General features: G+C 44.4%; 2 protein-coding genes and 1 pseudogene across 7 annotated transcripts; 2 read left to right on the top strand and 1 right to left on the bottom strand.

The window, feature by feature from the left end:
• Positions 1-54,526: 54,526 nt before the first annotated feature.
• LOC115320833 lies at positions 54,527-75,362 on the bottom strand. Of its 6 annotated transcripts, none has more exons than XM_042286714.1 (13): positions 75,247-75,362; positions 66,400-66,527; positions 66,209-66,341; positions 64,170-64,867; positions 62,558-62,764; positions 62,280-62,343; positions 59,948-60,110; positions 59,134-59,250; positions 58,457-58,556; positions 57,674-57,773; positions 56,890-56,991; positions 56,111-56,210; positions 54,527-54,694 (listed from the first exon to the last, which is right to left on the bottom strand). In XM_042286714.1, the coding sequence occupies exons 2-8, from the start codon at positions 66,520-66,522 to the stop codon at positions 59,148-59,150; spliced, it is 1,491 nt and encodes a 496-aa protein (XP_042142648.1). In that variant the 5' UTR covers positions 66,523-66,527; positions 75,247-75,362; the 3' UTR covers positions 54,527-54,694; positions 56,111-56,210; positions 56,890-56,991; positions 57,674-57,773; positions 58,457-58,556; positions 59,134-59,147. The 6 variants fall into 6 exon arrangements, with proteins under 6 accessions (XP_042142648.1, XP_042142651.1, XP_042142649.1 ...); XM_042286717.1 differs by having other exon boundaries at positions 59,134-59,246; XM_042286715.1 differs by lacking the exon at positions 56,890-56,991.
• Positions 69,721-134,807, top strand: LOC115320902 (luciferin 4-monooxygenase-like). Its single transcript, XM_042286991.1, has 7 exons — positions 69,721-69,876; positions 95,561-95,763; positions 97,611-97,779; positions 99,341-99,610; positions 120,017-120,158; positions 121,683-121,934; positions 134,698-134,807. Exons 1-7 carry the CDS (start codon positions 69,721-69,723, stop codon positions 134,805-134,807), a joined length of 1,302 nt encoding a protein of 433 aa, XP_042142925.1.
• Positions 113,503-114,656, top strand: LOC115325458 (annotated as a pseudogene).
• Positions 134,808-144,179: the final 9,372 nt, after the last annotated feature.

Genomic DNA, 144,179 nt, shown 5'->3' with positions numbered 1-144,179 from the left:
GAATGGGACGCACATGACATTGAAAGTCAGAGATTATAAATATTGTTCTACTGCCTAAGTCATAGCGAATAAATAGATAAAATAATATCATTTTCTGCATATCCTGTCCACTCTGAAATTGAAAGGGGAATAGAAATTAATATCCGTGCTGCTATATGTTTTATAGTTTGTTTTTCGGCGCTTGGGTTACATTTCATTGTAAGTCTAACAAGTAACTTCCTCTTTGCAGCAAAAGTTTGAAATAATAAAGAAGAAGTACGGTGAGAATTAAAATGAGCAACTGAAATACTTCAATAAGAATGAAGGTATAATGGCCGTAATAAGGTGATTTCAGATAAGATCGTCCAAAAAGGGATGCTGGTCGACATTTTTAAATCAACTGATGTTTTATGCCCTTGTCTAGTGTCTGGTATAAGTAAATCCACACTTAGTTGTAACAAGAAAAAAATATTTGGAACCAGGAAAAATGGTAAGGCATGAAGAGGTTGACAGTTGCATTAACGCGCATTGATGGAGGAGTCACGTTTGAAAGTGAATAACTAAACCGATAAAATTAGGAGAATTTGAATACTTTTTAGATTCAAAATATGAATAAAGCTTTCCTGTAATATAAAGTAATAATACTTATTTAAATCTTGTTTCTTTTTGTAAAAATTGCCAAACATGCCTGCTTGAACGTCAAAAGGCAAGATGTGGCGGCCTGTATCCCATGAAATAATTTAATAATTATTATGACTTTTCAGACAGTATTCCAATTATGTATGGCTATTATTTAAAAAAAATATAAGGTACCAGGGTAATACGATAGTCGTGATATATTTAGGCAAACATGGGTGAAAATCAAACACAAAAAAATCCGCTGCAAATTAAAAAAAAAAATAAAAAAAAAACACCTTCGATTTTTTTTTTTTTTTTAATTTGGGTACACTGACATATTCGATTTCGGCATTGATTTATATTAAAAACATGTTCCAATATTTGACTGAGAAAGAAGACACAACTCCCCCAAGTAAGGTCATTTTTCAAAGCCTACAATTAGCAGTGCCCTATACGAGAAGTGACTCTGAGTTCCAGTTTCAATAAACTAAAACAGACTTTTTATATATTTTATTCATTCAGATGAGGTCATTCATAACTATAACAATCGTTCACACATTAAATCCGAGGAGAAAATACTGTGTATAAAGTGCTATCATATCAATCGAAAGAGCTATCATAATATTTTCTCGGGTCATATATTGATCCGACAAGAGATCCCGCAGTCATCGGCCACTGAGAACTTTGTTTAATTTATTTTTCTACGAAACTATGTGCTCCTCTCTCTTCCCCTCTATCTCCATCCCTCCCCTATTGAAAAAGGCCAATATGAACTCGGCTTATTGGAAACATTGTATTCTGATGAAGTTGATGGAAATCAATAAAAACTTATTCTTATTTATTAACCCAATGCGCACGATGGGAACTCATATCGGAGCACAATATCCCGATATAGTATACGGTTATTGGAATACAACAGGAAATTGGAGCACAATATTTCGATATAACTTACGGTAATTGGTATACAACACAATATCGGAGCACAATATCCTGATAGAACTTTAGGTTATTGGTATGTAACACGATATTAGAGCACAATACGCCGATATAATGCACGGTTATTAGAATAGAATACGACATCGTGTGTATATTGGTGACCGATATGGACATTTGAATAATTAAAGGCGCCAAAAAATACAAGGACCAAGAAGTGGAACGACAAAAGACGCCTTGTGTCGTTCCACTTCTTTGTCCTTGTCTTTTTCGGCGCTTTTAATTATGTAAAGCACCATGAACCAACTGACTCAACTTTCCACTTTGCTGCGACAAGGACATACTTTACGGCCACACGATATATAAATATCGGTTGTCGATAATGGGCCCAAGCAAAAATACATGATATCGCGTGCATATATTTCAGAATGGATACCAAATTACCAACATGAATTACGTCGGAATATACCGCGAACTAAGAGTAAACGTAACACGATTTTGAGCCTTCGTGAAGCATCATGAGGATATCGGTATGCCCACATATACCACATCGCGTGAATGATATCGTAAAACAGCAGGAGTTACCATACGGCAATACGAGAGAAAACGATATTGGAGGAGGATACACACAGAACACAAACGTTCTACGATGCGATCACATTAACTGATCGAAAGCGCAAGTACGTATGGCTGTTGGTATGGCACACACTACACATTGCCTCGCGCGTTTGAAATGCTAGCCACAAAACCATTCAGAATAACCAGACTTGGACGTAGTTCAACTACTATACTCAAACTACTGTAGTTTAACTACTTTTTCGAGTAACTTAATAACTTTCAATTACAACTTGATTTAGGTAATTAGTAGTTTAATTTAACTACTTTTTCAGGTAACTTCTACTCAAATTACTAACTAGTTTCGAAATTATATAGTGCTAATTTTACCCATCGGCGGAAGTTTGAGCGCAGAAATGAATAAGACGCCGGCAGATAAAGTGGCATTCCCTAACAAGGGTCCTCCTTGTTCGGGAAGGCGTCCTTGGGTCAAGATGGTGACGAGCAGCCAAAACATAACACCGGCACGCACGAACGCAGGAAGAGATGCTTAACAAGCCTTGGTCGGGTATTGACCTAATCCGGTAATGCACGCAGGCGCAGCGTTTCCAGCTGCAACCGTGAAAGACGGGGACACTCTGAAGGTTGTTGTCTGTCTTTAGTGAGCTCTGACTCAAGTGGTAGGTTCCACGGGAGGCGCCACTGGAATGACCTCGCAGCTGGGTGCCTGTTCCCATTGTCGCCTTGTCGTCAGCGCATACGCCTTTGCAACGCCGGACTCTCCCGCGCACAAACCCTGGCACGGATAATCCGTTCATGGGAGCGCGTTCCCGCTTCCAGCTACAACTGTATATGAGCGACGATGCTTGTTCACGTAATCCTTCGCGTCCTTCCGACCATCTATGCCAGGGAGACCTCCTCTTCGTTAAAAACGATTTACTTGTCAGGCGTGTCACTCGCGTGAGAATATTGTAGTCGCTTGCGAGGATTGCGAGTTACCCTTGAGAGATTCTCCTTTTGTTGGACCCGGCGTCAGCGGCGAAGTATACTTCGGGTCATCTTCTGTTAAACCAAAACATTTTTTTTTTTCAGTAGCGTAACACTAGCACTACAACGGAACGCGCAGTCGTCCGGATAATTTCATCGTCGTGGCGCGAGACTTGAACCCTTGAAGGTCTGGTGCACTCTCTCAGCGTACTCTCAGAACGACGTCGGAATAAAGAGGGGCCAGTCATAAAAATCTCAACTTGGCGAAGAAAAAAGAAAAAAGGAGGAAAGTTTGTTATAAAAGTCCCTCTACCCGAGGCAAACGTCACATGTTTAGTCCTGGACACCTAAGTTGCCGACACTCGCTTACCCGACCTTGCGCAGCCTGTTTCTCAAATTCAACGCTGCCGTTCCATTCAGTGCAACGGTGGAACGTCTATTTAGCTTGGCTGGGGACGTCTTTAGAAGGAAAAGAGGAAAATTCTCCTATCAAGAACTTTGAAAGTCATTTGCTTCTGCGAGCGAATAAACTATTTTGGCGAAAACGCAAGCTATATATAGACTGCATTTATTTTAGGCTCGCAGGGCTTTCCATTGATCAAAACTGCTGTTCATTTTGCTTCCACAAAAATATAAAAAAGTAGCTTCGAAAGTAACTTCAAAGTAACTCGCTACTTTTTAGAGTAGTTAGTAGTTTACTCAATTACTATTACAAATGCGTAATTTCTACTCTACTCCAGTTACTTTTGGCGTCGATACTCAGTAACTTAACTTAACTACCTTTTTTGAGTAATTTGTACATGTCTGAGAATAACTAGCTGGATCACTCACGACCTACCTTTCAACGAGAAAACCAAATAACGACCTGCTTATTGGAGTGCTCGTTTTCCAACAAATGTTTATTGCAGTTGTTATAATGCAAAAAAAAAAGTAGGTTTCCGGTTTTTGGAACCCAAATCGAACGCGATATGTGACAATGTCGGTTCGCACGATAAAATAATGAAGGTGAATAGGTTTGACAGGTCACGTGCATGTAGATGCTTCTTACCCGCACATTTCTCGATATTGACCCACCTTACTGGGGAATCTATCGTCGTACACAAAATCCACGACAACATTCGAGCACATTTCAACCACCACTCTTCGTCGCCTCTTTCGCGAGATTAACTCACTCTAAAAAAACGACGTGAAAAATACGTATATTTGCGCCATCAAACGATACTTTACAGCCTCGTTTTATGAGAAGATAAGTTTCCATCGCCAAACCGCGCGCCAGCTCGCGCACCGGAGGCAGTTCGAACTTCAAAAGCTTCAAACTCGAAGGGAGCGAGCCGGCGCTGTAGTGGCTGTAGCCTGTAGCCGAGCCAGCAGAGCGGCCGAGCTGGCCGAGCGAGCCGCCGAGCATGCGCACTGCGCCCCTCGTCGTGCCAACCGGCGTGACTGACGGATGACAGTTCGAGTTCGTCGCGCTCTTTGCTCGTGGGCTCCAAGCGAAACCAAAACATGCTTCTAATCGCTTCGAAAGGTGCGTATACACGACCTTATAACTTGCAGCATTGAGTGCTTTGGTATACGCGGATCAAAGTAAACACCGAAGGAAAGAGAGGAGACGTGTCGTTTAGAAATCCCAGCTTATTAGAACGCACGTGTCTCCTGTTGAAAGCCTCTAGCTGTGCTCTGGTGGAGGCGTCATTTTGACTGCGTGTACTCCAATGTAACGCTAGTCAGTGTACACACTCGGCTAGCTTCGCTCTCTTGTTATCTCCTGTGCGAAATAGACGTAGAAACCAGCGCCGCGTGTCTTTCGGATATTCAGCCTCCAGCCCCCTTGCTTCCTGCGTGCTTGCCGCCGCGACCGTTTGACGCATTCGATTCGCGTGTTTGTTCGAAGAGGCGTTGTTTGAAAGCTGACGAGTCGCCGAAGTGTTACCGGCGGGTTCTCTTCACGAAGGTAGCGATCGACGCTCGGCTCTGAGCTTGTACTTTTTTTCTCCCGGGTAGACCATGAGTGCCGACCACTGATCTGTGGTGCCGACTGACGCCGAACGAAGTTGAGCAACCCTAGCGAGCGAGTCAAAATTTTGTGACACCGCCCAACTGGCCTGCTATCGGCTGCGCAGAGCAAATAGTGTCAAAAAACACGCGTTTTCTTATTTCCCTGTTGGCCATGTTTCACCTTAATCAACGCAAAGGGAATCGCGGCTGTACGTCGGTTGACTCATTACTGTGCCTAGATTGTAGATTGTCTCACTACAACGGAGCCTTTTTGATGGGATCTTATTCTGATATCGTTATATTTTGCTTTTTCAACTTGGTTGCACACTTGTAGACAACCTTCTACACCTTACACTCCTTGTCAACATATCGCTAGTGCTTGAGACTATTGGAAGTCACGGTTCGCTCACTCTTTGGGGCGCATATTTTTTGTTCAACATCAGGTATCTGAAGCAGGCCCTGGAATTTGTTCAGAGGTACCTGAACATACTGTATTAGAGTGCAGTTTTGTGTGTTGGAGTTTCGTACAAAACCAAATTGCACTTTGTTTGTAATATACCCTATAACTTTTCGCTACAATTAAAGTTGCAATGAAACATTGGCCACGAGAGGTGACTGGACTAACGTGGCCGACAAATTCCTCGCATAATTTTCTCCATGGGTCATTTTTGATGCTGAAAAATTTTCTTGTGAATAATGAGTGGTATGCACATATGTTTCTTCTACTTTTCGTACAGGTACTTCAGTTACATAAACCCCAGCAAAGGCAGCAAGACAGCCTCATGGGGTCACACCAAGGATGACGGCCTTCCTGCTAGAGCCCCGAGTCTTGTGACCGAACTTCACAGAACATAATGGTACATTCCCTTTCCTTAAATTTTCCCTCTGAAATGATTTTTTTTTTAAAGAAGGTATTACAACGTTTAAACACCCGAACATTCCTAAATGGTCTCTACCTGGCAAAAGGGTGTCTTAGGCCCCCTTCAGACAAGGCAACTTTTACGCCAATTTCAGGGTTGCTTGCGGGTTGTTTTCTAGCTTTCCCTAGATCGACAAGAATTGCTGAGATCGGGTCCGGTTCGAAGCGGACAAGCAACTCTGACAATTCGGAGACGTTTGAAGCGGCAGCAGCTAATCAGGAATGCGATATTTTCACGTGACACCCCTGTGGTGCTGATGATGACGACAACTAGAAACTTTGTTCTGATTAGAAATGGATCGTTTTTGGAAATAAGCTGTTTCAAAAAGATGAGTTAGTAGTCTCTGCAAAATTTAAACATATAAAAACATGTTTTTTCTATATAACTGTGCATCTAAATACTGCAAGAAAATGATGGGAAGTCATAGCAATTCGGCTGCTGTGTGTGAGCGCGGGTGGCCTGTGCTGCTGGTGTTGCGACGTGAAGTTGCTGTGCAAAATTGCCTGGTCTGAAGCGGGCCTTAGGGAACTAAAATCAAGAGCAGTGGAGCTCTGGGATCAAGCCCACCTGGAGACGTTTCTTTGCCATTTTTTGTACATATATATATATATATATATGTATATACGATTGACCTGGCACCTCTTGCCTTGTGGGCCATGGAAACTGCAAGCAAGATTTGCGTTGAGTTGTGTCCAAGTAGCGATTTCTTCGAGTAGCCAGCAAAAACACACTAAGCGGATGAATTCAAAATTACATGCGCGTGACATAATTTGTCCCTTGCGATAAAATTGGGCACACGTCGGCAAATATGTTGTCCATGCGTGGACAACACATTGGTCAATATGTTCCCAGTTTATCGCAAATGGCTTATTATCCCACGCCCATGTATTTTTGAACTTATCCGGTTTCGTGTGCTAGGTGGCTACTCAAAGGAAAATCTACTTTGACGCATCTAAACGCAAATCTTTCTGACAGTTTCCTCGGCCTAAGAACGAGCAGGTGATAGGTTGTTTTTCCTGAAATGTGTGAAATCCAAATTCACTAGTTTGGTCCAAAGCAGGAATACTGAAGCAAGACAACCGCTACAGCATTTTTAATTGACGGAGCTCAGAATGGCGGGGGGCTCCTGCATTGAAGCTTATTTTTCTGTAATATACGCGGGTGACATTGACGTGTGCCCAGTTAGGTTGCAAAAGGATGTCTTTGTTCCGCACATGTAATTTTGAATCTTTCTGATTTATTGTACTTTACTTGGCTTTTCACAGTAATTGCTACTCGGACGCAACTAACTGCGAATCTCTCTTCCAGTTTCTGGGGCCTACAAGCCAGCAGGCACCAGTTCGTCTTTTCTTGAAAGGTGAGCATTATAGATGCTCTTGTTTGGTCCGAAGAAAGAATACTGAAGCCAGACGAGCGGATACATATATTTAATTGACCGAGCTCAAAATGACCCGTAGCAGTTCCATTGTAGCTTATTTTTCCGTAATCAGCGCGGAGATAATCTTGAATATATCCGGCTTGGTGAGGAATTGCTACTTGTCGCGAACTAATCACAAATTTTTGTCTTGCTGTTTCTATATGGCTTCAGCTAGCAGGTGCTGTTTTCATTAAAGGTAAGTGTTTCACATTCAGTTTTCAAAAAAACAGTTTTTTAATGAGGCTTCTAAACAATTAACTTTTTTTTGCAGTAAATGCCAGATCCTCAAGTTCAGGAATATGTTCAATATATTTGGTATGGTTCATCCCAGTGTTTTTCTTCTCTTTTCATAATTTGACAACAGCAACATTTTTTTTTATCACTCAGAAATACATACAAGGAGACGTCGTGCTGAACGTAATGTTACAACTCGTATATATTTTTTATTGGTAGCCGTTATAATATAGTGGATTCCAATATTTATTATACGCTAAGTACATTGGAATCGTAAACCGTTATTGGATCCCCATACGACACATGGGGATCCAATAAGGGTTTATGCGGTATGGAATTCCAAAGTGTTTTGCGTATTAAGGATATTGAAACCCCTTATTGTAATACAATAAATGTAATGTATATTGGAATCCCATAAGAAACCCTATTGTTATGCAATACAATCGATGTAATGTTTTCTATTACATCGAGCATATCGTATTGTAATAAAATAAAAAAAATCATTTTTTACCAATATCCATAATACGCTGTTCATATTGGGACTTTCCAACAGGGTCTATCATATATATATTCCTGACATCTATCTAAAATAAAAACTTATTCAATCATTTCCTTTCTGCGTGATAGTGTTCTCTGGCATGTCACAATCATTTCCTCGCGAAGATCACGATTATGGCGCAATAGTTGACGGAAGTAGCAGACGACATTCGTCGCGAGTTCTGGCAAAACGGCCGATGCAGTCCTTTTCACATTTCCCCGCTCGCTGTCAAGAATAAGGGGGTTCACTTCAACCAGAAAAATATGGCCGCCGATGCCTGTTTATCGAGCAGTCGCGCCTGTCACCATCCCACTCGCTGTTGACACAGGCGATAATATCAGGCACAAAGAGGCACACCGACAGAGAGCAGAACCCTCATATACTCGAGCCCCGCCCTAAATACAACAGAGCGTGAACACTGCAGTCGCCATGTTATACCTTTCCTAGGTTAACATGTGGACAGTGTTCACGCTCTAGGTAAGGAAAAGCACGGCGTCTGGTATGAGCCGGATCCTTACACGAGGTGCAAGGTGAGCCCTGAGACCGTGTCTGCTGCCCTAGAGCACTTCATGAAAGACGAGCAACAATGTTCGCGCCAAGGTCCCAACCAGAAGGACGTCATCTCTGTCATGCTCGACGGGGAGAAAATGTTCGTGCCAAATCAATTCCTGGCACGCTCACTCCAAGAGGCCTTTCGTGTATACAAAGAGAAGCATCCCAATTCCGGCCTTGGGCTAACTAAATTGTATCCGTACGCCCTAGATGGGTCAAATGTATTCCACACCAGGAAGTGTGCGTTTGTGTGCGCTGCACCAATTATTACCTTTGTATCGCAGCTGTATGGAACGTTACAGGCTCAACGTTCAACACTGTTGAAATTAACTCAACGTTCCTGTACGAACCACTAACAAGTCTGTGTCTTTAAGGAGACTGGGATCACTGACCGAAAGGCGAGTCTCTTATACTCAAAAAACTTCATGCCCCAGAGGATGAAGAGATTGTGCTTAAAACATGGGAGTCCGGCGACCTTTTAAAAATAACAAAAAAACATTGGATCCTCAAACATTCCTAAAAGAAATTGAAGAAAGAGCTGAAAGTTAGATATTTCACAACCATATCCGACAAACCCAAGGTAAAGGAATCTACGATGATAAGCAGTGCATGCAACGCGGGAGCATTGTCTTTCATTTTGACTCTGTTGAAAACTAGACCGTCGTGCTTCCTGACAAAGTTCAACCATACCACTGGAGAAAAACAAGTTACGATATTTACATGCGCAGTGACGACAACAAAATCTACAAACACCTTCGCTATAATCAGTGAGAACCTGTGTGACGACACCACTCGCACGTGCTTGGCTCTAGAAAAAGTGAAAGAGTTGGTTGACGAAAACGTTGCGGTATACTCTCACGTGACGTACGTAAGTGACTGGGCCGCCAGTCATTTTAAGAATCGTTACCAGCTTCACCAGTTTGCACATAACGATTTCCCAAAAGCGCAGTGGTTATTTTCTGTATCTGGACATGGAAAAATGCATGCGACGGAGTTGGCGGACTTGTGAAGCACCAGACCACGATGAACAACCTGAGAGAGCGTTGAATAAACGCAATTCAGACGGCCAGGACAATCGGGAGCCTTCTATCCGAAAAAAAAAAACACTGGGCTAATGGTGAGCGCCTTTTCTGGCATTCAGACTTGGTACGCATCAGGAGGAAACTGTGACGTATATGTAGCACAAACAGTCGGATCTGGTTAGAAGAAAATTTATTAAACAGGTACATCGAGAAAAGCCTTAGCGTAAAGTGCCGAATTTGATTCTTAATTAGGGACTCCTCATTTCGAACGCAGGGGCATCTTATTTATCACAGTTTTCTTCGCGGGGTACATAACCTACTGTTTTACTTGGTGATACCTTATAATGTCTATCTGATCGCTATACGAGAATCACGAAACGTTATACTCGCGCAGGATAAAGTATCTAGGGTTGCCACGATTGATTGGTACACCGAAAGTATCGAAGCCCCTACAGTCCGGCGTCGTGGCACCCCTCACCTGAAATGGTTTGCCCTCGGAAATATATAGCTAACCTAAACGATTTTAGTATTATATCTTTATTTTTAAGCGTGGAAGTAAAGTTATTTTTTTTCTAACAATACAAAAGATCGAGGTACACCTAAGCCCGTCTTATGAGTTGTGAATGCGAAGGCATGCAAGCCGCTCGTCCGCTCCCTTTTTCGACTGCTGCGTACTTTTCGTCGCCGGTCAGCGCGTGTGCTCCCCTGGGCACGGTTGACCTTGGACAGGCCGTGCCCAGGGGAGCAACGGCGCGCTGATGGACACGCAGCGCCATGGGGAGAGAGGTCGTGGAAGCTGACGAGCGCAGTGGCCAATGGGAGCCCCGTCTAGGCGCGCCAGCCAATGGAACCGAGGGAAACTATCTGCCGTTTTCCCTCTTCAAACTGATGACGTCAGCTCGCTCCATGAAACAGTTGATGGTTTCGCATTAATATACCGGAAAGTAAAACTTCCCACTGCATCACCTTTTCTCGAATCACTAGCCTCTAATATTATACCTCTTTGTGCGCTGTATGCAAAATATGCTGAGTATAGTTCCTCCTCACATTTACTGTGTGACCGATTGCTCCCTTTGTCAGTGACCTTATCTGAATTGAATAAAAATATATGAAAGATATGTGCTAGTTTCCTGAAACTGAAACTCAGAGTCACATCTCCTATAGGGCGCTGCAAAGTGTGTGCTTTGAAAAACAAAAACTGATTTGGGGAGTTCTGTCTTCTTTCTCAATCATAAAGTGCAGCATGTTTTTAGTATAAATGAATGCCGGAATAGAGTATGACAGGGTATTGTAATTTTTAAAAAAAATCGAAGGTGTTTAATTCTTGTTTTTTATTTGCATCGGAATTTTTCGGTGTTAATTTTTTTACGTTTGCCTAAATATATCACGACTATCGTATCATTCAGATACTTTATATTTTGTTAAATAGCCATATATACGGAGAATGCTGTATGAAAAGTATATAATAATGATTAAATTATTTCATGAGATACAGGCCTCCAAATTTTGCCATTTGTCGTTCAAGCAGGCATGGTTGGCAATTTTTCAAAAAATAAATTTAAATAAATATTATTGCTATATATTACAAGCAAGCTAAACCGATAGTTTGTTGCTAGAATGTATTAAGACTCTCCTATATTTATCGGTTTAGTTATTCACTTTCAACCGTGCCCCCTCCATCAGTGCGCGTTAATGCAACTGTCCACCTCTTCATGCCCATGGTTGAAAAAACCCTGAGACTGCGGGTAAACGGCACAACACTAAAAAGACTCAAAGACTTTTTATAGACTTTTTAGTGTTGTGTCGTTTACCCGCAGTCTCGGGGTTCTTCAACCATGTGCAATGTACACCACCTCGTTTGCGCCTTTACTTTTTCTTCATACCCTACGATTTTTCCTGTCCCCAAATTTGTTTTCTGGTTAAAACTAAGTAAGGATTCGTTTATACCAGACACTAGAAAATGGAATATGAAAACATCAGCTGATTTAGAAATGACGACAAGTCACTTTTTGGTCGATCTTATCTGAAATCACCCAATAAGAAAAAGCATGAGAGAATGATCTCAATTTTTTAATGTGCTAAAGGAGACACTTCGAAGAGATGTGGGATATCCGCTGGAGTAAGACAAACCTAAACTCTTAATGCATGGGAGCGACACTCCAAATTTTTGATAAGATACATTGAATTACATTCCATGTAGCAGAGTTGCAAGGTTTAGCTGGGGCCAGGATTTGCACTAAGTTGTGATGCCTTGGCCACGATTGCCCAACCATTTACGTCTGTATGCCAGCCTGGCGTTTCAGTCTTTCCTTGCTCACAAAGCCAGGGCACTACCAAGAAAGGTCTTTCCTGGTTGACCAATCAATTTCCTTCGTCATTGATGGCCAGCATAAACAGGCCGCTGCCAGTGTTTGATGTACCCTGGCTGTCTATTGATTTTCCTCGGGCAATGATGGCCAAGGTAGCGATGCCCCAGCCAAGCTTCCAGGTTCCAGGGTGGTTCATAGGAATTCCCTAGTCCACTCAATAGAAGCAACAGCCAGTGTTCGGGCATATTGCCATAATGAAGATAGGGTGAGCCATGGAATGGCAGAAAATTGCCGCTATGCAATGTTCCTTGGCGCTCAAGCTCGTATTTTATTGGACCCAGAATTCCCGCTGAAAGCCACTGTTACTCTATAGTTCGTTTAACTTTTTTACTTTTTGTCTGAATCAGCGTTCTCTTAATATATTTATGGACCTAAGTGGCACAAGCCATCGCACTAGAAAGCGACGTTTCAGTGCAAGAAGTCTGTTTTAGCTAGAGAGAAAACAGACGTTTTGCAAAAGAAAATGGTTGTGCCCTCTCCCTCTCCCCCGTGTCAGGTGTATTGGTTCCGTTTTGTCTTGATCTCCAACTCCTTTTCTATCGCAGCTGTCTTTGCTGACAGTGAATGAGAACAAAAAACCGCATAAAAATAGAGGATAACGACCGCTTGACCTATAGTGTGCCTTAAACTTCCCCCGTTTTTGCACCGTGTGCATATATCCGTTGATGGTGTTGTTAAGTTGTGTAACAAGGCGGTAAGTTGGGTGAGTTGATCATTTTGGAAACCGCATAAGTTGTGCATTTTGACGTGTGTTGCAGTATATAGGTCCTGGACGGGTTGCCGCAAGTACAATAAACAGCTAGCAAACATAAAAGAGAAAGGAGCGCAAAGGCAAAGTCCTACCTTCTTCAAACCAGAACGTTTTAATCTTCCTTATATGTATTTTTATTTTTATTTTTAACGGCATTAAAAAAATCCACCGATGGTCTTAGCTGACTTCAGGTACAGCCTTGGCACTGGGGTCTAATTGACCGTATAGCCAAGTTGGGGAAAAAGCCCTATTAAAAGAAAAAGCGATTTCAAGTCAGGATATGAACACGCCAACCCCGAAATGAACTGGTTGTAATGGTTGCAAGGGTCTTACCCGCGGGTAACTGCCCTGCTGCTCTGGCTTGAATTTCTATTCTCTAGCCAAGCTTGGCTGACCACTCGGCCACTAACCAGGCCCACGCTGTACATACAATAGAGAGCCAAGCTTGGGGTACTACTGAGCTTCCCGCCTGGCCTAGGCCAAGATTTTTATTTATTTATTTATTCATAATACCTTGAATGCCCATTTCTGGACATTACACAAGGGGGGATTTGGTAAATTACAGTATAGTCGACACTTAAAAGAAAAAAAAAGATCAGTACCAGCAGGATAGCAATATCACAACTGAAAAAACACTTTAACAAAATTATGTATTATGCAAATTGTAGGGTCCAAACACATATAACACTTCATTATGTGGGCAAGAACATCACTGTAAACGAAAACTAACTAGTACTTAAAAATCTAAAACAGCTACTCGGAATGCTGTAGGGTCGGAAAGTGCGGTTATGTAATCAGGAAGAGAATTCCAATGCATGATTGCGCGTGGTAGTGATGAATTATTAAACGCAGATGTATGACCGAAAATGCCCTTTTAACTTCGGCTGTTAGTTAAACGACGAGATGTTCGGTTAAGAGGCTCAAACAGGGGGCGATAACGTTAGGGTTAGAATAGTGTGATTTATGAACGATGCATAAAAGGGCAACGGTGCGACGTATAGAAAGAGGATAGAGTTTTTAAGAAAGGAGACACTTGCTTGGCGAAAGTACTTTGATGTTATAAAACAAACTGCACGATTTTGGATGCTTTCGATCTGATTGATAATGTATTTCTGGTGGGGGATGCATACAGCGGAATTAAATTCAAGTATAGGGCGAACGTATGTCTCGTACGCTAACTTGCGTAGAGGAGAGGGGGGGGGGGGGGGTGAAAAGAAAAGATTGAGTCGCAAGTATCCCAGCGGTTTGGATTCAGAACATTTAATGGCGTCGATGTGGTTAGACCAGGATAGGTTGTCGGAGAGATGAACACCAGGGTATTTGTAAGGGAATGAGACTGAGAGGAGTGAGTTGTATAAAAGATATGAATGACGCAATAGCGATTATTTGCGGCTGAAAGTTACTACATTACATTTTGAACCATTAGATATAAGCCAATGGTCGCACCAAGCACTGATGGAGTTTAGGTCTTGCTGGAGAATTATGTGATCATCGGGATTAGTGACTTGCCTGTAAATAACACAGTCATCCGTAAAGAGGCGTATTTTGGAGATGGAATCGGGTAAGTCGTTCATGTATATTTAAAAATAAGGCTCCCAAGCACGGTTCCCTGTGGCTCACCAGCAATTACATGAGACATGTTAGATTGGTAATTACCGCGCACTGTGTAGCTTCTCATAAAAAAAAATGTTATTTCTAGATGAGTTACTGTGTGGGAGAATATGATGTGGTCGGGCATTTTGGATGCCACGCTCGTCAAGGATATAGGGCGGTAGTCTGAAACTAGGCTACGGTCACCATTTTTGTGGATCGGGATAACCTTGCCAATATTCCAATCGGTGGGAATTCGGCCTGTGGCTAGGAATTGTTGGAAGAGTAGACAAAGGATTTTACTAGAGATTTCTTTGCTGTTCTTCAAAATTTTTGAATTTATATTGTCGTGGCCTGTTAAGATGGATATTTTTAAGTCGTCGATAAGCATTTCAATGCCGTGTGCAGAGATAGCGATGGGAGCCATAAAAGGGTAGTCGACTTCACTAACTGGAGGAATGTTGTCCGTGTTTTCAATGAAGACTGATTCGAAGTGCTCGCTAAGGACCATCGGGTTATCAGCCTCTAGAATACGTGCGCCTTTGTCAGTCGTTAATCGAATGGCACACGGGTTCTCGTAAAGTGATATGAATCGCCAAAATTTTCTGGGATTATTTTTTAGTATTGAAGGTTGGTCATAATTAAAAAAAGCGTTCTTTTATCTGTCGCAAGCGTGTGACATATTGTTTGTTAACACTCAAGTAGCATGACCAAGCGATGTCTGTTGCCAGTCGCTTAGCTGATGAGTAGACTCTTTTCTTTTTATTCTGTAAGTTCTCGAGTTGCCGCTTATACCAGAACTGATTCTTATCCGACCTAATTTTGACAAGCTGGATAAAGGTATTAATTAAATCGTCTGTTTTTGTTTTGTATAATGTCCAGTTATCGTCAATAGATCTAGCAGAGAAGGCTTCAGAAAAGGATTCATAGAAGGACCAGAGACCGGTGGTAATTCCGCTGTAGCTAGCCTTGTTATACGCCCCAATTTGTTTTGTAATAGGACTACGAGTATGGGAATGTAGGAAACGAGAGTTTTGTAACAAACAATGATCACTGAGGCCAGTTGAGCAGGAAAAGAAAGTGATTGTTTGAGGTGTGGATGTAAGACAAGATCGAGAATGTTTAAGCCGCGCGTTGGTTGGTCGACCATTGGGGTGAAGTTAAAGCAGAGGGTTGTCTCAATTAGGGTGCCTTCATGTGCGCTTCGCATAGAGTGATGCCAACTGCCTTTTTCCCTTTCCCACACCCTCTTCCATCGCCATTTTGTTCCTCTCATTGTTTCCCCGTGCGCCGGAAAGTGGCCTTTCTGTCTATCGATCCTCCCATCCGAGAGCGGAAATGCTAATCCTCCCTCCGTGGGTTCCACAACGCTGCTCCGAACTTGTGAGATAAGGTGCTTGTTTCCGGGAGGGTTATAAGCCCCACGAATTATCGCCGAGAACCAAAATGGCTGCTGGTTTGTTGGCGAGTGGTATTGCAAAGGGTGGCATAACCCTAGCAAAGCGCACATGAAGGCTCCCTAGTCTCAATAAATGCTCTGCTTTCACGAGTAGAAGAAGTTGGAACAGTCCAATCGATCGTTGGAAAGTTGAAGTGATCACACAAGTAAATATTGCATTTGGGGTAGCCACGTTGAGCTTTTTCTAGACTGTCATGAAGTTTTTCAGTGAAAAGTCACTCGCAATAGGGAGGCCTATAACACACACCCAACACTATTTTGCTGGTAAGCAAAGATACGGAAATCCACAAGATTTCAAGTGAGCCGTAAGTTTGAATGACACGCGATGACAAGTTTTTGTTTATGGCTATCAGTACGCCACCACCTCGCCTTTTATCTCTATCATTGCGAAAAATTTGATATTCTCTGTTGTCAGCCAACACCTCGTTATCTGAGATATCAGGTCGTAACTACGTTTTCGTCAACACCAAAATATCAGGGTTGCTGTGGTCAAGGAGGGCCACAACTTCCTCACGGTGGCCAATGACACTTCGTATATTAGTGAATAACAATGAAAGGGAAATGCCTGCACAACGAGGCTGAATTACTTGACGAGATTTGTTTATTGATAAGCTTTGCCTACAGTCAGCGTTACGCGGTCCGTTTTTCTTTGTTTCCTATCGATTAGTATATTTTTTTTTCACATCTCCTGAAGCGATGTCTTTAGCATAACATGAGTTCCGAATGATAAGCTCGTCAAAGCGAAGTTTAAAAGGCGTGTTCTGCGTTTTCGCACACTGAATGAGCTTGCTACGGGCCTAGCAAACCATCCGTGGAAAAGTCCTCGCGAATCGCAAAATTTCTGTCTTTAAGTTTCGGTCCTCGTGCTAAAATACGTTATTTATTTTTGAAATGGGTTAGTTTCATAATGATAGGGCGGTTCTTGTTCTCGGCATACTTTCGAAGTCTGTGCGGTAAGCCAGTCCATGGCTATACAAGGAACTGCCGGTGGTCGCCAGACTGGTATACCAGGATGGGGCTGCCTAGCGCATTGGGGCAAAACAATGTAGGCACAGTGCAACTTCCCCAGCTGCCCAGTCTGGCTCAAGCTTGTGCCCGTCATAATGTGCTGCTTGGGATAACGAAAGTAGCTTTCTGCGGCCTTGCCGTCTTCGCCCATGTTTACGATGATTTCGTCGAAAAGAAACTGCTAGAAGAAGATACTATTTTGTTGTGGTCAAATTTAAATTTATTATTCCCCAGTTTCCTGTAAATATATCAGCTTGACCCTACAAATTAAACTTGAACGTGCAGAAAGAAAGGACAAGAGAGGATAACAGCTGACTACCAACGGTGCTTTAGTGTAAACATCTTCCTTGCGCATTTGCTCTTTAATGCATAGTTCAAAGTCGAGCTCGATAAACCTATTAGACGAATAAACGTATTGCTCTAATATTGAGCACTACCAATATTTACACTTATACAAAGTAAAGTATACAGAGCGATTGCACAGACTTCCCTCAAAATTATTGTTTATTAAACTAATCCGCCACAAGCTCGTGCTGCTGTTTTTCTGGGCGTGACATTTCGTATGTATTGTCTTCCTTTTTTTTTTTTGCACAGTGATTGATGGGGTGCTGACGCAATCTTTCGCGTGTTCCTCGAGAGCGAGCGCCTGTAGCGTCCCACGTGCATGAGAAGTTTTGTTTCCGGGAAGAATGGTTGTGCTGTTAAAAGCTGAACTGCACTGGCATGTCCTGCTATGAGCTGCGAGATGTCCTGCCGCTGTTCCCTTAAGGTGCAGCCCCCCCCCCCCCCCCCCCCCGTGCATGACGTTGCGGTGCATTTTTGACGGTTTAAAACTTTTTATGTTTTCTACAATTATAAAGTTAATGTCAAGTTAATGTCAAATTTTAAAATTAGTTTTAGAGCGCAGCTCTTAGGCGCCTGTTTCCTGCTTGAGCGGCGTCGCCGTCGCCGTCGCCGTCGCCGTCGCCGTCGGCGTCGGCGTCGCCGTTGGCGTAACCGCGCGGCGCATTATGGGTAAATTTCCCCCCTAAATCTAGCGGAAAAAACTTTCCCGCTAACTCTAGCGGGAAAATTTCCCCGCTAAATCTAGCGGAAAAATTTCCCCGCTAAATCTAGCGGAAAAATACCCCGCGAAATCTAGGGGAAAACTTTCCCCGCTAAATCTAGTGGAAAAAATTCTCCGTTAAATCTAGGGGAAAAATTGCCCCGCTAAACCTAGCGGAAATTTTTTTCTGGGGGGTCGCGTGGCCTCGGAGTCACGTGGCCCCCCAAGGTCACGTGACCCCCCCCCCCCCGCTTCAAAGGTAAACGTCACCCCCCCCCCCCCCCCCGAAAACAAGTGACCTTCAGTACCCTTCCCTTTTCCTCCTCAAGAGCTGCTCTCTACTTTGGCGTTACAGGGAGTTGTAAACGGCTTTCATTTTTTTTCAACGATACATTAATGCCTCGATATTGCGATTATTTTAGTTGTGAGTTAATTATTAAACTTTTAATAGACCACAATCTCTAATATTAAAAAAACAAATTTTCTTATCTTAAAACGTCTCAGCGTTCACGATATTTTTCATGAGCGTTTGGTTGGATATAAAGAATTAAAAATGTACGCAAGAAACTGTCCAGATAATGTATATTTTCAAATTTAAAAATAAATTTAAAAATGGTAATTTTTATCGTGCTATAAAAACGGAGTCATATTAACTAACCAAAATTAAGAGCCATTAATTCATGAAGCATCCTTCAATATTACATTTTCCTCAACTTACATATTTATATATTACACGTTAAGAGTGCTATTAGACATCGAAATTTCCCATTCAGTTAAGACAAATTGAGTTTTTTAATATGAAATACAGATGGTGACACGTGTTCTAGAATAGCTTGACATGCATCTGCCGTCATGTGCCGCTTGGAACGCCACGTGAAAAACAGAAAAAGCGCCAGATATCAGGCTGTCAGATGCCTGAATGCCCGCAGTGAGGGAGCCAGGGATATCAGAACAAGATCGAGGCTGCGTGTGCACCCCAGCTGCTTTTGCACGCGTTCTACTGTGCGTCGGTACACAAGCCTGACGCGATCCAGAAAAAATAGGTGGCATAGGAGGGATTTCTCCATTTGGGATTCCGACCCATATGCGAAAACGTTTAAATATTTTTATTGCTTGCAAAAATGATTTTTGCAATCAAACTATGCTTGCCTGAATAGTTCGACTATATTTTGTTTCAAAATCCATCAATGTGGCTCTCAAGTGGCAATGATATTAAAACAAAACACAAAACATTGAAATGTCTCAGTGTCTCTGAGCCAGACTTGTACGTAGTTCAAGTACTCTACGCAAGTTACTGTAGTTTAACTACTTTTCTGAGTAGTTTAGTAACTTTCGATTACATTTTTATTACGGTAATTACTAGTTTACTTTAATTACTTTTTATGAGTAACTTCTACTCAAGTTACAAATTACTTTCGAATTTTAGTGGTTGTTTTGCCTATCAATATGCATTCCTACACAAAGGAGGTAAGATGTTGGAAGATCAGCTATTTGCAAAGAGGGAGAAGCATGGGGCGCGTAGGAAGAAGGGGGGGGGGGGAGGAAATGGTTTGAAGAGTCCGAAACCCCCCCCCCCCCCCCAATATCCCCCCCCCCCCCTTTCCGTCATTTCAACAAAACTGCTACGAGGCGCGGGGAGCAAACCGACACGACGCAAGAGAGGCCGAATAACTGCGGAATTAGCGCCGAAGACTGGCGTTTCTCTGTGTCCCGAAGCCCAAGGACACTTGACCCTTTTGAAGAAAGGGCTGGTCCCCGCTTCTCCCAAACGTAGAAACTCTCACCCACTACAGGAGGTGCACACTGCATCCTCACTGAAAGGAGGCAACAAAATGCAGCACCTGCTTTGAAACACATCTGGTGCTCCCGTAGTTTGTGCTGAACTCGAAGAATCGCGTGCTAAAGGGCGACGCAAAGATTAGTTTTTTGCCGTTGCCTTTCCTCCTAAAACTCAGAATATGCAGATCTTCAAAACTGCATAGATCGTTCGAGAAACTTGTAGTAATTCCTCCAAAGATTTTATATAAAAAAATAATAAACAAACAGTTGTACGTTACTTGAAGTAAATTATCTGAACATGTACTTGTATTTTCTGAGGAAAGTAATACTCCCGATTTCAATACACAGTCCCCATAACGAAAAATGGCGATATCGTCGTGTAAAAACGCGCTCTTTCGAGACGTCATCTGGTCATTCTCTGAGTGAAGTTATGGCGGCGGTAAGAGCAATGGAAATAAGTGCCTTAAAAGTTGATTGTGACAAGTAGCTCGTCAGCGAGAGTAAAACAACTACTCTGCGGCGACTTAATACAATACAATATTTCCTGCCATTTCCGTAAAAAACTGATGCACCCCCGATTACCCCTGGAGCAATGCATACCATTAAAAAAAAAAACACTGTATAGGGAATGAAAGGGGATCATGAAAGATCGTGTTAAAGGTCCTTGTACTTTACCTTGAAATATATTACATTTATATACGTTACTTCAAGTACATTGCACCCGGTGTCCTTACTACTCTACTTGAAGTACATAAGCTCTCATTTACTTTGTACTTTACTGCGAGTACTTTTATATGTGCTTTACGCAACACCGTAAACAAGCAAGCACTGTCTAAAAAATCAAGCTCAGACGGTGCTAACCCTCAAAGTAGAAATGACACAATCGATGTACATCATTGAGCAAAAAACAAGAGAGCACAAAACAATTAGGCACGCAGAAACAGAATCAGCTATTAAGGCATTTCTGTTAAAAAATCAAGCGGATTCATATTTGGCTAGCACAATTTCGCTAATGGGTCAAAACCTCTGTAATTTTTTTTACCATAAAAACATATAAAAGTAACTTCAAAAGTAACTTCAAGAGTAATTCAGTACTTTCTTACGGTAATTAGTAATTTTCTCAATTACTTTCTGTTTGAGTAATTTCCACTCTACTCAAATTACTTTTGACGTCAATACTCAGTAACTTAACTTAATTACTTTTTTTGAGTAACTTGTACATGTCTGCTCTGAGCCAACACGCTGGCCCATGAGTCCGTATTTGTAGGGTTTAAATATCCTCTGAGGTGGCCGGGATCTGACTGAGGCCACTATGAGATTTCGGTTGAACGTCAAGAGATCTCCAGTTAGTCAAAATAAACCCGCATTTTTTTTTTTATTGGGGCGTGGTAGTTGATTTTGGTTGGGGTGGCTTGTGAGGCTCTGAGATCTAAATATTTGCTTTGTTTTACCTTAGTTCAGTGCGCAGCCAACGCTACGGGTTGATGAAGCCACTGACGCAGCGCCAAGAGCGCGCGGCCAAGGAGTTCGTTTGCTTTCTGTGCCTGTGCGGTCGGGCCACCGTGGGTCGGGCTTACCAAATAAGCTACACTACACTTCATACACATCCTGGTGGTTAAAAATTGTGGTGGTGAGTTATCTGAAGCTTTCTCTGAAATCTAAAACAAAAACCTGTTTCTGTCCTCCACAAATGTTTTAACAGTTCGCGAAAAACCAAAGCAATATCAAGTGAGCTTCCTAAGACCGGAACTAATTCTGAGGGAGTCGTACTTTTGAATCATGACGATCGGCAGTTTCATTTGCTTTGTACTAACCGCCAAGATAGCGGTGCCCAAAACAATATTCGGGAAAAGAGTGCCGTTACTCTAAGCGTAGCTCATTTGTTTTAGCTCACTAGGCTAAACCAAGTGCGAAGGGGGATCGTTGGCAGAGGGCGTTGTTTCACCGCAGATCAGAGCACGCAGAGAAATGCACGAGCGCGAGCTCCGTTCAAAGCACGGAGCTCACGCTGCAGAACCTTATGGCGACATTTTGTTTTCGTTGATTTCTTTGTATTTTCCCCGTGAGCGAGTGCTGTGGGCATCGGGTACTACAAAGGGTGGCATCACCCTAAACAGAAGGACATTGAGGTGCCCTAGTAGGAACTAAAGCCCCTTGATGTGTTTGTGTGAGTCTTTCAAGTGACGTCACATGTGCCAGTGCACGAGGCCCGTGTCTTGAACACAGTGTTGTAGGTGTTACCGAAAAGGTAACGAATTACGTTACTCGTTACTTTAAAATAAAGGTAACGCGTTACCAACCTACGTCACCTCAAAATGAAATTAACACGTTACCGCTACCGATACAAAGTAACGCAAGTGACGTTTGCGTTACCTCCTTAATTACGAATTAACAAGTTTTACTGTTTTTATCTTACAGGTAGGCCCTTAGCGCCATATACAAGAAACATGATGTCCTTGCACAAACTGAACATAATGAATTTATCTTTTTTACGGTTTCACCTAAATATTCTCCAGATAAAAATCAAAATGAATAAAAAAAAACAAAGAAAAAACAACAACAATTCACATGGATTGCGCCTAGAAACATAAACAAAAAACGTGTAACATATTTTTTTTAAGTCTTGGGAAAGAAAGTAACGAGTAACGTGACTCCGTTGCCTGTTACTCGAAATAAGCAACGTAAGTACGTTTCCCGTTCCTGTTCTGGAAAAAAAAGTAACCAGAGCGTTACATGTAATTAAAAAAAAAAAAAAGGAAAGCCGTTTCTTAATTGTGACGCGTTACCACCAACACTGCTCGAGCGGCCCTTGGAGGCAAATGGCGGAGCAGCGCTAAAATGACAGGCCCTTGGAAGCGAATGGCGGCGGAGCACTCGCTCGTGCACGTGCCTTGCGCGTTTCACAGCAATGGTTGGCGGTACTTGTAAAAACTCCTTTATCAAGCGGCTTCAGCAGAGACCCTGGGCTCTGTCGCCCATCTGCCTCCTACTGTCGTGCGATCGTGTATCACATATACTGCGTGATGCACGTCAAAGACCTCGAGCTAACAGTGGCACTGCACTATTTATAATCTACAACGAGTAAAAATGTCGTCCTACGAAACTCCTGCTCTAAAAATCCAACAGCTAACTTTGAATGCGCCGTTACATTGCATTTTAATGTGTTTTCGCGATATTTTTTTTTCTACATCTTTGATTATGTGGTCCTTACTTATGATAAAACAGACTATAGTTATCGGACTTCTGTAAAAAAAAATATTACAGAACTAAAAAAATAGCACGTTAACGCAAAACAAAAAACAAACAAACAAAAAAAAAATAACAGGCGCATTTATTAAAAAATGTTAGATAATAAAAATTGACCATAATTCTCTTTTAAAAGGTTTGAGGACACCAAAAGTTATAAAAGCGAGCTTCAGTCCTTCAACGGTGCGCTTGTTCACTGGAAGAGTAGTTCAGGGCAGCATGGTGGCGCTTGAGGTTCCGCTTCGCTCGCAAGATAAATCCAAAAACTCTACTGGTGATGCATTTAGTGAAACAAAGCCTACCTTCTGCATATGTGCAATGACCTGAGTTTTCACGCGACTACGCACTTGTTCATCATTATTGTTTTCGTGTCTCACTGCGATCCAGCTCGGGCTCTGTCGTATGCTACGTGTATTAGAGACCAAGGTAACCAAGGAGCCCTCTATTTCGCGGATTGGATGCTTTGGTGCCTTGCTTCTCGATGGTAGAGCGGAGAACTGTCATAAGGTTTCTGTGTGGCATCAAATAGTATGTATCTTGAACATCTATGGAAAATCCAGATGTGACACTGGCTCCAATTTCTTGAAGATATGTAATTAGTTGTTCCGGATTCTTGATTTTGTATGGATCATTGGATTGTATCAAGGACAGGCGATTCGACAGGGATGTCGACAGATGAATTTACCAGGTTTCTTTTTCCGACAGAATGACCTGAAACGGTCTGCCCTCTTCGTGGGCTTTCACTGAGAAAAACACTTGCAGTTGACATTTCTTTGTTTTCCTTATTTTTTTAAAGATACTGTTCAGGTTGCTATTATCAAAGAGCTTGGGGATATTGGTTTATTTTTTTTTAATTCTTTTTGTGTCCACGTGAATGAAGTTATTAGCCATGGCGGCAGAGGCTTTTTCTTTGTATGTGCCTGAACCAGACGACAAACCCGCCTTCCTTGTCAGAAACGCATAAATTAAGATCCTTGCTAATTAGCTTTTCTATTGTGGAACGAAAGCTCATACCTACTGTTGCTGAGGTGCTTTGGTTCGCGATGCAATCGATTCACTCGTTAATTATCTGTGAAGTGTTTTTAACTTAAAACTTGGATGCAATATTTCCGACAAGGGCCGCCTTACCTTGTCAATGGGTTGCAGCCGAGGTGGCGAAGCAAAGTTTGCTCCGTGTTCAAGTACGTTTCTTGCTTTATCTGAGATGGTGACGTCTTCGATGACCTGGAGGGCTTGACTTTTTGGATGTTGCGAGGTACGCGGAGTATGCAAACGATTTTGTTATTCCGGTCGTTTGTGTCTCTCCAGCAAAACGAATAAGATGATCTACAAGGGTATAATCACAAGCTAAATTTTGCGATAACAGTACAAATTCTATTCACAACAATGTAAGATGGTGCGGAAGCCGAGAAAAAAAAATCTGCCGTCTAACGCAGAAGTCGGACGTCCGAAGGCTCTGCGGACAGCTGTTACGTAATAACCTGGTTGCGCCAGGTTTTTTACGTGACAGCTGTGTCTCAGTCGCAGACGTTCGGTGCACCCGGTGCGAATCTCGAAGGCCTGCGGCGCGAAATAGCGAGAACATACCTACCCTCGTCTGTCGCTACGCGAACGCCCGATTGCCTACAGCCAAATAGCATTCAACTTGTGATCTTTTTGGGCGACATGGCTGTTGGAAGACACGCTGTCGCGATCACTCATCTAGCAGCACTTTACAGAGGAACGGCGCCGCTTTACAGAAGCTGACATCTCTAAAGTCAGCATTTGCACGCGCAAGCAAAAAAAAAAAATGCACGCTAAGAAAGCAAAGAGGACAACGAAAGTAACAAACCTCGCCATGAAAGGCAAAAACACCGCTTCGCTTCCTATCACTAACACTGGCGACAGCTGCTAAACACACACTACTTCACTTCAGGAAGCCTTACTCAAGCCCCTGGGTCAACACGAAACACTGATCGCTTTGGCGAAACGACTAGTCGAAGTAGAGAGACAGGCCGGAGCAGAGACTTGAACGGCCATGAGAGAGTGGCGAAGCTTTTGTTTGTTATGGTATGAATCCAAACAGACGTGCCCGTGTTGTAAACCTTTTGTAAAAAATAATAACTCTCATTACATGGGTTATTCTTTAAACATAAAGATATGCCGCTCATAGTGAAATTACAGCATATAACAAAGGGTTAAAAGCAAAAATGTAAGCTGTCAATCAAACTTAGCCATTGCAAAGTATAGCAGCCAATGGCTGCTAAACGTCACGAAATAACCACTTTGTGGCGCGCGATTTAAAACGAACGAAATAGCCCCAAACTAAAATCAGTCTCACGCAATAAATATTGCTGTAATCTTTTTTTATCGCATAAAAATTTTTTTTGACATGCTCGTCCCAATTAGGCTGTTTATTTTTTTTTTCTTTGCAGCTACCCTTTAATGTGCCAGTTGTCGACCGAGGCATTGGGAGATGACTTGCAAATTGGTGTCATTTTGAAGAAAACTCATTCACATCTCACATAATTTGTGAGAGGAACTATATGCTAATAACATCGGGAACATGCATTGGGTTGACGCTGATCACATCTTTAATAAGGTTTTATTTTTTTCAGTTACAGGCCTCTTTTAGAACTATGGAGAGGCGTATACTGTCAAAAGCGGATTGATCACTGCGAGAGCGAAAAAAGTCGTCCGACAGCTCTAGGGGAAGTATCAGTGATCTCCACCTAACTTCTTCATTAACTTATTAACAACATTCAATGTACTTCTTAAAAGCGAGCACAGATTGCTGGAACTGTGCATGAATTGCCTTCTCCAGGTTGCCACATCGTATCGTGTCTTCGTTCTGCTAACAAACGCCCCGCGGCAGTGGAATTCGGGCTGTTATTTAAACTGGCTGATTGGCTCGCGGCGGTAAACGCTCCTCCGGGGCGTAGTCACAACATCTGGCGGCGAAGAGGGGATAAGTGGACAACATGACGAAGTTCCACGAGTTCCACCCAGACAAGGAAACGTTTGACGACCATCGTGAACGATTCCAGATTTTCGTAAACGTGAACACACTAAAAAAGAAAATACAGCGGCTACTTTCTTTTTTCTTTTTAATTTTGTCAGAACAAGCGCTTACCATACACTCGCAAACAAAAACTACTACTATTTACTAGGTAAAACCTAGTAACCGCTGTCACATATGTTAAAAGGTACCTAGTAACCGCAGGTTGTAACGGCCAAGCAAGTAATGGTTACTAGGTCAAAAAGTTTGTAACGGTTGCTAAACAAGTTTGTATTTTTAACTATTTTTAGCTAGTAACTGGCACGAACTCTCACATGACCCATGTGGCGCTAGCCAAGGTCAATGTCAGAATTTGCAAAACACTAGTATCTCTAGGATGGATTTTTTTCACGCTGATTTCATTCATATTTTCACAGAGCTTATTTAACATTTGCACACGTACTATGCATTTAACGTAGACAAGATATTAGAAAAAACATGACACACACCCGACGTCACGCTAATACAGTCCCTGCCCACTGGTTACACATTCGTCTTTTATACTGATATTTTGAAAGAAGTGGATCGGTCAGTGACCACCTAGCCCGTGAACCCGTTGTGATACTTTCGCACTAATATTGTTCTCCGAAATTGTTTCTAAGCATTCCAAAGAATGTATCTCCTGCAATGAAGTAACGGTACACGAAGTATTTACTTGCCACAGTCTATAAAAGAGCGCCCCCTTTGGTTCAAAGCTGCCATGTTCTCGTTTCTGCGCAGAGTCTGCCCACCTTTGCGCATGCGCGTCGTCCCGGCAATCTTATCGTCCTTTGCGACATGTAAACATATATTTGAAGGAATTTAAAAAAAATCGTGAATCTTTTTTTGTTTTGTTTTTGAAACTTGCTTAGCGTGTGCTGCGTGGCTATTATTTCCCGGTTAAAAACAAAGCGAAAATATAAACTCTTCTAAAGAATGCAAACGGTAATGGACGTCAGGACAGCGGTCAAGAGTGGCATTGCCATCGCATCAACGATGGCCGCACTCGAGTCAGCGCTGGCTATCATGACGGGCTGGAATATGCCTGCGATTATTATAAAGTCAGCTCCCCCCCTTAAACATGCCCCCTCCTACTATATTGGATGCCACGATAATGTGTGTCCCCTCTCTCCTGCGTCTTAAAACAGTAAATGTGTTCCTAACGCTGGCCACCGGCAATGCTGCAGACGCTTTCGTGTTGTACTCGTGCTTGAGTTGGTAAATATCGAGTAGAAATGAAAGACGTTCACAACTCCCTGTAATGCAGAATTGAAGCGCAGCTCTTGAGGAGGAGGAGGGAAGGGTACTGAGGGGAGGGCGTCCCCCCTCCTCCTCCTCCTTCTCTCCCCTCCTCCTCTGCTGCTCTCTTTCCATTCAGCGCGAAATATTTACTACATTACTCGTCAATTTAGCGGTAAAAATTACCCGCTAAATTTAGCGGGGAAATATTTACGCTAAATTTAGTTTGGAATGTTTTCGTAAAATTTAGCTGGGACATTTTCCGCTTATTTAGCGGGCAAACTTTTATCGCTAAATCTAGCGTAGAAATTTTTTTTCTGTATTTAGCACGAAATTTTGTGCGGGAAATTTAACGGGAAATCTTTTTCCGCTAAATCTAGCGAGGACATTTTTCCGCTGTGGGCAATTTTTTCAGATAAATTTAGCACAGAATTTTTGGGGCTAAATTTAGCGGGGAACCGTTTCCGCTAAACCTTGCGGTAAAATTATTCCGCTAAATGTAGAGAATAAGTTTTTCCGCTGGCGGGGAAATATTTTCCTCTAAACACAGAGTGGAAATTTTTCCGCTAAATTTCGCAGGAAAATTTTTCCACCAAACTTAGCGGAAAAATTTTATATCCTCCTCCTCCTCTCTCGTGACGTCTTACGCGACCGTAGTGACGTCACACGTGACTTCAGGTGTGACGTCAATATGGGAAACGTCCCATAGTGCAACGCGCGTTTATGCCGACGGCTACGGCGACGCCGACAGCGACTCCGCTCAAGCCGGAAACGCGCGCCTAACAGCTGCACTTTAAAAAATATTAGCGGCCAGAAAAAAGGTATTAACTGCTGAAGTTACTAACGTTTTACTACCTATCGCCTTTTTAAGGCAGTAAATATATAATGAAAAGTGGCCACGGTCAGAAGAAAAGGAAAGACGGTCACGATTCCCTGTAGTGCCGTATAAGAGGGCAGTTCTTGAGGAGTAGGAGGGGAGGGCACGGAGTGGAGGGTATGATCTTCGTCCTCATTCCTACCCTCTTCTCCTTTCCTCCCTTCCAGTTCTCCCTCGACGGCCTTTGCAAACCCTTGGCCAGCTGGATTCCGACTGTGTCTTGCAGCTATCGCTTTCCGGCTGTTATAGACCGTCCCATTAGGGTCATAGCAGAGAGGGTAAAAGAGAAAAAAAATGCACTCCCCCTCTCCCCCGCAAGCTGTCCGCTCCACCGAGTGGGCTGTAGCTAGCATCCGGCTGGCGTGCAAACTCTGTTTAAAATCGCGTCATTTTGGAACTTTCAAGCGCAGATGCGCAGATTTTGGTATGCCAGTTATCGTGTAATACTATGCTAGATAAAAAGACTCACAGGGTCCAATTGCGCTGTTACCTGCGTGCAAATAAAAAACAAAAATAGGGAAAACTGTGTCAGATTGGCCGGTCTCTTTGGCGAAAAGAAAATCCGGTTGCTGTACTTTTTTTACTATACAAAAGTTCGTACTGGTGTAGGCCTTTAGCGACCATGAGTGGAAGTCTGAAATAATAAATAAAAACGTGCTCTCCTGCCGCAATACACGCAGTAGTTGAGGGTAGTACTGCGGGCTGACTCAACTGCTATTTAAGTAACGGAAAAAAAGATATGCTAGTTGATCATTTACCGAAATAGAACAACAGAGAGCTCCAGGCTGATTTTTGAGTAGCCATAACTATTCTAAGAACGCGAACCACTTCACAACGGTAGCCACGAGCGAGAGTTCGATGTTCGGTAGAGCCCGCCGATACAGCCCAAAGATGGAAAACGGCAACCTCCCGGTTTGTCGTCTGCTAGCGGAATCGGCGGCGTGCCCTCTCTCTCGTTTTACCACGCCGAACCCGCTGAACTTCCCGGATGTGTGGAGAGGGCGCTGCGGTCGAACAAAATGGTGCCGCCCAGAGAGCGCTAAATAGAATGGTCTATACCGTCTGGCGCAGCGCCACCCGCTGGCGCTCCCTCATTGGTCAGTTTGGGACCGGAGTGTGGGAGATACGTGAGGAAGCGTCGGCGGGGTTCTCTGAGGTGGAGATCCATCTTGCCCATAAGCCTTTATTTTCGAACAATAAAGACAATGCAATAGAAAAGCTTCTAGGGTAAGTTTCGGCCATAGCCCCTGGTGATGGCCATGGTCACCACCTTGCTGTCGGTGAGGATCAGCATGTTCTGGGAAGCGACCAGGGCCGCGATGCAGAGGGCATTCGCTTCCCGCACGTAGATGTCGCTGACTGGTGCCGTGATCATCGCCAACTTGATATGCGATGTGGCCAGTCCGATGCCAATACTACTTGCGTCGGCTGCCACTGTGTCGGTGGGGGGTCGAATGCGTCAGGGCACGCAGTGTGAGAGCGCCATCCAGAACTCCTGCAGGATGTCTGTGTAGTATTGTGGTAGCGGTGTTCCGGTTGCCACAAGTCCTCCCTTCCCTTCTCGGTCCCTTTGCATCCCTTTACATCAGCTTCGTCAGACGTGCCACAGAGATCGATGGTTAAAGCACAGATCCGTACCCATGAAGATGGTCGCTTGAATAACGGGTGCACAACATTTCCATACGTGACTTTCGCTGATTTATGAATGGTGATATCACCTGGCTAAACAACGAGTACCTGAATTCTCCCTCCTCCTTCCTCCTCCCTCTCCCTCCATCTCCTCCTCCTCCTCATTACATCACTCGCAGCCCTCGGGATGTCACACGTGACGTCGCGTGTTACGTCATTGTAGGAAATGTTCCGTAATGCAACGCCTGGGTCACGAGTGACCTTCGTGACGTCAGTCGTGACGTGACGTGTCAGGCCATTATGGGATACGTCCCATAGTGCAACGTGTGATTCCGCGGGCGGCGACGGCGACGGTGACGCTGGCCAACCCGGGAACGGCCGCCTATGAGCTACGCTCAAAAAGATTGTAACTGCTGCAGTTACTAGCTTTTTACTAGCTTTTCTCTAAAAGTGTACGCTGAAGGATTTTCCGGTGCCTGCACTCCCGATTTACAAAAGCTTTACAGAATTAATAAGCGCCCCCATGATACATGTTAACCGGGGAAGTTCACCATCGCGGAGGGACGAAATTCCGCCAGAGGTACCAAGAGGAGGAAGAAAGCCTTGGGTGTTTCCTGAAAGTCCTAAAGACATTAGCCGTGAATTGGTTCTTTGGAGAGTTCTTGAACACTTTACTCAGTAGTCGTTTCGTCAACGTTTGTTGAATCTCGTAGTCCTCGACTACAAGATTCAACAAACGTTTATCGAGATGGACGGCCACTGTAAGTTAAAGGACGGCTGCGAAGTGGTACTCACTAAAGAAGCAGCGTCCCGCAGAGCAAGTAACTTCGGGGACCAAGTGGCGCAGACGGCACTGGAGGACATCGGCTGGGGAACAGGCCAGACCATAGACAGCGGGAACACCCAATAGTATTATGTTATCGATATTGTTATTTTGCGGACGAAACCTAGAAGGGCCCTTTTTTAAAGCAGACCATTTCAAGTGCGATAAGCTAGGAAACGTAAAAGGTATCTGTAACGGAGGGTAGACTAGGTTTAAGGCAAAGCGTAGGCCTAACAATGACCGGGGTGACGTGTGAGAGGTATGCTGTAACGTGGTCACGGGTCTGCCACTGGTTTCGACGAAGCTGAATGTAGCAGGTCACGAGGTGGAATTGGAGATTGGTACATGTTCGGCAGTGACTCCCCTGCCAGAGGAAGCATAACGGAAAATTTTACTTTTGAATTACTAAAGTGATCTCACCTCAGCTTGTGTACTACACCGGGGAAAAGGTTAATGTTGTAGGAGGAACAGATGTAGAAGTAGAAAGCATGCCAGGAAAGCGCGTGCTGCCTTTGATAGTGATGGAAGGAAAAGTGCAGCTTCCAACGTTGCTCGGTAGAAAGTGGCTGCAGCAGGTAAAGTTGAACTGGAGGTCAGATTTCAAAGTTAAGCGGAAGTGAAGTCTCTTGCGACCTTGAAAGTAATGTCTCCATCAGTGTTCAAGAAAAAAGCCGAAACCATAACATGGTTCACTGTCAGACTTGTTTTCGGGATAAATCACAGCCAGTGTTCTGAAAGCATCGCGCTGTCCCTTTTGCGTTCAAGGAAGCGGTAGAATTTGAATTGAAAATTATGGTTGACCAAGCCGATTTCACACCCGTAAAAACAAGAGACTGGACAACCACTTTGGTCATTGTTACGAAGCCCGACGTAAATATTTGTATCTGGGGAGATTTAGGCGCATCAGTTAATCCGAACCTGCGCACAGAACACTACCCATTGCCATTGTTAAACGAATTGTTCGCGACGTTCAGGAGATGCAGCATGTTCATGGTTCTTTATCTGGGCGCTACATTTTCGCAGTTTAATTTTTACCGCAACGCGAGGAACGTGCCGCTCGTAAATATTCACTTTGTCTTTTTTTTAAATTTTCACGGTTGCCGTATGGCATTTCTAGTGCTGCTGCTACCTTTAAGGCCCCCATAGATAATATTTTGCATTGTGCATTACATAAAGTGCCATGCTACATTAATGACCTGTCGCTCGGAGGTGAAACCAACGATGAGTGTTTTAAGAAGTTGGGACTGGTGCTAGAACACCCTGCAAAGCACTTCGTCAGCCTAAACTTTGAAAAGAGCAAGTTTTTTTTTCAAAAGAAATGAAGTACCTTGGATTTGTACTTAACATAAGTGGTCTTGTGCCGTGCCTAGACAAAGGTTCAAGATGTCAAACCTCCCAGAAATATTCACGTGATCCGCAGTTTTTTGAGGTTTGTTAAACTTCTATGCGAAGTTTCTTCCAGAGTTTTGACATTGTCATGCATTTTGTATAATCTGCGATGAAAAGAGACTCAATGGAGCTTGTTCAAAGAAGTCGGGGAGTGTGTAAAAAACCTAAGAAGCTCCTTTGTAGTACTCATTTCTTGACTCTATACTGTCAAAGTATGCCTGTTCGGTTGACCTGGGACACTTTTAATTATTGAGTAGTAGTGGTCCTGGCTCATAAGTTCAGCAAAGTATACATGTTGGTCGAATACGCTTAAAGGACAGTAACGACGGCCGATCAAAACTACTCTCAAGTAGAAAAAAGGAGACTGGCCATCGGGTTCGCCATCAAGAGATTTCATGAGTACCTTTTTGGAAGAACATTCACTTTGGTAACTGACCACCGTTCCCTTAGCAAGCACTTTAAGGGAGGCCAGAAATCAACTGGGATTGGAGTTCACTCACTTGTTGAAAAGCAATTTAGACAGTGCGGTACAACCACTATTCTGGGGTGTTTAGCGTGCACCACGCAGTAGTGATACACGAACGTAAGCCGGAACGATCCTCATCCAGCTCCAACTGGGCCGTAGTGGGGATTGATCCCAGGATCTCTTTCTTTTAATGGTGCCCTGATCTGGTGTGCGTAGCGTCCCTAGATAACGCTATGCGAGGTAGTGACAAGCCCTCCTCCTCGTCCTCCTCCCCCCACTTCTTCGATGCTAGTGCGCAGTCTGTCATGGTCTTCCTAGCTCGCTCACCATGGCGGTGTTTAAAATCTTCGAAAGCCTACCCGCGCCGGACGAGGGTAGGCGTTCGAACACCAAGGCAGCAAAAGGTTACTAAAGAGTGAGGTCGAGTCAAACCTGCCATGTTCTTCCTTACTGGAAACCGAACGGGTGCACGGACCATTGGTCCGCGCACACGTTCTGCAACTGATGCGCGTCGGCACATCAGTTGCGGTCGCTACTTAGTAAAGCGTTTATCTAGAAACTTCAGTGTGCGTTAGTGTGCGCTAGCCCACTTGATCACCGACCCCCCTTCGCTCGCTGCGGTCATCCAAACATCTGTCAACCTAACGTCTGGCGCTCCTTCTGACTTTCACGTGGCGTTCCAAGCGGCGCACGACAGCAAATGCCCATCAAGCTATTCTTTAGCTTGATGGGCATTTGATTATAAAAAAAAAAGAATGCAACATGCTGTAACTGAATGAAAACATTTTTAGCTCTAATACTAAACTTCACGCGGAATGTTTACGATTTGAAAGTTTTGGAAAATGTAATTTCAGAAGATGCTTCGCAATTTAATGTTTAGTAATTATCATTAGGCGACGCGATTCCGTTTTTATAGAGCGAGATACATCACCACTTTAATTTTTATTTTGTATTTTAAAATATGCATTCTCTATAGAACTCTTTTCTTACTTTGTTAGTTCGTTGCATCGAAGCGACCGTTCACGTAAATTATCATGTACCTGTGTTACAACTAGAGAAACAATTGTTCAATATTCTAGACGGTGGTCTATTAAAAGCTTAATAATAAACTAACAACTAGAAATAATCGTAATATTGGGACATTAAACTAGGGTTTCAACATAGTTCTTAAATTTTACATTGACTCTATGACTGTAGAAAGTATAGGGAGAAAGCTATAAACCGTCAAAAAAGAACCAAAGCGGCAGTCACTGTGGGTTTGCACCTTAGCGAGGTTCACGCGAGATTCATATGTAGCCGTTTCCTCTTAGATTGCGCAGAGTTTCTCAAGAAGAAATAACTTGCTCCCACTGACATGACCTTAAAAAAGGGCGTGTAAGTTGGTGGTCGGCTTTACGCCTGATTACTGATATGACGAAGTGCTTGATACCTGCTACAAATAATTTTTTCGAGGAACGGTCCTTCTCTCAAGCAACGGGATATAAGTGATTTAAATATTAATGTTCATTCTCTCTTTCTGAAAAAGCGATAACATTGATTTTTCAAGCCTGAATTTGTGTTTCGAGGGTAAACAATTTTTGCTCATTGCAACAAGACAAGTGGCGCCCTGTATAACTGGAATACCCGCAGGAACGCACACGAAAATCATTTTCACACAGAATCGGAGAGCAGCGCGGAGTATGCTTCATTTAGGTTCGTGCATAGGTAACACGTAGCCTGTGTAAAACGATATTTCTATTCATTGAATAATATTAATTTTCATAAATCATTGTACGCAATCATTTAATTATCCCTCACCATTCCCTGTTTGTATTTCGTCCCGATCATCCGCATAATGTTGGTGTTTCATGCTTCACAACGACAGCGTTTCGTTCATCTCTCGTCCTTCGTGCATCGTGGGAGCGGAACAACCTTCCCGGTACAATTGAAAATATAATCGATTCTGAGCTTTTTGGGACTGCCATTAATAATAGTGTTTTTGTTTCCAATGTCTAATCTGTTATTCGTATTTTGTTAATGCCTACGGGCATTAAGGATAGGATAAATTAAATGTAAAGAACTGAAACTCCCCTGTCTATATGCAATATCAGATTTCCATCCCTGGGGGTTCGTATGTCATTCGTGTATCACATTTGTTAACGTAATAACGTTTGGTAAGCTTGGTCTTGCGTTACAGCAGTACTATTCTGGTGGATTGTGGAAAGAGTTGGAAAACTTTTTTGTATATATATATATATATATATATTCACGTTTGCCTATACACTGCAGGTTTTGCTTTAATATTATATTGATATGTGCCTTTAGTGCAGAATAGTTCTTTGCTGATTCTGCAAAGTGTTTATTTGTTTCTTCTTTTTTTATGCTTGTGTACATCTTTACACCCTCGTAAGATCCCCAGAAGGTGTAAAGTATAAGTAAGTAAAATGAAGTAAATCAATAATAAATTGAGCCGCGACACGAAAAGACAGGTACAAAATGTATATCTGGCACACCGTCGTGATACTGCGCCCAACACTGGTTAAGATGAGGTCCCTCGTTCTCATAACTATAGTCGGTTACATGTTAAGAGTTCAGGACTAGGTAAAGGATGGCTGGGCAGGGAGAAGCAGATGCATTGCTGGAGAGGAGGAAACATCCCACTCGCGCCAGCATTCCGCCTGCTTCCTCCTCCCCTGCCTTCCTCTCCATCGCTCTGATTCCTGAAGCCTTAACCTGTCACAGACTACAGGTGATATACCGCTTGTATGTACTTTGCCTTTGGCTCGCTTGCAGTGGTAAGCGACAGGCTCTATACTTCTTTTTCGCGCAGTCGTCGCCATCTGTGATCATGAAACATCCGTCAGGGGAAAAAACATTATAGTGCCATCGGGAGACTGCTGGAAAGTTTCCACTCTTCTATCGCTATTGTCTATTATTTTCGTTTATATATATATATTCACAATTTATCTAGCTGTGATGCCTTGCTTTTTTTCCTTCCCCATACCGGATGTATGAGCTCTCTGTCCTAAGTCAAGGGAAATAAAAATGGTCTGTACATCATACTCTAATCCTATTCAAGCCTGCGCAGAGCTCTGGACACGTCTATTTGTGCGCGTTCACCCATACGAGTGGCAGACGAAGAGCGGCTTTCATCGACATATCTTCGTAAGTTTGCGCTATCCGTGTTTAAAATGGCGGTATCCCTACTGGTTTTTAGAGAGTTCCTAATACTAATACGAGACACCTTTTTTATAACTTCCAAAGAAGTGGGTAAAAGAAAAAAACGAGTGCGATAAACATGATTTAATGTGCACTAACGCTAGGCGCGTTCTACAGCTAATGCTCCTCTTAAGAGGAGCATTAGCTGTAGAACGCGCCTAGCGTTAGTGCACATTTAATCATGTTTGTCGCACTTTTATTGACCGCCGAGCACTTTTATACACTTACCATGGTATGGCACAAGCTTTTGAATGCCGTCCTCAAAAACAGTTGCCGCCTGCAGTTTCGCAGTCATATCATTACGCTTGCTCGAGAGCGTCGGTCTTGGCTGCCGACGTGCGATGTGTGTGAAAGAAGCTTTGTGAAGTTTCGGGGAGGGCGAACAAACGTGAATAGTGATGGGAATCGGGGGAGAGCATCTGCGGCGACTGACGGTCTTCTTGAACGCGTGATGAAGAACTCAGGTGGCAATCATCTTTGAATATTCAGAGATCTGTGCCACGTCCTGATAAGCGTAGAAATGCGAGTGGGGGTTATGTTTAGACGGAGCTACGCGGTATGCATTTTAATTTCGGGTGTAGTCATACCGTGAAACTCAGTTTCCACTTCATATACTGAAACCCAGCTGCATATATTGAAACCGCACTGTAACAACATATACGTGCATGAAGCACTTCGAGTCCTTTGACCGTGGGTATGCAGATAATTTATTACAATGTTTTAGCCCTACGTTTTTCCAGCCCACGACTTGAGTTTTAATGTGAATGCATTAACTGGTCCAACGGAGCTAAGCCTGTGTTGTCTGTAGCCGTTGTCTGTAACAGGGAAAAACGGGACCGTCGGGACCGAAATTTCCAGTGGCTTAGCGAAACGACACCTAAATATCTATCTAGCTGCGTCGTGTCATGCGACTTCATAGCAACGGCGTCACCGCTGCTAAGGAGCCAGCCGAACTGCAGGCGGCGCAGCAGGAGGGGGACGCAGGTATGCTCCGGCCTGATATTAGGCCTAACGTTAGGCCTATCATTGCGATTTGAAGTCTAACGTCGTCAACCGGTACCCGCAGCTGGGGCGGTGATGATGATGATGAAAGGACCCGTGATTTCAGCACGCACCCGCGCCGAGCTTCGCACTCCCGCCACTGCCTCACCCAGCGGCACAGCAGTCACAGGCGAGCCAGAGCGGTCTGCGCAGCCCACCGCCGCACTCCCTGCCGGCGCTGCGGCCGCTCCTGTTCCTCTCAGCGCCGAGGAACGTGGCGGCGTCTGAAGCATCTATATCGTCGGCTGTCATTTAATTGGACATTAATGCTTCCGCGTTCAAAACTCATAAGAAGTGCTTAGGCGTCCTTTTTTTTCCTGACTAGCATTGGCGAAGTTGGGGATGTGAATCCATGTCAAGTCTATGATTTTACCCACAAGTGACGAAGGCTATTTTAATATTTACAAGTGGGATTATTTAAACAAATTAAACATAACGCTTAATATATATGTCTCATTCTAGATATATAGATCCTAACCCACATTTCAAAAGATGGTACTCAAGGCCCGAATTGAAAATGGCATTGTTTATTCGCCGTACCCATCGGAACCCTTGCCGGAAATGTCAGTTTACCAGCTTGTAAAGCAATGCTTTGTGCAACGTAGCAACCGAAAGGCTCTGGTAAGCTTATGAGCGAGTTTGACTCTCTGCTTTCATACATTTCTGTGTGGACCGTACACCCTTGATATCTTCGTATGAGTCAGCAACCACTTAAACAAAAGCGTTGCTTTCTAAACCCTTAATTATTGGAGCTATTGTCAATGAGAACGGCAGGGATTATATTCAGATGTTCCGTCTGCGAGCTTCTTATGCGGAGCGAAAGCTCGTGTGCTTCTTTTGCAGGGGTTGTCGTGACGACAGAATGACGAGCTCTGACTGGCTCTGATCGAATGATAATGTGTATAGATTAAGGCGAGATGCCTCGAGGTCCCACTATTTTTATTTTTATTAAGCCAATAAAAGAGCTCGGCGTTTCGACAGCATCGCAGGCCGTGTTCAAAAAGCGGACGAACTTGCGCACCGCATAGGCGAACACCCTGCGCATGTGTCATCAGGCTACACTTATTCCACGATTTCTTGTAAAATAAAGAAAAGTTCAGTTAAAACTTTAACCTTTATGTGTTACAAGTTCCGAGCTGATTTCTCAATGCATGTGTCATACACGCGCGCTCTTTGAGGTTGTTACTCGTTGTGTGTTGAAGATGACTGGAGGTATTTTTGCTCTTTAATCACTGTTATTTGCTCATTAATAATTATTATTCGATATATTTTCATTATAATTACATCAGTATGCAAAGAATTGTAACCGATGTCCTGTAGAGGTTCGTACAGTTGCATTGTAGTAGACTTGTTGTCTTTCAGAGTTGTGCAACTAGCAAAAACTGCAAAGCTATACTTTCCGTTATATCTACTTGATCGTAAACGAAGGCTTATTTGAAGTTCTAATAATATTCCCTTAAACCTGATGCGTATTTAACGGTGGCAATTCTAGGAAGGGCGCCTTTTTTGTGAGCAATCTCTTTGTGGTATTATAGTTTATTTGCCGAAGAGACGTCCAACTTCTAATACAAACGTCGTTTTAGGTCTGGGACGACCGTGATATCAGTTTTGAAGAGCTCCTCAAGGAGTTTCAGTGTTATGCAGCTGGGTTCCAGGGACAAGGTGTAACTAAAGGCGAGAGAGTCCTAGTACACCTGGATAATTCCGCAGAAAACATCATTGCCATGATCAGCATCGTATTTGCCGGAGCAGTTGCTGTGATGTCCGACCCCTTTTGGACAAATGGTAAGGAATCGAGATAGCGGCTGCTACGAAAAAGAAAGTTTGCGAAATTTAAATATAAATGGCGAGTAACGTCACGCTTATTATAGCTCCATTCAGAATAAGATTGCGGCATTAGGCGATAAGATTCCTGAAGGTAAAACCACAAGCTTGAAACCATGAACATCATAAACCACGTGCCGCGTTTCTGAAAGGAACATCCGTTATATTACCGGCGTTGAAAGAAACAATCCAGCTCTCATTAGCATAACAAAGAAAACCGGCAAACATTCTCTAGAATCACTAAATGTATATTCATAAATATTTCTGTGCAGCAAATTGTAATACAAATTTTGTGTTAATATAGCCGAATACTTCTAAGTTTTACGTAGCTTGCAATGGAATTAGTGACGGATACATGAGACCAATGTGACCGAGAACGTCGTTCGCTTCAAGCACTTTTCTACGCACTCGCCGAGCGCGACTAGCCTTCAAGCAGCAAAAGTAAAGAGAGGGACACTCTAAACTACGCGCCGGGGCACGTCCTCTAGGACAATGAATTCTCAGAAGCAGCTACAGAGACAACAACACCAGCGACCGGCCGTGCTCCACAGGTAAGGCCTACCAAGGCGCTCGCGTCGGAAGAAATGCAACATATTTGTGGGATGCTGTGTCGTGGTGACGAGCGAATCCCCACATAGAAAAGGAACGGCGGTTTTATTGCCTCGGAGGCGGCGGTCGACTGTTGTTCCTGTGCCCCGCGTGCCTGTGTACCGCGCGGCCGTGAGTCTCGAAGCAGACGACGACGAGGGAGGGCTGCGCCAAAATGTTGGTGATTGTGCGCCGCCACCCCCCCCCCCCCCCCACCCCCCCCCCCCCCCCCCCGCGGAGTGGAGAGCCCTCAGGGCTTGTGAAAATACGGGAAGCGTATTCGACGTCCACAACGTGTAGTGACTGGCGCGGACTGCGGTGTCGAGGGTTGTGGCTGGACGCTTGAGGATGCACTCGGGTTGTTTGATTCCTCCGAAAGGAAATATGCTGGCTTCAGCCGGTCGATAGAAAGGTGTCATCCCAATCCGGCTGAAGCCTCAATTCGGCCTTTGCCTCAATTCGGCTAGAAGTTTCAAGTCGGCTGGACGTTCCATTTCGGCTACATCCTCAATTCGGCTAGAAGCTTCAATTCGGCTAGAAGTTTCAATTTGGCTGGACGCTTCAGTTCGGCTAGAAGTTTCAATTCGGCTAGACGCTTCAGTTTGGCTACAAGTTTCAATTCGGCTAGACGCTTCACTTTGGCTACAACTTTCAATTCGGCTCCATGCTTCAGTTTGGCTAGATCCTTGATTCAATTCGGCTGGACATTCCAAGTTGATCAAGTTAGACATCAAAACATAAGGTGCCCCCAATTTGTTTCAGAGAGACGTTAACTATATCTGCATCTTGCCTTAACATTGTAACCTGCAAGCTCAGATCAATAAGTTCAAGTAGCTACGAAGGCTTTGGGCACAGAAGCATTTGTGTTTGTGTTGTTTGTTCTGTGGAGCTGCTGTGCAAACACGAGGTCTCTGATTCAAAGTAATTTATTTACTTGCCCAAAGAATGGGTTACAGCAGTCCAAAGATTGCTTCTTCCAGTGCTGGCCACTGTTCACGTGAAAGGGACAGGACGCCTTGGCAGCTCCTACGTCAAACTGAGTTGAGGAAAAAAAGAAGATACCTGCATCAGTTATGAGACAAAACAATGTGCTAGGGGTTCAATCCAATGATTTACATCTTCAGGAGGCTAAAAGGAATGTAACAGTAGACCTGTAATTTTTTTCAAGGTCACAAATTCGCCTCCAAATTGGCTAAAGACACCAATAGCTATGACTGACCTCGTAACCAAAAACCTTACGTCCGCAAAAAATTGTTTGGCGACGTTTCATTTTCAAATTTGGTCCTCATCGTATTTTCAAAGTGAAAGTTTCTACTGGCAGTATTAAAGATATGTTAAGATGGAGGTTTGGACGAGCTTGTGTTGCATACTCCTTCAAAGCGCGAAAAATTCGCAACCAAGCACAGGCACCCACAAAGGAAAAGGCATTCATGAAGCACTGACTTGCAACTCAGACTTGTATTTTTTCTTCTCTACCTGCACCTGTCTTTTTAAACAATAAGACTTTTTTTGTTATTTTCGGTTTCATCTGGATGCAAGATAATCTAATTCTTTTTCTAATAAATTTAGACAAGGTTTAGTGACCCAGTTTTCTTCTTACCTCAAAATTTTTCAATAATTTTCTTAATTAGTTGATTATTTTTACCTATTACAGGGTAGTTCTTTTTTTAGTTCTGCTTGACATCTGTAATCTTGGCAATGTATGCCTAAGTGTCCAGAAGTGATTCTATTTATGCTGTTGTTGTGTTCCCCTAGTCTAAGGGACATCAGTATATGTGATGTTGGCGGTGGGTAGGGGTTGGGTTTTTTGCAGTAGAACTTGTTTCCAACTGATTAGAAGAATTTCGATGGCAACAAATGGAGCCTGTGGAACCCCAACGTTTCCTCAGCAGCACGAAAGAAATATGTTCCATTCTGTTCTCTGATGTGGTTGTGCTAGCCATGCTTTAAACAAATAAGAGTTTAGAACGAACCATTTGGGCTTCGCAACGTGAAGAGAGGTACAGTTTCTATCAAGAAGGAAGCCATTAGCCCGCAGATTTTGCGGGACAAGCGAAGGCGGCGGAACTTTATAGATGTCACCCTTCACAGCCATGCCGTGCAGCACGTTCCCGTGGTACCTACGGCTCTGAGTAGCAAGCACGTCAGGGAGCCTTTAAAAAAAGTGGGTAAAACAAAGTTTTTCAGTGACCGAATTGAGGAGACTGATAGCTTAATGTACCGACAATTGGATAAGTAACCCTGGTTTGCAAGTTTTGTCGTGGGAGAGCCGGTATTAACTAGGGTGCACTGCGAGTTGTAGAGCATCTAGAGTCACACCGCCATATTCAGCTCAAGAAACCTCATCTAGGCACAGGCAAGTCCTTCTTTAATCAATGAGACTACAAAATAATTAATACACTTCTGTCTGATTACTATTTTTGTTTCTTTTGACTTTCTGAGATTTGGGAAAATCAGCAAGCAAATTTATTATCTTTTATTATCTTAATTATCCTGAAAAACTGAGAATTTAGTCAAACAAGCTCTGAGAAACATCAAATTTCCGACGAAGGTAAGCTCCACAAAACACCCTCCAAATGCCACACAGGATTAATTCTGAAAACATGGAATGCCGTTTATAGTGACGTCGCTATATGTCACGCTAGGTGTAGCCACGCAGGCTCTGGTGCAGCTTGGTTATGACCTTCCTCGCAAAAGGAAGTTTTGGCATTGCATATGAGGCGATATTTGCGCAAGTCTAGAGGTTACCTTGGCAGGGTAATGGAAGCACCCATGCTCACAAGTACGGTAACTTCCCCGGTCACCTTGCAAGGTCTTCAGCACAAGGCAGGCACCACCGTCTGTCGTAGGTATGATGTGCTGCAATGTCGGATGACACAAACTGCAGCGAAACAAAACATATTTTCCTGTGAACCAGTATCCATAGCTGCAATCTCTGTACCAGCACACTGCATGAGTAGCTAATCTCATTGTGCACTTCTCTCTGCATTAGAAGCAATTTAGCCCGAAGGCGCCAGGATATTTCGGTTCCACGTATGAAAAGTCACTCATACAGATTTACGTCGCACAAACATATTTTACCACGTCGGGGGCTGTGGCAGAAAATACTAAGAAAGGCGAGATAAACTGACGATTCCATTCTTCAAATGGTCACAAATGGGAGGAAAGTGCCCTAGACACTTTCCTCCCATTTCTCCTCCTGTGAACAGCAAGGTCGAGGGAGCCCACCAGTGGTGCAACCGGTGGTTTGTACGCGGTGCTCGAACGTGATTAATTTACATACCATCATTTCAGTCATGTTGCGATTATAACGATACCTAAAGAACTGTCAAACGCCGATTGAAAGAAATTGTTCCGGCTCATTCACGGCTTTGTTAGCTTTGGCTACTCCCATTACGGAATACAGGGTTTGTTCACCAAACAAACGACGCACTCTCGAGCTTCATCCAGTTCTTCAATGAAGGCTTTGTTCGTGTTCCAAGCGAGATCTTTGGTCAAAAAGCACTTGGAATTTACAAACTAATCCACATCAACTCTCAGCAACCCTCATCTCATTGAACCGCAGTGCAGTTTTCGCCCAAAGGAGCCACAAGTAACGACTCTTGAGAACAAAATAATTATCTATAAAAGCTAGACACAATGCATGGTTCCGGCATTCGAGCACAAGGCATTCTTTTAGAGAAACCTACAAAAGCTTAGTATTCCAACAAGAGCTTAAACGTAAAACAATTTCAGTTTTCCTCGTATCTGCCTGAACTGGGCGGAGCCAATCGAACGACCTGACGTATGCAAGATCCAAAGCATCTGCCGCAAACTGCTGTGTGCAGCACGCCGGAGCAGCCATCTTTCCGACTGTTTGTACGCTGGCTCACATTGTTTCGACGCACATGTGTCTTGCATTTAACGTTTTGAAGGCAGCCTTTCAATTCTAAGAACAAAGCGTCAAGTGCTAGCCTGGCTGTCACTAACAGTGTTCACACACACAGTTGCTCAATGCAAAGTGTAAACAAGTATGCCCATGACATGCTGGAAAGGACAGCCTGCCGCCTAGGCAGTACGGCCACGCATGTCTAATCAAAGCTCGCAGGATGCTGTACATAGAATGCGCGACACTGTTAAGCACTAGACACAACAAAGAAATAAATGCACCATGACCCTACGAGAAAACTCGGATGACACAGAGTATAGTAAGACTTGCGAAGCTTGTAAGTAGGTTCATGAGCTTTTAATCACTCCCGTGACACACACCTGCACACAATGTGTCATCAGAATTTTTTTTCCGCTGCCAAATGGAAGGGAAGGTGCGACAACACTATCCTTTTGTCTTACCCTAGCATGAACTAGCTAGTAATGGTACAATCACAAGCGAGTTGCTTCCACTGGTGTCCCTCCTGCTCGAGCTCTCGTACAACCAAACCGCAATTAAACGCAGGGCGCTCACTCACACTTGTAACCACTCCGGCTAGTCCATGCTAAGACGCGGCAAAGCATGGCAGGAAGCCGCCCATTACAGCACGTCAGCCGCCGGGCATGACTGGCGAGTGCAAGCGCCACGTGAGTCACATGAATGTTCCGCAAAAGCTGCGTGACTTAAAAGAACCCAGATGAAACGCCGTTTGTTGTGTCGTTCAGTGGTGAAGGGGTAGAACATCGGGCTCTTATTCAAAAGGCTGTGGGCTCAATTCCCCATAGGGGAAGTATATCATTATTCTTCTCTCACTAGCTTTATTAAGTGAACCCTATATTTGCTTTTATTCTCTGTTCTTCTCATTCGACATGCTTCCATGACCGACTGGGTAATCCATGTCTATCTACAACAACTGGATCGATGATTGCATGCTCTCAACCCTAGATATATGACACACCGTATGATGAAACGAGCATCCCGCAACGCTTACCATAGGAACCGTCACAGGCATCAATAACAGTGACAAGGTGCAACGCAATATTGTATCGCTCGGATCTAGCCCATCGAGAAAAGATTGCGCAATCAGTCAGCTGGAATCCAATAGGAAGCAAAATGGCCTCCCTGTATGTTTCGATTGAATCGGTGCTGTGGGCTGACTCGACGCTCTATGTGCGAGCCTAGCAACTGTGTATATATTTGCTGAGTGAGTACTCTGGGCTGCACCGGAAATTATTTTCTCACGTGCGGTGTTCTCATCAAGAAGAGCGTCCCACTATCACCGTGCTCCTAAATAGCATGGATGCAGCGCAGGGTTCAATGTTAACTCTTTCACCTACAAAAATATTATCCTCTACTTGCACAAAAAGAGAAAACACCTTCGGAATTTCACTAAAAAACATATTCTGAAAACATGGAACCCTAACTATAGCCACTCCAGACTCCAGTGTATTATATACTAGGGCATCGCCAGGCAGGTTCTCAAGGAGCTCGGGAACGGCCTTTACCTCGAAATTAATTCCTGGCATTGCATACTGGGCAATACCTCCTGTAGTCTATTGGTTACCTTTGCAGGGAGATGGAGGCATCGATGATCACACGTACTGTAATTGCCAATGTCGCACATCATCATGGAAGGTCTTCATGAAGCAGGCAAATGTGTCCTGTCGATGGAGACCCACACATATCCTGCATATGAGGGTAAAGTGCCTAAAATTTAATTTAATTACAACTACAACCACTTCTCTCCGAAAACGTAATGGCATGAAAGCTTGTCACATTTCATAGATGGGGCTCGCTAGCACAGCTTGGCCTTTTTCGCTCGGCCAGGGCCTTGAGAGTGCTTTGTAGTGGCCCGCCACAAGCCCTCAAAGTTGAACTTGTGTCTTATTCAAAATTCGGAACAAAAGCCTACTACCAAGGATAGAATTGTAGCAGGGGGTCATGATGTTAGCTCCGTAGCCCCCGCAACCCAACCTCCGTTATCGCCTGCCCCTTTGCCGTCTACTTCCTAGCCCATCATGACTACCCGTCAACCTTTGTGGTTGACTGTTGTTCGTAGGGAAGGACTGGCTGGCACTGGTGGGCGCTGGGCCTCTACTCGTCCCAATTCCCAAATGGAGACTGCGGCTGCCCGGTGACATCTGTCGTCTGCTTCCTTTCTTCGGTACTTTGCTTTGGTTAAGGAGCTGTTTTCTGCAGATAGTCCTAATGTTCTTGAACTAGCTTACCTACTAATTTCAACGGCAATTCATCTTCGAAGTGCCCGTGCAAAGCTGGTGTCGCGATGTGTGGTGATATCAAATGCAGAGAGTGCCTGAAAAAGTATGAGGTTGCTCATACGATTTGTGGATTTGTTTGGACGCACTTTATGACAAACAAATCAGTGGCAAGCGGCTCATGGTCATATCTTCTAAATTGCCAATCGCGACACTTCCCTGATGACTTGCTAAGTGCTTGGATATGGTCAAAAAACTTCCGAGTGAAACATATTTCTTGAGACTACGGATGCGGAAGGCTCTGCTTCTCGGGCCGCGATGACCCAGGTCGCCTCTACAGCCGATCGAGCCTTCGGACAGCGCTCGAATGCGTGCTCAGAGTACCGTCCAGTGTTACTTTGGTGCCATCGGACGGCACTCAGGTACAGCCTGGATAAAAACAGTTCGCTTTTATTGTTATTACGGTCACCGTGTTGGTCACTCACTGAGGTGAAGACGATGTGAGACGGGGTGCAGTCACCACCGCGATCAACGACCGAAATCCAGCGGTTCCACAGCTCGCTGACTCTCGCAAAACCAGGAGAACTGCCCACAGATTCACTTTACTGCGAATTATATTATGTTGTGGGACTTACCGGTGAAATGTAATGCCTCGGAAGAATACTCTCCACGGTCCTAGTAGCCGCGCACACTGCAAAGCTCCATCCTGGCCCCTCAGACGCGCCCGATGCCACATTACTTTATTCCTAGAGCTCGCCTGTTCATCGCAGTTGGCCCAGTCTGCCGCTCTCGGCTGCGCTCGCTATCTCCCTTCCGCTCTGATAAAACGCACAAGACAGAAAGAGTGCACGGGTGTGGTGGGCCCGTGGTTTCGAAAAATTCTTTGTGGCCACTTCCCGAAGTTATGCTACCATGCGTTCGTGGATACTCACCCTTGATGAACGAACTGTGAAGTTAGACCGGTCAGTGATTCGGTATTACTTTCGCTGCAATCGGAGGCGTTGATTTGAACCGCTCGTTCTCGATATAGGAGCCTTGTCTTGAACAAAACCATCCAATAACTCACACAACGCTCCACCCGCTCCACATGCGTTGCGCCATTTTTGGTACCAGTGTTTCCAGGTGGGGAAAACAAAAATCAGTGGATAGAACTCAATCGAACTCCTAAAAATCAGATATTAGAATTATGTACTTATTTTACTCCCAGGCTAATCTTTTAGCAAATATCATAAACTATAAAACAACGGGTTAGCTAAAATTTATTCTCAAATTGAGCTATAATTAAAAAAAAAATTGCGTCACTCTGTTGCAATGTTTGTCAGAAATGTTTTAACGTCCAAAAGTCGCTTTGATTGTATCAAGTATTCCGATGACTTGACTCAACGCTGCAATACAAAAACCCAAACCCTTCTGCGTGAAAACGAAACTACGTGGATGCGAGTTGCGAAACCTCTTGGTGGTCTGGAGACACTGTACGGGCAGCCGTCTTGAGTTTCGGTTTCTCCGCATTTCCTTGCAGGGCTTCGACGCTCTGCCGCAGAGTGCGATTCGGAAATTTTATTGTTTTCTGACGTGGACAAAGAGCTTGGCCGTCATGCGCTTCATCTCTGAGGACACTTCGAAGTCTTGTTTCGATGCGAATTCGGATGAAATCGTACTGTTTAGCGGTAGACTGCTCTACGGTATTACATGCGACTCAAAGTTTTTTTTGTTTTGTTTTTTTATTAAAAAAAGGTGTTTTATTTTTTATTTTTTTTTTTTTAGAATGCTTTGTGTTTTAATGAAAATTGTGCCCTGGGAAATATTTTTCAGGCGCAGCAAGAGCTTAAATTGGTCTCAGATAGCATTGACCTCAAGCACAGTTGACGGATGTTTCGCTATTAACGAAGATTTGTTCAACCCTGGCAGGATAACTGCATTGACTTTCTCAAGACTAAACAATTACTTTTACTTTGGCTGCGACAAAAAAAAATGTAAAAAAATGAGTTTGTGAAATGAGGTTGGCACCACCCGTGTTGCTCCACTCGACGTCCGCAACGTAAGTTTTCGCCGCCGCGGCCGTCGAATTTTTAGCCACTGCGACAGCAAAATCCCTTCTCTATGAATGTTGTGCAAACAAAGACGTAGTGTGTGTCTTATGTTTTCTATTCAATAATATTTTAACAACAAACTTCTGTTTTGTTTTAGATGTGTTTTACAAACCTCGTTTAGGGACGCCAGATAAAGTGAAGAGATATCGCTGCGAAGCAATGAGGTTGTTTTACTGGTCCAGGCTAAGGTGACACCTAGTATAGGATTTCAAACGGAGGCTGATGGCGCGTGCTCGATTTTTGTTTTCTTAGTTGAAATATTTTTACCCAGTAGCGCACGTGGATAGAGACTGTAGTGCCGCTGTATGTAGGCACGCTCGCGTCCTCGCCAGACGACATGGCGCCGCTTTAAGTTCCATCGCCGCTCCGCCATCATTACTAAAGTCCCTCTATCCTGGGAAAAGTGGTGCCATTTATTGTTGTTGAAATGCTCGAGACACGTGACACGCGTCCCTTCTGGGAAGAACACGGCGTCTCAAATCTAGCTCAGTGCTGCGCTGTGACGCCATGAGCTTCCCAAGGGCTGCACCTTGCACTCGCCTCGTGCATCGACGCACTATGGGCTACTTTTAAAACATGAAGGGACTTTAATGATTACGAAAGACCCTTCATGTTAAAAAAGTAGCGCAAGATACGTCGATGCACGAGGCACGTGCAACGTGTAGCCCTTGGGAAGATCATGGCGGCACAGCGCAGCACTGAGCTAGATATCAGACGACATGTTCTTCCCAGAAGGGACGCGTGGCACGTGTATCGGGCATTTCCACAACAATGAATGGTGTCAATTTTTTCAGGATAGAGGGGTGGTTCGCGCTCCCAATGGCTAGACAAAGGCGCCCCGCAAAAGATTGCAGCACTGATCTCTAATCGATGACATAGCAGCACTAATAGAGCAACGCTGCAGAGCAAGATGGTTTTAACAGGCAAAAGTACAAGACGGCGAGATTGAAAATCTTTGAAGCGGTGTGCAATCCGTTCACCGATCACAATTAATCGAGCCGCGCTTAAACTTGATGTCACGTGCAGTTGGTGATAATGAGTTAGACCACTGATCAGCGATGAGCAGCTGTTCTTTGGTATTCTGTAAACCGTAAAAAAACGTACGTCCACCCCCTTCCCCCCCTTCTTCCGTCGCCACTGAATGCTAGATGTAGCTCGTTTCTGGACTGCGAGTGCCGCAAGTTAAAAATACAGTCGGCAGAGTCACGTAAAACGCTGCTGTAGAGGCACACGCACCTTCACGCACATTGCACTAGTAAAACACATCAACATGACGTCGAATCTTGATCGGTATCCAAGCGTGCGAAGGCACAGAGACGTAGCACTTTGGCGTGACAAGGAAACTTTGATTACGTCGCGACACCGGCGAAACTTGCTCTCGACGAATTGTGCCTGTTTTTGTGCGGCACTGCGCTTTCGTAAAATTTTCCACGTGTTCTCAACGGTAAGTCTCAACGCTTACACAGGGTCTTCGAAAACCTCTTCTGCGAATGACGACGAACGAGTAGAAAACGTTTCTCCAGCACGCTGCCGGAGGCCTCTGTAACGCTAGAAAAACCGCAATTTGTCTATTTGCAAGATGGCCGTCCGGTGACTTCACTAGCACTTCAGCGACCAAACGGGGAAGCGCGATCAGCAATTTTAGCCATCAAGGAGAATGCAGGAATTGGTGTTCCACGCGCCGCACGTGCTGGTCTCACAGTAGTAACTTTCCAAAGCAGATGCCTAAAACAAATTGCATCGGCACTTCGTTTTAATTGCGTTTATTCGCAATTAATTGGAATTTTATTGCAATTGCAATAAAGCGTTCGTCAACGCCTTATTTTGGTTATTTACTTCGAATCTTTTATACGGGAAGGCATGCGCGTGCGGCGCCTGGAACACCATTCCCTGCATTCTCCTTGATGCTTGGGTAATTTAGTGATAGGTATATTTTCACAGAGATCAGTACAGTAAACGGTCCATCTTTTGCGGGGCTCCTTTGTCTCGCCAGAGGGAGCGATGGCGGAGCGGCGGCCGTGTTTTCTGGCGAGGACGCGAGCGTGCCTACATAAAGCGGCATTACAGCCAGGGGCGGATTTAGAGGGGGGTCCGGATGTCCTGAACCTCCTCTTGATTTCTGCATGTGTAAAATTTAGGGCGTGAAACGAGGGAGAGGGGGAGGGGGTTCCTGAACATATGGTACTCTGACCAACACCTAACCCCCCCCCCCCCCCCCCCCCCACCCTTTCAGGAAATTCCTGCATCCGCGCCTGATTACAGCGTACCCACGCGCGCTAGTGGAAAAAAATATTTAAACCAAGAAAACAAAAATGGAGCATGCGCTATCAGGCTCCCTTTCGAAATGCTATACTTGGTGTCAATAACTTTTACAGTTGGTCCTGCAGCTAGAGCGCTCGTTTAGCCGTGCCGCTGCCACACTAGGAGCTCGCGCTGGTAGCCTTGGGGCTTAGTCCGTACTACACCGTAGTCCGTACTAATATAACACGAATGTATTCGCGGCGAGATGCGCGTAAGGGGCGCTTCAGCGATCCTCACTGTAAAGCCCCTTCATGTTTCAAAAGGAGCACAAGGTGCGTCGATCCACGAGGCACATGCCGCACTTGGGAAGATCATGGCTGCACAGCGCAGCACTGTTCTAGCTTTCAGACGTTATGCTCTACCCAGATGTGACGCGCGGCACGTGTCTCGGGCATTTCCACAACAATGAATGGCGCCACTTTTCCCAAGATATATATAGGCTTTACCTCACTGCGGCGGCTACACGTGCTAATCACGCGCTGATGTTTTTGTTCCCACATACAGCACAGATCTAGCTTTCATGTTAGAACCGCGAGTCACTGCGGCATGTCCGGCCGTGTCTCGTATACCGCATTTAGGTTGCTCCTGTTGCTGCGCTTCATGCGAAGTACCTATGTCCCTGTTTCTAATGTTGATTCAGCGCTAACGTAGCCATATAGCCCTGCGTTATCTGTGAAAAAATACATATAAAAAAGGAAAAAAAAAGAAGAACATCGTTTCAATCTTCTTTTTGGATGCGAAAAGGATCTACCTGGTAGCGACTCCCAAACTTCTTGACGTAAGCAGGAACGGGCGTTTTTTCCAGCTTTTTTCATCATTAATATTTTGTTGCACAAATCTTGAGAAAATTTTGAGGAAAACAATCGATGACAACGCGAAAAAACATGCGGACGTTATCGCGCGGCGTGAAGACATTTACAACTGTTGAACTTGGCTCTAATCGTTTCATGAAGTTGTACCGAACCTGCTTATAAATTTTTTTATGCTCGTTGTAGAGTCGGTTTGCGTTTTTCTTGGTGCGCAAGCAGCTCAATGTGTCAGGACAATACCGAGACTTTTAATATTCTACGCCGCAAACTATAATTGAAGATGCGTATGGTTAACATAAACAACAAAAGCTGAAAACACCACAGAACCCTCGTTTTAATGTCATATAATAAAAATATAAGTAATTACTTTCCAAAGCCAAAATGCAACCTCATTGCTTTGCAGCGATTTCTATACACTTTATCTGAGTCGGTAAACGAGGTTTGTAAAACACATCTAAAACAAAACAGAAGTTTGTTGTTAAAATATTTTTGAATAGAAAAAGTAACAGGCACAGACTACGTGTCTCTTTGCTCAACATTCATAGAGAAGGGATTTTGCTATCGCAGTGGCTAAAAATTCGACGGCCGCGGCGGCAAAAACTTACGTTGCGGACATCGAGTGGAGCAACACGGGTGATTCCAACCTCATTTCACAAACTCATTTTTTTTTTACATCTCTTCTTTTTTTTTGTCGCAGTCAAGGTAAAAATAATTATTTAGTCTTGAGAAAGTCAATGCACTTATCCTGCCAGGGTTGAACAAATCTTCATTAATAGCGAAACATATCCGTCAACTGTGCTTGAGGTCAATGCTATCTGAGACCAATTTAAGCTCTTGCTACGCCTGCGAAATATTTCCCAGGGCACAATTTCTATTGAAACACAAAGCATTCTAAAAAAAAAATAATAAAACACCTTTTGCCAATAAAAAAAAAACAAAAAAAACTTTGAGTCGCATGTAATACCGTAGATACCGCGAAACAGTACGATTTCATCCGTATCCGCATCGAAAAAAGACTTCGAAGTGTCCTCAGAGATGAAGCGCATGACGGCCAAGCTCTTTGTCCACGTCAGAAAACAATAAAATTTCCGAATCGCACTCTGCGGCAGAGCGTCGAAGCCCTGCAAGGAAATGCGGAGAAACCGAAACTCAAGACGGCTGCCCGTACAGTGTTTCCAGACCGCCAAGAGGTTTCGGAACTCGCATTTACGTAGTTTCGTTTTCACGCAGAATGGTGTGGGTTTTTGTATTGCAACGTTGAGTCAAGTCATCGGAATATTTGATACAATCAAAGTGACTTTTGTTCGTCAAAACATTTCCGCCGGACATTGCAACAGAGTGACGCAAACAAAAAATAACACTAACTTTAGAATAGCAAAGTTTTTTTTTTTTTTAATATAGGTCAATTTGGTAATACATTTTTAGCTAAACTGTTCTTTTATACTTTATGATATTTGCTAAAAGATTAGTCTGGGAGTACAAACAGTACATAATTTTATTAATTGATTTTTAGGAGTTCCAATTGAGTTCTATCCACTGATTTTTGTTTTCCCCACCTGGCAACACTGGGACTCAAGATGGCGCAACGCATGTGGGGCAGGTGGAGCGATGAGTGCGACGTAGTTGCGGCCTTTGAGTTATTGGATGGTTTTGTTCAAGACAAGGCTCCTATATCGAGAACGAGCGGTTCAAATCAACGCCTCCGATTGCAGCGAAAGTATGACCGAATCACTGACCGGTCTAACTTCACAGTTCGTCCATCAAGGGTGAGTATCCACGAACGCACGGTAGCATAAGTTCAAGAAGTAGCCACAAAGCATTTTCCGAAACCACGGGCCCACAACACCCGTGCACTCTTTCTGTCTTGTGCGTTTTATCAGAGCGGAAGGGAGATAGCGAGCGCAGCCGAGAGCGGCAGACTGCGATGAACACGCGAGCTCTAGGAATAAAGTATGTGGCATCGCGCGTCTGAGGGGCCAGGATGGGGCTTTGCAGTGTGCGCGGCTACTAGGACCGTTGAGATTATTCCTCCGCAGGCATTACGTTTCACCGGTAAGTCCCACAACATAGTATAATTCGCAGTAAAGTCAATCTGTGGGCAGATCTCCAGGTTTTGCGAGGGTCAGCGAGCTGCGGAACCGCTGGATTTCGGTCGTTGATCGCGGTAGTGACTGGACCCCGTCTCACCTCCTCTTTACCTCAGTGAGTGAACAACACGGTGACCGCGATCCGCAATAAAAATAAAAGCGAACTGTTTTTATCCAGGCTGTACCTGAGTGCCGTCCGATGGCACCAAAGTTACACTGGACGGCACTCTGAGCACGTATTGGAGCGCTGTCCGAAGGCTCGATCGGCTGTAGAGGCGACCTGGGTCATCGCGCCCCGAGAAGCAGAGCCTTCCGCATCCGTATTCTGAGGAAATATGTTTCACTCGGAAGTTTCTGGATCATATCCAAGCACTTAGCAAGTCATTAGGGAAGTGTCGCGATTGTAAATTTAGAACATGTGACTATGAGCCGCTTGCCGCTGATTTCTTTGTCATAAAGTGCTTCCAAACAAGTCCACAAATCGTTTGAGCAACCTCATAATTTTTCAGGCACTCTCTGCGTTTGATATCACCACACATCGCGACACCAGCTTTGCACGGGCACTTCCAAGATGAATTGCCGTTGAAATTAGTAGGTAAGCTAGTTCAACACATTAGGACTATCTGCAGAAAACAGCTCCTTAACCAAAGCAAAGTACCGAAGTAAAAAAAGCAGACGACGGATGTCATCGGGCAGCCGCAGTCGCCGTTTGGGAATTGGGACGAGTAGAGGCGCAGAGCCCACCAGTGCCAGCCAGTCCTTCCCTGCGAACAACAGTCAACCACAAGGGATGACGGGTAGTCATGATGGGCGAGGAAGTAGACGGCAAAGGGGCAGGCGATAATGGAGGTTGGGTTGCGGAGGCTACGGAGCTAACATCATGACCCCCTGCTGCAATTCTATCCTTCCTAGTAGTAAGCATTTCTTCAGAATTCTGAATACGACACAAGTTCAACTTTGAGGGCGTCTGGTGAGCCGATACAAAACACTCTCGAGGCTCTGGCCGACCGAAAAAGGCCAGGCTGTGCTAGCGAGCCCCATCTATGAAAAGCAACAAGCTTTCATGCCATGATGCTTTTGGAGAGAAGTAGTTGTAGTTGCAATTAAATTAAAGTTTAGGCACTTTGCCCACATATACAGGATATGTGTGGGTCTCCATCGACAGGACAAGTTGCCTGCTTCTTGAAGACCTTCCATAATGATGTGCGACATTGGCAATTACCGTACGTGTGATCATGGATGCCTCCATCTCCCTGCAAAGGTAACCCATACACTGTAAAAAATTTTCACCCCATTTTACGGATAAAAGTTGCTGGTTCAATATTGCCGGTATGGTTTGCCGTAATCTGAAAACTGGACCGTCTGTAAAAACAAGGCATATAATTTCGTAAAATGACGGAACGTTTGTAGTTCACTTTACGGAGTTGTCCGTTTCCCATTTTACGGATGAAAGTTGCTGGTTCAATATTGCCGGCATGATTTGCCGTAATCTAGGAACTGGACCGTCTGTAAGTAAAATGACGGAACGTCTGTAATCCACATTACGGAGAGCTATCCGTAGGAAATATGAAAGCTGTCTGCACTAAATAACGAAGCATTATACCTTTCTGCCTTATGTAAGGCCAAAGCTACAAGCCATCCATACCACCTGCACCTCTGATACATCAAACGACCCACCCAGTAGAGCTCTAGCTCTGCCAGGGGTGTCGCCCGACGTATTGGAGGTGCAGGATTGGTGCGGATGGCCAATAGCTGTGGCTTTACATAAGGCGGAAACGTATAGCGCTTCGTTATTTAGTGCAGACAGCCTCGATGTTCAGGCAAGCTCAAGTCACATGAAGCTTTTGGGTACAGATTGGTATGGAGTTCATAGCTCCGTCATTCAATATTTCATCCTTAGACAAAACGTACAAGAGTTCATGTTTTGCAAAAGAAATAGAGCACACAACCTGTACTACACGTTGCCAGGATTTTGTTTGTGTGAGATCACTGTTCATATATATGACAGCTGAACAAACAAACCGATTAAGAAGTCTTGAAACAATACCTTTATTGGATGGTATGACTGGCTTTAAAATTGAAGAAATATAAAAATATGTTTGCCCTTGTACTGACTAGAGGCTCCTCCATGCTTGTGTTTTTGTTGTCCTTCAATTATAGACCTCCTGGATACCTTTATAGTGCATGCAAGGGCACCCTGAAATAAAGAGAAGAAGATGTTTAGAAATCAATACACAATCAAAACTACAATCGAACATGACATATATACAAACCTCCCATAAATTGAATGCAACTAAAAAGTTCAAATGATTTGAAAAACTAATACTACCAGTGCCGTGGAAAAAAATAAACTACCAAATTAAGATTGCATAATCACTGGGTGATATTAAGAACAATCAATTCAGCCACATCTCTAGTGCACCTCCTAACCTAACCTAATTCAAATTAACCCCTTAGCTTTTTCTTTTTTTTTTGGCAATTTACGATTTAAATTGCTTTATAAAATTTTTATTGCACGTGCGGCCCGTGCAGCACCTGTCTCCACCGTTGGTCACCATTTTTAAAAGCATGTGCAGTAAAACAAAACATGTGCTGCCATCTCGCCAGCCAAAAACTATGCTCTGAACGAGCCTGTGTTGTCAAAAACAGCCAAAAAGGCGAGTGAGGGTGCGCAGTCAAGCTACACTCATTTCAAATGATTTGGGGACAGCTTTAGGTGGATGAGCTAGGTTCGTCCAGGGGTTAAGAGGTTAAAGGTATAGCTTTTTGGGCATACTGGAATCTGAACCAAAATAGTACAGCAAATTATTCACTGTTGTTTCCTACACTGGCACATGCTTGTACCACTAAGTCAAACTAGCCTGAAACGGAAACTGAAGCACTTTAAGAAGTACAAGTTAGGAGCAGACATCTATAGCATTTTTCTCCCATTCATTCAGTAATCTCACTAAACTTGGGCAGAAGTGAACGTAAACTTCATTTATTTCGAAAGACATGTGCAGCGACTGGCGCAGGGTATGTGGTGAGCCTCTCCACCACCTGTAATCTCTCCAAAGCGTGACATCATTGCTGACACCCCTGGCCAACTTACTCGCGAGCAAGGGTCAGCTGACCCCACCTCCACTCTCGCGCTCTGCTGCACTCAGCGTGCTGCAACAGGTGGGGCAACTTAAAAATATTATTTGGTGATTACAACGCCCTGCTAACGAGATTTGAAGAAAACTTCCACAATAATTTTAACAAGCTCACAACAAAAAAAAAATTTTTTTTCTTTTTTTCAAGTTTAAAGGTTTTTTTTAGCTTTCCTTTAAACATGGTGCCTACAGAGTACTACATTAACCTGAAATACTAGTTCCCCTCGAATGCTTGTTATACCTGACATCTCCCCTAAGTTCAAACTTCCAACATGCATGGTATTAGTATGCATGATATCAAGAAGTTCCACTGCATATAAAGCAAAAATATGAAGAAAAAAAAATTAGCATTCCCCTCCAATGTGCAAATTTTAAGTTCAAGGCTCCAAAGGGCAATTTCCCACACTAGAGCTCAATTAAATCACTAGGGGAAAGCTGTCATTGAAATAAAAATATTAAAGAAAAGAACAGGGGCTCACCTGAGATGCGTATCTGGAAGCTGAATACCTTATTGCCCACAAAACTTTGGTACTTTAGTATTAAAAAAAAAAGGCTGCTGTATGCACACTTTCTTTGTGGCTGGAATAGACAAACAATACCACTTGTTAGAACTGAATTCTTTTCCCTCTGAAACTTTATGCTCAATCAAGCAGTGAAATTGGCACAGAGCTTCGCTACAACATGGCTGTGAATGGTAACAGCCCAATAGTCTGAAAAGCAATGTTTCAGGGCGACATGGCAAAACTACAAAGGGCATCGCAGCTAGAGCTCGGAGCTTTAGCTGAGAAGGCTAAGGATGACAGCAATGACAAGGCACCTCAGCTCCTGCTGTCTGAGGCGTTTTGCCCAGATGCCCGTGACTTCGCTGAATATTTGTCTCCTTGGGAATAGCATGACTTTGGGTGCCATAATTTATACGAGTTAAGCCACACTGAGGCAGACTGAGTAATCATGCCTGGCTTCCAAGTAGACATTTTAAGTGGATGCAAGGTGTTCAGGCTTCATTTTCATCACTTCTTCGCTCATCAAATATAAATTACCTGATAGGGATATTTTGCGGTCCAACACAGTTTGAATTAAAGGAGCTCCACTACATATAATGCAAAAAGATGGAAAAAAAAATTAGCATTCCCCTCCAATGTGCAAATTTTACAGTTCAAGGCTCCAAAGGGCAATTTCCCACACTAGAGCTCAATTAAATCACTAGGGGAAAGCTGTCATTGAAATAAAAATATTAAAGAAAAGAACAGGGGCTCACCTGAGATGCATATGTGGAAGCTGAATACCTTATTGCCCACAAAACTTTGGTACTTTAGTATTAAAAAAAAAAAAGGCTGCTGTATGCACACTTTCTTTGTGGCTGGAATAGACAAACAATACCACTTGTTAGAACTGAATTCTTTTCCCTCTGAAACTTTATGCTCAATCAAGCAGTGAAATTGGCACAGAGCTTCTCTACAACATGGCTGTGAATGGTAACAGCCCAATAGTCTGAAAAGCAATGTTTCAGGGCGACATGGCAAAACTACAAAGGGCATCGCAGCTAGAGCTCGGAGCTTTAGCTGAGAAGGCTAAGGATGACAGCAATGACAAGGCACCTGAGCTCCTGCTGTCGGAGGCGTTTTGCCCAGATGCCCGTGACTTCGCCGAATATTTGTCTCCTTGGGAATAGCATGACTTTGGGTGCCATAATTTATACGAGTTAAGCCACACTGAGGCAGACTTTGTGTAATCATGCCTGGCTTCCAAGTAGACATTTTAAGTGGATGCAAGGTGTTCAGGCTTCATTTTCATCACTTCTTCGCTCATCAAATATAAATTACCTGACAGGGATATTTTGCGGTCCAACACAGTTTGAATTAAAGAAGTTCCACTACATATAACGCAAAAAGATGGAAAAAAAAAATTAGCATTCCCCTCCAATGTGCAAATTTTACAGTTCAAGGCTCCAAAGGGCAATTTCCCACACTAGAGCTTAATTAAATCACTAGGGGAAAGCTGTCATTGAAATAAAAATATTAAAGAAAAGAACAGGGGCTCACCTGAGATGCATATGTGGAAGCTGAATACCTTTTTGCCCACAAAACTTTGGTACTTTAGTATTAAAAAAAAAAGGCTGCTGTATGCACACTTTCTTTGTGGCTGGAATAGACAAACAATACCACTTGTTAGAACTGAATTCTTTTCCCTCTGAAACTTTATGCTCAATCAAGCAGTGAAATTGGCACGGAGCTTCTCTACAACATGGCTGTGAATGGTAACAGCCCAATAGTCTGAAAAGCAATGTTTCAGGGCGACATGGCAAAACTACAAAGGGCATCGCAGCTAGAGCTCGGAGCTTTAGCTGAGAAGGCTAAGGATGACAGCAATGACAAGGCACCTGAGCTCCTGCTGTCGGAGGCGTTTTGCCCAGATGCCCGTGACTTCGCTGAATATTTGTCTCCTTGGGAATAGCATGACTTTGGGTGCCATAATTTATACGAGTTAAGCCACACTGAGGCAGACTTTGTGTAATCATGCCTGGCTTCCAAGTAGACATTTTAAGTGGATGCAAGGTGTTCAGGCTTCATTTTCATCACTTCTTCGCTCATCAAATATAAATTACCTGAAAGCGATATTTTGCGGTCCAACACAGTTTGAATTAAAGAAGTTCCACTACATACAACGCAAAAAGATGGAAAAAAAAAAATTTGCATTCCCCTCCAATGTGCAAAATTTACAGTTCAAGGCTCCAAAGGGCAATTTCCCACACTAGAGCTTAATTAAATCACTAGGGGAAAGCTGTCATTGAAATAAAAATATTAAAGAAAAGAACAGGGGCTCACCTGAGATGCATATGTGGAAGCTGAATACCTTATTGCCCACAAAACTTTGGTACTTTACTATTAAAAAAAAAAGGCTGCTGTATGCACACTTTCTTTGTGGCTGGAATAGACAAACAATACTACTTGTTAGAACTGAATTCTTTTCCCTCTGAAACTTTATGCTCAATCAAGCAGTGAAATTGGCACAGAGCTTCTCTACAACATAACTGTGAATGGTAACAGCCCAATAATCTGAAAAGCAACGTTTCAGGGCGACATGGCAAAACTACATAGGGCATCGCAGCTAAAGCTCGGGGCTTTAGCTGAGAAGGCTAAGGATGACAGCAATGACAAGGCACCTGAGCTCCTGCTGTCGGAGGCGTTTTGCCCAGATGCCCGTGACTTCGCTGAATATTTGTCTCATTGGGAATAGCATGACTTTGGGTGCCATAATTTATATGAGTTAAACCACACTGGAGGCAGACTTTTTGTAATCATGCCTGGCTTCCAAGTAGACATTTTAAGTGGATGCAAGAAGGTGTTCAGGCTTCATTTTCATCACTTCTTCGCTCATCAGATATAATTTACCTAATAGGGATTTTTCGTGGTCCAACAGGGTTTGAATTAAAGAAGTTCCACCACATATGAAGCAAAAAGATACTTTTATAATAAAAAAAAAAAAGTAAAAGTTGGCATACCTTGCCGAAGGTTCTCACTTCACGTCCTTCATAAGGCGCAAAATTTTTGGATGCACCAGGCCCCGTCTGTAGCTGTCTCTTTTGCTACCCTTTGGAGGGTTGATGCCGCAGATCTGCCTGTAAAGTTATCAACCATGACACAAAATACATTTGCAGAAACAGGTTACGGTTTAATAACAAGAACCGCCTACTGTAACTAGTGGTTATAAGTTGCGCCACATAATTTTTGTTTCCCTTCCATTTGCAGTGATGTCTCATTAATATGGACACCTCTGTACCCTTGAAAAGTTACCCACATTGCGAGTTGTCTATAATAATGAGACAAAAATGCTTGTGTTCACCCATTTCACGTCCTAAAACATTGTCCATATAGAGGTATCTATATTAACAGAGTTTATACGAACGAGAAGTCACCGTACTCCAGAACAAGGGTTCTCAAACATTTATATCTCCAGAAACCCCACCTTGGATAGAAGCTGATGAATCTTTCATAGTAATAAACAATAAAGCAAACACGAAGGAGTGTTTCACCTGGATTTGTGTCAGTGGAGGGCCCAGATCTGCTAAGATACTGCTTAAACTAGAAAAACACTTTGCCTAGGGGTAGCAACAATCAAGGATATCTGGGAGCTTTGGAAACCCACAAAAGGTGTGCAGGGAAACACTTGGTTTCCCAGGAACCCAATTTGAGAACTCAAGCTCCGAAAAATAGCTGCACCTAGTTTAGAATCCTACCTTAAAGACTGGTCACATTATAAAAATGAAGAAATGCTTAGTGCTTCTGGAATTAAAAACGAAAGTCCAGTTCACTTGCCTCTGGATGAACTCCAGTGTTGCCTCTACATCTCTCGGGTAGACCATGTTGAGGACGTAATAAGCACAAAAACGAAGGCATGCCGCCTCGTGGAACTCAACTGGTTCATCGAACAAAATTTGCTGCTCAACTACCACCAAGCAGCTTCGACTGAAAATGCTTCCTGCACAAACAATGTAGGTGTGCATTTAATTTATTTCATTCCTTGGCACATACATCATTCCCAAAAGCACTTTTCCTTTAATCTCATACTATTCTTCAAAGCAGAATCTCGTCCCTGGATCATGATACTAAACAACTTTTCGTGGATTGTACACAGCAAGTCATTGCTAGCATGAGCTTGTCATCACTTTGAGCATGAATTGAGAATGCGTCTGCCATTTGCAATGTGTGATCTACGGAAAGTCTCTATTGCGCCAGGCTTCGAGCCATTTCATTGTCAAAGTGGCACGCATTATTTATAAAACTTTCTTTATTTGCCTTGTTCCAGAGAACACAATCTGTTCTTGCTTAATCAGGATTGTTTATTCATATTAGTAGAATTGTCAAATAATAAGATTCACACAATGGATTGAATCGCAATTTTCGTCCGTGGACCAGTTATCACATGACCCATCATGTCATTGATTTCTGTGATCTGCACCTTGTCCGCAGACTCACTGACTGGAATAGGCGAGCACCTTATCTGTGCGGATTTTCGGCAAGTGATTGACTTGAAAGGCATCTACAGCAATTTAGAAACAGTACAATAATCTTTCTGTTTTCGAATGATGGTGCACCATTGTGTTCTGCCCATTCACCACTTCAGTGGTTCTCAAATAGGGGTCCGCGAAGCCACTTCTGGGGTCCGCGAGACCCTCAACAAAAAAACATTTTTTTTTTATTTGGCTTGTTTTGATGAACTGACCAAAATGAAGTGATGTGGCACCTTTGTTTTATGTTTTTCTGCTACGTAGCAATAAAAGGCACCTGTTTCATGCTCCAGATGTGTTAACGTACTTACTAATGTCCCCTCCCTTCCCCTTCGCCCTCCCTGGAAGGGGTCCCCCGTCACTGCCAGCGGTCCGCAAGGGGTCCCCGACACATCCATGGCTGAGAACTACTGCACCACTTCATTTTGTTGCCCCAGTCTTGGTTCCACACGTGAAAGAAGCTGCAGGACATTTGCCCAGCCGACACGCCGCAGATTCTGGTACCCCTTTGGGTCAGTGTCAAGAAGTTTGTCAGAACTTGTTTAGCACACCGCAGTCTTTCCCGCACGTCCATCCAGTTTTTCATCCAGCAGCAAGTTTCTTACGGCTGTGGTGTTAAGTATTGTGCTCAGTCGTGCGGTCATCGCTTCTACACCAAAACCTCTTTGAGCAGGACCATACTTGTGTCATGCATTGGATTAGTGAAGCTAATGGTGCTTTGGGCTAAGCCTGTGAAGACACTCCATCTCGCTCGGTGCGTAACGGCAGCAACAATTCTGTTTCATGATAGTGTCGTGACCATAGCAACAACTGTTGCTGTCGCTTCCACTCTTGGAAAACGGTGCCACAGTGGGATGCTAGTGTTTCACGAAACTACGGGGTCATGAATAGATTAAGTCTGTCCTCGCTGTCGCTCCTTTGTCGTCTCCTCCGTGCGGATGCGCTTGGGAGACCGACGATCTGCAGATGTCTTGTCATGTGATCAATCCATCCATGGATTAGTCCATCGTGTGAATCTGTCATAAGTGGACTGTGGAGTCTCCACTCACTCAACATTTCTCTTGATGTGCCTGGCACATCATGAAATTGTTTCTCGCATCCAATCAGACTTTCTCAAAGAAACAAGGAAGCTGTATAATGATTTTGAGTTATTCATCCTAGGGTGCAGTAGCACCTTCCACACCACTGAATATTATGTACAGAGTAGTATACAATTCCAAGCTACAAGACCGAGTTATAGGAAGTAAAAAGAAAGAGAAAGATGGGACGGCATATCTTTTCATGCTCTCATTTTGTTCCAATTTTATCGTCAGTCCAATATTAAAAGGCTTTCATAGTAAAACTGAAAGTTGTATACCACCTACCTTCCTCTCTCTCTCTCAACCTCCTGACTACCAACTCAACCAGAAAATTACCCCCGCTTCGCCCTAATAACCCACAACAAAAACTATTGGCTACCACATTGCCTTAAGACATGCCGTAATTGTACTGTGCAAGTGAAAAGCTTTTGGACTAAGGGACAAAAAAGAGCTAAAAAACTGACAAGCATGGCCGTAGCCTAATTTTCACTTCTGCACCGTACAAGAACAGTTAATTTCTATTAGAAAGGTAGAAAGGCCCAAGGCTATCAGGTTGCTCACCGACAGCAACCACCATGGGGGTGCATGGAAGGGAGGGCAGCTGGTCTGTAATGCTATTTCCTTCCTGGAAGTTGCAATTAAGACTTGTGAAGAAGTATTCCAACAATTGCAAAAAAACATTCTTTCTCACACCGTTAGGTAATGTAGGATAATCATAGCTTGCAAATTCACCCGACTGCTTTTTCTGTGCCATAGTGCCCTTTCTTCATTCATTTCAGATTAGGATAGATTCTTGCACCTAGAATTCATTGAAACAACTGTATACTTGCAACACATACCTCAAGTACCTGCACCAGGATTTCAGTCTTTTCTTTGAAATAGCATGCCAATTGTGGCAGTAGCACTTTTTCTTTTGCCATGACCTCGCCACGCTTCTCTGCCTCTTCTGCTTGGACAGACCAAAACAAAAGCTCCCTGTTTGGGCTCTTTACAAAGTGCCTGCCTAACAGCGCAGTGCATAGCTTCAGTCCTTCAGCAAAAGTTTCCTGGAAAGGAATAGCGCATAAATCTAGGAAGAACATTGTTAACATTGTTTATAGTTCATTTTCCTTTAGCTGATCTAACCCAGTTACCGTAAAATCCTTAAAGGGATGCTGAACCCAAATGTTGATTCCACAAAACACGGGGTAAAAGCGTGCAACGGGATGCCACAAACACCAGGACATCACTCGTACAGCGATATCTCAAACGGATGACCAAATTTTTCAAGAAAAGGAGGCGCATTTGACAGAGATGATGTCGTCATGTTTCTCCGAGGAGAGGGAACGGCCTCGCGTCTTCTCCGCCTCGCAGCCTTGAGGGAGCGAAGCGAAGAGAGGAGGAAACTCGATATAATGATGTCACGCACCTCGTCGGCCTGGTTCAATCTCGACCTCTTTTTTCAAAAAATACGGCCATCCATTTGAGATATCGCCTTATGAGTAGTGGTGTAGGGATTGTAGCGTCCTGCCTACATTTCCTGCATTGTTTTTTCTGAAATACAAATTTCGGTTCACCATCCCTTTAAAGAGTGCCCACCACCAAGGGATCACACATCCCGATTGTTTGGCAAAATATTCGTAACATAAAAACTCCAAAACCTCACCCATGCCCGAATTCCTGTCGATGGGAATCACATGAACCACGCGATCTGTGGTATCGGTATGTGTGACAAGCGAGTTTGTAACGGGTTCTGCGTCCTCCTCTGCGATCTGCATGTGCAACATCTGTTCCCGTAACATACGAGTGCTTAGTGAGTTTCCGCAATTATCTGCGATCTGTGTGCGTGATATTGGTTTCAGTGGCATGCAAGTTTTCATCGTGGCAAGAGCGCAGGACTTCGTAGCGGATTCCCACATGTTTACAATTTTGTGAAACGCGAATTTGCAGTGTCCATAATATGCAGTATTGGTTCCCATGTCAAGTGATTTGAAGCAGTGTTCATCAGTAATATTTTAGGATATTTTGCATCTTATTCCCAAAGACAGGCGACCGACCTTATGTTTTTCACTATTTATCCCTTCATTTTGGTTGGGTGCCCTTTCGGGATTTTACGGTAGTGGTAAATATGGTGTGCAAATTAGTTAGCATAAACATGACATTAATGATTTCCTACTTTCCTAAAACAGGTTATAGAGAGACGACAAACTGTACCCAATACCAAGTTTTCACCCCTAAATGAGCACATCCCATTCACTTTTACAAAAGTAAAAGTGAATGTAGAGTGCTGTTTTTCAATGGAAAGTGCTGTTTTTCAATGGAGAGTGCTGTTCACTTTAAACTTTTTATAAATTAATTGTAAGCTGGCTGCTGTCAGTAAACTATCTGGTGTTGGGCATTTATGCGCTATTTGCTATTGAATAGCTGTTTTTGAAGATCATGAGTAAAAATAATAGAAGGCAAGTTGCTCACAAGCATGTCCTTTCCCAGCAGGGTCTTCACATGTGCATAAAACATGGGTTTATGAAAAAGGAGAGGCCACTCCTCCTTCACGTCCCTCGCAGAGTGTATGGGATCCACACTGTTGATATATGCTCTTTGATCGCCATACGTAGCTGTTGAAAGTTCCATTGCCCGGGACAAATCGAGGTCCTTCGTTGCCTTGTGCGCTTCTCTCTTCATCCACTCCTTGCTTTCATTTGAGTCATGGATGTCTCCCTCGCCCGACAACTGGAGTTGCCAATTCAAGCAGCCATACGAGGATTTAGAACTTTTTCTCTTTGGGCGAGATTCTTCTGCTTCACGAGCTGACAACCGCTTTCCCCGGCTTAGGTTTTCTATCCGGTTTTCTAGTTGATAGAGAAGCGAATCATACCCTGTGCCCATCTTCTGTCCGTCAATCCCTCGATCCTCTAGTGATGCCGGAAACATCTTTACAAGTCCTTCGGCCACACACCTGGCGCAGTCTCTCGAGGGCCGCGATGACTTTCGCATTAAGCCGTTTACGACAACCCTGACAAGCTCTAGCCGGTCCCTGGTCATTAGTGTTTTCCCCGCTGCTAATGCATCCTGTGCGCTGCGTGGGAATTCCAGTTGTAAAATAAAACTGGTTGTCTCCAGTTCGGGCTGTTGTTGAACTGAGAGCCTTTTTTGCTGCATGGCAGATGTACCTGCATGAAAGGGGCACTGACACATCAAAATCATATTTTTGTCTATGATCCGAAAAGATTGAAAATGATGCCGGGACATTACCCTCAAAATTCGAAACTTGGGAATTCAGTATTTGTGAAGTAAGAAAAAACAATTTCCGAATGCCAAATTTGAAGTTCCCGCACGATCCGTGCCAGTGCAGTGAGTAAAATTTTGCGGTTTCCTGCGACTCGACTTTCAATCGGGCCTCCGCTCCACGCTATCAAAGCGCCGTTGCCACGGCGACCCGAAGCGAGGAGCAGGTGAGCCGGCGGGATAGAAGGGCGCTGGCACGAGAAAAGACCGGTTTCTTCCCGACTCGCCGACAAGCCTCTGCTCGAGCATTGCCAAGTTTTCGGAGGGAGGATACAAATCCAGGAAGCGACATCACACTGAAATCTGATTTTTGGTATTTCAAAAAGAGGGGCCATAGAGTTTTCGCAGTTGCGCTAAAAAACATGTTTTACGATTGCCGTTATTAAATGTTATAGAAATGTCGCCTACAAAGCTTCTAAATTTCCTGATTTTTGACATCACCGATCAAAAGAAACCAGGAGGTGAGCGCGGGAAATATAAACGCCAAAAATGAAAAGGCGCGCACGCGAGCAAGGAAACTTTTTTTTGCGATGCGTTTTTTTTTTGCGTGTCTGACTATAACTTGCATCGTTTTAGACAATAAAAAATAATACAACCTTTGGGGTGTCAGTGCCCCTTGAAGCCATACCATACCAATCACAATCCAACAGTTTTGTTCCCTTTATCTCAACAGGTGGAGGAAAGAAAAAGTCTGGCACTGGCACAAGTGCAGACAGTCGTGATACGTGAAACCATTAATTTATTTTCCTTTCTCATTCACTGTTTGAAATTATGTTACTGTAAGGCCTAGTTTTCTTCCTAACACTGCATTTCTAAGTAGCACGTTTAGAGCTATAACTATATTTATATTTTTATTGAGGTGCTGACTTACTCTCTTCTAGTTCATAGCATAATTTTAAAATGTGAAATTGATTGAAAGGAAACTGGTTTACTTACACATGTATATCATAATTGAACACACATTTAAGTTTTCCTGATGTAAATTGCAACATATCTATTCAGTTACTCTTTCACTGACTAGACATTACAGATTAAATACTTAACCAGCTGACTTGCACTTGACCTACCATGTGCAACTACTGCTTTTCTGATGTGAGACCTAACAAGTACCAAGCCCAATGTTTTTTGTGGTTATGCCCAGTTTTTGGGTGGGTGCTTGCTTATTATTTTATGGCATGCTTGGATCAGCAAAATTCAATCTGGAACATCATGCACAAAAGAGATACCTGCTTGTGTTTCCTCAACCGCTTTGCATGGAGGTTTTTCTGCCACAATGAACACTCTTTGTTCGAATGGCAGTTCCAAAAGCAGTTCACCAAATTCATCATCATCAAGTTCAGTCCAATCTTGCAGAAACACCTGTCAAAACAAATAATCTTATGGAAGTAACTGGATGATAAAAATAGCATTGTCTTACCTTAGACTTCTCTGAAGTGCATACGTCTTTTTCTTTAGCAAGTGTTAGAACGTCGCTCATCGTTCTCACATTTCCTACTTTTCGCACCGAGAGGTCTGCGCTCCATATTTTAACCAGCGGCATCACACCTGGGAAAAGAGAACCGTTATATTTTTGTTCAATTATAATTTTCACAGTGCCACTATCTTTGGAAACTTGGCCACATCTCCTGCAGTGTGGTCCAAAAGATGTTTGTTTACGCTTTTTCAAGGGCCTTCATTTGATTTAGCACCATATGATTGACCATAATGTATACCTAGTTTAACAACCTGCCACAAAAATTAATGTGGAATGAGAATGAGATTGGATATCTTTCAGAGTTTGTTTTGGACACAGACTTTGATGCTATGCACACTACTGTAACTTAGATGATCTATTATAACTCTTACTACTGAGATTTTATTGGGAATTTTAAGATTCAAGACACAATTGTGATTAAAAAGGATCTTCAGTCCTTTACTTTGGCATGCTATTGGCGTAAAGATCTAACTACCATAGAATACTGTGCATCCGCCCATTCCAGTCTAAGTGCCAATTCCCAATTTTGTAAGATATGAGAAAATATGCCAGTACATTGATACGTAAAATTGGTGACCGGACAAGTGTTCATCCCCCATTTTTTCGTATTTATCTCTAAAGTTTGAGTGGGCGCTAGCCTGATATTTTACGGTTAAGAAGCGCTTTGTCCATCGAACACAAAAACGCGTGAATAAGATTACCTTCCTCAAATTTTTATTGTCCAACGCTGTATCAGATACCAACAAATAATTCTAGCCCTTGTTGCCCCAATGAGTTGAGTTCTCAACTTGGCCACTAGCGGCTCGACAGTTAGATCCCCCCCCCCCCAATAGTCATGAACAGAATAAGAATATCAAGATCCATCAATTGTGCCACCTTCAGTGCGAGCTTCCTACCTTAAATGACAGCTGGGCGGGCTTGCTAGAAACAGCGTCTTGGCTGAGACTGTGTGAAAGAAAACACTGCCAAAGCCAGCACACAAGCTGAGCGGGATTCAAACTGTGTCTCAAGACGCTCGTGTGCCCCAGCCTTTGCAGTGCTTTTATCCACCCAGTCTTAGCTGAGATGCTGTTCTAGCAAGCAGGCCCTGGAAGTCTGGTAAGCTTTGAGCGTGTGTATAGCCAATGCATGAGGAAAGCCAAAGAGCGCATGCATACAAAAAAAGGGGCCCCGAGCTTCTTTTCCTGTCGGTGACTGGAGATGCACATTAGGAGTGTGGCAAGCACATCCTGAGAATTTAGCTTTTTCATCTGGAAGGCACCTTGTCTGTGATGTGGTATCCCTGTATAGGGTGCTCAGCACTTTTGTTTGTTAAGGGCATGAAATAAATATATTGCATGGATCAAGGCATTGAAAAGCTCTTCAGATAGAATCCAACCCAGATGTTGAAGGGGAAGGGATAAGGAAAGGGAATGAATTGGCAGAAAACTACCTACTACTGCAGCCTGACAAATCATTAAGGATTCAAGGCAATGTGTCAGTTTGGGTTTTGGGGGCACAATAAAGTACCCGACTGAATCAATGCCCACTTCTGTAAACAGAACTTATAAAAAATGGTGTGGTTCCTTTTTGTTTTTATTAGACCAAGCAATCACAAAGGAGCACTCAGAATTTCTCTGGAAACGCAAAATTAAGTCTTATAACTTTACTGTGACCAAGCGAATATGGCCGGTAAGATGTTGAATCAAGAAGCTTTTCTTGATTGAGAAGAACTAAGTCTCCAGTTGGATCCTGAAGACTGTACAAGCACATAGCTGGCAAGAGAGTAGCTGGTACACATTGAAGCAGAAATGCTACCTCTCCCGAGGCATTGGACCTAATGCTAGTCACAACTCCAAACATTATTTCAAAGCGATTGCCTGAAATGAGCACATAGTCACCAATTACATAAGTTGTCCCCTTAACGACAGCCTTTTCATAAAACGTCAAATTTCTTGCTGATTCTACATCTGCAAAGGCATGAGAAAGCTGAGACACTTCATCTGGCTGTTTGTGAGCTTTCGCGCCATGAAGCTCGACATCTGGCGGAAAGAGACCGCGGGAAGTCAAAAATGCCTGAAAGAATTGGTGCCTTTCGCTTAGCGTTTTGGTCACATTTTTAAAATTTTTTGTTGAACGAATGCAATTTTTGAAGTACTGGTGTTTGCTTTCGAATCTGAGTTTCCATACGTGAGACAATGGGCCAAACTCTTGGATGAGGTCACCATAGTGCAACATATAATGATGCTTCGGCCTCAGTTTGACATCAGGAAAAAATGCTTTACGGTTGTGGATGTACGTCTGAATTAAGACCTTGAGGTAAGCAACCTGTGCATATGTTATTTTAGGAGCCATTAGCAAGTCAACTAGTTCCATTAACTCAAGACTTAACTGCCACACAGAGTCGCTTGGATCAATCACTTTATCCCCTACATACAGCGGCAGCAGCCGCAGGAATGTCCAGTTTTGCATGGCGTGGCCTGCAAGCTTATCACTCTTGCTGCTCACCTTACATGGCCTGTTTCTCAGGTCCCGTGCACTGTACTTCAGAGCCATAATCTTTATGTTTAAGTAGTCATAAGAAAACCACCCTTTGCGCACAAAGTACCTAATGAACAAGGGCAGATCACACTGAACTACACCTTCAAACATATCATGGCCAATACATGGTGGTAGGCCAGCTTGACATACGTGAAAGCTGCTTAGCACGTTAAAAGGTGACTCGCACACAACACCATACATGCCACATCCTTCGTCGTCATGTGTAAAGCAAGTTTCATAGTTTTCCACAGACCTCCTTTCACCTGTCAGGGTGGGGTCTTCATGAAATTGTGTACGAGTAACCAGGCAAAATCTGCAAAAATATGCAGACGTGCTAAAATTTTGCGTGAACCCACCAACTGCATGGCTCCCTAAATTATCCCCAACAATGAAGCACAGCTGCACTCTGTAAAGCTTCCCTTTGACCTCCAGACCCACACGTTCTAGGTAGCACAGATCATCAATCAACGGTTGAAGAATTTTCTTCAACCCAAACTCTTTTACATTTTTTTGAAGAGCAAGCAACACAAGCTGCATACTCTCAGTACGAGCCCTACAGTGTTGTGGCAAATTACCGAGCGTCAAATACACGCCCAATAACTTAAAGTTTCCCTTTGCAGACCCCAAGGGATTTGACAATTCAAATTCATCTTGATATAAGATGACTTGTATAACATCGTCAGAGGACTGAAATTGTTTGCATGTTGTGAAGTCAGTGAAACATTCATTGATTTCATTTGACCTATGAGGTTCCTGGGGCAAGTTGGACATCAACAGAACTATCAACTCATGCACAGGCACATAGTGGAAAAAAGAAGGGAAGTTCTGCTTGTTGGTACCAAGGTTAATCTGAACTGGCTTTACGAAGTGAAAATGTTTCTTAAAGTACTTGTGTCTCAGGTACGATGATTTCAGACTACCTGATGTTACAATGTCAAGCTCATTGTTCTTAAAATGACAAAGCACCAATTCTAGCGTATCACTAAGAAGGATTTTGGCAAGCTCTTCTTCCACGAGTTTCTGACTAAGCTTTTGGAGGTTGTCAACTTCGCTCACAATATACTGTACAGTATCTGCAGGGATATGGTGTTGGGCTTCTAATCGGAAGAAGAACAATGCTGCATTGTCTCTAAAAAGTTCATGATCCGAGACGTCACTTTGATCACAGGGCTCTTCAGGGCTGCTTTCTTCGGCAATGTCCAGTACACCACTTGGGTCATGGGACTCTTCAGGGCTTTCCTCAGAAATGTCCAGCGGGGCACTTGGGTCATAGGGCTCTTCAGGATTTTCTTCAGCGATGTCCAGCGAGGCATGATCTTTGGAGATGCGGGCTGTTGGATCGTCCTGTGCAGTATGGCAGAGCTCCAAAGTGTCCTTCTGTGGGTGATGATAACGTGAAACATGCATTCTAAAGGCATTTCGCGTGCTGATCTTGCTGATGCACCCCGTGAAGGGGCACACAATGGGCTCTTTTCCCAACTTCAGGTGGTCAGATATATGAGAGATCATCCTTGATCGTGTTGCTACTTGCTGGGTACATTTTGCTACTGGGCATATTAACAGCCTGGTTTCCGAAGGCACCTGACTTTGTTTGTGTGCCCTGTTTAAATGGCTGATGAAAGTTGCATAGCTTTTGAATGTCGCACCACAGCTTGATGCAGGGCACAAAGCGCCACATGTTAAGCTACTGTGAAATCTGCAGTGGTTAAAATAGTTCACCAACGTGGAAAAACAACGTCCACAGATTCGACAGCGGTTCATCGAAGATTGATCCAAGTACAACCTGGAAAAAATAGAGCATTTTCAACTTAATGTGGGCGCAAATGGACGAGTTAATGTAGAACGCAAAATTCTTCATTCTTCTACTACAGCTTGCAAGTGAAATAGTGCACAATTCTGGAGGTGATGCTTGGAATGAGCGTCTACATTATGCCTTCGATGCCCCAACCGGAGCGTTGTGCCATCCTCTCAATGCTGAGTCAAAGCTTCGAGGCCGAGTGCTCTGCCTCCGATTCAGAGGTCAACTTGGGCTGTCTCCTTGATCTACCGACAACAGCTTCAGTGACGTCATTAGTTCCATTCTTCAGTTTATTCTTTTAGCTTCGTTCTTCAAAAGCAAGGATGGGTAGTTCTCATTACTTCTCCAAATATAGGGGCCCCTACGGCGTAGTATATAACATCTTCATTCTTCTACGTTGCCCAGATAGAAAAAATTAAACCTTATTTTTCGGCCTGCATTAAAAGCTACATGTCGAAAAGAACTCTAACTCTGTGCGAATGTCACGCTAGTGGCGGTGATAAAATGCGAAAAATTGGGCACACGATGTTACCTGGATGAAAACACCAAAACATAACAAAGATTCTCTATGAGCTGTATGTCTCCCGAGGCTTAACATTCATCAAAGCGATAAAAATTGTGGGCGCCTGTGGCATTTATTTCACTAGAAAAATGTGTTAGCCCAAAATATAACCTTGTTTTCTTTCCTGCCACTTTACTTTGTTTTTTTATTGAAATATATGCTCTAGGCACCCACAATGCCTTTTCTTGGTTTGATGATCTTGTTCCTTTCTCTTCATGAATCCTTTGTTTCTACTCGCACGGTTTCCACCATGAACACTTACCAACTCGCCCAACTTTCCCAAGTGGACGCTTGCTAATAAAGAGATTTTGTTTTTCGAATTTAGCTTTCGATTCAGGGATCTACTCTTAAAATTTTGCATTCTATCACCACCCATTCACACAGTTTCACTTCTCAGCAATACATAGTCTATGTGAGCAAAAAAAAACTGCATTTTCTCTATCAAAACCTTCGGGTCAGGTACCGTGCTGCTGATCCATGTTATGAACTGAAGCATGCTTATACAGTCGATCATGCTTTCATTTCTTGAAGCTTGTCTTGAATCATTTGAAGTGTTGGTTTTGATGCTGTTTGGTGATGTTCAGGAAAACCGTAGTCTCATAAGTGACCAAGAAGTGATACAGTAGCAAAATGTCACACGTCTTGAGCTTTCATCTCGTCAGGGATAGAGCACAGAAAGGCATACAGCAAAGTGCCGGGGGAGCGCCCATCCCACTTTCACTGAAAACTGAGGTCCGGACAAATTGGGCAATTAACGTATAATTTTCAGAATTCCCAAATTTTGGAAATGTTAATAGTAGTCACTTGAATGAAGTGGGCGCTTCTGCGGTATTTTACAGTATGCAAAAAACATGGAGATATATGTAAAAAATGTCAAATACTGTAAACGACTTATTTTTCCCTGGCTCAATATTTCGCGATTTCGGTCAAGGCTGAAGTTTTGGAATAATTTGCGGGTTCTAATTTTAGCGATGCAGTGGGATCTCAATATAGATTCCTATATGTTTAGATTTTGCTGGCATCGTTCGCGGGACCTATTTTAGCGAATTGTAGGCGATTCGCGAAAATTAGGTTCTTGCAAACATTAAGGTGTTTACAGTTTAGGTGGTGTTTACTGGATGCCATATTTGAGGTAAATGCTCACAGCACATGCTCAGAGGGCGTTTCCCGTCAGCTCTCGGGCAGTGACAAGAGAAGAAGCGAAGGAGAAACTCTCTTCTCAGTGGGACTTTGCTTTGTATGTCCCAGACTTCCCCAGATGTCACTATTCTCACTCTAGAAGATTATAGAAGATTAACTTTCACTCAAAATTTGTACAGAAGCATCTTTCCCCTCTTTCCGTTCCCTGGTGGTAAGAAAGCAGCAGCGAGCTCAGCTATGACCGCCAGTGAATACAACCTATACCATTATAGAGCAGATATATCCATGCTTTTTAAATATTTGACTATGGACAAGCATGTTTAATTTCAGATGCATATTATTTCATGAAAACAAATTTCTGAAATTTCGTGAGTGGCTCGGGAGCAGAACACTTCAGAACTAAACAAACCCATGCAATTAAAGCAGCAATGTGCCGCCCAGTTGCCTGTGGTTCTGTCTGTTGACCAAAACACGTATTCAAGTAAGCTTAGTGAGAAACACACTGGAAAATCGCAGTAATCAACACAAGTCATAAATTTATATTTCAACATTTTTGCGACTTTGTAGAAGCCACAAAAATGGGTATCATTTCGTTTTTATTTTTAATACTGAGTGTGGCCTTCGATGACCCACTGCTTAGCTTATATTTGATGGTTGTGTCAAAACCATAAAAAATGGCATGTGACTACAGAGAAGAGAGTGAGCAAGACTCGAACCGGCCAGCTCTCGATCGGCGATTTTCAGGCGCAAAGAAAAATTTTGAGCCAGAAATTGTGTTCTGGGTAGTTAGGCTCTCATATGTCATGTACAAATAAAAACCTTGGCGAGCATCAATACCCTGTCAGAGTACCTTCAAGAATTGGCGTAGTACTAACTGCCCATCACTCAGATAAAAGCCAGCTTCCCAGGACAAATTTCTGGAAGTAAGAGCTGACTATTTCTCCCTTTTTCTCTGCTTCAAAACGCTCTCTATCTTTTCAGTATGATGCACCCGCAGTGCCCAAGCATGTCAGCGGAAACCAGCTCACAAACTGGACATGAGCACAACATTTTTCTGATGCTAGCATTCATCAACAATTTTTGAACAAACACTTATATTTGCTTTCTCGGCCAATGAGTACCATGACAGACATTTTTCAGAGCCATGCCCCGTCTATATATAATTACAACAAGTTCGATGGTATGTATAAAAAGCATAGTGGAAGCAACCAACAGTGTCAAATTCGACAGTCTGGGATTACTCTTATTTTCGTCGATGACAGCAAAATTAGTGACCAGTCTAGGACACTGAGCAGGAGGCCATGTTTGACAAATGTTTTGTTGCTCCTAAAAATAAACGAAGTGACGGAACTGACGATATGGCGTCAGATTGGTTACAGGGTCAAGTGTCAGAAGTTCTCTTTCGTTATTTGAGCCTCTAGCCAATCAAACGTGATATTGTCTCTTCCGTTTCTTTTTAGGAGAAACAAAACATTTGTCGAACATAGCACCCTAGGTCAGCAAGAAGGCTGTCACAGCAGCTCAACATTTATCGACGACTGCATCGGGCGCAAGGAACACGGAGGCTAACCTTGCTAAAACACCTAGATGTTTTTGTTAGTTTTGCAAGGGGCGTCAAAGCACCAGTGCACGAAGTGGTACAAGCGCCAGTGCAGTACTTCAAAGCAAATGGCAGTGAAGCCCTGAAATAAGAGGCGCTTGGAAGTGAACGGCAGCACAGCACTCGCTCATAGCACGTGTTTCTCGCGTTCGTGCGGCCATCGTTGTTGGCACGGGAAACTGCAAGATGCGGCACGCCGTGCCGCGTCTTGCAGTTTCCCGAACAGACGTGACCTGACGAGAGCTCCCAAACCTCCTCTTTGCCCACGCGCTTCTCGTCGCCAGCTCGCCAGCGGGGATCCGACGTCAGCAAGCGCCAGTTCACCCATGCATTCTGATTGGCTTGCGGCGAGTGGAAGTTTTTTTTTTCGGCGTTCAAAATTGGTCTTAGAGCGATTTTGCTCTCTGCCGGAAATCCTGCCTGCTTTTGTCGCCCGGCATCAGAATTCTCCTGAATCTGGCCACCGGTTCGCAAGTCTGAACGAGGCTGAGGCCCGCTTCAGACGGGGCAACTTTTCCAGCAATTTTGAGGTTGCTGGCGGGTTGTTTCCTAGCTTTCCCTAGATCAACACGAATTGCTGAGATCAAGTTTGGCTCGAAATGGACGAACAACTCTAACAACTCTAAGACGTTTGAAGCGGCAGCGGCCAATCAGGGACGCAGTATTTTCATGCGACACCTCTGTGGTGGTGGTGATGACAGCTATAGGCTTTGTTCTGGTTTGAAATAGATCGTTTCTGGAAATAAACCTTTCAGAAAGATGAGTTAGTATTCTCAATGCCATTCAAAGATATAAAAACACGTTTTTAGCGCGTAGCTGTGCATCTAAATAGTGCAAGAAAAATCAAATTGCATGATGAGGATGACAAGTCGTAGCAATTCGGTTGCCGCGTGTGAACAAGGGCGGCCCGTGTTGCTGGTGTTGCGACGTCAAGTTGCTGGGTGAAATTGCCCCGTCTGAAGCGGGAATGTTCCGAGTGGCTTGCGAGGACGAAAATTGAGACTAAACACGACCTCCCGCAGTTGAAGCAAATGGCCCTCGGCCTGTGAGGTTCAAATACGAGTGCCAACCCGCTAGCCGGTATACCTTTAGCAGTCATGAATTCTGTAAAACACCGCCTAGCTAGGTGCCACCAAGCCGCCACCCGATAGAACTCCTTGATACACTCACCAAATGCCTCGCTCGGCCCTCGCTGCCTCTGCAGGACTTCCTTGCCGAAAGCTCGAGGTTCATTCAACGCACGGAGCACGTGTGCGACGAAGAGCCACCACACGTTTCTTTTTTGATACACGCTTCCTGCACACACAAGAACACGTCATACGCTCCGAAAAAAGGAAGGAAAACGTAAGACGGATGGGCGAGCACTTACCGATTAACTTCACGGTTGGTTCGATGGGCACGGCACGCCGGCACACGGGTGACTCTTTTCAAAAACGTTCTTCGGCAGTGGGGTTTCCGAAAGCTCGAAAGTACGGCGTACGGCTAAAGTTCACTTTAGTTCGGCCAACTCTCGAAAGTTCCTCAGTTTTTTTGTATGTTTTGTTACGATGGCGATGGCGATACCGGCGATACAACGTGGACGTGCATGTAGTCGACTTAAATTCAAACTGTCAAATACCAGATATTTAAAAAATATTATAAATATTTGTAATAAAAATTAAGCAGCATTACATGTAAACAATGTGTTGGAGCTGGTTGGAGGTTTTTGAGCACGTTTGTGTACCAAACTAAAGCTCGGCTTCTTTCAACTTTCAACATGGCGGCGAACATTGTCCCGCGTCCCATCTCCCATGCCTCTGTAGGGAATGCGTCTCATCAGCGGTCCCGTTTACCGTACTCGACCTATTTGACGTGTATTGGTTCTCCTGTATCCATCTCCTGCAATCAAGATCAGCCACAATTATGCTGTACAGATATGGTGTGCCCGCCAGCGGGAATATCCAATCTCGTTACAAGCAAGGCCTAGGGTTGCTCAGACGTCGTTGACATCCACGAACCGCGTCTGCCAGCCTCACGTTGTTTGGTTGGCTTCTTTACCCGTACCGGCGGCGGATCCCCAGCCCTGGCCCCAGCCCTGCCTGACCTAGCTCGTGCAAAACAATCTACGTTCATGCGGCCTCTTTGGAATGCGTTCGGTACGATAGGTGACTATTGAAACGTCGGTTGCCTCCATTCACTGAAGTGTTCTTCGATGTCAACGCTCTTACCTTCACAGTGTCCGGATGGTCATTCTACAGGCGACGCTGCGAGACGCAAGCCTTTTCCGTTGTTTCAACTCGCAGTGTGATTCTTAAAATGGCCACTTTGTCACGTTTAAGATGCTGCACCTTCACTCTATCTCCGAGATGCATCCCAAGACAGTTCTAGTGGTGTGTAAAACGTGGATGCAGGATTCGGCTAATGGCCGTCACCTTGTCGAGTGATACTGTGGAGCACTGTTTCCAGAAAGGATCGTGATAACTGGAAGTGTGCTCGTCGTGATACCGTTTCGATTACCCTTTCGGCGACGCCGTGACCTGGAACCTCCCACAAGCATGTCAAAGTGCTGCGATGCTGTGCTTACTGCCTGGCTGCCGTGGAAGCTGAATCATACGACTTGTCCAGCGACGCGCTGGTGCTCTTTAACAACTGACTTAAGTGTGTGCGTACTAGAAGTCTTTCTAAGTGTACCACTTGCTGTGTGGTATATACCATGGAACTATTCCCAGAGTGGCCTAAGTGCTCGACAATTCAAGGAGGCAGTGTGCTCAGTCAAAGTGTCTTCAACATGTGTCTTAATCATGGTAATGCCTCCCTGCAACTGCTGTTACGGACGACCTGATACTAGTGGTGCTAATCAACTTGCGCTTTTCTTCGGCAGCCAAGCTCACCCCAGATCTCTTGCCGCTGTGACATTGGCTTAAGTTCTGACCCTTCACTGGAGGGCCAGGGTTGATCTCAACTGTGGCCGTCCATTGGGTCGTGTGATCATATGCCTCCTAGACAACGCAGGGAAACCGCAAGCTCACAAGACAGCACTGATGCCAGTTGTCTGCAAGAATTGTGCTATTGCCCTTCGATTGCTTCCTGCCGTAAAGTAACAGCGTTCTTTCTTGCTGTTGTCTTCACCGTTCTGGCAATCCCTCTATGTGTGCTCATGCATAACCCCCCCCCTACCAATTGTGACAAGCTCTAAAACTTCTGTAGGCATGCCACTCGCCACCCTCTCTACCAGTGAGGTAGAGCGGTGCCTATGTGCTTTACTGTGAATTACAAGCTTTTACTTAATTTCTAACCTGTGTGTCGTCCCTTCCCCCCCCCCCCCCTCCCTTTTTTTTTTTGGTGCTTTTGCAGGGCACTACAGAATTCTTAAAGGGATACGACAACAAAATTTCGGTGCTTATTTTTTGGTCTATATGTGTTGAAAGGAGCAGTATCACGTCGGACACACCAATATCTTGTTAAAAAAGACACGAAAAGGAATTTTATAATGAATTAAACGATTAACAAAGAGCACCTGGTGAATGTCGCTAACGCCTCGTTTGTAATGCCCGTCTAGCAACCTTGACAGCTAGTGACAGTGAGTGTCTTGCCTCTGGCCACGATGAGAGAAGAGCTGAAGGAGGAACTCTGCTCTCCCCGAGAATTCTTTTGTGTGTCCCAGAAGTCGCTACTGTCCCTCTACAAGATTACAAAAGCTTAACCTGTCGCTCTAAATTCGTACAAAGGCAGACGCTTTGATGACAGGAACAACTAGGCTATCCTCTCAATGTCAGCCTCGCCGCAGCTTTGCTCGTCCCGAGACAAAGTATGTCACGATTGCGTCGGATGTCACGTGCTCTGCTGGCTGCTCTCCGAGCGCTTGTCAGAGTGAGCCGTTGAGAACAAAAATACAGCCACCAGGCTGAAAATACAAATGTGCGATTGTCATTTATAAATTTTGTTGATTATATTCAGTCATATATTTTTGAGCATGACGGGTATATTTCAAATTTAGTTGAAGTATCCCTTTAATATGGACCCATGGTTTTTCTATTATATGAAGTTGCTTTTAGCAGGATAAAACGAATAAAGTGCTTTTAAATTTTAAATGCTTTTATCTTCTGTGCCGCAGAAATAAATATTATTTAATTCAACCGAACAAAAAACGGATTTTATATCCGTTAATTAAGAAACGGACACAGATTCCGTCAGAATTACGACAAAGTGTTTGTAAAATTACGGAAATTTTTTACAGTGTAGACTACAGCAGGTATTGCCCAGTATGCAATGCCAGGAATTAATTTCGAGGGAAAGGCCGTTCCCAAGCTTCTTAAGAACATGCATGGTAATGTCCTACTTATTATATAATACACTGGAGTGGATATAGTTAGGGTTCCATGTTTTCAGAATGTTTTTTTAGTGAAATTCCGAAGGTGTTTTCTCTTTTTGTGCAAGTAGAGGATAATATTTTTGTAGGTGAAAGAGTTCACATTGAACCCTGCGCTGCATCCATGCTATTTAGGAGCACGGTGATAGTGTGACGCTCTTCTTGATGAGAACAACGCACGTGAGAAAATAATTTCCGGTGCAGCCCAGAGTACTCACTCAGCAAATATATATACGGTGGCTAGGCTCGCACATAGAATGTTGAGTCCGCGCACAGCACCGATTCAATCGAAACATGCAGGGAGGCCATTTTGCTTCCCATTGGATTCCAGCTGACTGATTGCGCAATCTTTTCTCGATGGGCTAGATCCGAGCGATACGATATTGCGTTGCACCTTGTCACTGTTAGTGATGCCAGTGACGGTTCCTACGGTAAGCGTTGCGGGATACTCATTTTATCATACGGTGTGTCATATATCTAGGGTTGAGAGCATGCAATCACCGATCCAGTTGTTGCAGATAGACATGGATTACCCAGTCGGTCATGGAAGCACGTCGAATGAGAAGGACAGAGAATAAAAGCAAATATAGGGTTCTCTTAATAAAGCTAGTGAAAGAAGAACAATGATATGCTTCCCCTATAGGGAATTGAGCCCACAGCCTTTTGATTAAGAGCCCGATGTTCTACCCCTGCACCACTGAATGACACAACGAACGGCGTTTCATCTGGGTTCTTTTAAGTCACGCAGCTTTTGCGGAACATTCATGTGACTCACGTGGCGCTTGCACTCGCCAGTCATGCCCGGCGGCTGACGTGCTGTAATGGGCGGCTTCCTGCCATGCTTTGTCGCGTCTTAGCATGGACTAGCCAGAGTGGTTACAAGTGTGATTGAGCGCCCTGCGTTTAATTGCGGTTTGGTTGTACGAGAGCACGAGCAGGAGGGACACCAGTGAAAGCAACTCGCTTGTGATTGTACCATTACCAGCTAGTTCATGCTAGGGTAAGACAAAAGGATAGTGTTGTCGCACCTTCCCTTCCATTTGGCAGCGGAAAAAAAATTCGGATGACACATTGTGTGCAGGTGTGTGTCACGGGAGTGATTAAAAGCTCATGAACCCAGTTACAAGCTTCGCAACTCTTACTATACTCTGTGTCATCCGAGTTTTCTCGCAGGGTCAAGGTGTATTTATTTCTTTGTTGTGTCTAGTGCTTACCAGTGTCGCGCAGTCTATGTACAGCATCCTGCGAGCTTTGACTATACATGCGTGGCCGTACTGCCTAGGCGGCAGGCTGTCCTTTCCAGCATGTCATGCGCATACTTGTTTACACTTTGCATTGAGCAACTGTGTGTGTGAACAGTGTTAGTGACAGCCAGGCTAGCACTTGACGCTTTGTTCTTAGAATTGAAAGGCTGCCTTCAAAACGTTAAATGCAAGACGCATGTGCGTCGAAACAATGTGAGCCAGCGTACAAACAGTCGGAAAGATGGCTGCTCCGGCGTGCTGCACACAGCAGTTTGCGGCAGATGCTTTGGATCTTGCATACGTCAGGTCGATCGATTGGCTCCGCCCAGTTCAGGCAGATACGAGGAAAACTGAAATTGTTTTACGTTTAAGCTCTTGTTGGAATACTAAGCATTTGTATCATTCTCCAAACGACCTTCAAATTAAATACGTTGTGCTCGGATGCCGGAACCATGCATTGTGTCTAGCTTTTATAGATAATTATATTGTTCTCAAGAGTCGTTACTTGTGGCTCCTTTGGGCGAAAACTGCACTGCGGTTCAATGAGATGAGGGTTGCTGAGAGTCGATGTGGATTTGTTTGTAAATTCCAAGTGCTTTTTGACCAAAGATCTAGCTTCGAACACGAACAAAGCCTTCATTGAAGAACTGGATGAAGCTCGGGAGTGCGTCGTTTGTTTGGGGAACAAACCCTGTATTCCGTAATGGGAGCAACCAAAGCTAACAAAGCCGTGAATGAGCCGGAACAATTTTTTTTCAATCGGCGTTTGACAGTTCTTTAGGTATTGTTATAATCGCAACATGACTGAAATGATGGTATCCAAACAGTGTAAATTAATCACGTTCGAGCACCGCGTACAAACCACCGGTTGCACCACTGGTGGGCTCCCTCGACCTTGCTGTTCACAGGAGGAGAAATGGGAGGAAAGTGTCTAGGGCACTTTCCTCCCATTTCTGACCATTTGAAGCATGGAATCGTCAGTTTATCTCGCCTTTCTTAGTATTTTCTGCCACAGCCACCGACGTGGTAAAATATGTTTGTGCGACGTAAATCTGTATGAGTGACTTTTTATACGTGGAACCGAAATATCCTGACGCCTTCGGGCTAAACTGCTTCTAATGTAGAGAGAAGTGGAGTATGAGATTAGCTACTCATGCAGTGTTCTGGCACGGAGATTGCAGCTATGGATACTGGTTCACAGGAAAATATGTTTTGTTTCGCTGCAGTTTGTGTCATCCGACATTGCAGCACATCATACCTACGACAGACGGTGGTGCCTGTCTTGTGCTGAAGATCTTCCAAGGTGATCGGGGAAGTTACCGTACTTGTGAGCATGGGTGCTTCCATTACCCTGCCAAGGTAACCCCTAGACTTGGGCAAATATCGCCTCATATGCAATGCCAAAACTTCCTTTTGCGAGGAAGGTCATAACCAAGCTGCACCAGAGCCTGCGTGGCTACCCCTAGCGTGACATATAGCAGCGTCACTATAAGCGGCATTCTGTGTTTCCAGAATTAATCCTGTGTGGCATTTGGAGGGTGTTTTGTGGAGCTTACTTTCGTCAGAAATTTAATGTTTCTCAGAGCTTGTTTTGATTAAATTCTCAGTTTTTCAGGATAATTCATATAATAAATTTTCTTGCTGATTTTCCCGAATCTCAGAAAGTCAAAAGAAACAAAAATAGTAACCAGACAGAAGTGTATTAATTATTTTGTAGTCTCATTGATTAAAGAAGGACTTGCCTGTGCCTAGATGAGGTTGGTTGAGCTGAATATGTCGGTGTGACTCTAGATGCTCTACAGCTCGCAGTGCACCCTAGTTAATACCAACTCTCCCACGACAAAACTTGCAAACCAGGGTTACTTATCCAGGTGTCGGTACATTAAGCTATCAGTCTCCTCGATTCGGTCACTGAAAAACTTTGTTTTACCCACTTTTTTTAAAGGCTCTCTGACGTACTTGCTACTCACAGCCGTAGGTACCACGGGAACATGCTGCACGGCATGGCTGTGAAGGGTGAAATCTAGAAAGTTACGCCGCCTTCGCTTGTCCCGCAAAATCTGCGGGCTAATGGCTTCCTTCATGATAGAAACTGTACCTCTCTTCACGTTGCGAAGCCCAAATGGTTCTTTCTAAACTCTTATTTGTTTGGAGTATGGCTAGCACAACCACATCAGAGAACAGAATGGAACATATTTCTTTCGTGCTGCTGAGGAAACGTTGGGGTTCCACAGGCTCCATTTGTTGCCATCGAAATTTTTCTAATCAGTTGGAAACAACTTCTACTGCTAAAACCCAACCCCTCAACCCCCGACATCAGGTATACTGATGTCCCTTAGACTAGGGGAACACAACAACATAAGTAGAATCACTTCTGGACACTTAGGCATACATTGCCAAGATTACAGATGTCAAGCAGAATTAAAAAAATAATTACCTTGTAATAGTAAAAATAATAATCAATTAGGGAAATTATTGAAAAATTTCGAGGTAAGAAGAAAACTGTGTCACTAAACCTTGTCTAAATTTATTAGAAAAAAGAATTAGATTATTTTGCATCCAGATGAAACCAAAAATACCAAAAAAGTCGTATTGTTTAAAAAGACAGGTGCAGGTAGAGAAGAAAAAATACAAGTCTGAGTTGCAAGTCAGTGCTTCATGAATGCCTTTTCCTTTGTGGGTGCCTGTGCTTGGTTGCGAATTTTTCGCGCTGTGGAGGAGTATGCAACACCAGCTCGTCCAAACCTCCATCTTAACATATTTTTAATACTGCCAGTAGAAACTTTCACTTTGAAAATACGATGAGGACCGAATTTGAAAATGAAAAGTCGCCATACAATTTTTTGCGGACATAAGGTTTTTGGTTACGAGGTCAGTCATAGCTATTGGTGTCTTTAGCCAATTTTGAGACGAATTTGTGACCTTGAAAAAAATTACAGGTCTACTGTTACATTCCTCTTAGCCTCCTGAAGATGTAAATCATTGGATTGAACCCCTAGCACATTGTTTTGTCTCATAACTGATGCAGGTATCTTCTTTTTTTCCTCAACTCAGTTTGACATAGGAGCTGCCAAGGCATCCTGTCCCTTTCACGTGAACAGTGGCCAGCACTGGAAGAAGCAATCTTTGGACTGCTGTAATCCATTCTTTGCGCAAGTAAATAAATTACTTTGAATCAGAGACCTGGTGTTTGCACAGCAGCTCCACAGAACAGACAACACAAACACAAATGCTTCTGTGCCCAAAGCCTTCGTAGCTACTTGAACTTATTGATCTGAGCTTGCAGGTTACAATGTTAAGGCAAGATGCAGATATAGTTAACGTCTCTCTGAAACAAATTGGGGGCACCTTATGCTTGGATGTCTAGCGTGATCAACTTGGAATGTCCAGCCGAATTGAAACAAGGATCTAGGCAAACTGAAGCATGCAGCAGAATTGAAACTTGTAGCCGAACTGAAGATTTAGCCAAACTGAAGCGTCCAGCCGAATTGAAACTTGTAGCCAAACTGAAGCTTCTAGCCGAATTGAAACTTGTAGCCAAACTGAAGCGTCTAGCCGAATCGAAACTTCTAGCCGAACTGAAGCGTCCAGCCAAATTGAAACTTCTAGCCGAATTGAGGCTTCAGCCGGATTGGGATGTAACCGATAGAAACGCGGATGTCCTTCCCGTTCACGTGTAGAGTGAAATCTTTCTCGTCGCGACGGGTAACCCAGTAGGGTCCGTTGTAAGGCGGCTGAAAAGGCGCGCAAACGGTGTCGTCGCGGAGGAAGGCGTGTGTGCACGTTGCCAGATCCTTAAAAACAAAAGGCGCAGGCTTGCAGTGATGCGCAACAGGTGACGGGCGGAGGGCGGCGATAGTGCGTCGGAGCCTGGTGACAAAATCGGTGGGGTCTAATGTGGCGATGGTGGATTGTGGGGCAGCAAGGAATTCCCCTGGTAGGCGAAGGGGTTCCCCGTAGACTATCTCTGCGGGTGTAGCTTGAATGTCCGGTTTGAAGGTGGCGCGAAGACCTAGGGTGACGGCTGGGATTGCTTCGAGCCAGGTTGAGTCGGGGTAACACATGATGGCTGCCTTGAATTGCGGGTGGAATCTCTCAATCATCCCATTGGCGCAAGCCTCAAGGATGGTAACTGGTGGTCCTCAAGCGCTCGAACCCGGTGGTGAGCCCGAAGAGCCTGAAGAGCTGCTGTTCGAACTGTCGTCCTTGGTCGGTTGTGACGCGGCGAGGGGAGCCGAAGCGGGAGATCCAACCGGTGAAGAAGGCCGATGCGGCGTCTTCCGCGGTGATTCTCTTGAGAGGCCATGCCTCAGGCCATCGAGTATATCGATCGATGGCGGTGAGGCAGTAGCAGTAAGGTCCGGCTCGCGGAAACGGGCCTACGATGTCAAGATGGACGTGTTGAAAACAACCAGAGGGCTGAGGAAATGCTCCCAGCGGTGAAGTGACATGACGGGTGATTTTGGCGCGTTGGCACTGAATGCAGGAGCTCGCCCAGTTGCAGCAGTCGCGCTGCATGAAGGGCCAGACGTAGCGGTCAGCCACAAGGCGTGAAGGAGCGCGGATTTCGGGATGGCTGAGGTGGTGTAGCTGGTGGAAAAGGCTACGGCGATAGGACGGGGGCACGTAGGGTCTGGGGTGTCCTGTCGACATGTCGCAGTAGATGGTTGTGGTCGACCCAGGAACGGGGACTTGTTGCAGCTGTAGCGAAAACCCACCTTTAAGGAGTTGCTGTAGTTCCGTGTCGGTTGTGTGAGCTTCGGCGAAAACATCAGCTGTTATTGGCGAAGGTCTGATAGCCGATACACGAGGAAGCGCGTTCGGTCTTGGGTGATGCGCGTCAGAGCGAACTGCGCCTCGACCTCTGCGAACCATACCTCAGGCGCGTCCGCCCAAAACGGCGGATGTTTGACGGCTACACGGCAGACGCCGAGTGGAGCAGCGTCCGAGATGACAGCTGCAGGGGTTCCGCCGCCTGCTGCGGTGCCGGTAGGCACGGGCGGTGTTGTGTTGGCGTTAGAAGGGCCCTGTTGCACGGGACCATCGAGTTGGTGCTGCTGTTCCCTTTAAATCAATTCCTGCTGGGTCCGAATATGCTCCTGGAGTAACTTCATCTGTTGTTGAAAGTCCTCCTGGTCGGCCATGGCGACGTGTTGTGTCCGTTTTCCGGGTCAGCAGATGTAGGATGCTGTGTCGTGGTGACGAGCGAATCCCAACATAGAAAAAGAACGGCGGTTTTATTGCCTCGGCGGCGGCGGTCGACGGACGTTCCTGTGCCCCTCGCGTCCCTGTGTAGCTCATGGACGTGCTTCCCCGAAGCAGACGACGACGAGCTGAGGGCTGCGCCAAAATGTTGGTGATTGTGCGTCGCTACATATTCAAATCATAAATTGCACGTACATTGTGCGGCGAGGGTCATTTACACGGTGTTTATTTGATTTATGGCTACGTGTAATAAACCATTAAATGTAATCAATCAGAGGGTGATTAAGTGCGACAAACATTGACCGGTGATAAAGTTGGTAAATATAAAACTCATGTAGCTTTATTTTCAGATGATATTCTTCGTAGGATTCGAGAGAGCAACGCCACATACATTCTCACCACACAAAGTGAGGCTAATAGGTTCATCAAAATGCTTGACATGCTCGATATAAAGGTACGCATACTTCGAAAAAAGCCGGGAATACGTCGTGCACTTTTAGGTTAGATCAACTACGTTTGGTTCAGGTGTTTGATAAGCAAACGATTCAAACGTTGAGTCATTTGTGTTTTTTTTTTTTGTTATCTCGTGTGGTTAGAAATTATTCTGATTTTCAGGGAAGTGTCTGATTTAGAACAGTTCTTCGGCTTAAATTTCGGTTTTTGTCTGGCAATTTAGGACTCAAAATGATAAAGCAAAAGGAAGGTATAACCGAACTTTGATAAAGAGAAGTTAATTTGGCTCCAAATTGGCCCCCCAAAAAAAAAGCATTTCGGTAAAATATTATGAGTCCCATCTGCGGCACGGAGAGGCCACTAGCCCACGACGCCATCTTGAAGAGTACCCTGTCCCTCATGCTAGCCTGTGCACATTTCAATGTTGCAATACTAACCACAATACGTTCGCGTTTTGTTGTGTAAAGTCAGGTGGAGATCGAATTGGTTGCCCAAATTCGGTAAAAAAACTCTATTTGTATTGTACTGCCATAATGTCCCGACTAAAAGTCAACCACACTCGAGGTGGCGACTACCCATTTCACGTAGAGATCCGCAATTGAGCTCGATACACTACATAAAGGGTTACTTTTGCGATTCAATAAAAGTGGGCGGCTATCGGTTTTAAATGTGGCTTTATTAGTGTGGGAGGTGTCATTTGCATATGTGCAAGATAGGTGAAACTATTGCCTCGCCTACCAAGTTTAAAGAGCTTATTATTTACAGCGTTCATACTGCTAAACATTGAAAAGTGAAGTTATAATATCTTGGTAATTAGAACGTGTGCTAATTGTTGTCCAAGGATTGATCGTTTTGGCAACTGCGTTCTACAAGGCGGGCAAACCTTGTTCGGCCGCGGTTAAAGCATATTAAATAATAAGTTACAAAAATTTCGTGCAACCGATCTTAAAGCATGTATAGTGTTTGTGTGTGCGGATGTTATACCCTGTGGCATAACTTAAAAATGTCCCAGGGGGAGTTACGATTCAATCATATTTGGCTTTTATATAATCAGTCTACACAGATCGTATGCTGACCCTGCCCAAGCAAATGGAAAGAAACACTGCTTTAAGAAAAAAACTGCGTCTAGAAATGAAACCTACCTGCTCTGTGTGCAGTCTGCAACCTGTTGTCGAGTTTAGCAGTCAGAAGACTTGCGAGTGCAGCGAATAGCAATCGGTGAACCAGAAGTCCTCAGATTGCCGACAAATGTGCACTGCGTGCTACGTAAGCTCGGGACGGATCGGGATTAGATTCTAGATCTGGCCCTGCAGGGGTATCTGAGAAAGCAGGTGTTTGGAGAGTGGCGTCTCCACGGACCCCGATCCCCGCAGGGGGCGCCTGCACCTTAGGTGCTAGGTGCTTGGTGAGTAGCGTCACCACGGACCCCAGCCACGTGGGCCACCATACCCGCACGCAGGGGGTACCTACTTTAGTAGGTGCTTGGTGAGTGGTGTCACTACAAACCCCGAGCCATGTGGGTTCGCCCACCCACGTCTGGCTGTGCGTGGCGTACCCGTGTCCGGGGAAAAGGGGACTCTGGTGGTTGATCTGAGCCCGGCGTATGTTTGGACCCTTTGGGGCCCTCCGGGCGAGGCAATACACCGCTTCCGCCCCTGCTTCTCGTAGACGGGTGTCCTGGCTTGGCCCGACCAGGATGATTCAGTCAGTCGCCTCTTCTACCCTCTTCTTCCTTCTTTCACTTTTCCTCCCACCTCTTTTTCTTTTCGTCTACACTCTCATCCCTCTTTTTTCACTTTCTTAGGCGGCAAGGGCCAACCTTGAGGGGAAACAGGTCCTGTCCCTGCAACCACACGGGGGTATAGTGCCCGGGCAGCACTGGTAGTGTAATTGTGTCAGCCAAGCCTTTCTTGCTATGACACATTACCTACCCCCTTGTTGGGCTCCGTGGTTGGCGGTGCACCCGGGCACTGAATTTCCTTCTCATCTGTATGGGTTCTAAGCTAAAACAAGCTGATCGGCCTCCTAAAAGAGTCCGCACCGAAGCCCTTTCAACGTTCCTAAACAAAGACGACTGAAACTCCAACGACTACTTCACCAGGTTTTTTGTACTGCATTCTGAGCACACTGCTAAACCACCGTCCAAGGTATCTCCTTTCATTGTTGCTAAGGTTCTCCAAAGCACACTAAGATCGTAATATAAAGCCAAGAAGCTCTTTTCAGGTGACCTTCTTGTGGAAGTATTCCAAATATTCCAGGCCACAGCTCTTCTGAACATCAAAACTATCCATGACTCCATGACATCAAGGCGACTGTGCCTCCTCACCACACACTCAACACCATCCGAGGTGTAATATCGGAGGATGATCTGGCTGACAGCTCCGAAGAAGAAATTATGGAGGGCCTGCAGGGGCTCAAGGTATTGTTGCCGCAAAACGTATAAAAATCTGACGGGATGGCGAGGAACGACCCACTAGGCACATCACTCTAACCTTCGAGAGAAGTACGCTGCCACCTTCAGTGAAAGCAGGCTACATCAATTGCAAAGTGCGGCCGTACATTCCAAATCCTCTCCACTGCTTCCGTTGCCAGCGCTACGGCCATGGCTCGCGCTCTTGCCGTGGTCGGGAGACCTATGCCAGATGCAGTGGCAAAGACCACCCTGCTGATGCTTGCAGAGGAGACTACAAGTGTGCCAACTGTGACGGTGACCACCCTGCATACTCAAGGGCTTGTGCCCAATTCAAGAAAGAAAAGGAAATTCTTGCACTCAAAGTGAAGGAGAGCGTTAGTTTCCAGGATGCGAAGCGTCGTCTCTCCACTTTTCAGAGAGGCTCTTTTGCCGAGGCGGTGTTCAGCAAGGGACCTGCACCGTCCAAGGCGAAAGTGGCGACCCAGGTGTCTTTTCCAGACCATGGGAAACCACTGCAGTCTCCTTTGCCCAGGTAGAAGATTTCTCTGCCTGGGCATTCACTTTCAGCTGTAAAAGCAGCTGACACACCCCGTGGTACAAAAAAACCCGAGGTGCCACTAAGGCGATGGAGGTGACTCCATCGTCCCTTCCTCCTGCGCCGTCCCCTCATGCAGGGGAGCGAGCCCCTCCCTCTGCATCTCTGGGGAGGGGTTTGCCGAGGAAGCAGCACGTTTCACGTGCGGTGGACGGCTCAAACGGGGCAGTGGGTCGGCCTGGTACGTCGACCGCCCCCTCAGCAGAGCAAGGCAGAGGCCGGGGGTTTCCCCCACGGTCGTCTGATTGCTCTCAGGCTCCTGGCAAGCTTGCCAAGAAAGCTCTGGATGCAGAGATGACAGCTGATGCTGGCAGCTCTTCTGCTCCAGAAACGGACCTAGATGAGATGGATTGGCAGAGCGTAAATTGAAATCAGAAGGGGAAAAAACCAATAGTTCCTCCAAAATGATTTTTTTTCCTTAGCCCTTTTTTGAATAGGGGTACTTCCATAAAGAATGACTGCAGTCATTCAGTGGAACTGTCGTGGCCTTTTCAGGAACTTTGACGATGTGGAGTTCCTCTTGGGGGAACATCGGCCAGAAGCCCTATGTCTGCAGGAAACTCATCTCAATGCAAGTCATACAAATTTGCTTAGGCGGTATTCCATTTTTAGAAAAGATAGAGACGATGCATCTGTTTCAGCAGGAGGGGTTGCAGTTATTGTTCCCAAACACATCCCCTGCTGTGCGATCGACTTAGACACTGGACTGGAGGCAGGGGCGGTGCGCCTCCTCCTTCACAATGTGGTCACTGTGTTTTCCTTGTACTTGCCTCCTTCTTTTGCTCTTACCTTAAGCGATTTTAATGATCTTTTACTGCAACTCCCGGAGCCCTTTCTTTAACTTGGAGACTTTAATTCCCACGGGGCAGTGATCACGTTGACGCCCGTGGTCGAATGATAGAATAAATTTTAACGTCTGATTCACTTTGCCTTTTTAACATGGGAGAACCAACCTATTTTAGCCAATCCTCATTATTATCCTTGTGTATTGATCTTTCCGTTGGTAGCGCTTTCATTTTTACTTCCTTTACACGGGTCGCAGATACTAACCCACATTAAAGCGATCACTTTCCAATTTTTTTTAAAAACAACCTTCCCCCAAAGTGCGTGCCGATGCGGACTGCCCGTTGGAAGTTTGAGAAAGCAGATTGGTCTGTTTTTACTGAGGCGACTCAGCTTGCATGTACATCGTTTGATAAAATATCGGTGGACCGAGTTACAGAACTTTTAAGTTAGTCTATTCTTCATGCAGCATCTCTTGCTATTCCTATGACCGCATCTGCCTCGGAGACCCAAGCCGTGGTGGAATGAAGAGTGTTCTGAATCGAGAAAAAAACAAAACAGAGCGTGGGGTATTTTTCGACGTTACCCCCACGCAGAGTAATCTCCTCACGTTTAAACATATGAAAGCTGGGGCAAGATTCATTCGCCGCCAATCTAAGCGAAAGAATTTCCAGGGGCACGCCTCATCAATTAATAGTACTGCAACTCTAAGAGAAGTCTGGGATAAAGTTCATCAGATCGAAAGGCGATACTATGCTTTCACAGTCCCGCTTCTCTCCCACAATGGGGTCTGTTCAGAGAGCCTAGAGGGTCAGGCCAATCTTCTTGGTCAGCATTTTGCTCGTGTATCAAATTCCGAAAACTCTTCCTCCACATTTCTTAGATACAAAGAGCGAGCGGAAGCGCATGCCGTGAAGACCTCAGGTGCTGTTCGTGAGGCTTACAATGAGCCTTTCACGCAGCAACGAACTCGAAATGGTCCTTCGCTCAACAAAGCCGTCAGCTCCTGGACCTGATGGTATCCACTACTGGATGCTTACGAACCTTCACCCTTCTACACTACTCCTTATTCTATACCTCTTCTATCGTGTCTGGCAAGAGGGCAGATTCCCACTGGCATGGCAGGTAGCCACAGTCGTACCACTTCTGAAACCCGGGAAGGATGCTTCCTCCGCATCCAGCTACCGTCCAATTACCCTCACCAGTTGCCTAAGCAAGACATTTGAACGCATTATTATTAAAAGGCTCATGTACCTTTTAGAAAAAGAAAACATTTTAGATAAGAATCAATGCGGGTTCCGTTCCTGCCATTCCACAATTGACCATTTGGTGCGCCTTGAAACTACAATTCGTGAAGCTTTTGTTAATAAACAAAACTGCTTATCAGTGCTTTTTTGACTTGGAGAAGGCATACGACACAGCATGGCGCTATGGAATTCTTCGTGACTTGTATGAAGTAGGGGTACGTGGGAGTTTGCTTGCTATCATAAAGAGCTATCTATCTGAGCGAACCTCTTTTATGAAGTTGGGCGCTGCTCTCTCCAGAGAATTTGTTCAGGAGACTGGAGTTCTGCAAGGCGCTGTCTTGAGTGTTATTCTTTTTATAGTCAACATGAACTCAATAGCCCGGTCTATGCCTCCATCTGTGCAATATTCTCTTTATGTGGACGATCTCCAGATATCCGTTTCATCGTGCAATATTTCCATTTGTGAACGTAGACTCCAAGTTGCAATCAACAACCTCTTGAAATGGGCACACGAAAATGGGTTTAGGTTTTCTCCTGATAAGACAGGGTGTGTCTGCTACTCTCGGAAAAGGGGAATCTCCGTAGAGCCTTCTTTACGAATGCACCAGACTACCATCCCGGTAAAGAAGGAGCGTTTCTGGGTCTTATTTTCGACCGTCAACTCTCCTTCATATCTCACATGAAGAATCTGAAAATAAAATGTGACAAATCACTAACCTCCTTAAAGTTCTGTCCCACAAGACATGGGGCTCTGATCGTCTATGTATTTTACAAATTTATCGCTCTGTGATTCGCTCACGTCTGGACTACGGCAGCTTTGTATACGGATCTACTAGGCAATCAGCTCTTAATGCACTGAACCCCATTCATCACCAGGGACTTCGTTTAGCAATCGGAGCCTTCAGAACGTCACCTGTGCTCAGTCTCTTTGCTGAGGGAAATGAGATGTCTCTTGACAGCCGGCTATTATCCTCGGGATTTATGTACTCGTTAAGGATACGATCAGTCACTCAGCATCCAGCCCGGGAGGCTGTGGAGGGCACTAAATATCAGAAGACATTCGAAAACAAGCCTAGCTTTATACCTTTATTTGCGATGAGAAACAGGAATTTGGCAGAGTCTATTGGGGTAGGTTGTAAGCTCCCAGTTGATACAGTTGCAAGGACGGTGGCACCATGGGATTTTTACTGCGTACGCTGTGATTTTTTATTAACAAAGTTCAATAAGAAGGATACCCCAACTGAGGTCATGCGACAAGAATTTTTCGAACTCCACAAGGAACACGATTCTCATTCCCACTACTACACAGACGTCACAAAAACTGAATCATTTGTTGGCTGTGCCATGATTGGCCCTTTAGTAAGAAGTGTTCGTAGGCTTAATTTGTCCGCTACTGTTTTCACTGCTGAACTGCATGGCCTTCTGCTTGCAGTAGATCATATCATCCAAACAAGTAACTCTCGGTCAGTTATATATACCGATTCGCTGAGTGCTTTACGGGCTCTGACATCGCTTTAAGCTCCAAAGCATGCCCTCGTTGTTTTATTACAAAACGAAATAGTAGCAGCAACCAGGAAAGAATGTAATGTTCTATTCTGCTGGGTACCGAGCCATGTCGGAATCCCAAGGAACGAAGAGGTAGATCGTGCTGCGTGCACTTCTGGCTCCCGTGCTGTAGACATTAGTAGCATACCATACAGAGATTACTGTGCCCTAATTAAATACCATGTTAAAGCCCAGTGGCAAGCAGAATGGAGCCTACAGGTGTCAAACAAACTGCACAGGATTAAGCCTTTTCTTAGTGAGTGGCATAGTGCTAGGCACAGAGACAGGTTTTATGAGGTAGTCCTTTGTCGACTACGGATAGGACACACGCGGCTCACGCACGGACACCTCTTACGTGGGGAGGACCCTCTTGAATGTGAACATCGCCAGGAACCGCTAAGTGTCTCACATATCCTTGCAGAATGTCCTGCGTATGAAGAAAAACGCCTCCACTACTTTTTCCAACTGCAATAAGAGCATGTTTCTTTACACCTATGTCTGTTACTTGGAAATGAGCCACTACTCCCACCCTTCCAATTTTTTAAGTTTTTAAAAAGTGTTGATCTTTTACGCAAATTGTAGCATTATTTATAATGCGAGGTGCTACTCTTAATTTATACATTTTGCAAATTACCAGCTCTTAAAGCTCTTTCTTCTCCAAAATCGTCTTCCGCAATAGTATCATTTCTTGGCGCATCATAGCCTTAGTACCTTTTGCGCCACAAAACCCCAATCTACTACTACTACTACTACTCTAGATCTGGGTTTTCCAAACGTTATGGCTCAGGAGCCGGATTAGGTGTATGTCGCACTAGCGAGGGCCAAAAATAGGCAAGTGAATATAAACAAGAAAAAAACGCTTAATAGGACGACCTATATACAAATTTAAATTAAGGAAATCAAAATATATATCCCCATGCTAAAAGATTAAAAATAATCTAAGGTGTATTATTAGGAAACCTACATGCTAATATCAAGACTTGAGAGTAATGTAGTCCAAGATATAACATGATTTAATATCTGCCTATAGTCGGCTGCAAGCTAAGAAAAAACCGGAAATGCCTCTCAGAGGAAAATGTAATCCTACGCCGAGAAACGCCAGCCAATCGTTTTCATGACGTCACAATTCCGTGGACCAATCGCGATCCTTTTGAAAAAAAAAAAAAGCTCAACATGGCTGCTGGCCTTAGCAACGCGACGCTAGTTTCTCGTGACAATTATTCTGCTTTTTTGCACCGTGTTTTACGTGCCCGAGGTTACGCCACGAAATCTTAATGGTATCGGCTTGCGTTTGCAGCAGTTTTTCCGCGACAACATGAGAATCCAGCGACGCTATCGCCAACGAAAATTTTGAAGCGGGCGCAAGGCTTAGCACTGCTGAGAGCTGGAAGACGGTATGTTAGACAGTATCTTGGACAGAAAATGAATTGGGAAGACGGTACATTGTACATGACTTTCTTTATTTACTAAACAGCTATTTCGTTGACAAAAACGTATTCTAACTTATTTAAATGTCCTGAATGAATTAAATAAATATTGTAGTAGTTTAAGACACGTTTCCTGGAGGAAGAAAAAGCAACGTTGCTAGCGAACTACTTTCTCGACGGTGGAGGCACTTCAGATGGGCGCAATGCGCTTGTGGGTGGAGCTAAAAGATTGTTCTTAGCTTGCAACCGACTATGATTATGATATTTTGCAATATTCGTAGCCCAGAAAACATTTACCGAGCATAAATTAAAGCGCATTGGAAGATGGGCATATTTGGAGAATGCCAAATACTGATAAGAGTGAATCGACTGATGATGAAAATAGGAGATACTTATGACACGGGTCACTGGGCACATTATACATGGGAACGCATAATAATCTTAACATAGTTACACAGACATCAAACGGGAACCAAGAGAGGAAATGCCGGGGATAATAATGTGAAATAAATATGGCACAAAGCTACCGGAGGAATAAGAACCAGAATGAATACGAAGCATTTGGTAAGCGTCGATGGGCCGTTTATTTACTGGCGTTTTTTTTTTTTTTGCGCCAGCGGGCCTACTGGAAAAAGGACGTGGGCCGGGCGTCGCTGTAACCATGGCGGCCAGCCGCGGGCAGGTGGGAAGGCCTCCACGGGTCCGATAAAGCCCCCGGGCCGGACTTGGAGACCCTCGCTCTAAAATAACAGTATGATGCAACAACAAGCTTTGAGATCTCGTAGTCACGATCTCTCACTTACCTTTTACAACAAGGTGGCTGCGAGCGCATCACCGAAAAACATAAAGGGCGTTGAAGGAACGAATCAACTTTTACCTTTAAAAAATTAATAGTACCACTTGCTCTGTTGTTCTTTCTCCGAGCAAAAAAGAAAAAAGAAAAGTCAAATTGTGCCAGCGAGATAAAGAAACAGCAGTTTTATTCAACACACGACCTCGTCACAAAACCACGAAACCCGTATTGAGGCAACGTACACATACCGGGTGCAACTTTCAAGATGGCGTCCGCTGCCCAGTTTAGCCAGCCAGATCTAGCTTTCCCCCTTCCCATTGTTGTGAGAAGTTGTGAGTAGGGTGTATAAGTGCGAGTGTTAAGCTTCGGTGCCTGGTGGTTCGGTCATCACCTTATTTTTGTGGGCCTCGACTCCCGAGGAAAGGCCACAGCTCATCCTTACTTTTGGTTCAGTTTTTACCTAAAAACTTTGTCCCTAATTTGTCAAACAACTGCCAGAATTTGCTTTAACCGTTGGCTGTTCGCTTGGTACCTGGCATCTTTGGCATATCTCTGACACTTGGGCAGTTATATGACAAATCTGAAAAAGGTAATAGAAAAGACAAAGAAAATTACTATCGCACTGGCTGAGGCCTTGAAGCAAAAGCTTAATGTACCAGAGTTAGGGCACTAGGACTGTCAAAGTTTGGCAAGGTTAGGCGGTCCTCTGGAACTCAGCCTGCGGTGGAAAAGCGCCATTGAGATTAACGGCTACGAAGATTTCGCGCCTACACGTTTTAACTTGTCTAGCAATTACGCTAAACTTTTACTCAGTTTTTTTTTTGCGTTCGAAATATTGCAAAATACCCGACATTTTGAATTAAAATTGAAGTGATTAATATTTTCAGACAGAAATATTCCCATACTTTATTAAAAATAATTTCCATTGCATAGTACAAGCCGGTACCAAGCATCATTTATTATAAATGTTTTTTTATCATAAAATAATTGGAATTATTAGTTGTTAAAAAAAGAAACAACAAAAACGATTCGCGGAGCTAAAGTAAAAGCTTCGAAACTTGCGAAATAATAAGAAATAAACGTCCTTCGGTTGCCTTAGGGCCTTATTATATAATCTGCACGACTTTAGTCAGGTACTCTGCGTCGAAAAAGGAGAGTTGATTTTTAGTGACTTCTCAACATAAATTTAGTTAGTGGAGCTCTATAATCTTTTTTTTTTTTTTTTAATTACAGGGGAAGTATTCTTTTGACACTAATTAAACTGTTCAACCTTTGAAGCTATACAAGGAGGGGGGGGAGGGTTATGAGTGAACCATATGTGCATATTTGCCAGACTAATTTTGATTCATTCATTCTTGTGGGAATGTTTTCCATCCAACAGTGACTAATCTTTCGGGATTTCATGATTACGTACATGCTTCGTGCTTCCAGGGTTGCTTTACTACAGGAACTGCACCAGGATTTGTTTCAGTGACGGAATTCAAGAAGTTGGATGAAAACAGTTACGAGGAGTTTGTGGTGGAGAACGTGAAAGACGAAGTGGCTGTGCTGGGTTACTCATCCGGAACAACCGGTATCCCGAAGGCCATTGAACTTACGCATATGAGCCTGATGCCCAGTTTACCTTGCCCCGGGTTGGTTCTGTACTTCATTTCGCCTGAAGTTTAGACGCAGCCCACGCTCCGGTCTTATATGACCAATCGGACATCGTCAAAAAGCACCATGATGGTGTTCGTCAGACTTATGTATGTGCTACTATCATTGAATCAATCATAAACAGAAAAGGCCCAGTGACGCGATTTTGCAATGTTTGATTGGCGCGATGACCTCGTAGCATGTGTTGCGTCTCGACTCACGCTGAAACCCAGTTTAGAACGTTCGCCAATGCGTTCTCGGCAAAGTTTACATTAAACTTTATTGGCATTATTTGTAACAATAAATTATTAATAACTATGAGTTCGTTTTTACAGGAACCGTTTTCTGTATCAGGAAGAGCGTACCACCCCAGCTAAATTCCGACCTCATGTCGCACTGATCTCATTTTTTTTCTCGAAAACAATCGACGAATGGAACAGAGTGCCTAACGATTTAGTTTTGGAATTTTTTTTAAAGCAGTGTCTTACATATTTTTTAGGTTGTTTGATGCATGATGTTTTTTTAGATCCCGGTTGTATTCGATTATGTTTTTTATATTTCAGGTGTTTGATAGATAATTACCTTGTTATATTAGGTGACTTCATAGAAAATATATTTTTTTATTACAGTAATGCTTTTACAAATACATGGCTTGCACTGACGTCACACCGCACACTTTCGACTACCATGTAAGAGGAGGAGAGAGAGGCTGCTTTTGTGAGAATTTTGAGTGACGGGCTAATCTTCCATGTTCCTCTAAGAGGAGTATAGCGACGTCTGTGCAAATCCGGGAGGCACCAAAAAGGATCCTGTTAAGAGGGGAGTTCCTTCTTTCTCTCGTCTCTGGTGGTCATCGAAGCGCTCGTTGAATGGTGTCACGTGCAAGACATGGATACATATTTCTAGACTAGTTTTATTTGTTTAAGTATGTTGGTTATATTGCACTGAAGTTTTATGAATGTTTCTGTTTTTTTTTTTTTTTTTGTAATAACCGCACCCCCGCTATATTCTGTTGCAGGTTAAGAGGACAAAGTCCTACCGGAAAATCCTTCACTGCTTCCACTCTTGCAAGCACACGCAGGAGTCAAGGCGAGAAGGAAGGCGAGTCCACTTGCCTCCTCTCCTACGTACGCTCTGCTCAAGAGGAAGGAGATAGGTTTCCCGGGAGGGTCTTGTCCTTCTTTTCCTAACCTGCAACAGAGTTCTAGAACCTCACAGCGAGGCAGGTTTCTTTCTAAACAATCAAATAATGGCATAACCGTCATGGTCTTTATCACAAAAGCCGGTGTACATACCGACAAACACATACGCTATCCAATCCAGACATTAGATCACAAGAACTGCCCCAAACCTACTACTATTTGTGTGCGGTATGGTTTTCATGTTCCTAAATGCGATCGCGCCGAGAAATGGTGTAACGTCCCTTCTACATTGCAGAAGTTCTTTTGTTTTTTTTTATTAATTTTTTTAGACTGATCTGTTGTCTCTAGGACCTGCAAACTTCTGTTTTTTTCAATATAGCGCCAATTCCTTTTGCGATCATAAATGCATAGTAGTAGACCCTTTTCGAGAGTGCGCGCCACCGCCTGTTCGCCGTTGTTAGCGCATATACTCTGAGCTTGTATTGGGCACAAGCGCTGTGTCAGCGCTACGCGAGGACTTAATTCAATCCCTCGCATCATGTGCCCAAGGCATGTTGACCACCAATGTTGCTCGATGAAATTTTGAAAGGAGTAAATTATATCCCGTTTAAAATGTACGTTTGGTGTTCGTTGAAAGAATTATAGTAATAGTAGTCGTCTTGCAAAGGCAATTAATTATACTTTTTATTTCTTGAAATTTTAAGGCTTCATAACCTCTACAATGACCAAGATATTGTTGTTTTCCGGGTGCCTATTACGTCGTCTTCTGGGTATCGGACTTTCCTGCGAACATGGGCATCTGGAACGACGATTGTTCTATTACCGAAAACAGCCAGCACAACAGAAGTCCTAGACGCCATCACGAAGAACAAGGTATGTTATGCTCATCATCTCCAATGCTAATATGTTCATTAAACATGGTTACATTATCACATCCCGACTCTGCAGGCCTCTCGATTTCTCTTTCATATCGCTAAAGGGTTGTGTAATGCAGATTTGTTGGTATGGACCATTGTCAAACATTTATGATATTGTCTGACATAGCGCATTTGTTTATGCTTGCAAGCAGAGTTAATAAATGCATTATAGAATGTCGGTCACGTATTTGTTTATGTTATGCACAAATACTATGTTGTGCACACCGCCTTTAAAAGATTACGTATATGTTATGCTTTATTGTCCCAGACCTGTTTGGGTCTGCAATCAAGCAACGGTAAAAATAGACGAAAACAATATTTGAGTGCTAAATTGTCTGGCCGTTTGTTTGCTGTTAGAGCATAGTCATTTAATCTAATAAGAAAAAAAAACAAGAGCAGTTTGTACAGTGCTTTCCTGTCCAATGAAAGTCTGCTGTGCACAACACTCAAATCAGAAGAACGTGGTCAGGCGAGCTTTCGATAAATAGGCTCATGAGTTATGACAACTCATAATTCTGGATTAGTATGGGCGTGCCCGTCAGGAGCATCCTGAAAAGAGACGACACAAGCCTTATACGTAGAAAAACTGAGGGTGAGGAGAAGATGAGATCACGTGGGGATGCCGAAGCACCGAGCTTTGACTGGTCGGATTAGTGGGTAGACGCAGAGGCTAGCTGCCTTTGTCTCTGCTCACTGTTCAGAACACGTTGAAACACGGGCGACCGGCGCCCGACGTTCGAACGTGAGACACTGAGCGAGGAACAGACGATCGCACTTGTTCCGTCTAATTGGATGAACAGGGTGGGCAGAGACGAATGCAGCCAGCCTTGGCGTCTACCCACTAACCTTTCCAATCACAGCTCGGCGCTTTGACGTCTCCGAGCAATATAATCTCCTCCATTCTCTCAGCCTCTCTCGGTATGCGGAGAGTTTGTCGTCGTCTTCTTGTGCAAGAGTTTCGGTAATTTCAGAACGACGCCGAGCTCTGAGTGGCTCTTTGTTTAAAATATGGTGGGTAGATATCAATTCTAGGTGCATTGTGGTCTACTCACTACTTTTTTATGAATCAGGTAATAAGAGTTTGGCGATCCGACGTCATCACAACCCCTGAGCAAGAAGGTGAGGAACATGCGCTCCCCATATCTTAGGTGAAATACCGCAACGAAGGCTACAGAGTACAGTGCTAATAGTTTTCAAATAAGGTGCTCTCGAGCCATCACAAGTCGTAAATATTTAGTGTTGTTTCGTAGGGATAATTTTAGATTTGATATGTGTGTCTCAGAGAATTCACATTTGATATAATTGTAGTACACCCAACCTCGGAACAATCCATGAAATACACATACCCTTCTTGCTTTTATTGTATTCTGTGTTTAGTGTTATATTATAAAACACTGTACATCAATTTCAGTCAATATATTAATTTCAGTCCATACGGCTTCTGCTACCATAAAAAAAAAAACTAACTTGAAGTTATGAGTTTCATTCTTTCCGCCATTACTTTGATATTTGTGCAGGCAACAGCAGTGTTGGGGAATTCGACCATGATGTTGGAGCTCGCCAAGAAGATTCAGGAAAAAGGCATCCGATTGGATTCTGTCAAGAAAGTTTTTTTAGGTGGTACAACTGCCACGTATGAGACTATGAGACAAATAGAGCAGTCGTTTGATCTGGCAATAATCAGGAACGTTTATGGAAGTACAGAAACTGGCGAAATTTGTACGCCCCCAATGGATGCATCAAAGTGGTACGGCATTGGATTTCCAGCTCCAAATGTGCAAATTAAGGTAAGAGTGAACTATTTCTTAGTTTTCGCCATTTCTTACAAATAGAGAGTTTAAAATATTTTATTTTCTCTGGGATCTCGCAGGTATCTCAAAGCCAAATGGGCTCAGTAACATCAAAATAAAAGTGAATACAATAAGAAGACAAACATACAATATAGTAGAAAACGCCATTTAACATATTCGTAATTAAATATGCGAAATCAACGGCGTTACCTATTGTAACTACGGCTGCGGGTATACAATTTCACTTAGCCGAGGTTTGAGCTAGGGAGGCATTGAATATTGATGTACTGCAACGGGGGATACTAACATTTAGCTCATCGGGGCGTAATGATTTTGAAAATAGCGCACTGTAAAAAATAGGCTATCTTTTTTTTTTTTTACGAAGATGAGATGAGACGACGTTAGAGATGTCGCAGCATTTCGACGTTAATTGTATCCCGAAAAAAATAGAGTAAACTGGTATTTATTTTGTACGGAGTTCACTATTATTAAATAACTTTGAATTAAGCTATCTACGGAAACTAACCAAACGTATCATATTTTGACTCAAGCAATATTTTAAGCAAGTCGTTTCTTGATGTGGTCTTAAAAAAATGTATTAGTGTGAGATGATTGCCGCTCATGTTTTGTCCAAATAAGCCTTGCTTCAAGTATTAATTTTATCAAGTTCGCCAAATGCTTGCTCAAAGCTTAGACTAAAATATCGACGTCCAGAGAATTTTCATTAAACCAGGTTCTGCGATAACCTATTTAAGGTCATACCTCAATTTATGGGCTCGAAGCATCCCAATAAAACGAAACATGGATGCGCATAGTCAGATCTGGAGTATAGAGAGCCGGTACTACAGAGAGTTTCCAACTGATCGATCAGGGTCACATGGTTCATGGGCCGCATTTGCAATACGAACAGCAAGGATGTGGCAAACGCGTTGGTCGTCAGCAAGAGTGTCTGCCTTTTTCCGGCTTTCCTTCTCGCCACACGACTAGGCATCGCATGCGCAATTGCGACCAAGCATCGCAGGAGGTGTCCGCCTTGAGGTTTCAAACGCTCCCTATTGTTTAAGGTGTGCCCTCGCTAAAATTGAGGCTCTCTAGGAGAAGCAAAAGAAGTCGCTCGCTTCCAGACGTTCAATTTATATAAAATTTGTGGGGGCGCTCGTGCGCTCAAGCGGGAGGAGGGCGTGAAAGCACCGCACATCCCGCTATAAGAGTCAGGCCAACTCTGCCCAGCGGCAGTCGCTCTGCCTCGCTTCGTCCGACGGCGCCCTCTGGTGTCTGGGACAGTTCTAATGTAATCAACGTTTTATATATATTTTAACAGTGAATTGGGCGACGTGCGGAAGTAATATATTTTTTTAGGATGTTGGGAGATTGTAGCTTGAGCTGTGACCGTATATCACCTATTGCTGAAAGTGGTTTAGCGCCCCCCTAATTTCATCAGGTTTTGTTTTATTTGGTGTTTTGAGGCACCGAGAAATCGGGGGACAGCCGGGAGACATGATGACCTCCTCTACGGTGTAAGTCGCTACCTGGTTAGGAAATGGGGGAAGCCGAAAGGTGGCTAATCGGTATAGGATAGAAATCTAGATAACATCTAGGTTAAACGCGCGATGACTGTCGCAAGTTTAAAACTTTTTCAGGGGACAGTCGAGTTTTGGGGCTAAATATTTAGATACGATCAATTAAAGCAGACTCTGGTAAATAGTACAGAAGGTATTTGCAAACTCTGTGGACGAATCGACTTTTTGCTACTGAAATGAGTAACTCTTGAGTCTAAGAGCAGGGTAGACCACTTGAGGCGTAGCACTTTACCAAAGACTTGCACTCTTCTTCGTGCTCTGCGCAGTCAAAAATGACTTGTCTGATATCCTCCCGTGTTTTGTAGCACAAGCAGGTGGAATCATTAACCCGTAGAAGCTTGTGCGAGGTTGATATTGCAACAACGATGCTTTCACTCGTGGAAGCTTGCGGGGAATCCCAAGAGGAGGCAGTCTCTCACTGGTACGGGTGGCGCTTAGGGTAGAAGTCGCGAATAAGCCGTCTTGCCTCGTTGTATCCACGAAGAAAGAGAGTGGGTGTATCAAGCTGGTGGGCCTTTAATGTCTTTTTGTTCCCAGTTGGTCCAGTGTGTGCAGGCAGCCACTAAGAACAAGCTGCCAGTTCATCCTCTCAGCCAATCTGGCAGCTGCTACAGCTGTTGCAATTAAGGGGATGCCGGATTCGAGATCTTGAAAAAGGCAACGGGCTCATCTGGCATCCACTCCCTGCCGCGGTTCTCACGTGTAAATATAAGCCCCCCCCCCCCCCCCCCCCCCCCCCAAATGACAAGCAGCTCCTGTATAGTCTAACTTGTGGCAAAGTTTAATCCATATTCAAAACAAAGATTTTGATCACGCCTGTAGAGTGCTACGTTGGCAGTCTCAGTCGCTGGGCTAGTAGATCCGTCGGTGCATTCTTTGGTCCAACCTGCCTACTCCGTGAAGATAACTTCTTGTTCTAGCGGGCTTTCAACCAGCCCAGAATCTGCGGCCATACGCATATGAGATAGTCTCCAAGATGTCTAGTGGTACATCTAATAATCATTCTTGAAGATTAGGGGTGTATCCCTGTGGTTCAATTAATACGTAAATTGTCGTTGCCAAATAACCAAAGTGGCAGTTCGGGCGGTCAAGGAGACGTGAAAGTAAAGTACGACCAAATAAAACACAATGAATTTGTACGAGGTGATGGTTTCCCCGTTTATCACCCCGGAGTAATAGGAAGCGAGCAAGCCGGCCGTGTCGCGGCGGTCGCCTATTGTTCGCCGCGACCTAGCGGTAGCCGCCGCAGGAGCATCGGGGAGCAATGTCGATGAAGAGCACGGCGGGCAGTGTCCCCGTCGTGATTACGAAGGAATTTAAGGCAGTTACGAATTCGGAAAGTTCCTTCGGTAGCCGGTGCCGTCGGCGCAGAATCATCGGGAAGTAATAGCAACGAACACCACACAGGACAGTGGGCGATTACGAATCCGGAAAGCTTCTTCGGTAGCCGGTGCAGAATCATCGGGGGGAAGCAATGGCGATGAGCAGCACAGCGGACAGTGTCCCCGGGGTGATTACGACGGGGTTTAAGGCGGTTACGAATCTAGAAAGCTTCTTCCCTGGCACCAATATGAAGAAGGGAAAACTCCTTCGTGAATCTGGCCGCGTGTACGACGTGAAGGAGGTCCGTTTCGACGGACAAGTGGATGTCACGGAGCGCCGTGCTCCGCTAACGAAATTAAGCGCGCCCGCAAAAAATGTAGTTGGCGTTGAGTGGACTGTGGTAATTCTGTACGTTTATTTCTGAATCAGCTTGACAATAACTGGGCGATTTTTTTCGCGCCGTTACGCGATTCCCACTGTAGGCTGATGGAAACATCCAAGGGTAGGCTTAGGTGGGCGACCGCATTCCGCTTCTCAATTCCGGTGAAGTGTTTGCTGCATACTTTAGAGCTTGCCGTCGGTGTAGATGCTGTTCCATTGTCGCTAGAATAGAAAAAAAGTTAATTGTATTATTTGTCAGCAGCTTAAACAAAGCGCGAACTCGAAGGTAAGAAACGCCACTAACCTGCATGGACGCACAAGTCGCACCCAGATCGCGCAGTACTCCGCCTCGTACGGCTTCGAAGGGACGATGTAGTACTTCGTGCCGTGCGCGACCTTCGACGTACTGTTGCAGCCGACCACGCAGCAATTGTTGCGGCTTTCTTGGTGCGGAATAGCCATCTCAGAAATTACAGCGCTAACCGGCTACAACGCACAACCAACGCAGCGACTGGCAGAAGCTCCCCGATGCAATGGACCCGCTTGCCGCTAGGGGCGCCCTGGTCGGGGCTTGAATTAGATGCGCACGGTTCCTATACGGGCCAGCCCTCGGCGGCAACTTCTGTGGAAAGGTTCGCACTTTATCGGGGAAGAACGAGACACATTCTTAGTCCCATCCTGTAAAAAGTTCCAATCTCTCGTTTTTGTGCTCTGCTGATACTGAGCAATAGGAAACTGTAGTGAAGTCAGGAGAGGATAAAACCGTAATATAACTGTAGCATTGCTCGTTGCGGTGTTCTTTATGCATGGCTCTGAAGGCATCAGATAACTCAGAGGCTGCTCCGCTTAGAGATCACTTTACAAACTGAGACAGCTGAGGCACATAATGGCACTCCCACCCAGTGTCTGAGTTTAAAGGGTGTTCAGCGTAGGAGTCGACGTCTTCAGTAAGAAATGACACAAAATGTCCCGAGACTTTCGAAAGTCAGCTGTTACTCAAAATCCCATGGTCAGTAAATAAAACAGGTGGCAACAATAAGCACTTGAATAGCCCTCTTACCTTGGCATCTTACTTGAGGTCAATGCATTTTCACTCACCTTAGCTGTGTTTTATTGGCTGTAGAGCCACAACTTACAGCCCCACCGCCCCCTGATGTAATTCCCTCCTGAGGGCCTTTACAGAAAGATGAATCAATTATGTTGGAAGTAACTCCTCGAAAGCAACGAATTACTTGTTGGGTAGCGGTCACCTACCTTTATGGGAAAAAATGGCGATTCTAATTAACTACAATTCAGCCTTGATAAATTGTAAATGTAATTCCTTAGCTTTTTTAGTAACGTGTACAAGTCTCAAGCGGCACAAAGCGTGACGAAATACTGTCCAAGTTGCATATCGTTATCTCCGACATTGCTAGGAACCAAAGAAAGACGTCTGGTATACAGGACGAGCTCTCGTCGGGTATTAACGGCCTAAGTAACCGCCTTTTAAGTCCAGAGGGCGCGTTTGGCGAAATCACAGCGGTACAGAGCAGATTGAAACGCACCAATGAAGTTGTCTGTGACATTTACAGAATGCTTGAAGACGTCTTTTAAAAACAGCAAAAAATGAGTGGTTTATCTGGTGCCGTTGACAACATCGTAAACCAAATGATATGAAATAACCTACTGATTAAGGAAATTGCCGGGGAAAGAAATGAACTATAGTCTCAAACGAAGCGCATCGCGCAATCTTTTTTTTTTTCAAAGCAGCCGCAAGTAAACGCTGGCAAAATTGATAGAGCGCACCGCGTTTGTCCCAAGATGAAAAGCTTTGTTAGTCCAATTATTAAATTTTTATATTTTAAAAGCATACAAGAGATCCTTATGGTGCGTCAAAGCTAAGGGCGACTGACCAACCTCGAGTTTAAATAGAGGAAGATTACTCGATAAGAGCGAGAGAAATTAAAAACAAAAATGCTTTAGAATTTCAAGAAATTTTCACAAGAGCGAATGATCGACTAAATCTTTCGATAAACTATTTACAAACAGCCAAATGTTCGTGTACGAAGCCGAATCCAATAGTGTGTTACACGTCGAGAGACGTTAAAACTGCTGGCGCCGTAGGTGGTAGTCAACCATGACGTGAAAATATTACACCCACACCAAGTAAAACTGATGGCCGCGAAAAACAACGCCCCTCTCTTTCATGTTTATTAGCTTATTTTCGAAGTCTCTTGTGTAATCAAGTTGAACTTGGAAGTAGCATCATTTCCTGCTCAACGGAAGTGATTATTGAAACCAAAACATGGCTTTCAGGCAGTATTTTGCACCCAAGTTAGTTTTAAATGATAATTTCAACGTATTTAGCAAGGATCGAGCATCCAAACGTGGTGGTGGCATAATCATCACGGTTCGAAAAGACATAACTTGCAAAATGCAGCCCGTTGGTTCGCCTTTTGAAACACTTACAGCGTCCTTTGGTAGTGTACATTTTCATATTGTTGTAGTAAGAATATGTTATGGTCAAACAGTTTCAACTTGTTAAATTTCCAATTGACTAACAAGTCTCCAATTTATTGGGTCCAAGTATCCTCGTGCACTACTGATTTAGACGGGATATTTTAATTTACCGGGCATTTACTGGTGCAGTTTTGACTTGCATAGTACTTGGCTACAAAAAGATGAATCTACAAGCTATTTAAATATTGCGAACTACTTTTTAATTAAAGAACCGGTTAGTTATCCTACACGCGGAATGCTATTCTAAACCTCGACTGTTCCTCAGACTCGATAAACATATCTGTTCCTGTGCTTGACGAAATTAGAGATCAAGACATTGGTATTTTCAGTATATTTCAATTATTACTTCGAGATCTGAACTAGGGAATGTCATATATTATTTCTCAAAAGCTGATCTTTCACCCATAGTCGCATCATTGCCTGATTTGGTGGCGAATTTTGAAAGCAGTTCCCGGGCTCGCTCCTGCCAAGACTACTAGTCATCTATAAAATAAAGATACATTTCTGTGCGCGAAAATTATATTCTTAGGTTGATCACCAATCCGAGTTTGGGTTGTCCATGGTCTTCGCAAGGCGTGAAGTATGTTTACTAAAAACAAAAAAAACTATTCAGAACAACGAAGTATGCTGATATGGAGCGCGACTGGCAATTGTACTTCGAACGTGCGCGATTGGACAATAATGACATTAGGAAAACAAAGAAACATTGTTTTTTTATACATATTTGATCGGACATATTAAATATTTATTTAAGAAGTTTTTGCAAGTCAATAATCCTAAGGAAAGATGAGTATCCCCTCGAATACGAGAAAGTAACGTAAAGTTGTCTGATTCTGAGTCAGATCTTGCACTTAACGCATTTGTTAATGACGCGTTTACTAACGAACTGCCTTTGTCAGAAAAGCATATTGTCTACACACTCGTGAATACGGAAATGAATGATATCATTAGTTATCAGAGCCATTGACTGTCTACGGAATAAAACAAGCCCGGGGACTTATGAAGTGTGTTCAAAGCTGCTGAAATTAACTAAAAGAAAGTCACCGGTATTTTACTTGCCTCCGTATTCCAGTAGTCCCTCGATACCGGTAGTATTCCGACGATTTGGAAGTCGGCAAACGTAATTCCAATTCATGTCTGGAAACTGCTAAAGTCGATCCAAATATAGACCTAATTTACTGACATCTGCTCCCTGCACGCTTTTAGAACGCATAATTTTTTCATCTATAATAGAGCACTTCGTTTCTAATAATGTATTCTTTTTGTAACCAGCATGGTTTTCAACGGGCCCTCTCATGTAAATGACAACTTTTTGATCAGGTAACTGATTTGCATGCCAGCAGTCACTTATCCTCACAAACAAACGCAGCTATTTTTTTTAAACATGCGATTGTTAAAAAATACAGCGTCTAAATATTAACGAAACTTTAAGTAGATGGATTTCAGAGCTTGTGAACAATAGAAAACAGTGAGGTATTGTAAAGAAAGTCAGCCCAGACCAGATAAACGTGAAATCATGAGTTCCACAAGGAACAGTTCTTGGCGCGCTTTTGCTTTTAGTGTATATGAATGACCTACCAAAAGACCTTTCGTCAAAAATTCGCCTATTTGCAGGCTACTGTGTGGTCTACAGGCGAATATCTGATTAAGATGGCACTGTTGCACTTCAAAAAGACTGGACGGCATACTTTCATGGCGTAATTCATGGCAAATGCAAATAAATGTAGAAAAAACGAAAAATATTACATTTACTTGCAGTCGTTCATCGCTTCATTAATATTACAAAATTATAGTATCCAACCTAGAAACTAAACTTCTTGCGTACACTGCTCTTTTTAGATGTAACTTAGCATATGCATCTGCTATCTGAAACCTTCATCAAAAATATCTAATTGACAGTCTGGAATGTATACAAAAACAGGGCAACTCGGTTCATATTTAAAATATATTCACACATTTGTGTTATAGCGCTAAAAACTGACATCGGTTTATTGACGTTGAATCAGGGGGTATATGGCAAGGTTCTCTCTTTCACAAAAGATTTCGTGTACCTCATCTAAATACCATTAATATTACGTCCTACCACCTGCACGCATTTTCCCCGTCATGATCATTATAATTTTTTTTTTCGCGAAGACTAACTTGTTTAAATTTTCCCCCATCCTTCTGGTTACGACTAACTAAATGAGTTGGCAAGTGAAATAACTCTGAGCACAAATTACGATCACTTCATGTCACTGCTTTGTAACTCACAATGATTCACCTTTTGTAAGCGTGTTTATCGCTGACTTGCGGCAGCACTTGTAATTATCTTGCCTATCTTTCCACTGAGTGTGCGTTGCTGACCGTGACTATATATTGAGAATTTGTCCTGTAATAATTGATTTAAAATTATATTTCTGTATACCTTGATGCCTGTAAATATGAATTGTGAATTTTAATTTTTGATACTTACTTTTCTTTTGTTTTTTGATTTGATAGATTTTTCATGTTTACTCAAATGATTCTTACAATGCCGCCTTCATGTAATGCCCCACCGGGGACTTTAGAGACGCTTAAATAAATAAAATAAATAAATACATCTTGGAACACTAAACACCCATCCCCCTTTTAAAGTTCAAGATAATTAAAACAGAAAATAATTCGTGCCCAGGAAACTCACAAAGCGTCAGTCAAAGTGCTTGGGAACTGTTGCATGCTCATACGGGGCAGAAGACGAGTGAAAATTTAAAAAAAAATGGTACTGAAAATATGCAATATATATATGACGAAGGACTCTAAGCACAATAAATATGGAATGCGCAGTAATTTTAACATACGCAGTTACAAAGATATAAAATTTAAAAGCGCTAACAAAGACGAAGACAAAAAGGAAGGCGAACAGGACGAGCGCTTACTCTCAACTGAACATTTATTTAAAAACAGCTAAAGCAAGCAACCTCCGACAAAAAATACACTGAATCCCTCAGTGGCGTCAGTCATCACCACGTGTCAATAAAATCACTCTCTTTTTTGTGCAGAAGAATCGACGGCTGGCTGACGCAGCCTTCAGTGCCCTCCTCTTTATAGCATGCGCTTCAAGCACTTCCCTCGCAGCTTTTTCACGAGCCCTCCCCACGATCGTGGTATTTTGAAAGTTGGGCTGGCACAGACAGTCTCTGCAATGAAGAGGCAAGTGTCCTCCAGGTATTTAGCGCAAAGCCAGGTCATGCTCGCGCATCCTCTCATTTACGCACCGTCCTGTTTGGCCGATATACACCCCACCGCACGTCAGCGGTATTCTGTTACACCGCGCCCACGTTACAATCTACAAATATGCACCGTCAATCATGCCAAAAGATTTGTAGATTGTAACGTGGGCGTGGGGTACAGAATACCGCTGACATGCGGTGGGGTGTATATCGGCCAAACAGCACGGTGCGTAAATGAGAGGATGCGCGAGCATGACCTGGCTTTGCGCTAAACACCTGGAGGACACTTGCCTCTTCATTGCAGAGACTGTCTGTGCCAGCCCAACTTTCAAAATACCACGATCGTGGGGAGGGCCCGTGAAAAAGCTGCGAGGGAAGTGCTTGAAGCGCATGCTATAAAGAAGGAGGGCACTGAAGGATGCGTCAGCTAGCCGTCGATTCTTCTGCACAAAAAAAAGAGTGATTTTATTGACACGTGGTGATGACTGACGCCACTGAGGGATTCAGTGTATTTTTGTCGGAGGTTGTTTGCTTTAGCTGCTTTTAAATAAATGTTCAGTTGAGAGCAAGCGCTCGTCCTGTTCGCCTTCCTTTTCGTCCTCGTCTTTGTTAGCGCTTTTAAATTTTATATCATGAACCAACTCGCCCGCTTCGCCACTTTAGTAGTTACAAATATATGAAACGGGGGATTAAAAATGGTGATCAGAAGTTCCAATAAAGACTATGACAAAAGGACAGGGCTTACGGTGTGCACTTTTCTCTAGCTTGTTTGTTTGGAGGAAGGGCTTTTACGCGCGCTTTTACCACGAGAGCAGCGGGCATGCTGGAAGTGCGATGCTGTCCGGAAGTCATTAAAATTACCGCTGCCAGCAGCAGGGCCGGTCGGAACACCTCTGCGGGCCAGATGTGGCCCGACGGCCGAGGTTTGGAAACCCTTGGAGTAGACCATGCGAGCTTTTTTTCTCTTGTTTCGAGAGGTAAAATCAAGCTCTTCCATGCATTTTTTTTTTTTTTTGGTTGGCTAAGCGTCAGATCTGAAAGTAGCCTTTCGCACTGGACCAGGAGTTTCAGCCGTTGACGTGGACGAGCTTTCCCTTTCTGCCTTAGGTTCTGGAATGAATTTTGGGGTCATATTAGAGGGGGTCCCCCTTCGTGAGCTTTGGATGATTCTTTGTTACAGCTGCAGCACAGCACGCGCGGTTGGGTGCTTCTTGTTAGATGATTCATCCATTTCTTTTTATGCGTAGAGGTCTCTATTCACCTTCAGCCGTTTTGTTTTCCCTCTGTAATGAAACGGCCGACCTTACGGCGCGGAAGTCAACTGCGTGTTTGCGTGCGTAGTTTCCGGTCTCGCTTTATCTGTGCCATTTTGGGCTCGAAGAAGACGTGGCAGCGTGAACGTGACTGCAGTTCGTGCCTTTTTCTTGAGCGGAACACGTGTTGTTGCTTTCGACTGTTTTTTGCAGCGATTGCAGATGGGTGAGCGCTTAGAAGTAGCTTCGCAATGCTCATATTCAAAGTATTTGCAACACTGAATTGGGCGCTGCTTGAACGGGGACACCGGATGGTGGACATTACCGAGATAAAAAAAAGTCGCCTACGTTGTTCTGCTGAACGCTATCTTCAGTGTGGAACTTTCTCCAAGCTGTACGGTTTTGGCCACTTGACCTTCTGGTGATCACGCATGTTCAATTTTGCGTCAGAAAGTGAAGTGTCGAGAGGCTGGTACGCTTTAACTTTCACGCCGCAAATCTGAGTGGCATGGAGCGCACGGGTCGTGTGGACATTTTGATTATGCACAGCCATCAGGTTTAATGTGCCGTTGGGCCTAATGTCGTGAATACAATCAGGGCATGTCTGTTTCAATGCAATGAACAGTTTTATACTGATATTCTTTATGATTTGTTTGGTTTTCAACAGCTGATGCTTGGTGAGCTCCTAGCTATTACTCCGCTTTTGTTTGGACCGGAGTTCCTTTTGGGCTTCTTAGAATTCTTAGCCTCACAGCATTCACCTTGGTCGGTGTAGGCAATTTTTATGTCGCTTGGAAACATTTCATCGTTGGGCGCAGAGATGCGGGGTCCGCAGTCAGGTGCTCTAACTTCTGTCAGGTTAGTGATGGAGGCTTCGAGTTCAGCGATAGACAGAGTGCGTGAATTAAAAGATGTACGCTCTAGCACTCAGTTTGATTTTTCTGACCTGCCGTTAGTGTAGGAGTCCCAGTAGCCATAGCCAAGCCAAATCATGATTTATGTTCCAAGCCGATCTAAAGCCATCCACCGACAAGCGAAGTAAGCTGATTTATCGTTCGCTGAAGCTACAAGTGTCTAAACTGATGACTCTGCGAAAAGACTATTCTCAAACAAATGAGCATAAAAAAACACAGGCCTGTTTGAGTCGCTAGGTCTTCCTCCTGCATCAGGCTTCTTTCTAAAAGTCTAATGATGAGCGCTGGCGAAGTCGTCCTTCTGTTGATTGAAGAACAAAAAAAAAATTGGAAGATAACATCTTTACAAATCTTCTTAAGTCATCAATTTGACGCAGGAGTTAGTCTCACAGAACATATTCATAAGGAAATACACCAAACGATTAATTGCTTGAATGCCAGAAAGCGTCAGGGTCGCACGGGTCGCGAACTTGACGACTTTCTGAACCGTAAATTGGCACGGTTCCCTACTGAAAAAACCAGCAAGGATTTCAAGTTGGGCAAACTGGTTTAGCTGGTTTTTAAGCTGGTTCGAGCTGGTTCGTGCTGGTTCGTGCTGGTTCGTGCTGGTTCGTGCTGGTTCAAGCTGGTTCGAGCTGTTCTAGGTAGTAATGAAGCTGGTTCAAGCTGGCTCGAGCTGGCAGTGCAGCTGGGCAAGCTGGTTCGAGCTGGTACTGAAGCTGGTTCAAGCTTGTCAAGCTGGTTCAAGCTGGTTCGAGCTGACACCGCGGATGGGCAAGCTGGTACTTGAGCTGGTTCAAGCTTGTCATGCTGGTTCAAGCTGGTTCTGAATCTGGCCCAAGCTGGTTCAAGCCGGTCTTGCTGGGAGCGCGCACGCCAAGGTCGGCGAGAGCTTGTCGAACTGGCATTGCCGGGAGCGCGCGCGCCAAGGACGGCAGGGGTAGGGACGATGCCACGTCCTGTTCTTTGTCCTCTCGTTTTTGGTGGACGACCGGGCGCTTTAGGCACGCTGCGAGCTTCCTTTGTGTGCGAGAAAAGAGAGAGAGTGAGTGGTAGGAACGGAGAATTTGAGACACGTTTGCCTATCTTGGACAGATTTTCGAAGGGACGGCTGTGTGCGCGTTGTTCGGAGACTACTTGAACGGCGGCGCAAGCGAAGCGGGATTTAGGGAGGCGGCGAGCGGCAGTCCGTTCAGCGCGGGAAGAAATCGGATGCCCCGACGGAGGCGTCGTTTCGTGTCTTCGAACATCCGTGTGCTCGTGAATACGGTGGTGCCGAGGAGTTTCGCCAATGCCATCCAAGCCACACGGATTTCCACGCCTCTGCCGACTACGCAAGAGGACGCTTCGCCCCCATTACGGGCGGGACCCAGGTTCGCTTTTCTCATCCGTGTAGTATTTTTTTATTGTTATTGCCTGTTTTTGGCGTGTGTCTAGTATTTTTCGTGTTGAGAGATAAGCAATTTAGTTTTAATAGCATTGTTTGTTTTGCACCGAGAACCGCTATCTGTGCGCCGGTTAGTACTGTGTCAGCGCAGTGGATGTATAGCATCTGAGCTCATGTGGAGACCGCAAATACGAAAATAATAAATTCGATGCCGAGCTGGCTTTTCTGAAGAGTTTGGCTTGTTTATCGTGTGTATTCATTTAAACTGGTTAAAATGGTGTGGAAGTACGTCGGCCTAACCAGCATGGGCAGTTCACCCAGCATGACCCAGCATTTGCCCAGCATTCACCCAGCACTACCCAGCATCCAACCAGCTCGACCGGCACGGCAAGTTGGGCATGCTGGAGTAATAACCCAGCATGAAGCTGGGATGCTGGGACCAGTATGAGGCTGGGATGCTGGGACCAGCACGACAAGCTGGGCATGCTGGGGCAATAACCCAGCATGAAGCTGAGATGCTGGGACCAGCTTGTGCTGGTTTTTTCAATAGGGTTAGCTTTCGTAATGGTCACTGCGGGCCCCGATGATTTAAACAAAATAGTCTCATTGTTCAGATACTGAAAAAAGTGTCATAAATATGTGATAGGAGTAAACAAAAAAAAATATTTGAGAGGTATACACCTTTTTTCGTGTACTCTCGGCCCCAGCCACCTTATAGGCGCACCCGGTATGGGCGGCGAAAAAATAATAAAACGTGTTATCCTGCAAAGAGTAAAAAAATAGAGGGGAGTCAAAACTAGAATGTGCGACGGTTACGCTTATATCCTAAATGCGCTCTATTGGCGTGGCGACGGCAATAAACCGTTTTCGCCTATACTGGACGTGATGACAATTCAAGATGGCGGCGCCCTTGTGGAAAAGGACTAGTAATTTTTTTTATACTCCTGACCGTTCCATGGTCCAAAAAGGGAAGCGCCAACGAAAGCGGTAGCAATCCCCATGCACAACAAGAGAAGACAATTCACGAGAACAAAAACAAAAATAAATCAACAGTAAAACAGATTAGCATAGTTGCTAGTGACAAAGTTTCATTTTTATAACAACGCAAACACAGGCATAGTCATATGCACTGTCATAAATGATCGAAAAACATTTGAGAATGACGATAAGATATACAAATATGAATGAAAAACTATGTTAACGTGTAGGTTTTTAAACGCTGTACTAAAATACTTACGATCAGAACGTGATCGGGAAGGGAAAACCAATAATTAACAGAGCGAGATAAGCCACAGCCACCGAGTGGGCTCGGTGGCTGTACCACAACGCAGACCACTAATCTGTTCAACTTTTTCGTCCGGATGTTCTTCGTTCTCATCCGCGCTTTGCTCCCGGTGCTGGCTTTCTCGGACGGCACGACAACATGCTCAATCTGGAGCAACAAAAATGAAGCAAGTGGCTACCATCAGGCTATCACCAACGCCTCGTCACGTCCGGCAGACTCGTCACTCAAGCAATTGATCCTCGGCCAAGTGTGGAGGGCCCCATCGTCATCGACAGCCACTTACCCGCCCACTATAAACCAGCCGACGCAGCCGATATCACTCTGTGGGCTCGGTGGCTGTGCCACAACGCAGATCACTAATCCGTTCAAATTTTTGTGCAGGTTAGTAAACCGGGCAGTCTTTGCTCTAAAAAAAAACAAGCAATTGCTCTTTGATACAGCTGCCGAGCTCGCAGTGTTTCCTTGTAATTTCGATTGAGTGCTTCCATACCATCCGTCCCTTGCTGTTGCAATCGGGTGACATCGAAACTAATCCTGGTCCTGATACTAACGCCATACTAGCCGAGCTAAAGAAACTATCCACCGGTCAATCGAAATTACTTGGAGAGGTTCAAGACCTTAAAACCCAGCTTTTAAGAACAAATAAAGCCATATCAGATTTGAGCGGGCGCATGACTGCGCTCGAAAACCATTATCCAAATCTCGCCCCCGTGCACACCGAGTTAGAAATGTAAAAATCAAGACGGCTCAGACGGCCCGTTTGGTCTGTGGCCTGGAGGCGCGCTTCGACGATGCCGAAAATCATTCTCCACGCAACAACCTCATTTTCTATGACATCCCTAACTCCACTGGATCAAAAACGTTTGCCCAATCTGAGCAACTCGTCATCCGGCACTGTCATGATCACTTGAACATAACCATAGACCCCCAAAAAATAGAGCGTGCACATCGTCTTGGACATCATACATCTGACCGCCCTCGCCCAGTAATCGTTAAATTCACGTTCTTTAAGACAAAAAACACCTTACTATTTAATGGCCGCAAGTTCAAAGGAACAAGTTTCAGTGTTGGCGAAGACGTTTCTCGGCCCATCCAAAATGCTCGCAAACACCTCATTGCGTTTGCAAAAAGCAAAAATACGCCATTTTATCTGCTGTTTAAAACACTACTCATGGGCCCGAAACGTTATTTTTTGATGAATCACCGCAGACTATGAAGAAAACAGCATAGCAATGGCCCCGTCAGAAGGAAATGACAACCCCCTCTCGGATCTCTCCCGAAACTAATCTTTCATGTTCTGTAATCTTCACCAACGAGATATAGTTTTCTTCCGAAACGACAAATTTCGCGTGATCTCGTGTTGTCCTCTGGTAGTACTTCGTTGATATCAACCGAAACCCGGCCGTCTAAAGAAATCACTGGTGCTGAATTTGTGGCCGATTTGCCGGACTTCTGCCTTTATAGAAATTACCGCCAAGCCACATGAGGAGGAGGTGTTTTCATCGCCGCACACCAGCAGTTGTCATGTTCTATTGCTAACATTACATCCGACCTTCAAAAACCATGGCTCATATATCGCGCTTCACCTCACACGGTCTTTTGTGAGTCTGCTACGGGTCTCCCCATAATTCTCCTGACTTTTCTTGTAAACTGAATAACATCTTTAGTGAATTTGCCTGAACGTACCCGAATGCACATATCCTTCTCTCTGGAGACTTTAATTACCCGTAAATAGACTATAGCAACCAGGTCCCCTCAGCTATAGGCAACGAAGCCGCAAAAGATTTTATTACCGTATGTCTTGATTTTAACCTTGTTCAACTAGTACCTGAACCCACATGTGTTTCACGGGATTCTGGAAACATCTTAGATGTAATACTAACCAGTCATTCCGACAGCCTATCATCGGTTACTTATCTCCGCGAAATCAGCGACAAAAAAGTAATTCATGCTACCTTCAACTTTTGCCCGGTACGGCGCCAAACACGCCATAAAGGAATTCGTCTTTATGATAAGGGAAATTATGAAGTAATGAACAGGGAGCTAAACGCCTTTTTTCCAATTTTTGAAGCATCATTTTTAATCGCTCTATTTATACAAACTGGATAATGTTCAGAAATAAATTAAATAAACTTTGCAAATAAATTCATCCCAATAATTACGTTCCGTGAGAATCGACAGAAACCCTGTTCACAAAGTCTTTAAAAAAACTAGATAACAAAAAAAAAGTGAAAGCCATTTACAACTCCCTGTAACACCGAATTAGAGCGCAGCTCTTGAGGAGGAGGAGGGAAGGGTACTGTGGGGTGAAGTGACCTGGGGGGGTCACGTGACCTTGGGGGTCACGTGACGATGCCGATGATGTCACCAGTGACATCACTGATGACTTCATCCGTGATGATGACGATGCGGATGCCGGTGACATCATCAGTGACGTCACTGATGACGTCATCAGTGATGATGACGATGACGATGCGGATACCGGTGAGGTCATCAGTGACGATGACGATGCGGACTCCGATGACGTCATCAGCGATAATGACGATGACGATGCGGATGTCGGTAACGTCATCAGTGACGTCACTGATGACGTAATCCGTGATGATGACGATGCGGATGCCGGGAACGTCATCAGTGACGTAACTGATGACGTCATCAGTGACGTAACTAATGACGTCATCAGTGATGATGACGATGCGGATGCCGGTGACGTCATCAGTGACCACTACGTCATCGGGGAGGTCACGTGACCTCGGCGGGGGGGGGGGGGGTCACGTGACCTTGGGGGGGGGGGGTCACGTGACCCTGAGGGAGGGGTCACATGACCCCTGGGGGGTCACGTGACCTTGGGGTGACCTTGGTTACGCCGACGCCAACGCCGACAGCGACGCCGACGGTGACGCCGACGCCGACGCCGACGCCGCTCAAGCCGGGAACGGGCCCCTAAGAGCTGCTCTCTAAAACAACGTCTTTTCCGCTTGGCCAAGCGGAATGGAAACCACTGCGCATGGGAAAAATACTACGCAGCTGAAGACGCCTATATGGTATCTATACGTAACGCAAAGCATTCCTTTTTTTATGATGACTCACCGAAGATCTTAATTAACAATTGTAAAAAAGTTTGGCAAGTTATAAATCCCCAAGAGACGGGCATCATTAGCCTGACGAACCGAGCGGGCGAAATAGTCACTGACACTGAGAGCGCAAATGCTTTTAACTCGGCCTTCTTTTCCGTGTTTGACGAAAGAAACTGATGTCCCTCCTTATTTAATAACTTCTAACGGAGTATCTACTATGCCAGCTCTCACATCTTCTGTAGATGGCATCTCGTCATTAATTGAAAATATCAAACTCTCATCGTCAGCCGGCGTTGACTGAATTAACTCAAAACTTAAAAAAAATACCAAACGTATATCTGCCGTGTACATTATCATGTCGTTCTCACAATCACTTTCCACAGGCATCTTACCGGACGACTGGAAGCTGGGAAGGGTCGTTCCACACTACAAATCGGGTAACAAGGACTCCCCACTAAATTACCGTCCCTTCTCTTTAACAAGCGTCCCTTGCAGAGCCATGGGACACGTCATCTACACTCAAATAATTAATTTCCTAAACTCTATCGACTTTTTTCACCCCTCCCAGCACAGGTTTCGTAAGGGCTTCTTTTGCGAAACTCACCTTGCCCTCTTCGTTCATGACTTTCATTCTAATCTTGACCATAACCTTCAAACTGACACGCTTTTTTTAGATTTTGCCAAAGAATTCTACAAAGTACCGCTCAAGCCCCTCCTACTAAAACTTTCCCAATTAAATTTAAACACTGCTATTGTTCAATGGGTCAAGGAATTTCTATCTAATGGCTCTTAGTTTGTCTTTGTTAAAAGCCACTCATCTAACCCTCTCCCAGTAACATCAGGCGTCCCACAAGGATCTGTCCTCGGCCCCTCCTGTTCTTAATATGCATAAATGACTTACCATCGCATCTGTCATGCCGCATTCGTATGTTTTGCGGATGACTGCGTTATTTATCGTGAAATCACCAACATCTCTGACCAGACATGCCTGTAGAATGACCTTAACCATGTGCAAGAATGGTGCGACTGTTGGCAAATGACCCCTAGTCCCAGAAAATGTAAACTTGTATCATTCCATCGTCGCCGTAACCGTAGAGAAATATAGTACTACGTAAAGAGCGTACACTTCCATAGGCACCAGCGGCCCAATCCAGTGTCAGCGGGCGCACCCAGAGGCCAGTATAGTCCCTAGTTGAGTGTTGAATGGATTGATACGCGCAGTAACCGCTGGCCAGATGAATGAATGGAATCAAAACGAATTATGGCGGTATTTTTGTGTCGGGCAGTAGCGTGCGCCCTCTAGTTTTAGGAACCGGTGTTTTTTTTAACTAGTATATGGTTTTTGTTTAAAATAGGATTGTTTTATAAGTATACTTTAATTGTTCTACAGAAGAGAATTCATCCAGCGCTACATATAATTCAAACTGACCGCACACCGAAAAGGATATTTTCACATTTGTGATAACTCTCTTGAAGGGGTGACATGGGACGACAGCAGGGATTGACACACAAAAGCATTTATTTTTGTAACTATGACAAGCAAAACAAACAACAGCTCTGAAGACGATGAGTGATGTATGTTATCCATATATTACAGCACACTGGCGTACCAACTTGTTTTTGAGTGTGTGTGTGGGCGGGAGAGGGGGGGGGGGGCAAACCAGACCCCTACCCCCCGGGCTGGGGGCGGTACCCTTGGTTTCCCTTGGGCGCCGCTGGCCAGTGTTTGCCCTGCCCATTGGCGGCTGTTTCGAGGGGGGGGGGGGGCAAAACACAAGCCTTGCCCCCCCTTCCCCCCCCCCGGAAGAGCTGGGAGGGCAAGCGACCCCCTTGCCCCCCCCCCCCCCCCCCCGGGTTGGTACGCCCATGCACATGCAAGATGTATGACTAACGCGTCAACAGTGCAACACTGAAAAAAAGTACTGTATTACAGCGAGACTTACAGCTACAAATGCAATATGATGGAGGGCATTCAAATAAATTACCGTCCAAGTTCCATGAAAAGCGCTTGCACATTTGACCCTGTGACTGATACAGCAACAATAAAAGAACAATCTGGCCCAGTGGCTTCTAAATTTAGTGACCGAATGCAAATGTCCGTCAAAAAAGAAACTACAGTCACAAGACTTCTTACGTATACCGTATACCATGACCGCGACGGAAGAATGATTACAAAGCCGCACGAGACAACAAGCCGCGGAACCAACTCAACCCACACAACGAGGCAAGAGACACAAACCAAGCAGCCGAAGTATCCGCCCTCCGTCGAGTCCACGACTCCGAAGCCAACCGTCGGGCCGCAGCCGTAGCCAAAGCTGTTGAAGTCGTTCTTGAAAGTTTTCAAAGTTCGTAATAACTTTAAAGGTTGACTCTATACAACAAAGTTATTTATTAATATTATATATCTGACAAATGTTCAGGTCATGTGACACTGTTGCGCCTACTAACGGTCAGTAGAGTCCCTAACTCCTGGGCCACGAAGCGGCTTGAGTGGCCACTTTTTACGTAGTTCTATATTTCTCTACGTAGTAACCCCTTTCTTTTTCCCTATACAATGGCTAGCGTCACTGCCGAATCTGCATAATCATCTGAATACCTACGTGTAACACTGTCGAACGATCTAGCTTGGCGCGCGCATACTACCAACGTCGTATCAGCTGCAAAAAAAAAAGTCCTTGGATTTCTTAAACGTAATCTACGCCATGCTTCGAAGCACGTACGTTTACTTGCGTACAAAACACTTGAGAGATCAAAACTCGAATACGCATCTGCCATCTGGAACCTTTACGAAGCACATATTAGTAATGAACTTGAATCTGTTCAAATTCGATCCACAAGGTTCATTCATTCTGCCTATTCATATGATATCAGCGTTTCATCTTTAAAAGCAGAATCCGACCTGACACCTCTTTCTCGGCCTGAGGCCTGCCACCTCTTTCTCTTCGCCGTCGCACTTCCAGCCTCTCCCTCTTTCACAAGTTTTACTACGGCTCCCTCAACCATGCACCTTACATTGTCCCGCCATCACGCATATCTCCACGCATTGGTCATCCACTTCAAGTAACGCTCATACGTGCCCGCGCTACTACTTTTTTAGCCTCCTTTTTTTTTTCAAGCAGCAGCAGACTGGAACGGCCTTCCCCACCACGACGTCGCCATCACATGTCCATCCCTATTAATGGAGACTGTCGTAAACCACCTTCCGACATGAATGTCTCTTAAAAATGCTTTTATATGTGACCCCACCCCTGATGTAATACAGCTAACGGAGTCCTTAAGGTAATAAAATGAAAAATGAAAATACAATATATGTTTAAACATTTTAGCATAATCTAATGCAATGCTTTAAAATTGTAAATCATGATGTCTACTGCTTCGCGTGAAAACATGCAAAGACGAATGTTTCCAAACCGCGTGTTATTTGAACTTACGGATATTAATTCGGAGTTTTATAGCTTATTATATTGTATGATGCGCCAAAGAAATATATATATATTTTTTTTTATTTGCCAGATAGTGGACGTGAAGACTGGGGACGTGCTTGGACCAAACGAAAAAGGAATGGCATTAGTGAAAACGCCGCGTGCTATGAAGGGATATTATGGAAATCCCGAAGCAACATCAAAGACCATCATTGATGGTTGGGTGCAAACAGGTATTTTCACCAGCTATTACCATTAATGAAGTGAAAAACGCGTAGTATCCTAATCAAGATTGGTCTGGCATACAATGAACCTATAGAAAACATTTGGCTTATGAGACAGTACCAGAGCAAAAAAAAATCTCCGCTTCAAATATGTACCTTTACGAAATTATAAGTGATATTAAGTGAATAGGAAGTACTTAGAAACAGTTGGATACTCTATTTCCATTATAGTTTGCAGCTCGTAGTCTGCTCTAGAAAAGATTTCAAAGAATAAATATTTAAAAATAAACCTTATTTTAAAGCGGCCACAAAACAGGTACGATATATATATATATACGAAGAAATGTTATTGCGCATTAAGGTATTAATGTTAAAAAATATAACTTAAATTAACCTTTGAACATTTGCTGTAAAAAAAATTAATGACCGCTCATCATATTTCTCATCAGGTTATTGAGGGAGCCCTGGTTTTAGCCGCGTCATTTACGAACTTGCCTTAACACGCACTCTTCGTTAGAAATGCTTGGATTCTTGAGTGCGTAAAACACGTTATAACATCTTTGACTGTACTATATGTCAGCTTCACCATCACAATATTTTCGCACATTTTGATATATTTTACCGGTATCGTTCTTGACCTCAGTAATGAAGTCTCCGCAGAAAGAGGTGAGAAGGTTCAGAGCTGAGATTTAGATCAATGACTCCAAAAGACGGTTTATAACAAAAATAGTGTTTAATTTCAGCTTAATATATTTTTGTCAATAAAGCGCCGCTACAGATGCATTAGTGCATTCTGTACAGGTGCGCTATACGGTTAGATGGACATTATATATAGGTATAATTGTGACAATAGGTGAAATTTGTTAAAATTTTACTTATCATCACTAAATTTGTTAAATAACGTTTTAATCATTGAAAATAATTACATGGTTTCAATGAGAAATATTTAGTTTGTGTCATCGAAAAACAAAAATTAGTGAATTTTCAAAAAGTTTAATTGGATGCGCCTGGTTTTGTTTACTGGGTTCCAAAATGCTTCTAAATTCAACACGCACGCGCGCATCCTTTAGTTTTTTTTTTTTTTTTTCGTTTTTGGATTATCAGTTTTGCGACAGTAGCACGAGTTGTAAATTTAGAGCACCACTCGTCTTTGCCAAGCCCTCGAAATTTCGACAAAATTTACTGATTAACCAGATTTTAGTGACTCCCAGCATGATTATATTTTTGAACAATATTCATATCTCCAGTAATTATTAAGTTAAATAAACGTTTTAGTTAATTAACCTACTCATTATGACGGTTAGTTCCCTATCATATGGCCACCTGACCGTATAACTCACATGTACAGACCGCATTAAGGTAGCTTTCACGGTTTCTCGATAACAAATCTGTAAAACGTAAAAGAAAAACATTTTGGATTCTACACCGTAAGTCTGGACGTTTGCTCTTTCATATGCCAAGCTTCTTGTTTCTACTTGACTTTACTTGACGTGGAGTGGCGTTTCAGATTTGATTAGTAGAAATCGCTTTCAGGTGACATTCTCTATTACAATGAAGATGGCCATTTCTTCTTCGTTGAAAGGACCATCCATGTGTTCTGGTGTATGGGGATCCGCGTGGCACCTTCCTCGATTGAACGGGTCTTGCTCAGCCATGAAGGAATTGCAGACGCTGCAGTGATTGGCGTTCCTCATCCAGAATATCTGAAAGTAGCAAAGGCTTTTGTTGTGTTGAAGAAACCTAGCAGTGAAATCACAGAGGAAAAGCTGAAAATATTCGTCGCAGGTGAATATTGGTCTTGATATTATTTGCAATGCGTGTCTATAGTATATTTCGAAATTACCTGACCCACTCCGTTAGAAAAAGAACACCAGTATGAGTTCTATTCTTTAAGAGCGCAGCTCATAGGCGCCCGTTTCCGGCTTGAGCGGTATCACCGTCGGCGTGGGCGTAACCGTGCGTTGCATTACGGGAATCGTCACATAATGGAACGCGCGGGTCTCATTCGTGACCCACGCATTGCATTATGGGACGTTTCCCATGATGACGTCACACGTCAGATCACGAGGGTCACGAGAGTCACCAATGGCGTCACGATGTACACGCGTGACGTTATAATGGGAAACCTCCCATAATGCAATGCGGAAATCATGAGTGACGTCACGTGTTGATGTCATAACGGTCCCCAGTGACGTCATACGTGACGTCAGTTGGGATGAAGGTTACTCGTGAAGGTCACGACGAAGGTCACGACCTTTGCAGTGAAGGTCGCGACCTGATATTGTCACGGGTGGTGACTAATAAACAAGAAATAGACAGGAATAAATAAACGTTTAATGTGGCGAACTTGTGCCAAAAATAAAGAAGGAGACAGAAGAAAGCAGAGCGTCGCGGGCGTCGAAGTCGGCGTGTCAGCAGAATCGAGCGCTAGGGCGAGACTGACTCGACAAGGTCGCGGGCGGCCTCTTATCTAGAGTGCGCCGCTATCTCGAAGATTCGGCGAAAGCGGTTCGAGCGTCGCGTGATCGGGGCGAGAATGAACACGTACTTTCTAGAAAACAAAAGCAGGGATAAATGATAGAAGTTACGTGCGGTACATGAATAAACGGGAACTTTCTGGAGGACCGTGACCGAGCGTTTCTTTCTCAGCCTTGCGCGCGGCATTACTCCCCCCTTTAAAAGTGCATCGCCCCGATGCAGTGTAAAACAAATCAAAATAAAAAAGAACGATAAACTAAAGAGTCTTTTGGAGCACAAAAGGTCCACAGTCCTATCGAGCGTAGTACGGCTTCAGGCGCACGACGTGGACGACCTCAGGTCGTGGTGGGCGGCGTGACGATGTTCGTGTTCCGTCGGGCATCACCTCGAAGTTCAGCTCGCCGAGGCGACGAAGTACCTTGTATGGTCCAAAGTACCGTTTCAGCAGTTTCTCACTGAGGCCGCGGCGACGGATGGGCGTCCAAACCCACACCCTGTCTCCGGGCTGGAAGTGAACGTCCCTGCGACGAAGGTTGTAGCGGCCCGCGTCGGCGCGTTGCTGGTCTTGAATCCTGAGTCGGGCGAGCTGGCGGACTTCTTCGGCCCGTTGAGCAACCACCTGGGCGTCGTCGCTCTCACTGTCATCTGGCTCATGGGGCAGCATCGCGTCCAGCATGGTCGTTACTTTGCGCCCATGCACCAGTTGAAAGGGTGTCACTCCGGTGGTCTCTTGTACGGCCGTGTTGTAGGCAAATGTGACGTACGGCAACACCTCGTCCCATGTCTTGTGCTCCACGTCGAGGTACATGGAGATCATGTCGGCGATGGTTTTGTTGAGTCTCTCCGTCAGCCCGTTGGTCTGCGGGTGGTACGCCGTGGTGCGACGATGGCTGGTGTGGCTGAGACGAAGGACTTCTTGCGTCAGCTGGGCCATGAATGATGATCCACGGTCTAAGATCAGGACTTCGGGAGCGCCGTGCCGGAGGACAATGGACTCGATGAAAAACTTGGCGACTTCAACAGCCGTTCCTGATGGAAGGGCTTTTGTCTCGGCGTACCGCGTGAGATAATCGGTTGCGACGATTATCCATCGGTTTCCTTGCGTCGACGGTGGGAAAGGTCCGAGTAAATCCATACCGATTTGCTGGAATGGGGCAGATGGCGGCGCAATAGGCTGAAGAAGTCCTGCCGGTCTCGTCGGTGGCTTCTTCTTTCGTTGACACTCGTGGCAAGATCGGGTGTAGTGGTGTACTGTCTTCGCAAGCTTGGGCCAGTAGTACTTTTCGCGTATCCTCGCAAGAGTCCTGCTGTAACCAAGGTGTCCCGCCGTCGGGTCATCGTGGCAGGCTTGAAAAATTTCTTCTCGAAGACTGGAAGGGATCACCAACAGCCACGCCGTGTTGCTGTCGCTGAAGTTCTCCTTGTACAGTACGCCTCGTCGGATGGAGAAGGTTGGCAGTGTTCGAACAAAACCGCGGGGAACGGCGCTTCCTTGCCCCTCTAGGTGTTCGACGAGTGCTCGCAGCTCAGGGTCGTCTCGTTGGCGTGCTGCCATGTCGCTTACATCCAGAGCGCCGAGGAAACACTCATCGTCGTCCTCTTTGGTGCAGGCAGGACCGGCCTCGACTGGGGCCCTTGACAGGCAGTCGGCGTCATTGTGCTTCCGGCCGGACTTGTACACCACGGCCATGTCGAACTCCTGCAGTCGTAGGCTCCACCGAGCGAGGCGTCCGGAGGGGTCCTTCAGATTCGCTAGCCAGCAGAGCAAGTGGTGGTCTGTGACTACGCGAAAAGAACTTCCATACAAATATGGGCGAAACTTTGTTATTGCCCATACGACAGCGAGGCACTCCTTTTCGGTCGTTGAATAGTTCCTCTCCGCTTTAGACAGCGTCCGACTTGCGTATGCGATAACTCGCTCGGCTCCGTCCTGCACTTGGACTAGTACCGCACCCAGTCCGGTGTTACTGGCGTCGGTGTGGATCTCGGTTTCAGCAAACTGGTCGAAATGGCCAAGAATCGGGGGCGTCTGTAGTCTTCGTTTGAGCTCGTCGAATGACCTCTGGTGTTCTTCTGTCCACTCGAACTTTACGGCGTCCTTCGTGAGGTGTGTCAGCGGTGCGGATAGCTTGGCGAAGTCTCGAACAAAGCGCCTGTAGTAGGCACAGAGTCCGAGAAATCTTCTCACGGCCTTCTTGTCAGACGGCGGCGTAAATGCAGCTACGGCGCGGGTCTTCTCGGGGTCAGGTAGAACACCCTTGTTGTTCACGACGTGGCCAAGGAACTTTAGTTCCCCATAGGCGAACCGACACTTTGTTGGCTTGAGTGACAGGCCGGCGGTCTTGATGGCTTGAAGCACGGCTCGAAGTCGTCTGAGGTGTTCGTCGAAATCTCGTGAGAATACCACGACATCGTCCAGGTAGACGAGGCAGCTCTGCCATTTCAGACCTGCCAGCACGGTGTCCATGACGCGCTGGAAGGTGGCTGGTGCTGTACAAAGTCCGAACGGCATCACTTTGAATTCGTATAGTCCGTCGGGAGTGACGAAGGCAGTTTTCTCCCGGTCACGTTCGTCGACTTCAATCTGACAATAACCACTCTTCAGGTCCATCGACGAAAAATATCGGGAGTGGCGCAGTCGGTCTAACGTATCATCGATGCGGGGGAGCGGATAGACGTCCTTCTTTGTCACGGCGTTCAGTCGACGATAGTCCACGCAGAACCGCAGGGTTCCGTCCTTCTTCTTCACAAGGACGACTGGGGACGCCCATGGGCTCCTTGAGGGTTGAATGATGTCGTCGTCGAGCATCTCCTGGACTTGATCTTGAATCACTTTCCTTTCCTTTAAGGAGACCCGATACGGCGACTGGTGGACAGGAAGTGCGTCGTCGTCGGTAACAATGCGATGTTTCGCCATTGGTGTTTGGCGAATCTTTGATGTCGTGGCAAAACAGTCACTGTATTCGGCAAGGAGATCAATCAGTTGCCGGCGCTTCGTAGCTGGGAGCTCGGGGTCAATGTCGAGCGGCGGCGGCGTCGTGCTTTTCTGCTGTGGGGACGAGGTTTCCTCGGAGATTGCGGTGACCACCGCTGGCGCTTGAAGCTCCTCGACGTGGCCCACGGTGGTACCCTTCGTTAGGTGCTGCGGCTCCTCTCGAAAGTTCGTCACAAGAACAGTTGTACGTCTTTCTTGGAGATCCGTTACGCCTCTTGCGACGCCAATTCCTTTTTCGAGGAGCAGTTGGACGCTGCCTTCCAGAAGAGCTTCACCGTGCATGGCGGCGTCGGCCATAACGGTGACGAAAACACTCGACCGCGGCGGTAGGTTCACATGGTCGGCGATAACTCGGATCGCGGTTGATGTTGGGTTGGTCTCCACCGGCGGTAAAACAGGTTTCCGCAGCGTCAACTGGTTTGCCCCGAGGTCGATGACGGCGCCATACTCGCAGAGAAAGTCCATTCCGAGGATAACCTCCCTCGAACAGTCTTGCAGAACGACGAACTTCACAGGGCACGTTTCACCGTGGATCTCGACGCGAGCAGTGCATCTCCCGACTGGCGTGATGAGATGTCCTCCGGCGGTTCGTATTTGGGGTCCATCCCACGGCGTCACGACTTTTCGCAGGCGGCGAGAGAGCCTCCCACTCAAGACTGAGTAGTCTGCTCCGGTGTCCACGAGTGCCGATGAGTCGAGGCCGTCAATAACAACGTTTAAGTTGTTGGACACCGAAGCAGGAGCGTCGTTGCGATGCGTATCGTCGGGAGAGTGGGAGCGCTCCGTCGTTCGTGGAGGCTCTTTACGTCGGTCGTCTTCGGCAACTCCACCTCCAGGGGTTGCCGCGCCTAGTTTCCCCGGCGAGGAGCGAGGGGCGACAGGCTTTCACGTCGGGGTCGGTGCATCGGCGAAGCTGGACGTCGCGGTGACGGCGACCGGAACTCTCGGCGGGACGCAGGCTCGGGGGACTGGGGTCGTCGCAGGTACTCGTCGATCTCCCGAGGGCGTTCACCATACCGGGGGCGCGGGTCGCTTGGGTGGAATCCGCGCAGCCCGAGTCGACGGTATGGGCATCGGCGGTAGGTGTGGTCTGCCTCCCCGCAGTGGAAGCACAGAGGGCGTCGGTCGGGCGTTCGCCACACATCGGTCTTCCGGGGTGCACGGGGCTCCTGGCTGGCGTACTGGGGCTGGTCGTCGTGGCGTCGGTCGTGCTGCGGCGCAAGAGACTGGCGTCGGGGCGGCGCGACATAGGCGCGAGGAGGAGGCGGTGGCCGTCGGGCCACTGCGGCGTAAGTTAGCGCGGGTTCTTCGGAGACTGCTGCGCTGATGGGAGCCTCTGGTTGAATGGCTCTCTGCACCTCTTCCCGCACGACCTCAGCGACGGAGAGCGAAGCTGGTCGGTCCGCGGCGGGTAGTAGCTTTCGCAGCTCCTCCCGGACGACGTCGCGAATGATCTCGCGAATGCTTGAGATGCTGGACCCAAGGTCGCAAGCGGACGGCGGAACCGCGCTGACGCCGGGTAGCCTCTGGTAGTGGCTGGCTCGGGCTTGCAGGGCACGCTCGATGTTCGTTGCCTCGGCGACAAAGTCTTCGACAGTTGTCGGAGGGCTGCGGACAAGGCCACCAAAGATGTTTTCTCTCACGCCCCGCATGGGGATTCGTAGCTTCTTCTCCTCTGTAGCCCGAGGGTCGGCGCGGGCGCTCAGGCGCAGGACGTCCTCTACGAAGCCGGTGACACTCTCGTTGGGGCCCTGGGTTCTGGTTCGCAGTAGGTCCTCGGCTCTCTCTCGGCGGTGGTGGTTGATGAAGGTAGCCTTGAGATCGTTCTTGAAAATGTCCCACGACGTCAGGGAGGACTCATGATTCTCGTACCAGTGCTTGGCAGTCCCCTCAAGCGAAAAATAGACATTGTGTAGGCGCTGCTCGTCTGTCCAGCAATTGTGGCGGGCAACGCGTTCATACTGGTCAATTCAGTCTTCGGCGTCTTCGTACTGCTCGCCGTGGAATGGAGCCGGTGTCCGAGGAGCGACGGGTAGGTAGACGACGGCAGGAGCGGCGGGGGTCTGCGACTGGTTGGCCATCGTCGGCTGCCTGGTCCTGGGTGGTAAAGGTCCGTATTCCGGGTGTAGCCCTTGGGTTCCGCGACTTGATCGAGTCTCGATCTGGTCTTCGTTGGGTCCTCGGGAGCTTGGGTTCGGACTTGCAGTGCGGGAACTTGGGGGGCTGCGCTGCACGAACATGCGGTACCCCGCACCTCCACCAAAATGTCACGGGTGGTGACTAATAAACAAGAAATAGACAGGAATAAATAAACGTTTAATGTGGCGAACTTGTGCCAAAAATAAAGAAGGAGACAGAAGAAAGCAGAGCGTCGCGGGCGTCGAAGTCGGCGTGTCAGCAGAATCGAACGCTACGGCGAGACTGACTCGACAAGGTCGCGGGCGGCCTCTTATCTAGAGTGCGCCGCTATCTCGAAGATTCGGCGAAAGCGGTTCGAGCGTCGCGTGATCGGGGCGAGAATGAACACGTACTTTCTAGAAAACAAAAGCAGGGATAAATGATAGAAGTTACGTGCGGCACATGAATAAACGGGAACTTTCTGGAGGACCGTGACCGAGCGTTTCTTTCTCAGCCTTGCGCGCGGCAATATCACGAGGGTCACTAGTGTCATGAGAGACCACACGAACGGGGTGGGAGGGAGGGATGGTAGGAGGAGGGGGTGGAGGAAGAGAAAACGAGGAGGGAGGAGAAGGGTGGAGATAGGGAGCAGGAGTAAGAGGGGAGGAGGGAAGTGTAAAGGAGGAGAAGGAGCGGCATACCCTCCTCTTCGTACCCTCCCCTCCTCCTCCTCAGTAGCTGCGCTCTCATTCGGCATTACATGGAGCTGTAAACCTGTTTCATATTTTTTTTATAAATGAAATTATGAATGACTGAATGAAAATAATATTGCCTGGACCTACAAGTACTCGTTACTTTTTGTTCCAGAATTTCCGATTTTCAGGATGTCGATTATGATGACGGTAATACTAATGATATGGATATTGATAATAATGTTATTTTTTTCAGGCATCCAATTGTATGGTATTGGGTCAGACCAAAGCCCGAGTTGACTTATGTGACCGAAACCCAGCCTCCAGCGATTAATTTAATAATAGGGTGATTTCAGATAAGATCGACCAAAGGGTGGCTGGTCGACATTTTTAAATCAACTGATGTTTTTATATGACATTGTCTAGTGTCTGGTATAAACGAATCCACACTTAGTTTTGACCAGAAAAAAAATTTGGAGACAAGAAAAATCGTAAGGCAGGGAGAGGTGGACAGTTGCAATAACGCGCACTGATGGAGGAGGCAAGTTTGAAAGTGAATAATTAAAACAATAAAATTAGGAGAATTTTAAAACATTTTACAAACAAACTATGGGTACAACTTGCTTGTAATATAAAGTAATAATATTTATTAAAAATTCATTTAGTTTTCTAAAAATTGCCAAACATGCCTGCTCGAACGACAAATGGCAAACTTTGGAAATCTGTATCTCATGAAATAATTTAATCATTATTACACAACTTCCAGACATTATTTTACTAATATATGGCTATTATTGAAAAAATAAATAAGGTATCTGAGTGACAATATAGTTACAATATATTTAGGCAAACATGGGAAAAAAATCAAACAAAGAAAAATTCCAATGCGAATAAAAAAAAACACCGCCTTCAATTTTTTTTAAGTTTGGGTACCCTGTTATACTCTATTTCGGCATTCATTTCTATTAAAAACATGTTGCATCATTGCACTGTGAAAGAAGAAACAACTCCCCAAAGTAGGGTCCTTTTTCAAAGCCTACACTTAGCAGTGTCCTATACAAGAAGTGACTCTGAGTTCCAGTTTCATGAAACTTGCACAAATCTTTTATATACATTTATTCAGATAAGGTCATTGATAAAAAGAGCGATCGGTCACACAGTAAAAGGGAGGAGAAACTATATACAGCATTTTACATAAGCGTACAAAGTGGTATCATATTAGAGACTAATGATTTGAGAAAAGATGATGCAGTGTGAAGTTGTACCTTCCGGTATATTTTACATCTAGAGTAAAATAAATAACTTTACTTCCACACACAAAAACAAAGATATAATTGTAAGATATTTAGGTTGGCTGTGTATTTACGATTACAAACAATTTCAGGTGACGGATGCCATAGTGCCTAACTGGAGCAGCTTCGATGCTCTCGGTGTATGAATGAATCGTGGCAAGCCGATATATTTTATCCTGCTCGAGGATAACATTTTGGGATTTTTTTTATAGTGATCAGATAAAAATTATTAGTAACCACCAACAAAAACAGTAGGTTAAATACCCCGTGAAGAAAAATGTGATAAATAAGACGTCCCTGCATTCAAAATGAGCAGTCCTTGGGAAATCAAATTCGGCACTTTACGCTAAGGTTTTCCTCGCTGTACCCATTTAATAAAGTTGCTTCCAAGCAGATCCGACTGTCCGTGCTACATATACGCCACAGGTCCCTTCTGTTGATGACTTGCTGAGCCGCCACGCGTGCCAAGACTGAATGCCAGGGAAGGCGCGCACCGTCAGCCACTCTTCTTTTTTTTTGTTCACGATACCGAACAACCTCATTTTCGTCCAGATATACAAGATGCACGCCTTTCAGTTTCTTTGATAGAACGCTCACCATTGTCCTGGCCGTCTGAATTGCGCTTACTGAACGTTCTCTCAGGTTGTTCAGCGTGGCCTGGTGCTTCACGAGTCCGCCAACACCGTCACATGCATTTTTCCCATGTCCAGATGCAGAAAATAACCACTGGGCTTGTGGGCAATCGTCCTTTGCAAATTGGTGAAGCTAGTAGCGATTCTTGAAATGACTGGCGGCGCCGTCACTTACGTATGTCACGTACGAGTATACCGCAACGTTGTCTTCAACCCACTCCTTCACTTTTTCTAGAGCCAAGCAAGCGTGAGCGGCGTCGTGACACAGGTCCTCACTGATGATGGCAAAGCTGTTTGTAGATTTTCTTGTCGTCACTACACATGTAAATATCGAAACTTGTTTTTTTTTTCCAGTGATATGCTTGCACTTCGTCAGGAAGCACGATGGTCCAGTTTTCAGCAAAGTCAAAATGAAAGACAATGCTCCCGCGTTGCATGCACTGTTTTTCATCGTAGATCGCTTTACCTTGCGTTTGCCGGATATGGTTGTGAAGTACCCAACTTCCAACCGTCACTTGGATGACTTTTAGGAAAGTCTCAGGTTCCAAAGTTTTTTTCACAAGGTCGCCGGACTCCCATGTTGCAAGTACAATCTCTTCATCCTCCGGGATATCAAGTTCCTGGAGTGTAAGAAACTGGCCTTTTCGGCAGTGATCACAGTCTCCTTGAAGGCACAGTTCTGTTGCTGGGTCGCACAGAAATGCCGAGTTCATTTCCCCAGTGTTGAATGTCGAGCCTGTAACGTTCTCTAGAGCGGCAATACAAAGATAATAATTGGCGCAGCGCACACAAACGCACACTTCCTGGTGTGGAATACATTGGACCCATCTAGGGCGCAACGAATAAAATTTCGTTAGCCCAACGCCGGAATCGGGATGCTTGTCTTTGCATATACGGAAGGTCTCTCGTATTGAGCGTGTCATGAAGCGCTTTGGCACGAACGTTTTCTCTCCGTTGAGCATGACAGAGATGACGTCCTTCTGGTTGGGACTTCGGCGCGAACATTGTAGCTCGTCTTTCGTGAAGTACTCTAGGGTAGCAGACAGGTTCTCAGGGCTCACCTTGCACATCGTGTAAGGATCCGGCTCATACCACACGCCATGCTTTTCCTTGAGTTTTCGGGATTTACTGATGAGGTACATTGAGGCCTGTGGAATCATCTTTTGAACCTCATTCTTCGTCAGTGTTGACGGCAGGAGCGTAAGCAGTTGACAACGTTCCCGGAGAGAGGTGGCGGTTTCAAAGGCCTGCCGAAAGTTGTCCACCCACTCAGTGCATGTGGAGCATGTTGGTTCGGACGACCCCGATGGTGCGTCCCTGTCGTACGCAATACGTAGCCTTGAGCGTATATTCTTGACAGCAACCTGCTCCAGTTCTGTCTGCTTTCTCTTGACATAGGCAGGCCTGTCCCGACTTATACGACGCTTGGTTGTCTCAGCGGCGACACATCTGTAGGTAGTATGCTGCGATTTAGATCTTCAATTGCTTCTTCAGCTGGCACAAATATGTCAGGGCACTGCTCTGAGCTTCGCATCGAGATCTCCTTAGTGATGTGCATGAAGCAATGGTAGCACATGTAGTCCGTCGCACTCACTTTGGTGGAACAGTCAGGCGGAAGAATTTGCTTCAACGAGTTATGGTCCAACTCGCCAACACTTCGAAAATTCCGCTGCTTTGGTATAGTCTTTTTGTGTTTGCAAAACTAATCTGCACAAAACACTCGTTCGGAGCTCCAGGACGTCTTCATAATGTATACATAAATAATAGAAATTAAACCCCAACTGATGGCATATAATTGACAAGTGAAAGAACTACTGGGTGCACAAGTGACAAGTCCGAGGCTGAGGAGCTCACTCACTGCAAACGTACATTTGAAAAGAGAGGTCACAACTGAGGCTGTCGGCAAAGCTTGATCCACGTCAAAGGAAGAAAGAGGGAAAGTCTCCAGACAAAAAATTGTGGTCAGCGGCCTTCGAAAAAGACTTTCCGGAATCGCACTGTCGTCCCTCGACGCGCTGATATGAAAGGACCCGAGCTTCTACCACGTGGTTCATGACACAGCCTGAGCCATGTCGGCGACCGGTTCGCGAGGGGTTGGCGGTGGGGTTACGTTGATGGTCACTCGGATTAGCCCTTGCTGTACTGAGCTACCGCCTGCAGTGCCTTATCGCCGGCTGGTGTCAACAACGAGAACACACACACCCTGTCTACACCAAAACTACAAGCGTTCACCGCACACGCGTCGCCGCCGCTTTTAAGCTTTTGTGAAATTGCTTTCTTTTGCCGCGGAGAACCGCCTTATCTTAACTACGCGCCTGAAATCCTTCCAGGCGGGCGTACAAAATATCAAGCGTTTCGAGAAATGCCCGTGGAGTAGAACTATGGGAAAATTCGGAGCCCGCGATGTCGATATCGTCGCCGTTGTGTTAGTACGCCGTCGCGTACTGCAGTCCCCCGTCGGGGGAGGGGGGGGGGGCGGTCTTACTACGATAACATGGCGACAGCGTTTACACTCTATGTATTTACGCGAGGCTCGAGTATTTGGGGATAATGCGGCCGGTTGGTGTGCCCCTTTGTGCCTGATATTATCGCCCGTGACGCCAGCGAGTGAGATGGCGACAGGCATGACTGCTCAGTAAACAGGCGTCAGCGGCCATGTTTTGCTGGTTGAAGCGAACCCCCTTGTCCTTGACAGCGAGCGGGGAAATGCGAAAAAAAGATTGTATCGGCCGTTTTGCCAGAACTAGCGACGAGTGTCGTCTGCGGTTTCCGGCAACTATTTTGCCATTATCGTGAGCTTAGCGAGGAAATGATTTTTGCTAGCCACAGAACACTACCACGCAGAAAGGGAATGCTTGAACATGTTTTTGTTCTGGATATATATCAGGGATATATATGAGAGAGAGAGAGAGAGAGAGATGAAGGTAGAGCGGAAGAGGGAATAGCATATAGTGTCGCAGGAGAATAAAGTAAACAAAGTTCCTAGTGGCCGATGGCTCATGATCTTTTCTCGGATCACTAGTCCGTAATATGATACCTCTTTGTACACAGTAGTTTCTCCTTAATTTAAGTGTGTGAACGATTTCTTTAGTTATCATTGGCCTCATGTGAATAAAAATATATAAAAGATGTGTGTTGGTTTCATGAAACTGGAACTCAGAGTCAGTTCTTGTATAAAACACTGCTAAGTGTAGGCTTTGAAAAAGGACCCTACTTTGGGGAGTTGTATCTTCTTTCTCAATAAAATGATGCAACATGTTTTTAATAGAAATGAATGCCGAAATAGAGTATAACAGGTTACCTAAATTTAAACAAAAATCGAGGGTGGTGTTTTTTTTTTATTCGCGTCGGAATTTTTGTTTGTTTGATTTTTTTTCCATGTTTGACTAAATATATCCTAACTATTGTATCACACAGATACCTTAGTTATTTCTTAAATATTAGCTATATATTAGTAGAATAATATCTGCAAATTATATCATAATGATTAAATTATTTCATGAGATACAGACCTCCAAATTTTGCCATTTGTCGTTCGAGCAGGCATGTTTGCCAATTTTTAGAAAAATAAATAAATTTTAAATAAATATTATTACTTTATATTACAAGCAAGCTACACCCATAGTTTGCGCCTAAAACGTATTAGAGTTCTCCTAATGTTATCGCTTTAGTTATTCACTCTCAAACGGGCCCCCTCTATCAGTGCGCGTTAATGCAACTGTCCACCTCATGCCTTACGATTTTTCCTGTCCCCAAGTATTTTTTCTAGTCAAAACTAAGTTTGGATTCGTTCATACCAGACACTAGACAATAACATATAAAAACATCAGTTGATTTGCAAATGTCGACTAGCCATCCTTTGGTCGATCTTATCTGAAATCACCCAATAATGATCAGAGCCATGATACAAATATTAATAATATTTTTTGTTTGCTCTCAGAAAGAACCATAACCGGTGTTCTATGTGGCGCAGATTGCACAAATATCAAACATGGAACCAAATACTAACACTCAAAGAATACAACCTAGGGAAACAAAACAAACGCCGATACAAGACATATACATCGGCATACTGAAACATATAATATTAATTTAATCTCAAGCAAATAAAGTTAGGAAAACAAGTAGAAATATCAGTCACCTTGATGTAGAGTATTATATCATTTTTGAACTCTTAATAAATGGCGAATGGTGTATAGCACCGTGAACATTTTAAATTTAAACAAGTAAATGGCGTACACATTAAGTACAGAGCATTTGAAATAGGTACTAAAATTCCTTTCCGTGTTCTATATAAATTTACTCATGGAACTGAGTTGTTGCTTATTCTTTCCACTTCAGGCCAAGTTCGACCACACATGCATCTTCATGGGGGCGTCAAGATCGTCGAGAAGATACCACAGAACGGCCTCGGCAAAGTCAATAAGAAACAGCTTGAGCTGCTTCATTAAATCACCTGACAAATGCTTGTCTTGGTGTGAGAAAAAAGGAAAGAAAGATTCGTGCAGATTTTGATTAAAAAAAATCGATCGAACGACATTTATTTGAAAGGTATTGTGTGGCTTTGTAAAGTTTGCAGAAATGTTCTAAACTAAACTGATACGACTACTGGAACTGAATATATATATATATATATATATATATATATATATATATATATAGGTGAAGTAAGATAAATATTTAAAAAAATCGACCCGGCATTGGTGGGCATGGGTGGCAGACGGGGCCTTGTGGGGAAAGGCCACCAATGCACCTGCGAACAGTACCTACAACCGTCATCCCTCATTGCAACGAGATGAAGGGGCTTCTAGGGAAGGGGAAGCATTGGGGGGGGGGGGGGGGGGGGGGGGCTAATGCTTCCTTTTCCCTACAAGCTCCTTCATACCACCAATATACCTTGGGGGGGGGGGGGGGGGGGGGGGCTAATGCTTCCTTTTCCCTACAAGCTCCTTCATACCACCAATGTACCTGTGAACAGGACCCACAACCGCCTCTCTCATTGCGACAAAATTAAACTCGTCCCCCCCCCCCCCCCTGCTTCTCTTTCCATACGAGCCCCTTCCAACTTTCGCGTCCACAAACCCTTCCCCTAGATCTTTTATAAAACTAGCCCAGTACGCCATGTGGGCTCCCGTCCTCAACAAGGCAGTGCCACTGCCGAAACGTCGACGGACGTCGGGCCCCTTTCTTTTTTTATTCATTTTATATTCTTAATTCTTTAAACTATGTTGCATCTAACAATTTACTTTTGTAAGTTATATAATATATATATATATGTATATATATATATATATATGTATATATATATATATATATATATATATATATATATATATATATATATATATATATATATATATATATATATATATATATGTGTGTGTGTGTGCGTGTGTGTCAAGCTGGGGGTTTGGAAATATCGGGTGAAAATATTAAAGTATCTGTGGTTTATTTCCTTGCGTTCTGTATTTTGTTTTGTTTAGTGTTGCACTACTCTAATTTTATGGTTTCTACCACTAGCTCAATGTAAAACTGCACAAGGTGACACTCTCGATTCTCAAGATCAATGTAACCTTCGCTGATGAATTCTTTTTAGACGCAGTCTGCTATTGTTTCGATTTCAAATCAATAAATGTCCTGTGATCATTCATCAGTGACAGGAACGCAGTAAGGCGTAGCCACTTGAAATTCCAAAGTGACTATGATAGCTCGTAAAGTCCACTAGAATCTATCGTACTATTAAACGGAGCACAGTGTTGTCTAAATAAATGAATCGGTTCATTTTATGAACCGGCTACCCACATTAGGATACTACTTTGGGAACGAGCCTGTGCAGCGCAATCAGTCAAGCACAATACAATGACGACCGAATGCGCAGCGATGTTTTTATAAATATCGATCACATCACTAAGAACGAAGACAAAAACATACAGTTTTTCTTTTTTTTTTTTTGTTTTCTGCGTGTAATGCTTGATGGTTTCTAACAGATAATGCGACCAACAGACCTTTCCGGCAAATCCCAGGAGACATTGTATCGGGGAGAATTCTGGGGCTTTTCGGGCTCTGGCGCAGCCAACTGGACAGCCGTTCCGTGCGATAGCATGAAGCGCACAGTCAGCTCACTCAACACTGTAGTCTCGAGGGACGTCGGCGCGGTGCACGAAATATCCGGCTCGCCCTCAAAGACATCATCTACCGTGTAACATCATCGCTCACAGATGAGCGGTGTTCTTCGCACTGATGTTACGATGGACCGCAACGAATGCTAGGACCCAGCACAGTCATTCCAAAGCTCAGAAAGTGTCACGTGTTACTCTCGGAGCACTGGATTGGCCAAGATGTCTTGTAGCGAGTGTTGCTTTACATCGCAGGGTAAATCTGAAGAGCTTTGGAGCGCCTTTTCACTCTGGAGCGCCTTTCCGGAGACATGAATCGTGGAGATCACTTTTGTGACGAAAGAAACGCGCTCTGATAAAGCATCAATTCATTTCCAAATGCTATTCGCCACTCTGTCAAGTAAAACAATCTTTCTGCAAAATAAATCACGAAACAATAAACCGCCCCACACGCACGCCACATTTTCAGCGCCAACACAGCCTTGAAATTAGACAATATTCGGGAATTCTGAAATGCGTTAATCTCTGACACGACCGTCTAGATTTGCTAGGAGAGTTATCAGTGCCAACGAATTTAATGTTTAGGAACCTGTAAGTTACCATATTCTTTCCATTTACCGCGTCATAAGGATCTATGACTATAACCTTCATTAATAACGACCATTTAACGAGCGCTTACGCAGGCGCATATTATACTGATCGTTACTGCGTTCGTTTTTGTGCACCGTTCCCTGTCTTGGGTCAAATACTACATTAAGATGGGCTGAACGTTTTGAGACTGTCCAGGAACTATGGGAGTTTTGCTTAAAGAAAGGCTCCGCAGAAGTATCCCGAGCAGAGTACTTCTAGCGCGGCTTTCTTAGCGCGAACAGGGGATTGCAATTTGCTTTAATTGAATGATTGCAATTAAATTTTGGGGGCAGCGAAAAGTGCTCTTGTGGGTAACTGATCCGAGTGGTAAAAAGTAATGCATGTCAATGCGCTTTCAAAGTAGAATGCAAAATCGCGGGTATTTTGTGTTTGTGTTAAAAATTGCTCGCAGAGTGCACACGAATGAAATGACGAACTGCGAGAAAGGATCACAGTAGACGCGAGTGTGTCCACAGCGTCAACATTGGTTGGCGCTGTTTATAAAATCTGAGTACGTGCTGTGTCGTCAAGAGCAGCGTAGCTTCCGGATGAGACTCAAAAAAAATAACCACGTGCTCTTGCAGCAGTGCGGAGCTTCAGCACCATGAAGCTATGTTATTGCGAAACTTCATCTACCTTCGAACAACATTCTGTAGCAATCTATTGAAAGCTTGGAGTGCACGTGCGCATCCATGTTTTGGGCGCCCATCAAAGGTGTGCTTGCGCAGTCTTAACTTCTGAAATGCCACCGAAGCAGAAAATTGGCTCCACCTCGAGCGTTTCGGATCCGCTTACAGCGGTTATAACTTTGCATTTAGGTCGTGTGTCTTGGAGTAAATGTGGTGGTGTACAAAACATCTTACCTAGTTTTGTCCTAAGTTAGAGCAATAAGGTTCACAATTGAGCTAAAGATCCGTGTATGTTTCGTGGAACCGTCAATGTAGCACATTAAATTAGTCCGATATTGATGCGGTATTCAATTGAAGTTTTCAAACCATTTCAGGTGAAAGAATATTGAAAGTAACTAAGGACACCGACACCTCAGCTATCCTGTGATAACCGAGATGTCGGTTATCACAGGATAACCGACATTTCAATAGGTCATTAAAGTTACCGTACAATATTAAAGTATAGCTCAAAATTTGAAGGCTATTAGAAAAGTGATTCAGTACATTCGAGGAATTGCCAATACTTCACTATTAAACGATGCTTTGAAAGCCCCTTGAATATGGCATCAAGTTTATCATACTGAATTAAATTACTCTCTAATAGCGAGCGAGAGGAGAAAAAATAATACAAAATTGATTGCAAAGGGTATTGAATGTATCAAAATAAATGCCACTAGCTCTCCAACATCGTCCAACTTTGCAAACATATGATAATTTGACATCCGATTTATACAGTGGGGTACCAATAACGGCGCATTATTGGACAATAATGCGCCGTTATTACGCCTCGGATTGGCCGCAACCGCAGCGTGTCTTCACTCCGTTCGAGAGGGTTTCCGCATCGACATCGACATCGTCACTTACCGATGGCCTGGCTTTAAAACCGCGGAGCGCCCTTGGATACTTCAGTGGGCATGGAAACAGCTTAGAAATGCATCGTTCTAACGCTGTGTGCATCCTTGTGCAGGTTGGTTACGCTCCATCATTACACGCTAAAAAAACTAACAACCATTGCCTCTTGCTGTATCCGTGCCCAAGTGTTTTTTCCGCGTTACTGTTAGAATGTCTCGATGTTTGGAGGTCACTGCTATTACTCTCTGGAGACGTAGAGCTTAACCCCGGCCCCATGACTGTACCCGAAGCGACGCAACTAGCTGATTCGTGGAAGCTGCAGCAAGACCTTAATACTCGTGCCATAAAGTCACAGGAGGAGCAGATCAGTTTAATAAAAACCATGGAAGAAATAAAAAAAAAAACAGCAATCCATTAAAGCAAAAATTAACGAATTTCGAAGTCGACTGCTTCTTGTTGGAAGTAAGGTTTCTGCGCTTGAAATAATCGACCACGACCTTCAAGAGATGCAGGGCGTCACTGAAGCTCTGCAGAACGATAACCTTAACTTACTCGAGCGTCTTAATGACCTGGAAGATCGTTCAAGACGTGATAACCTCATTATTCATGGTCTTCCCAATGTTGCGTCAGAAACATGGGCGAAAAGTGAAACAAAAGTTCTTGAGCTTATTTCCCGTTCCCTTCAGCTCCAGGTTACTCCAGATTACATTTATCGCGCACATCGAGTCGGCTCCTTTAATCCTACCAGATGTCTCCCGCTAGTTATAAAGTTTTCTTCCTTTAAGGTCAAGGACAAGGTACTCTACTGGCGACTAAAATTAAAAGTAAGCATGACGTATACCACCAAAGGTTTTTCTCCAGCTACTGGAATCGCCAGAAAGAAACTAATCGAATTTGGTGAAGCTATGAATTGCCCATACCAGCTGCGGTATAACAAGATGCATGTTAACAAAAAGTGTACCGCATCCACGGTACAACGCGACTACAGATGCGGCTTTCAAGTTTGGGTCCTCCCCGATGTGCGCGCGAGAGGTAACACGGAGATTGTTCCAACTAACCTAACACCTGCATCATCATAACGAGTGGCGAAGGGGGAGGGTCGTACTGATAAAAACAAACATTTGTCAGTACTTTTTTTGTAATTTAAGGAGTGTGTTGTGTCATGGGGATGACTTGTGCTCTGGGGTAGACTCATCCAGTGCTGATATTGTGGTTTTAATCGAAACCTGGCTTTCCTCTTGTGTTAAAAATTTCGAAATATTTTGTTGTGAAAAAAGTTTTAAGGTTAATCGTTGCAAGAGAGGTGAAAGGCCTGGTAACGGTGCGTTAATCGCAATTGCAATAAATATTGAATCGTTTTGTGTGCGCCTGAGTAGCGAATTGGAAATAACATGGGTTTGTTTGCATTTGAATCACCAGAAACTTATTTTGGGTGTATGTTATCGTCCGCCATCTAACAATCATTCCTTCGTTACCAGTCTTCATAACGCAATAAACTCAATATTAACGCGCTTTCCTCCCGTTCCCATCATTCTTTTGGGTGACTTTAAGTGCCCAAATATAGTCTGAACTGGCTTGCATGCTTACAGTCACCCGTTTTCATCAGACGCGACTCACTTCATAAACTTGTGTAACGATTTCAGCTTCAGTCAATTGATGACTCTTTCTACTAGAATTACCCATACAACAGTCAACATATTGAATCTAATTTTAGGAACGTCACCTTCTTTTATATCTTCAATTATCACCATGAATGCACGGCATAAGTGATCATTCATTAATGCATTTTGCCATCGATGTTCCTGTTAAAAATGCTCCAAAGAATCAGAAAAAAAAAACGCGACTATGCTAAAGGCAACTTCGAGGCCATTAACAATGAACTTTCTCTTTTTCTTGATGATTACTTGCCGCTCTCTTCGGAACGCTCGATTCATGAATTTGGGAGTTATTTAAAATGCAGGTTGTGCATCTTACTAGTACATATATACCTTTGCGCAATATTTCCGTTTTCCCGCAATCACCATGGTTTATTACCGCATTAAAAGGGCTTTCTAACAAGAAAAAACAAAAATTTCGAGCAGGTAAATTTTCAAATGTTGACTCTAAATGGTCTGCATACCACATTGCTACCAATAATTATGAAATTACTATTAAAAAAGTGGAGGCTACTTATTTTTATGTAACTCTACCATCACTTTTAGCAAGCAACCCAAAGCAGTTTTGGAATGTAATTAATCAAAATGAAAAATCGTCAATATCATTGTTTAGTTCTTCTGGAAATGCTGTGCCTTTTAGTGAGTGTGCCCTGTTTTGAACTCCGCCTTTCTCGCTTCATTTTCTGATGTTAAAGTGTAATCCTTACCTATACATTTCAACAACTGGATCTGTTCCTATGTACCCGGTTGCTATTGATGCTTGTGGAATTGTTAATGTAATCGATAATTTAAAAATATCGTGTTCTGCGGGAGTAGACGGTATTAATTCAAAATTCCTAAAAAGTACCAAAGAATATTCTTCTATATTACTTTCTAAACTATTTAATCAGTCTCTTTATTGTGTGTGTTTACCTGACGACTGGAAGTTGGGAAAGGTGGTGCCGATATACAAAACGGGTGTTCAACATTCTCCTTCTAATTAACGCCCCATATCACTAACAAGCATCCCTTGCAAAACTCATGAGCACGTCATTTTTTCACATTTAGTAAACTTCTTGGAGTCTAATAACTTCTTTTCTCCGGCCCAACACGGTTTTCGTAAGTCATTTTCGTGTGAAACCCAGCTACTAACCTTCAGTAATGACCTTAACCTAATTCTTGATCGAAGTTCCCAAGCTGACTGCATATTCCTCGATTTTGCTAAAGCATTTGATAAGATATCACATAGTCTACTACTTCATAAACTAGGCAAACTCAGTATTGATTCTGGTACATTATCTTGGATTCGCGTCTTGTAAATTTAAGGTAATGAGGGTTTTTTTGGCTCACACTGATGTGTCTTGTTATTACCTGAACCCTACTCCTTCACAACAAGTAACAACCTACAAATATTTGGGAATTCATATTTCATCCAATCTGTCCTGGGAAACTCATATCCAATACGTAACAAGTAACGCCAATCGTACGCTGGGTTTCATAAAACGAAATTTTTCAGTAGCCCTATTATCGCTTAAACTACTACTTTACAAAACGCTTGTTCGCACCAAACTAGAATATGCCTCTTCAATTTGGGACCCCGGTACTGGCGTATTAACATCTGCAGTTGAAGCAATTCAAAATAGATCTGCCCGTTTCATAATTACTAATTATCATTAAAACTTTGGTTTTGGCTAGTTGGTCCATGGTAGGTATAAGGTTTAAAAGCGCAAACAGACAGGTACAATAAAAAATAACACAAAGGACAGGGACAAGGCGCTACTCTCAACTGATTTATTGCAAGACCGTTCAACGCTTCTATAGACAACTCATCCGCCGTTTACATTTCAAACAACGGCAACAGCCACTAAAATACCTTACAGACACCCATCGAGATAGGTCACTTCTTTATTTAGTAGGCTAACAGATGGCGAACTGATGCACTTGTCATTCTTCTTTTTAATAAAGAAAGCCTCCATAATCTTCCGCTTAGTTTTTTCTTTCGTCTGTGGAGCATTGGAAGCGTTGTGGTTGCGAGCCGATTTTGGAGTCAACAACATTCTTGAAAAAAGCGAAAGAAAAAACAGAGCGGGAGACTATAGAGGCTTTCTTTATTAAAAAGAAGAATGACAAGTGCATCAGTGCGCCATCTGTTAGCCTACTAAATAAAGAAGTGACCTATATCGATGGGTGTGTAAGGTGTTTTAGTGGCTGTTGCCGTTGTTTGAAATGTAAACGGCGGATGAGTTGTCTATAGAAGCGTTGAACGGTCTTGCAATAAATTAGTTGAGTGTAGCGCCTCGTCCCTGTCCTTTGTGTTATTTTCTATTGTCCCTGTCTGTTTGCGCTTTTAAACCTTATACTTACTAATTATCACCGCACTGCCAGCGTAACATTCATGAAATCAAGTTTGAACCTGCCTAATCTTGCATCGCGTAGAGAAGTTTTCCGTTTGTGCCTGTTTCACAAAATCTACTACCAGAATCATACTTTGCGTGACAAGTTATTAGCATCTCCTTTTTACATATCACCACGTCTCGATCACCGACACAAGATGGGCGTACCTTCATGTAACGCTAGTACTTTCCACAATACATTCATACCCCGAATCGCAGTGCTGTGGAACCACCTTCCAGCGTCTGTGGTATCAATATCTGACAGCTTTGTTTCCAAAAAATGCTTTAACAATGTTCATATTTCAGCATTTCGCTAATATGTACATATTGTTTTGCATTCATAGGTTGTTATTTATTGTATGTTGTTGAATTCTGCTGGATGTAACCCGCTCCCTTCTGTAATGCCTTCGGGGCCCTGAGGGAACTTTTAAATAAATAAATAAATAAACATTGGTGTCACATTAGAGCTCCATGGGAGCTGGTATCAAATTTATTCGATGGGGTGGCATCGACTACCCAATATTGGTCAACATTGGAGGATTGTTAGATCTCAAATGGAAGTAGTTTCAGGTTTCCCCAGCCGAGTTTCAATGAATGCCAAACATTGGAGAACAGTGGCAGCCAATTTAAACTTAACTTGAAACAGTATACAATTTCTTCAATGTGCCGATGACTAACCAGTATTAAACAACATTGCCAGCCAATCGGTTTTTTTTTTAATGGAATACAATTTATACAATGGGTTCGCAATGACTGACCTACTGAAAAACACCATATGGAATTCAAACGGGTGGGAAACTGGTCGACCCGTTTGAATCAAATGGATGGCAAACCTGTCGATCCGTTTGGATCAAACGTGATTATACGATACGGGTACCCGTTTGAAACGGTACTCGTTTTGATACGGGTGCCCGTTCGACCAGGCACGTGACCACTCATTTGAACGCGTGATTCGGATAGGCAAATTATTCGCTAGCGCTCAATGAGTATCGTCTAGGAGGTTGGTTATTGGTCATGTCCCTCTGACCTGCTGTATTAGAATAAACCCTCAGTACACCCCTCGACTCGGGACTATTACACTGGTGACGAAGGTGAAGACCACACTGGACTCAACGGGAGCACGGCAGAGCAGCAGCGAGCATGGTGGAGAACCAGACCCACCGCTTCCATGGTCCCGGGACATTCGACGCCGAAAAAGAGAACTGAAAGCTTTATCAGATAAGCTTTCAAGCTTGTCTCGACGTCGCTAACATCACTACCAACGCGGACAAGAGAAACTTATTGATCGCTTCATTTGGTACCGAGACATTCAAGCTGCTCTACTGCCTAATTCAGCCACAGAGCTTTCTGGAGACACCGTATCAAGAGTTGCTCAAAAAGCTCGAAGAACATTTCGTACCTAAGAAATTCAAGGAATTCGAACGGGCGAAGTTCTTTTCGGCTCGCCAGGAAGGAAATGAGACAATCAAAAACTTCATAACGCGGCTTAGATCAATCCTCATTAACCGGGACTATGAATCTGAAGCCGAC

This window comes from Ixodes scapularis, unplaced genomic scaffold (assembly GCF_016920785.2).
Source record: "Ixodes scapularis isolate PalLabHiFi unplaced genomic scaffold, ASM1692078v2 PGA_scaffold8__174_contigs__length_109621045, whole genome shotgun sequence".
Taxonomy (NCBI): Eukaryota; Metazoa; Arthropoda; class Arachnida; order Ixodida; family Ixodidae; genus Ixodes; species Ixodes scapularis.
Note: the sequence above shows the minus strand (reverse complement) of the source record. Positions and strands in the feature narration are given on the sequence as shown.

What these genes read in the sequence shown, in the direction of transcription:
- LOC115320902 (XM_042286991.1), top strand. Translation starts at nt 69,721, where the DNA reads ATGAGGTTCCTGGGGCAAGTTGGACATCAACAGAACTATCAACTCATG. An exon ending in CCCAGTTTACCTTGCCCCGG is followed by an intron (nt 95,764 to 97,610) that starts GTTGGTTCTGTA and finishes TGAAATTTTAAG; the next exon opens with GCTTCATAACCTCTACAATG. An exon ending in ACGCCATCACGAAGAACAAG is followed by an intron (nt 97,780 to 99,340) that starts GTATGTTATGCT and finishes ATATTTGTGCAG; the next exon opens with GCAACAGCAGTGTTGGGGAA.
- LOC115320833 (XM_042286714.1), bottom strand. Translation starts at nt 66,522, where the DNA reads ATGCCGCTGGTTAAAATATGGAGCGCAGACCTCTCGGTGCGAAAAGTA. An exon ending in TCCTGGTGCAGGTACTTGAG is followed by an intron (nt 62,344 to 62,557) that starts GTATGTGTTGCA and finishes TGCAACTTCCAG; the next exon opens with GAAGGAAATAGCATTACAGA. An exon ending in ACACTGGAGTTCATCCAGAG is followed by an intron (nt 59,251 to 59,947) that starts GCAAGTGAACTG and finishes ATAACTTTACAG; the next exon opens with GCAGATCTGCGGCATCAACC.